The sequence below is a fragment of the Sphaerodactylus townsendi genome, linkage group LG14 (genome assembly GCF_021028975.2).
Source record: "Sphaerodactylus townsendi isolate TG3544 linkage group LG14, MPM_Stown_v2.3, whole genome shotgun sequence".
NCBI classification, from domain to species: domain Eukaryota; kingdom Metazoa; phylum Chordata; class Lepidosauria; order Squamata; family Sphaerodactylidae; genus Sphaerodactylus; species Sphaerodactylus townsendi.
In genome coordinates this window covers 42,655,933-42,800,111 of record NC_059438.1, presented here as the reverse complement: position 1 = coordinate 42,800,111, position 144,179 = coordinate 42,655,933, and the positions used below count along the sequence as shown (strand labels likewise).

Genomic DNA, 144,179 nt, shown 5'->3' with positions numbered 1-144,179 from the left:
TTCAGCGTTCAGCCCGGACCCTGAAACTTTAATCTCTGCATGTTGTGCGACATCAAGAGATCCACAGGAATGGATGGAGATGGTGTTTAGCCCGCGTTCCAATCCGAGAAAAGAAGTTGTGAGAATCTCTGCATAATGTAAGGAACCGCCGAAGGACCGAAATCAAGTAACTTTGAATAGTTCTTTATTTCATAAACTTCAGGAGTTTATGAAATGCAGATTCTGACCTTCCCCAAATCAGGTCGCCCCTTTTACGAGCAAAATGAAACCTCCTCAGAACTCCCCAAATGCAATTCCCGCACGATAGAAAAGGAACAAAATTCCAACATATAGCGGTAAAGCGGACGGCAAGGTTCTACTCAGCAACCTTGGCCATCCTGGGCCTTTTGGCCAGAATAGGTGGAATGTTCCAAGGCCAGGGCTATTGAACAGACCCGCACGTAAAACCACAACCTTACAGTTTTACGTACTTACCTATTTCCGGCCAAACTGGTGTTTTACCAATCCTGGAGCAAATGCTGTTAACTTATCATGAACTAATAGGATCTGCTCAAAGGCGTAGCCACCTAGTGTTTATTCATTGAAGAGTAGAGACAAGTTTGACCGATGAGGAAAGCATTCCACACATTTGGGGTTTTACATGTAGCCTTACTATTTCAGCGAAATTGGTGTTTTTTGCAATACTGAGAAAATTCTGTTAACTTATAATAGAGTCGGTGGTATCTGCTCAAAGAAGCCACCTGAGTGTTTTCCCATGAGAAGAGTAGGACAAGTTTGACCGATGAAACTTGCATTCCAACACATTTGGGGGTTTACACATACTTACTATTCCAGCCCAGAGTGGGGTTTTTTGCAATCCTTAACAAAATGCGCACTTAACTTATAGGTTAATGGGATCATAGCTCAAGACTCCAAGACCAAGCATACTTAATAAGGATGTGCTTAAAGACTTAGAAACATACTTACCTATTCCGGCAAGAGATTCATGTTTTACTAATCCTGAGAACAGAAGCAGGTAACTTATGCGTTAATGGGATCTACTCAAGAGCATGCCCACCTGATCATTGTCCATGATACGTAGGAGCAGTTTGACCTGTGAGGAACTTGCATTCAACACATTTGGGATTTTACAGTGACTTAATATTTCAGCCAAACTTGTGTTTTGCAATCCTGAGCAAATGCAGTTAACTTATCATAAATAATGGGATCTGCTCAATACTCCACGTAGTGTTTGTCGGGCATGATGAGTAAAGGAAGGCGTTTGACCGATGAGAAACTTGCATTCAACATTTGTGGTCTTGCGTGCCACTATTTCGGTCAAATTGGTGTTTTGCAATCCTGAGCAAATGCTGTTAACTTATCATAGGTTAGTGGGATCTGCTCAAGACGCCACCTAGTGTTTGCAATCCTGACCAAATGCAGTTAACTTATTATAAATAATGGGATCTGCTCAAGACTTCACGTAGTGTTTGTCCATGATGAGTAGAACACGATTGACGCGTGAGGAAACTTGCATTCAACACATCTGGGGTGTTACTGGCACCTACTATTTCAGCCAAATAGGTGGTGTTTTGCAATCCTGAGCAAATGCTGTTAACTTATCATGGATTAATAGGATCTGCTCAAAGACTCTACCTAGCGTTTGTCTATGATGAGTAGAACAAATTTGACCAGTGAAACTTTGCATTCCAACACACAGGGTTTACCGGGTGTTAACTTTTCCGGCCCAGAGTTGTGTTTTGCAATCCTGAGCAAATGCAGTTAACTTATCATAGGTTAATGGGATCTGCTCAAGACTCCACCTAGTTTTTCCTGATACGTAGGAGCAGTATCAGCCGTTAGGAAACTTGCATTCAACACATTTGTGGTCTTACACGTACTTAATATTTCAACCAAATTCATGTTTTGCAATCCTGAGCAAATGCTGTTAACTCATCATAGGTTGGTCGGATCTGCTCAAGACGCCACCTAGTGTTTGCAATCCTGAGCAAATGCAGTTAACTTATCATAAATAATGGGATCTGCTCAAGACTCCACGTAGTGTTTGTCCATGATGAGTAGGAGAAGTTTGACCCGTGAGGAAACTTGCATTCAACACATTTGTGGTCTTACACGTACTTACTATTTCAGTCAAATTGGTGTTTTGCAATCCTGAGCAAATGCTGTTAACTTATCATAGGTTAGTCGGATCTGCTCAAGACGCCACCTAGTGTTTGCAATCCTGAGCAAATGCAGTTAACTTATTATAAATAATGGGATCTGCTCAAGACTTCACGTAGTGTTTGTCCATGATGGAGGTAAGAACCACGATTGTGGCGTGATGAGGCTTTAAATTCAACACATTTTGCAGAATGTTGCTGGCACCCTACTATTTCAGCCAAAGTGGTGGGTTGCAATCGTGAGAAAAAGCAGATAACATATCATAGGTTAATAGGATCTGATCAAGACTCTACCTAAGCGTTTGTCCATGATGAGTAAGAATAAATTTGACCAGTGAGGAAATTTGCATTCAACACATTTTGAAGGGTTTTACGCGATTGCTTTTTCAGCCCAAATTTGTTGTTTGCAATCCTACAGGCAAATGCAGTTAACTTAATCATAGAGTTAATGGGATCATACTCAAGACTCCACCTGGTTTTTCCTGATAACGTAGGAGCAGTATCAGCCGTTAGGGAAACTTGCATTCAACACATTTGTTGGTCTTACTGCATTTTAATGTTTCCAGCCAAATTCATGTTTGCAATCCTGAGCAAATGCTGTTAACTCATGTAGGTTGAGGTGGGATCTGCTCAAGGCGCCACCTAGTGTTACCCCAATCCTGAGCAAATGCAGTTAACTTATCATAAATAATGGGATCTGCTCAAGACTCCCGCGTAGTGTTTTGTCCATGATGAGTAGGAGAAGTTTGACCCGTGAGGAAACTTGCATTCAACACATTTGTAGTCTTACTGCATTGCTATATTTCAGTCAAATTGAACGGTGTTTTGCAATCCCTGAGCAGAGATGCTGTTAACGTGTATCATGGGTTAGTGGGATCTGCTCAAAGGCATGCCTGAGTGATGTTGCAATCACAGAGCAAATGCAGTTAACTGATTATAAATAATGGGATCTGCTGAAGACTCCACGTAGTGTTTGTCCATGATGAGTAGGAGAAGTTTGACCCGTGAGGAAACTTGTATTTGGCTTGTATTTGGATGGAATACCTTCAAAGAATACCAGGAGCATGATGCGGAGGCAGACAATTTCAGACTACCTCTACATATCTCTTACTTTGAAAACATAAGTCAGCTGTGACTTGACTGCACAAAAAGTTTATAGAAATGAACTCTCTACAAGATCCCACCATAAGGGTGGGTTTATGCTTGCTGCAGAACTGAGATAAGCTTTGCGAAACATGATCCTAAGGCAGCAGTCATATTCAGAAAGAAGTCCCACTATATTGTATGTTGTGACACTTTCGGAGGTAAGGGCACAAGGGTTCACCAGGCCGGATGGGGATGCCTCACCTGGTTCATGGGCCTGAGAAGCCCTCTCAAGGGGCCGGATGCAGCCCCTGGTTGCATGTTTGACACACCTGCCCTAGAGTGTTGTGATAGGTTGTGACATTATGGAAGTGACATTACGGAATCAGTGATACCATCACCGCTCCTTTTTCTCCTGGCATTGAATTGATCATTGGATTCTTGGAGCTGCAGAAAGATGGCATCCAGATAGCTGTGGAGGGTGAGCTGCTGCGTAAATATTGACTTTTAACTTTCAATTTTAAAAAACTGTACTAATACAACAACCTCTCAAAATTATTTTCCGTGGACAGTCTGGTCCTCACATGCCAAGTCCCCTTTGACCACTGCTCCTCAAAAAATTCCATAACTAACAGACTATCTACTTTCAGCATTTCTAGTTATGAACAATTAGAAGAAGAGGAGGAGGAGGAGGAGGAGGAGTTTGGATTTATATCCCCCTTTCTCTCCTGCAGGAGACTCAAAGGGACTTACAATCTCCTTGCCCTTCCCCCTGCACAACAAACACCCTGTGAGGTGGGTGGGGCTGAGAGAGCTCCGAGAAGCTGTGACTAGCCCAAGGTCACCCAGCTGGCGTGTGTGGGAGTGTACAGGCTAATCTGAATTCCCCAGATAAGCCTCCACAGCTCGAAGGGCGTCAGGAGCTAGAGAATCAAACCCGGTTCCTCCAATTAAACACCACGATCTCCAGCCTCCTCATGCTGCTGCTCCTCCTTTTATAAATGCCTCCATTTACCAACATTCTGCCACTCCTAATCAAGATACAAGCAATCTGTGGGGGAAAGGGGATTGGTTTGACAAGACTGTATTACTTACAACAACAATATTGAGGAAAACCCCGCCATAGGTATTATGCGCCATCTGGGCTCAAGGAGCATTCTGTTTCCAAATTCCCACTCTTAAATATAGAATGTAAAACCTTAACCAAACAGAAGCGCCAAGATTTTAATTTTAATATTTTGATGGAATAAAGCTGGCCACAAACACTCCATTTCACCAAAGGGATTAAAGTGCTTCTGGGTATTGGTGTTAAATAACACCACAATCCTACATAAGCCTGCTACACCTCTTCTATCTCCCCAGACAAGGGTGGACAATTATTTCTCAAGCCTCTTTTCGTGATCAGACTTCTAATGAAATTGACTGTCTAGGTACTGACCAACTTCCTATTGACGCCAGTTACTCCTGCAGAATTACCGTCTTGATTGATAATATGTATGAAGAGGGGAAAGTTCCAGACGATGCACTTGGTACAGAAATCTTCAAACTAAATTTGGCTGGTGGGCTGAATTGCTGGCAGGTCAGCAGCTCAGACCAAATCGTCTTGGCTTTTCTGCCATGCGCTTGTGCCGATGCTTAAAGGAAGTCGAGTATCCCCACAAATTGCGGTCAGGTGATGTTCTCTTATCAGTGGCGGAAAGATTTACTCCTAGAATTCTTGTTGAACAAAATAGAAAGTCGCAGGCTGAGTACACAATAAAATTCTTAGAGGCTGAGCAAATTGGCTTCCGTGGGGAAAGCCTTTAGATATCATGGCCCATTTTTGTTTCATCCTTGAGCAAGTATGGGAGGAAAAGAGCAAACTATACACGGCGTTCATTGACCTCAGGGGCCTTTGACTCCATCTCCTAGAGAGCTTCTATAGCCAGAAACTCCAGGTTTTAAATTATTTTACCCAAGATTGCTCCACCTGGTCAAAGCAACTCCCACATGAATACATCCTGCCAGGTCAAATGCTTGCAAAAGAAGGGCCTGCTAACAAAAATATACCAATCCGCGAAAGAAGAAGGAGTCAAGAAATAGGGCTGATATTACTAGCACCCACACACTGTTCAATATTTTCTTGAATCTTAGCCCCTGCCTTGTTAGAAACCAATGATCATATCCTCCTATTCTAAATGCATTGCATGATACCATTCATGTTATATATCGCCCGGATGATCACAGTTCTACTATCAAGATCTAGAAGTGGAGCCTTCTCCGTTTGATAAGGCAATTTGCATCCAGTATTAGCTAAAACTAATAAAACTGGAGATTAGTTATAACAAATCCAAAATTTTGATTTTTCCTGACGTTTGAAGATGCATCAATGGGAAGTCAATAATATTACCCTGGAGCAAGGATCCAAACAGATTTAAATACCCAGGAATCACGCCTGTATATTAATCTCTCTTGGCCCACGCTCATAATCTTTCCTCAACTATGGCCTCCAATAGTGCTAGAGCAGTCTCCCGTTTCTTCTACAACATGGCAACAAATATATAACTGCAGCAGTTAAGGTATTTAATTGCCAAAGGATTTGGAACACAGATATTATCTGAGGTCCCCAATTTGAACCCTGCAGTTAATAAGCCATTGCTGTGACACAATCAAAATTTCTACACAAAATAATGGGTCTGCCTGGCTGTGTTTTCTTTGCACTTGCTATTTGCATAGAAGCGGGACAGATTACTTTTGAGACGCCAGCTAGTTAAGAGCATTCCATCAATGAAGCAAAATTCATTATCAACAGTCTCATTCACTCTTTTCTACAAAGGGCCGCGAATCAGCGTGATGGTCAAATATTGTCGGCTGGAATTCCGGAAACAAACTGACTTTCATCAGAATCACTCCAGTATGCTTACGCTTACTGAGGCACAACACCCTGAAAGTGAAACTGCTTGATGTGGAATTTCAAACACTGATCAAGGCATGTGGAACGACATGCGCGCCTTAATCTGGCAATGCCCACGATCAAGGCCAAATGGCCAGCTATCTAATTACTCTGGTTAACCCAGCACAACAGCCTTGGCCGGCTTTGCCAAATTTAATGATATGACTATATGCCCATGCAACTCAGGCCAAGGATTGAGACACTGGAATACTCTGTTTCGTTGTTGCAAAATTTTGCCAAGATCCAGAAATGTTAACCCATCATTATGCACTCCTATACGTCCATTTAACTGATGCTCTTAAGGATTCCTTTAATCTTGGATAACGCTTCCGGTCCTTAAGAAAGGGGTAGCAAAATAATCTTTCTAAAGATTACGGAAGATGCAACTCTCTAGATGGATGGCGTTAGATTGCTACTGCATCACTGCCAATAACCACAACAATGTTGGTTACATCTTCTATTTCCTACTGGTACATACAGTGCCTACTTCTGCCAGTAACCTGCGGGTTCGCATGGTCATCAAAGTCAAATAACAGGGGTGATTCATAGAAGAGATATTAAGTAGTCTTGTTATCGATTGCCAGATATGTTGTGACAATTGTTCGAGCTGTGGCGACCTATTGGAGTCAGATCAATTGTTAAGCCCATTTCCTTATCCCCTATCCCTTGTTTTGTGTTTGGCGCCACCCCAACTCAAACTCTGTGTTTTATGGTGGAGTGTTGATACTGTATGTTGTTGTGATGCACATAGAGTTCTGTTGGTGGAGTCAGTCAGTGGTCTGTGGAGAGGTGTATGGGAATACCACCTTTGATAAGACTCTGAATGTTTGTTATATTTATCGTGTCTTTTATGGACAATTGTTTTATTATAATTTGGTATGCCAATAGGAAGCTTGATTGGTATTAATGATATGCCTACCCTCTTTTTTCTTGCAGTGGCGGGTTCAATAATCTTGATAAAACTTCAAAGATGTTCCTGCAGCTAAACTGGGATTGAAACCATAGCTCATTCTATTTTTTTCACTGCTTGAGGAACCAAGAGTGAGAGATTAGATATGTAAATTCCATACCACCTACTCACCATGGCCTTGCTGACTGGGTTTACATTTCAATTCTTCTGAATAATGCCAACCCCAAGAGTTTGGCGTAAACTTCTTCTTCTTAAAATAACTGAATGCAAATAATCCAGTAATGGGTCTAGAGTATGTTTAGAGCATAAACGAAATTAACTTCCACCAATATTCCTTATTACACCACGCTTACTCTAATGACTTTGGTGCTTTATACTACAATATATTAAGCTTGGAATTTAGCATGTGTCTCTGCAGCTGCTTCTGAAATGTTTCTCTACCGAGGTATTAATTTTAGATTTAATATGTGGCATTATTTCTGCATGCTAGCTATTAGTAATTATAACAAACATAGCCAGTATAGAGATGCAGACAGAATTTTGCTTGTTGTTGGGTGGTTTTGCAGGGACCAGTGGAGTGTGAATTGGTTGGCCTTCTTTTTGTATGTGAAGGTATGAACATGGACTGTCTTGTAGCTTGTGGGTTGGTATTGGATGTGTTTTTTGCTGTACATTGGTTTTGTTTTGGCAACTGGGTGATTGTTCTTTTAACATGCCAATAAAAGGCTTTCCACCATACAACTTTCAATTTTAATTGCTCATGCTTTAACTCTCTCCAAATATAATCCACAGCTGTGCTCCTTCCCTTCAAGCAGTTACATGTAGCTAAGCTGTGAAGTTTGTTTCCTCAGCCAGCGTATCTCATTTTGCAGCCTCCGAGTGGGGAACGCTCCAGGAAAACTACCAAAAGCTTGCCAGGACTTTTTTTATCAACCATTGCGAAACTTTTAATAACTTCATTTATCACCTACTAGCTAATAGTTGCACCGAGTCGAAAGTACTAACTGCACGGTCCTAATTGAAATGCCTCTGGACAAAATGTTAGCTCAATTAATTTAAACCGTGGCCCAAGGAAAAAGGCGTAAAAGAGATTGTAGGTGAATCTAGCCCCTCCCAAAGGGTAAAACAGTCCAAGATCAGAGGCATTTCTTTACTACTAGCTGCAAGGGACGCTGAGAGCTCTGCTCCTAAGTATGCAATACCTGCAGTGGCAAAACCACCGGTGAGAGGGTGCACGATGCACCGTAGCACCATTTCTGAATCATGTGGGGGGGTGAAAAAATCCCGCTCGCAAAGGCTTACTCCCCTTTGACACCCCCATAACGCCCCCCGCACTGGCACCCACTGCAGCTTTGCAGGAATGGAGCAGGCCTTCTTCTTTGGCCTGCTCGCACCACAAAAGTGAAAGTGGGAGTGAAAATACTTCGCGAGGGGAACGCGAAGGCGGCGCAAAAAAGCAGAGGTGTGCACGAGCGCCACTCTGGTCTGGCTGCAGCCTCCTGAATACCTGTTTCCAATCGGTTTTCTCTCAGGAGGAAGTGACTGCACAATCACTCACTTACAGTGCAGAGAGGAGATTGAGAGGGAAGAGCAACAGAAACTCCAGGAATGGCGGCAGCCCTGGCCTGTTGACTCTTCAAATAAGTCCGCTATAACAGAAGAGCTAACGCAGACAGAAGCGAATGGATTGGAGAGCATGACCGTAAATATGACAGCCGAACAACAGGCAGAAGCTATTTACACACTCACGACTGTGAATGTAAGAAATATTTATAAAGAACTGAATAACATCCATCTCAGCTTGAGTTACATCACCAATCATCTAGAACGCATTTTGACAAAGAACCTGAACTCCAGATGGTGCCAAAGAGACCCCACCCCTCCAAATACTTCACCTTCAGTGAGAGGCCAACTTCCCTTCTTGGCCTGTAAGATAGAGTATAACAAAGACTTAAATACTCATAAATAGCAGAACCTAATACTTGAAAATAATAAAATTTGTTAAATTATCTTCCCTCATCGTGGAACTCAACCGGACTGGAAGTCGGTAGGCCCTGAATCAAAGACATCTTGCTAAAACAATGGATGGCCCCAAATCAACTTGGCATCAGTAGAACACCTTGGCAGTAGAACACCTTGGCAGTTCTAATGCGCACCTTTCCACAAGAGCCATCCCACAACGGTTGATTGTGAAAAGTAATAACCATCTCGAGCACAAAGGAATTATTTTTCCCACCTGAGTCTTCAAAAAGTTCAATCATTCAACCACTGATTATATGCAACAGGGCGAGGGAAAGAACAGGAGGGAAGTGGACCAGAGGTGCCGAGGCATTCCCAATTTTTGGAGGCCACAGTCAACAAGAGTTTTTGGGACATAAAATAGAAGTCACGTCACAAGCAAATGATCTGGAGTTCTAAACACATCCAAACTGCTCACTGTTCTGTCAAACTGCTCTGGTCGCTTCAGCTAAAGGAAACCAGTGCTACAAGGATCAAGGCGTAAGCCCAGCTGTAACTCCTATAAATGAAGGCCAGATGTTCATCCGCGATCAAACATGATAACACATGTCAAAATGCCATTATCTGGTCCTGGCGGGGATGGGCAGATTTGAGACCAAGCAAAACAAGCCCAAGACTGCCCAGAACACAGACTCTCTTGAGATGCCAATTGTCCTCCTCATCCCAGTTAAGTCTGCCCGCCCATCAGCCAAATCCCAAGTATGGTACACCTCTCAATGACTTTAGACTAGATACTGGCCATTCAGGATTTTCAACCCCAATCCTCTAAGCTCTAGGCATTAGGTAAATCCTGGGCACAAATTAGGACCTCACTAATTCAGCCAGCGATCTGATTGGTATGGAACAGCCTGGCACCTCATAGTTCTCTCAAAGTCAAAGCTCAAACAGGGTGAATCCATTCCTTATGAGAAGTTAACGTCCTCCTACTGCAAACAACTCCTCGGCCAGCCTAATAGATCTGGAGATGTCGATAGCTTCCTGCAGTCCAACACAGGTGCTGGATGCATTCAACAGCGATTGACTAAGCCTCAATAGCAGTTTCAGCTTGTTCTGTCATGGAACATATCAGGCTGGAAGTAATATGCTGCATAAATGATTCAGATTTAATTTGAATATCTATCCAAATTTAATATCATCCTCCTTCGAGATCTGGACAAGCAGAGATGTCCACCTGGCAGAGCTACATTTCCATTACAAGCCCCAGCCTTTAAGATCAAAACTAAAGGGGTGGATGAGAGCAGGTATCTGTACACTATTGGCATTAAGCTCAGAATTATTTCACAATAATTGCCTTTGGCAAACCTGCAAACACTTCTGGTCACACAAGCTGAGTTGAAATTCCTACTGGTGAATGTTTATCTACCTCAACCCGATGGAGTCAAAGTCAACTGGAAGAGAATTGGTCATGTTTCTATCAATATGTATCCTGCTTGAGCAGGCATGTCCCCTGACACCTGTTATTATAGCAGACTCATGAAAATTGCTCCCTCATCACGCTTTGCCTTTGCTGGCCTCATGAAGCGGAACAAAGTCACCCATCTCTTGAAAGGGAGGCAGGCGATCCACCTCTCTCAAAACCTGCTAAATGCTAAAACAGTCAGGATAACTGTAAACTATTCAACGACCTGGCTTCCCATTTCTTGACCCACTGTGCAGCAGATCAACCAACACCACAAGACCTTCTGATCACCCAATCCCTCTACCTGGTTCCATTATGAATGCATATTAAAGAAGCAACAGTTAAAGAAAAGTCATTCCATCATCATGAATCCTGGAAGCAGACCCCTTATCCAAAGAGTAATTTATCAGCCACGAAAACTTATCAAGATCTTCTTGATGCCAAAAGGAAAGCTTATTTGAAAATCTATCAAACCTTCAATTCAATGGACAACAGGAGTTTTGGAACACATAATCTCAAACATTGGTAAATCCCAAACAATTCCTGGTCCAAGGTATCAGCAGAAACTTGGATGAAGACCCCTTTACAACTATCTTCTGCGATCTCCTAAAGTTTCCAGAGACTTCGATAACCAAATCTAACAGCGGAAGATCTGACAGTCCAGCCTCCAGTTTCCAGCTGATGAGGTGGCCTCCCTTATAAAAGCTAAATTACAATTAGGGAAGCTTAGCGGCTAGGCAGACCCGCAGAACTATTCAAGAAACACTCTGATTTCTGGGTTCCCATCCTAGCCAAACTATTTACCATCATAAATGCTAATTGAGATGGGGAGCAGGCAACTCATAACAGAGCTTTGCCTCTGAAAAAGAATTGGCAGGAATTGAATGGACTAGAGTGGTTATTTATGTTTAGTTATAAATGTTGGAAGACTTATACTGTATCTTGAAGAACTCTATCGGCAATGTAAATACAAATAGAAGTGTTAAGTTGATTAATTATATGTAAGATCAATATATAAGATTGGATACAGCCAAGAGTGCAGCATTATTAATTTCTTAGTATTTTAGGCTGAGAGAAATATAGTTGCCATAGGGGAGAAATTTGAAGCTCTTCACAGCTTTTAGATTTGGGAGGTGTGTGCTGCTTCAGTTCGTGCCCAGGGAACACCTATGGGATAAACTGTTAGCAATGGGAATTGACGAAGACTTTTATTCCTAATTCACCAATTTATGCCACTACCTGCCAAGTTTGAATGCGATCGAGGCAGTCACCTGCAAATCATCAATTATCATCCAATAAAGGTGTAAAAACAGGGATGCATCCTTGCTTCCTCTCTATTCAACCTCTGTCTAAATGATCTAGCCCCACATCTGTCAGCGATAGAATCTGCGCGCCAATGACTTTGGGACAAAGACCCATCAAGAATGCTTCTATATGCAGATGACGTGAGGTCCTACATCCCCGGACCAGGTGGGTCATGAACACCTTCACCATCTACTGCGTGAATAACACAGTACTAAATTATAATAAATCGAAGTGTTAGTCTTCTCCCAAATCCAAAAGTTCCATATGTGGAAGAGAGATAAATGACTGCATGAATGAAACAAGTCTACTCCTTTAAATACCTAGGAATCACCTACCACCACTCCGCTTGGAACCTTCATATACAAGTGGCCACTAATGCAATAAAAAGCAAGGTCAAGCAATTGTGAGATTTTTTTTTTTACACCCAAGGTGGCCAATTTTTCCAGCAGTGTTGAAGGTATTTCATTCAAATTACTGCCTCTTACTGAGGCTTATAACACCCTGAAAGTGAAACTGCTTGATGTGGAATTTCAAACACTGATCAAGGCAGTGAAAAGGACATGCTCACCCCTTAATCTAGCAATACCCCCGATCCAAGGCCAAATGGCCAGCTATCTAATTACTCTGGTTAACCCAACACAACGGCGAGCCTTGACGCTTGCCAAATTTAATGATATGCCTATATGCCCATGCAACTCAGGCCAAGTTGAGACACTGGAGCACACTCTGTTTCATTGTGCAAAATTTGCCAAGATCAGAAATGACCCAACCCATCATTGCTCCACTCCTATACAATCATTTAACTGATGCTCTTAGGATTCCTTTAATCTTGGATAACCTTGATCCTTACTTTTGCGAAAGTGTAGCAAAATATCTTTTAAAGATTACAGATGCAACTCTAGATGGATACTAAGCATTAGATTGCTACCATCATAACCACAACAATGTTGGTTACATCAACTATTTCCTACTGGTATACAGTGCCTACTTCTGCCAGTAACCTGTGGGTTCATGGTCATCCAAAGTCAAATAACCTGGGGGTGATTCATAGAGAGATGTCGTAGTCTTGTTATCGATTGCCAGATGGTGTGACAATTGAAGGCTGTGGCAACCTATTGGAGTCAGATCAATTGTTCGCCCATTTCCTTGTCCCCTATCCCTTGTTTTGTGTTTGGCGCCACCCCAACAAACTCTGTGTTTTATAGTGGAGTGTTGATACTGTATGTTGTTGTGATGCCTGGGTTCTGTTGGTGGGTCTTCAGTCTGGTCTGTGGAGAGGTGTATGGGAATGCCACCTTTGATAAGACTCTGAATGTTTGTTATATTTATCTGTCTTTTATGGACAATTGTTTTATTGTAATTTGGTATGCCAATAAAGGCTTGATTATTATTAATGATATGCCTACCTCTTTTTTGCGTGGCAGGTTCAATAATCTTGATAAAACTCAAAGATGTTCCTGCAACCAAACTCAGATTGAAACCATAGCTCATTCTATTTTTCACTGCTTGAGAACCAAGGGAGTCAGAGATAGATATGTAAATTCCATACCACTACTCACCATGGCCCCTGCTGACTCGGTTGCATTTCCAATTCTTCTGAATAATACCAACCCCAAGACTGTGGCAAACTTTCTTCTTAAAATAACTGAATGCAAATAATCCAGTAATGGGTCTAAGTATGTTTAGAGCATAAGCAATTAACTTCTGTCTTCCTTATTACACCACCTTACTCTAATATTTAATTGCTATACTACAATATATTAAGCTTGGAATTTAGCATGTCTCTGTAGCTGCTTCTGAAATGTTTCTCTGAGGTATTAATTTTAGATTTAATATGTGTCTTAATTTCTGTCTCTTGCTAATAGTAATTATAACAAACATGGCCAGTATGATGCAGACAGAATTTGCTTGTTGTTGGGTGGTTTGGGTCCAGTGGAGTGTGAATTGGTGGCCTTCTTTTTGTGTGAAGATGTGAACATGGACTGATGTGTCTTGTGGGTTGGTATTGGATGTGTTTTGCTGTATTGGTTTGTTTTGTAGCTGCGGTGTTCTTTTAACATGCCAATAAAGGCTTTCTATACAACTTTCAATTTTAATTACTCATGCTTTTAACTCTCCAAATATAATCCACAGCTGTGCTCCTTCCCTTCCAAACAGTTATGTAACAACTGTGGAAGTTTGTTTTCAGCCAGCTTATCTCTGTTTACAGCCTCCGAGTGGGAACGCTCCAGGAAACTACCACATGGCTTGCCAGGACTTTTATCAACCCTTGCAAAAACTTTTAATAACTTCATTTATCACCTACTAGCTAATAGTTGCACCGAGTCAAGTACTAACTACACATTCTAATTGAAATACCTCTGGACAAAATGTTAACTCAATTAATTTAAACCATGGCCCAAGGAAAAAGGCAAAGAGACCCAGGTGAATCTAGCCCCTCCCCAAGGAGTAAACAGTCCAAGATAGAGCATTTCTTTACTACTAGCTGCAAGGACGCTGAGAGCTCTGCTCCTAAGTATGCAATACCTGCAGTGGCAAAGCCACCAGGGGGCGGGGGGTGCACGATGCACCGGGCGCACCATTTCTAGTCATGTGGGGGGTGAAAAAATCCCCTTCCCCTGCGGCCCCCTCCCCGCGGCACCCCCCGCAGCGCCCCCCCTGCAGCACCCCACCCCACTTGCTTTTAGGAATGGAGCAGGCCTTCTTCTTTGGCCTGCTCCTTTCCTAAAAGTAAGTGGGGTGAAATGCTGCGGGGGGGGGGGGCACGGGGGGCGGCGCAAAAGCAGAGTGTGCACCGGGCGCACTCTGGTCTAGCTACGCCTCTGAATACCTGTTTCCAATCAGTTTTCTCTCAGGAGGAAGTGACTCACACAATCACTCCCTTACAGTGCAGAGGAGATTGAGAGGGAAGAGCAGCAAACTCAGGAATGGCCGGCAGCCCTGGCCCTGTTGACTCTTCAAATAAGTCCGCTATAACAGAAGAGCTAACGCAGACAGAAGCGAATGGATTGGAGAGCATGACCGTAAATATGACAGCCGAACAACAGGCAGAAGATATCTACACACTCACGGCTGTGACTGTAGGAAATATTTATAAAGAACTGAATAACATCAATCTCATCTTGAGTCACATCACCAATAATCTAGATTGCATTTTGACAGAGTACCTGAATTCCAGACGGTGCCAAAGAGACCCCACCCCTCCAAATACTTCACCTTCAGTGAGAGGCCAACTTCCCTTCTTGGCCTGTAAGATAGAGTATAACAAAGACTTAAATACTCATAAATAGCAGAACCTAATACTTGAAAATAATAAAATTTGTTAAATTATCTTCCCTCATCGTGGAACTCAACCGGACTGGAAGTCGGTAGGCCTAGTCAAAAGACATCTTGCTAAAACAATGGATGGCCCAAATCAACTTGGCATCAGTAGAACACCTTGGCAGTAGAACACCTTGGCAGTTCTAATGCACACCTTTTCCACAAGAGCCATCCCACAACGGTTGGTGAAAAGTAATAACCATCTCGAGCACAAAGGTATTTTTCCCACCTGAGTCTTCAAAAATTCAATCATTCAACCACTGATTATATGCAACAGGACGAGGGAGAAGAACAGGAGGGAAGTGGACCAGAGGTGCCTTCGAGCATTCCCAATTTTTTGGAGGCCACAGTCAACAAGAGTTTTGGGACAAATAGAAGTCACGTCACAAGCAAATGATCTGGAGTTCTAAACACATCCAAACTGCTCACTGTTCACTGTCAAAAAACTGCTCTGGTCGCTTCAGCTAAAGAAACCAGTGCTACAAGGATCCAAGACGTAAGCCCAGCTGTAACTCCTATAAATGAAGGCCAGATGTTCATCACGATCAAACATGATAACACATGTCAAAATGCCGTATCTGGTCCTAATGAGGATGGGCAATTTGAGACAAGCAGAAACTCTGGCCAAGACTGCCAGAACACAGACTCTCTTGAGATGCCAATTGTCATATCCTCATCCCAGTTCGTCTGCCCCGCCCACATCAGCCAAATCCCAAGTATGGGTACACCTCTCAATGACTTTGAACTAGATACTCGCCCATTCAGGATTTTCAACCCCAATCCTCCTAGCTCTAGCGTAGGTAAATCCTGGGCACAAGAATTAAGGACCTCACTAATTCAGCCAGCGATCTGATTGGTATGGAACAGCCTGGCACCTCATCGTTCTCAAAGTCAAAGCTCAAACGGGGTGAATCCATTCCTTATGAGAAGGATTGCGTCCCTCCTACTGCAAACAACTCCTCGGCCAACCTAATAGATCTGGAGATGTCGATAGCTTCCCTGCAGTCAACACAGGTGCTGGATGCATTCCAACACGCCGATTGACTAAGCCTCAATAACAGTTTCAACATTCTGTCATGGAACATATCAGGCTGGTATACTCGCATAAATGATTCAGATTTAATTGAATATCTATCCAAATTTAATATCATCCTCCTTCAAGAGATCTGGACAAGCAGAGATGTCCACCTGGCAGGCTACATTTCCATTACAACCCCAACCTTTAAGATCAAAACTAAGGGGTGGATGAGAGCAGGTATCTGTACACTAGTAGCATTAAGCTCAGAAATTATTTCACAATAATTGCCTTTGGCAAACCTGCAAACACTTCTGGTCACACAAGCTGAGTTGAAATTCCTACTAGTGAATGTTTATCTACCTCCAACCGATGAGTCAAGTCAACTGGAAGAGAATTGGTCATGTTTCTATCAATATGTATCCCTGCTTGAGCAGGCATATCCCCTGACACCTGTTATTATAGCAGACTCATGAAAAATTGCTCCCTCATCACCTTTGCCTTTGCTGGCCTCATGAAACGGAACTAAAAGTCACCCATCTCTTGAAAGGAGAGCAGACGATCCACCTCTCTCAAAACCTGCTAAATGCTAAAACAGTCAAGGATATCTGCAAACTATTCAACGACCTGGCTTCCCATTTCTTGACCCACTGTGCAGCAGATCAGCCAGCACACAAGACCTTCTGATCACCCAATCCCTCTACCTGGTTCCATTATGAATGCATATTAAAGAAGCAACAGTTAAGAAAGTCATTCCATCATCATGAATCCTGGAGAAACGGAGCCTTATCCAAAGAGTATTTATCAGCCACGAAAACTTATCAAGATCTTCTTGATGCCAAAAGGAAAGCTTATTTAACGAAAATCTATCAAGCCTTCAATTCAATGGACAACAGGAGTTTTGGGCACATAATCTCAAACATTGGTAAATCCCAAACAATTCCTGGTCCCAAGGTATCAGCAGAAACTTGGATGGCCCACTTTACAACTATCTTCTGCGATCTAAAGTTTCCAGAACTCGATAACCAAATCTAACAGCGGAAGATCTGACAGTCCAGCCTCCAGTTTCCAGCGATGAGGTGGCCTCCCTTATAGCTAAATTACAATTAGGGAAAGCAGCCGGCCCAGACGGGCTTCCACCAGAACTATTCAAGAAACACTCTGATTTCTGGGTTCCCATCCTAGCCAAACTATTTACCATCATAAATACTAGTGAGATGGGAGCAGGCAACTCATAATAGAGCTTTGCCTCTGAAAAAAGAATTGGCAGGAATTGAATGGACTAAGTGGTTATTTATGTTTAGTTATAAATGTTGGAAGACTTATACTGTATCTTGAAGAACTCTGTCGGCAATGTAAATACAAATAGAAGTGTTAAGTTGATTAATTATATGTAAGATCAATATATAAGATTGGATACAGCCAGAGTGCAACGTGTGTATTTCTTAGTATTTAGGCTAGAGAAATATAGTTGCCATAAGGGAGGAAATTTGGAAAACTCTTCACAGCTTTTTAGATTTGAAGTGTGCCTTCAGTTCCGTGCCCAGGGAACACCTATGGGATAAACTGTTAGCAATGGGAATTGACCGAAGACTTTTATTCCTAATTCACCAATTGTACTCTGCCACTACCTGCCAAGTTTGGTACGATCGAGGCAGTCACCTGCCATCATCAATTATCATCAATAAAGGTGTAAAGCAGGGATGCATCCTTGCTTCCTCTCTATTCAACCTCTGTCTAAATGATCTAGCCCCACATCTGTCAACGATAGAATCTCACGCAATGACTTTGGGACAAAGACCCATCCAAGTGCTTCTATATGCAGATGACGTGGTCCTACTGTCCCGGACCAAGGTGGGTCTACGCAGACACCTTCACCATCTACTGCGTGAATAACACCCTGACACTAAATTATAATAAATCCAAAGTGTTAGTCTTCTCCAAATCCAAAAAGTTCCATATGTGGAAGATAAATGACACGCAGATAGAACAAGTCTACTCCTTTAAATACCTAGGAATCACCTACCACCACTCCGCCTTGGAACCTTCATATACAAGTGGCCACTAATACAACAAAAAGCAAAGGTCAAGCAATTGTGAGATTTTTTTACACCCAAGGTGGCCAATTTTTTCCAGCAGTGTTGAAGGTATTTCATTCCAAATTACTGCCTCATTTACTCTACGGAGCCCCTATTTAGTAGAGTATAAGTAATGTACCGTTTGGGCCCAAGAGGGTGGGTGTTCCAAGAGCCCCTAGCAATTTTGCCAGTAGAGTGGGTACTTGAACCCCTGGCATCTGAGATGCTAACCTGAAAATCTAATCCTTGCTTCATGCTGCCACAACACCCCAATGAGAAAACTTGTTTGTACAGTCTGGGAAGTTGACATTTCCCGTATGAAATAGACATTCATCCTGACCTGGCGCAAGGTACGTTCCCCATGGAGAAGCTGTGACAGGAACAAGACGAGCAAAGATTACTCCAAAAACTGATATTTAGGAACTCTCCAGTAAAGGTTTTGAAAACTCACCTGGTGATTTTTATGGGCAAAATGCAATAGAAATGCTCTGCAATCTCACCCAACAAATACTGTGCACTGTATAGCCAAACACAGAGCAGATATGAAACACAATATTCAAATATTTTGAGTGTCAGGGCGTCTAACTGCCTGTATTCATCACAAAATCATGTGAAAAATTGGCAGTGCAAGAAAAGAAGCCTCTCACCTACAGAAGGCGCAGCAGCAGCAAAGTTCACCTACCTCCTCTACCCCATCTCTCAATGCCAACTCTCAGCTGTGTAGCCAGAGGCATGAATAAAAATGATTTTGTTTAAATATAGTTTTAGATAGGTAATGTTAGTAAGGATTTAGGTTTTATTCTGGTTTTCTGTAAAGGTTTTCCTTTCTGCTGTAAAATGTATTATTCTCTGAATGTATTGTCTACATTGCAAGCTGGCTGAAACATAAGATTAGATTATGTTAAAGGTGGACCCAGAGAAACAGGATGCAGATAGTTAATGTATCAGACAAACCCTTTTGCATTTTGTCATAGCCCCAAGTGATTGTCACACACACCCAGGAAAGCCAGCAGATGATAGCTAAATTTATGTTAAAGAATTTCCCCCTAGTTTGGAGAAAATCACAAAGGAATAGTTTAAACCGCTGAACCATATTAAAGTCTCTTCCAAACCAGTAGTTTCGGAATAACCCATTAACAGTCCGATACAGGGCGGAACGTCAAGGTGAATATGCGTAAGCGCCAGAAGGCAGACATCTGAGTTATCATGAAGACGGTGATACAGAGGGGTTTCCTGACCAAAGATAAGACCCAAATGTCTCAGAGGAAGAACCTTAATGGACCTTGTATTATTATTGTATAATTCAATCTATGATGTGACCTCTAAAATAAGAGCTGTCTTTTCCTGTGTTCAGTGTGCGTTGTGCTTTGGTGCTGTGCCTTGCTGTGCCTTGCGCCTTCGGGTCATTGTGCCATTGTCCCTCTTGGTGCCTTCTCATCCTGCCGAACGGAAGAAGAAGAAGAAGAGTTTGGATTTATATCCCCCCTTTCTCTCCTGCAGGAGACTCAAAGGGGCTTACAATCTCCTCGCCCTTCCCCCCTCACAACAAACACCCTGTGAGGTAGGTGGGGCTGAGAGAGCTCCGAGAAGCTGTGACTAGCCCAAGGTCACCCAGCTGGCGTGTGTGGGAGTGTACAGGCTAATCTGAATTCCCCAGATAAGCCTCCACAGCTCAAGCGGCAAAGCTGGGAATCAAACCCGGTTCCTCCAGATTAGATACACGAGCTCTTAACCTCCTACGCCACTGCTGCTCCTGTTCAGCCACAATAAATCTTTCTTTTGTTGTGATTTTATATTGTGGCTTCAATTTTTGATTGCTGCCCAGGCTGCGGTAACAGCTGGACACAGACTTGGTTAAACTTTGATTGGACAGGAGGACGGAGACAGTGAGTTAAACAGAAATATGGGAGAATATGTTGCTTATTTTATTTGAACTTCATTCACATTGTCCCTTCTCCCCAGTGGGTGCTGAAAAAGGCACCCATCACCCTCCTCTCCTCCATTTTATCCTCTTAGCCCTGTGAGGTAGGTCAGACTCAGTGTAACTAGCCCAGGGGTCGGCAACCTTTGGCACCCAGGGAGCCATTTGGACCCGTTTTCCATGGAGGGGAGGGCACTTGGAGCTGTAGATACTTTTTGACATTTGAAATTAGGATAGCTTGCCGAATCCATAGAGCTCCTGCCTCTCCACCTCAGTCCTGCCCTGCTTCCCTCCTTCTCGCCGTAATTAGTCTGCATAGATTATTCATAGAGGTCTACATCTCTCCATCAGATCTGACAGCGGAACCAATGTATAAAATAAGGATTAGAGCAGCACACGCAGTGTTGGCGTTGGGCTGGAAAGATAATAAAAAATGGACAGTTTCAAAATGGTTGGAATATATATGGGAACAAATACAGCTAGAGATATTTGAAAGACTGACAAAATATTTTATGGAAAGAAAAAATAGAAGATATTATGAAGATATGGACAGTGTATAAAAAATGGATTGAAGAAGCTGGATTTAACGAAGAACCATGGAATAAGAGAATAAGAAGAATGAACCTCCTGCTGCTTGCATGAAAAAATCAATAGAGAGAAGGGGGGATGGGGGTGAAAATGGAAAAAATGTATAGATGAAAGAAAAATATTAAATGTAACAAATGTATAAATACTCTATACAATAAAAAAAATAGAACTGAAAGATCTGACAGCGGCAAAGCTTTCCGCCAGCAGAAATAACCAGGAGGTTGTCTTATTTGTGAAAATGATGCTGGCACTGTTGTTTAAAAAGGGAGGAGAGATTGTGTACAAAACTTGAGAGCGCGGTTCCACAGAGGCATCGGTTCAGGCGCCTATTGTAGCTGGGGCCACCGTCCTGCTGCGTGGGCGCAGCTCCCCTCCCCACCCACTGCCCCGGCCAATCCAGCCAGGTCTGCGCATGCCGCGCTGCCGCCACCTCTGTTGCTGGCCCTGTCTTCCCTCCGGTCCCAGCCAGGTGGCTGGGGCCAGGCTCGATGGCCGCCCGCCGTCCCTCCGCTGCTGTGGACCTTGGCAGAAGAATGAGGGCTGCCACCATCTGCCTCCACGGAGCTCTTGCTTTCCGGAGCACCCACAGCTGCAGTCTGGTTGGGGCTCTCTGCGAGGTCCAGGGAGGGGAGAGTCCCTGCTCTCGGACAGCTGTGTTGAGCCCTGTGGAGTTCTGCCTCCCCGGTGTGCGGTGTGGGGGCTTGCACCTTCCCTCCTTCCCTTTCCGGGGTGGTGTTATCCGAGCCTGAGGTCCTGGTGGTTGGGGGCCTGGTATTAATCAAGGCCCTCAGCCATAGGATGGAGCCCCGCCTGGCCACTTTCCAGTCCTGCGTCCTTCCTTCCTTCCTTCCCTTCCTTCCTCCTCCCTTGGTGGCAGGCTGACTTCCCCCTGCTCAAAGTCCCATGGAAGACGCTGTTCCTTTCCTGGCCTCCCTTCCTTGTTTCCTCCACTCTCCCCTCTCGTCAGTCTCCTCCCCCTTCTTCCCACGATCCCTCATCCACGTTTCTTTTTCTCCTGTCTCTGTCCCCTCCGCTCTCCCAGTTTGCACCCAACTCCTCCCTTCCACCTGGAACCTCACACGCTCCATCCCCGTCCCTTTTAAAGTCTCCCCCGCTGCCTTCTGGGGCGTTCCTTCTCCGCCCCCGCTCAGCTGTTTCCCTGCCCGGTCACGTCCTTGTTCTTCGGTCGCTGGCCCCCGCCTTGGCGCCCCTCTCCCAAACGGTTCCCGCCGCCACTGGACTCCGGCTCCAGGTGCAGCGTGGCTTGGCTAAGTCTGGAGTTGGGTGACTCGTCCGCCCCGAGACATGCCCGGGCGGAGCCACAGTGAAGGGGCGGGGGAGCCGCATGCGGCTCGGGAGCTGCAGGTTCCCGACCCCTGAACTAGCCCATGGTCACCTAGCAGCTTCCACAGCAGGCTGGGGGTTCAAAACCAGGTTTCCAAGATTTTCTTCCAATACGACTAACCACTGTACTACCCTGGTTCTGTTGCCAGACTGACCTATGGTAGACCAAGGGCTTCTATTTTAAGAGAGTGGCACCTCTACTGCCTCAGCCAACCTTGGGCTGCCCAGCAGCAGTGCCAAAAGAGGGAAGTTTGTTTTGGGCAGCCTAGAAGGAACATAAGAACATAAGAACAAGCCAGCTGGATCAGACCAGAGTCCATCTAGTCCAGCTCTCTGCTACTCGCAGTGGCTCACCAGGTGCCTTTGGGAGCTCACATGCAGGATGTGAAAGCAATGGCCTTCTGCGGCTTTTGCTCCCGAGCACCTGGACTGTTAAGGCATTTGCAATCTCAGATCAAAGAGGATCAAGATTGGTAGCCATAAATTGACTTCTCCTCCATAAATCTGTCCAAGGAAAAAGAACTTGGTCTTGGCTTGTCTCCCTCCAAAACAACTTGCATAATGTGCTCTCTCACCCTTCCTGATAGGATTAAGTCTACACGAAAGATCTTGTGTGGAGAGAGTTCCCATCTCCAGCCCTGGACCATATGCACCTGAGAAGGCAAAGGATGTATTCATGTGCTTACCAGCCCTGTATTGCACTAACCAATGTTTCTTCCTCTGACTAACACTTTTAACAATCATCTTACTTTATATTATAATTGTTTCACAACTGTAATCTCTTCAGCTAACTTCACTGGGCGCAACAGGCTGACGTCTCAACTCATTAAACTGATGAGCCACTAGTAAAGTTGATGTCTGTCTCTTGTCCTTCCCAGAAAGGGCAGAAAATCCCTTTTGTCTACGGAGATGTAGGATCACTCTATGTAACCATGAGGGTCCATTTTTCCCTACAAGAAGTCCACTGTTCCAATAGACAGTGTTCAGTATCTCTGGACAACCAAAGGACGTGGTGGGGACACTGGGCGCCATTTTGCCCCGGGTACCATTTTCCCACCCTACAACATATTCTTCCTGTATGCTCATTATAATACAGTTTGTCGTTAGAGCAGGAGGAGAAGTTAATATGTATTAACCTATCAAGCATGCTCAATACATATATGCTCAATACGTAAGACCGAGTTGTTCCGCCGGGCCTTTGGAGCAACCAGCCGCTGAGTATGGCGCCCCTGTTCGATTACATCAAGATTACATCCAACTATGGAGGAGTCCGGTCGCTCCCTAGGGGAGGGTTTTAAAGATAGGATTTACCGGGTGCCTTTTATTATGATATTACCGCTGTTTTAATGTAATTTAGTATAATTTAATGTTGGAGCTTTATGGGTCGCTGTTGTTTTAATTGCATGGTTTGCCTTCTTATTTGTATTAATTTGTTGTGCACTGCCCGGAGCCCCTTGGGGATGGGGCAGTATAGAAATCGAAATAATAAATAAATAAATAAATCTGATACACGCCTTGCCCTTCAGCCTGGTCATCCCGCAGCCTTATCTTGTCCTGTTATAAGCATCCTCCCTTATGACTCATCTCCTCATTCTTAGTAGAAAACACATTTCTCCTTTCTGTATTCCTTACCTATTCCAGATCTATCCCCTCACAACTGTCTATATCCTGATAGGCACAGGGCAAGGCCCTGTCCTCAGAGCTAAGGCTCTGTCCGGTTACTAAAATAACCATCCCAAAAGCTTCTTCAGTGTTCAGAGATTTATTGTTTCAATTCTGCACAGAAGAGGGAACTCTCCTCTGTTAGCAACAGGGAGGAGGTTCAAAGGGGCTGTTGCTTGTGTAACATAATTTATACCCTCTTACAAACATCCCTCCTTGTCTTCTAACCATTGGCTTGAGTCAAGAAGACGTACAAACCTGGTCATCTCATCCCACCTTTTGCCACACCTTGCCATCCCATATTTGGTGCAACTTAAATTAAAAACATCTTACGCAAAGGTTTCCATAACAACTAAGTTTCTATTTTACTGTTATCTGTATTTGTGAGCTCCTGCTAATTCCTTATCTCCTTAGTGGGGTCCGTTTTTCCCAAACCACCTGAAAAACTCAGTGTCAGGCTGCTCTATGAATTTCGTTTCTTCCAACGAAAGTAAGTTTTTGAAGTGATTGGTACCCAGCGAATTACACTCATATAACTTATATCAGGGGTAGGGAACCTGCGGCTCTCCAGATGTTCAGGAACTACAATTCCCATCAGCCTCTGTCAGCATGGCCAATTGGCCATGCTGGTAGGGGCTGATTAAGAATGCTGTATTTATCTAATTATCTGGAGATTCTATTTCCCTGACTTATCTCTCAATTAAATACAATGGCTTAAAACATCATAAACTATATGTTCATATCAATCCTAGGACTCCGTATGTGTTCTGCTGTTTCATTGTGTGCTTATAGACCCCCCTTTTTATCCCTTAATAAAAATGGTTAAACTTTGATCCACTCTCCTGCGTGTTTCTAAGTAAAAGCTGACTCTTGTATAAATAGTCCATGTTGACCGGCCTTTTGCTAAGCCAAGAGTTGGCTCCAGCTAATTTCCCCACACCAAAAGGGAGAGACTTCCCACCACTTCGGGTAACAGCTCGGTCTGTCTCTGTTGTCCAGTGCCTGTGCTTGATTGTATTCTCTGAGGACTTGATTGGGGCGGAGGATTTCTCTCCTCATGACAGGTCTGGTCTCAGGATGAGGAGGCCGAGTGGGCTGGCTCACTCTGGAAGGCAGGAGGAGGGTCTTTATTTCCAATGCTCCGTCCTCTAGAAAGACCAGCAAATAAAACAAGCCCAAAGGTTCCCAGCCAGCCCTCTTCATGCTGCGCTAGTTTCCCACTTATGATTAATAAGAAGGGCATGATGGAAAATACACTCCCTTCTCCCACAGTAGGGCGTTGTGCGGCTCTAACCCCTTGGCAACCTGCCATGCTATAACTCGGCTGCATGTGTAGACAGGTTAAACAGGGGTTTATTTGGGCATAATGTTTTGACCATTTTGTCGCTCACACCAGAATATTTGGCCTTGAGTGTGTGTGTGTGTGTGTGTGGGGGGGGGGGGGGGGGGGGGATTGCTACTGTATACACTATAGTAGGTTTTTGAGAATGTGGAAAAGTTTTTTTAGCTTTAGGTCGTCCTGGATTATAGAATTTATGGGAAGTTGCCATCTAAATGTTATGTTGTTATCAGGTTAACTTATTTATGAGGCTTGGTTTAGTTGTAATGGTTTATGACAGGGGTCTTCAAACTATGGCCCTCCAGATGTTCATGGACTACAATTCCCATCAGCCCCTGCCAGCATGGCTAAGTGGCAGGGCTGATGGGAATTGTAGTTCATGAGCATCTGGGGACCATAGTTTGAAGACCCCTGGTTTATGATGTCATGTATTAGGGATTAATGCTGTCAGGATGTTGTGACGCTGGGTGTTATGCTATTATGTTATGCAATGTATTGTGTATTATGTTGTTATGCTATTACAAATTCTTATTATGTGCTATGATGGTTATGTTATGAATTGTTAACCTGAGATAGGAATGTCTAGTATTATTGAACTGATGTTGGATTATTGTGTTAGGATTATTGTAAATGGTGTTGTTGTTATGCTTTGTCCTAATGTACTGATATTGTTGTTATTTATTATGGTTTATGCCTAGTCCTATTGTACTGATGTATTGTTGTTTTTTTATTGTGTTGTACACTGCCCAGAGTCCTCCAGGGGAGGGCAGTATATAAATTAAAATCAAATAAAATCTTATTAGTCTTTAATGGAGCTGCAAGACTTCTTTGTATTTTGGCTGAAGCAGACCTAACATGGCTATTTCTGTGGAGCCGATGTGCTCCGTGTTACCTCAGGGACTGGCAGGTTGAGGCATGAATCAGTGCCCACCTTGCCAGAGGCATGACCTCGCCTGCCCTTTAACACTGTGTAGAAATGTCCCAGGGGAAGTGCCCCTTCCTTGAATTTGCAGGCCTATTCCCATTGACATTTCTTTCTCCACGCCCGCTGCCAAATGTTTGCCAACTGGGAACATTTCAGGCCTCTGAGGCTCAGTTACATGAAGCGAGGAAATATGTTCTGGCATGGAAAAGCACAAATGGCTCCGTCTGGGCCCTGTTTGCCCATGAGCTGGCAAAATGCTGAGGTGGTAGAAAGGGCCTGTACCGCTTCAGATACAGATGGTGGTGAGTGCACGGGCCAAAAACAGCAGTGTGAAAACAATGTGAAAACGGTTTAAAACGGTGTAAGAGGGTTTTTTAAAAATATTTTTATTGTATAGAATATTATTATATTTGTTACATTCAGTATGATTGTTCCAACTATACATTTTTCCTTTTTCACCCCCTCCCCCCTCTTTTCCATTGATTATTTCAAGCAAGCAGCAGAAGGTTCATTCTTCTTATTCTCTTATTCCATGGTTGTTCATTAAATCCGGCTTCTTCCATCCATTTTTCATACAATGTCCATAGCTTCATAATATCGTCTAGTTTCTCTTGCCATAGTGTATTTTTTGCCAGTCTCTCAAAAATCTCTAACTGAATTTGTTCCCCAAATATATTCCAACCATTTTGAGACTGTCCATTAGAACTTGCATTTATCTTTCCAGCCGCGCCAACACTTTTTTCGTGTTGCTGCTCATGATCATTATTTTTTTATACATTGGTTCCAAATTTTACTATTCCACATCTTATGTGTCATCTAGTATCCCCACAATTAATAAATCATTGTTTATATCAATTTTTACTTTTACTAACTGCTCTACATATTTCAAAATATTCTCCCAAAACTTTTTTACCACTTTACATTTTATCCACATATGAGTATAATATGCTCTCTTTTCTCCACAGTGCCAACATTTTGGGCTTAGTCCTTTAATCATGTAGGCTAGTTGTATTGGGGTTCTATACCATTTAAGTAACCCCTTTCTTTCCAATTCCACATATTTTTCAATCTTTATCTTCGTCATACTATCCATAATTCTTTCTATTTTTGCTTCTTCTAAATTTTTTTCTTTCTTAAATGGTGTAAAAGGGTTTACACTGTTTTCACACCATTGTTTTTGGCCCGTGTGGAATCTGCCTTAGTGTTGGAACAGGCCCACCCAGGTTCAAATCCCCACTTATCAGACCCCCCCCCCCCCCAACCTTGTGCTAGTCACCCGCTTAACCAGCCCTCCCTCACAGGGTTGCTGCCAGGATAGAACGGAGGTGGGAGGAACCAGGTGTGCAGCCTTGAGGTCTTTGGAGAAAGAGCTGGGTAAATATGCGCTAAAATTTAAAACCTCAGGTGAGGGGTCCTCCTCCTCCTTCATCTAGTGGCGAAACAAAGGGGGAAGGAGCCCCCCCCTCCCGTGAACTGACCAGCACTTTCAGCAGCGAGGAGGCTGCCAAGGACAGGATGCTCGAGGCCAGGCGTTCCCAAGGCTGCTGCACGTCGGGAGGGTCTTGGCGGCAAACGACGCTCCCAAATATCCCGCCGCGGTTTTCTCCATTAAACGTTCAGTGAGGTTGTAACGTCAGGCAGCCACATGAGCCTCGCGGCGAGCGCGCGCGCGGAGGGGAGCCAGCCGGTTCTGTGTGGGAGGCCGCTGCCCGGGGCCCGCCTCTGGGCCTGCCCGCCTGGCGCCGCGGTTGTCCAGGTGCCTGGAAGGGCGCGGGACTCACGGGCGCGGCCCCTCCCCTCCCCTCCCCTCCCCTCCCGGGCGGCCCAGTCTGCCGGCGCCCCCGCAGCGCGCCCTCAGTCCGCGCTGGGCCGTTAGGCGAGGCGGCGGCGGCGGCGGCGGCGGCGGCGGGATGGAGGCCCCTGAGGCGGGCTGGGCGGTGTGGTCGGCGGCGTTCTGGCGGCGGCTGTCGGGGCCGGCGGAGGAGCGGGCGCTGCGCGGGCTGAGCGTGGGGCTGGGCTGCTGCATGGCGGCGGCGGCGCTGGCGGGGCGCTCGGTGCGCGTGCCCTACGGGCGCTACTCGGGGGCGCTGCTGCTGGGCGGGCGGGTGCCGGCGCGGCCGGCCTGGGTGCTGCAGGAGGCGCCCTCCTTCCTGCTGCCGCTGCTGCTCGCCCTCCGCAGCGACGGCGCGCAGCTCCACCGCTGGCCCAACCGCCTCCTGCTCGGCCTCTTCCTCGCCCACTACGCCTACAGGTGCGCGCCCCCGTTTTACCTGGGCTTCGCTTCGCGCCTGTCTTTCATGCAGGACAGGTCGGGGTATAAATGGTCTAAACCATAGGTGTCAAACTCGCGGCCCTCCAGATGTTATGGACTACAGTTCCCATATCAGTCCATAACATCTGGAGGGCCGCGAGTTTGACACCTGTGGCCTAAACCAAGCAAGGCCTTTCTGCTTGGAGGAGGCATCTTTGCCCCTTTCGCTTGGGAACGGGCCCCCACAGTGGTGGCAAACCTTTGGCACTCCAGATGTTATGGACTACAATTCCCATCAGCCCCTGCCAGCATGGCCAATTGGCCATGCTGGAAGGGGCTGATGGGAATTGTAGTCCATAATGTCTGGAGTGCCAAAGGTTCGCCACCACTGCCCTACTAGTATCTCCCTGTCCTGTGCTCTTAAAGTTCAGCCTGCAGACACAGATGCCCTTGGATATGCATAACTGGAAGAAGAGGAGTTTGGATCTATACTCCACCTTTCCCTTCTGTCAGGAGACTCAAGGTGGCTGACAAGCTCCTTTCCCTTCCTCTCCCCACAGCAGACACCTTGGGAGGCAAGTGGGGCTGAGAGAGGTCTGAGAGAACTGGGACTACTAGCCCAAGGTCCCCCAGCACGAATATAGGAGTGCAGAAACACGTCTGGTTCATCAGATAAGCCTCTGCCACTTGGGTGGAGGAGTGGGGAATCAAACCCTGCTCTCAAGATTAGAATCCACCTGCTCTTAACTGCTACACCACACTGGTGTAAGCTCAGCCATTGTGCTTCATAGCTGGTTAGGACTCTCGAAAGGGGGGGGGGGTGCGTTTCTGGTTGAGAAACTTTATAAATGGCTCCTGTATTCCATTCTGGAAACTTCATGGAAGTTGTCAAGACTGGAAAGAAGAAGAGAGGTTTGCTTTTTTCCATTTGATCTTTCATCATATCCTCTTTCAACTCAACGGGAAACTCTGGAGAGGCAGTCACAACTTCTTCCAACCCGGTGAGTACTTGGCTGGGAGAACTTCAAGGAAGGCTAAGGTTGCCGCTCACTCCATTGCTCTTCCAGTGGGATGTCCTTGAAGTCATCCAGCATCTCCTTTTCCATAAGAGTGACTGGAGGAGGAGAGGGTGTGGAATCAGTTGGTCTAAGACAGGGTAACACCTGCAGTTCAGAATAGATTTCTGCTGTAACATTTGGAGTATTGTACGATTCCTCCAGCTCTTTCACCCAGGACTTGCCAGATCCTATTAAGCAAAGTTCAGTTCACAGTACTCTGAAGGATCATAGAGCAATATCAATGTTCACTGGTTCTAATGGCTTCTGTCTGTCTCCCTCACATGTTGCAGCAACCAAGTTAGTTTCTCAAAGAGAGTTAAGATGAGGGATCGATATATTTTCCCTTTCCTGAGTGTAGTTGCGTTCCTTGTCAATCTTGCTTGGTTGGTCAACCATACCAGGAGAATGGATGGGAATTACCTCTGTTTGTACCAGGTGCATCTCTCCTTGAACATGAAGGGTTCGCCTTGCAAGGCAAGTGAGAACATCCTGTGTCCTCCTCCAAACATCTTCCAGATTTGTAATGGGATGCGTGATGAGTGGAATTTATTGTTTCTTTTATGGCTGATTCCACGTTTTTCCATTCACTGGTAATTTCCTTAAGCCTATCTCTGAGTAGGTCCTGGGATGAATATACATCTCCAGAGGTCAATGCAGCTCTCTTTTTGCTAAAACCAAGGGGTTTCATATTGTTTCTTTAAAAACTATTAGCATTAAAATCAGTTGAGTTAACTGGATTAATATTTTTTAAAACTCTCGACACCACAATATCATAGTTCGAGAAAGTGCTCATGGGGAAGAGGACACCGTGGGGATTTGGACAATAAAACTAGTCTTTTATAGTCCTTAACAGGTGGCAATTGGTCATAACTCTCCAACTGGGTTTCCAGTGGGTTACAGTTCAGCAGCCGGCTAATAGAGTTCTGGATATTCTGAAAATTAAACCATCTGTTATAATGTAGCCTGATTTCCCCAATATAAACAGCTACCTGACATCTCTGCAAAATTAAAGGTAAAGGGTACAGGAAAGAGGAGTATGCAAACTCCCCTCTGGCAGAGTTATTACAGTTGGATTTGTTTATTCTCTCCCCCCTTTGGTAGATATATCTCGAATTTGCATCCAGTTGCTGAGGGCATCCATTTTAGGGTCTGTTAGAGATGTTTGTTAACAGTAAATCGAAGGTTTTGGAAATTAGGATAGCTTCATTAGACAGGAATTCAAACAGTTCTGATACATTCATACACTCTCCCAATTTGTTTCTATTGTTTATACTTATAGAGCATTGTTCAATAGCAGGCCTGTCCACTGACAGAGTCTAAGGCTCATTCCGCACATGCAGAATAATGCACTTTCAAACTGCTTTCAGTGCTCTTTAAAGCTGTGCGGAACAGCTAAATCCACTTGCAAACAGTTGTGAAAGTGGTTTGAAAACGCATTATTTTGCGTGTGCGGAAGGGGCCTAAGAGACTTTTCAGTTGCCAGGGATTGGGAGACAGGTGTTGCCCTTAGAGGTGAATGTGCCCTGTCTGTTGAATCTGTTGTAACATCCCGGCCCAGCATATCTGTTTGAGAGCCGTACACTGTCTAATAGGCCCTCTACAGAGAAGTTATCCAAACAGAGCTGGCCCATCTTGGTTTGTTTGCAGGATTTTTGTGATGCTAAGTTCAGAGAGTTTGATAAACCATGTCTCTTTCTTTGACCCATTTCGCTTTAAGTTGCACATTTAGAATTTAAGTTCAAATGTAAGAGTTGCTTCAGTGCTACCTATTTGCTCTCTTCAAAGGGCTTCAGATAGTGAGGGAATGAGCTAATAAACGAGCAAATAGATTATTCCAAGGCCTTGCAGGCTTTGAGAGCATTAATTACACAGCAGTCAGCCTCCCCCGCCATCTTCTAATTGGGGCAAATTGGCCAAGCTGGCAGGGGCTGATGGGAGTTGTAGTCCATGAGCATCTGGAGCGCCATAGGTTGGCCACCCCTGCTACAGGAAAGCTCTGTTCTTTTTAATTTTGTTGTGTCACTCAGTTTTTAAGAGATTCTCTATTATTATTTTACTTGGGGATTGTTTTAAATTTGGGGTGGGTTTTTTTGTATTTTACCTGTATCATCCTAGGACCTATATGCCCATAAGGGCTTGGTTGAGTTGAGTTGCTGCTCAGAGGCAGAGGCAGTAGCACCCAGTCTCTGAATAGCTCTTTCCTTAACCCTATGGGTTTGCCATTAAGTCAACTGAAACTTGATTTGACAGCAAAAAGAAATAACTCAGTTCTTGGGCATATTTCTTGAGTGTGGGGGCAGTGGAGTTCCAGAGATGCCTAGGGGTTACTGATTTATTTCATTCTGGTTTCCAATTTGGTTTTGGAATAGCGAGGGCCTCAGTTACACTGGAAGATGGACAAGAGGTATACATCCATGCTGGTGTGTGAGACTAATGGGGGATATATCTATGGCTGTCTTAGCAGCGTGTGATACTAATGACCATGATATCCTTCTTCTCAGGTTGGGTGTGGGTGGCTCTGTTTTGCAGTGAGGACCTTCCTTTCAGGAAGGTTGATCTCACAAAGTAGTATTAGGGGCTACTGCTCTATGAACATTGATATGTGGAGTTTTACAAGATTCCATCTTGTCCTCAAAGACGTTTAATACCTGCATAACAATATGAATAACAGTGCTTTGACGAATTTGACGAATTTTAATATTTTTATTTTCTACAACAAACTACGAAAATGGTGGCCCCACCACCCTACATTTAGAAAAAAAGAACATAAAATACAGAATGTAAACCTCTGTCCCCTGAAAGATAACCAGAAGCCCCTTTAATGACAATTTGTAGATTAAAAGATCAAAATAAAAGGATGAAGAGATCTAATTGGCTCCCATTTTGCCTCTACCTTGTGCATAAAATTTAATACCAACTTTTAAATTTTCCAGTCTTCTTTTAAAAATTAAACTATGCTTTAATTAGTACACAGCTATACCAGGACAACTTACAAACATATATTCTTTTACTCGGCTATCAATTTCTACCTATATTTTTTCTTCTCTCATTCTAACAGTTGAATGCCCCTGTATTAACCAGGCCATTATCAAATTATTTCTACATCTGTAATTACAGCAAGATCCTTAGTCTTTATTTATCTTTCCTATCTAATCCTTCTAATCATCCCAATCATCTCACTTATTCCCTTAGTGTTTTATTACAAAAACAGTGTGAAAAGGAAGTGGCTAACCCTTTCAGATGGTCTGAAGTTCTTTTTTGTCCTTGTTGAAACATTTTCTTGCATCTTGGATATCTGTGATCTTCTGGTAGGCCTCGATTAAAAGAAAGAACAGTAATATAAATAACAACAACAATAATAATACATTTTATATTATAGTATCAATATTCTTTATAGTATCAATATTCTTTTGGGTAGTCACAACATAAAAGCTTCATTGGAGATACTAAAGGTGTGATTGGCATGCTTAATCTTTTAATGTTTTTATCTGTATTCCAAGTAGGCCTCTTCTCAGTACATGCTTTATGATGTATTTCTTTCCATTGTGATGGCTTTTCTGGTTATAAATAATGATGTATGCCAGTTTTCAAGTCAGATATCTCCAACTTTGTTGTTCTTTGTCCTGGATTTTTAATCCAGTCAGTAATCCAAACCAAGCCAGTTGCTCCAGTGGGTCTTTTAGAGCATACAGAATTATCATTAACTTCATTAAATGGCAAAGAAAAGGGGAAGGGAATCAGAGACATCATTCCAGAATTTAACAGAATGTCTTATAACTAATGAGGCTGTAGGAGCAGCAATAGGAAACACTCCACCTAATTTATTTTGCTTGCACTGAACTGACTCCAAGAAAGAGTCAGCTATTACCCATTTTTGATTCATGACTACCAATCAAAACACAATTAATATTTAAAAGTTAACAACTAAATAGCTTTTTGAATAATACAATAAATAACACGAAGGAAAAAAATTAAAATAACCCAAGGTAGAGTTTAAAACAAAAGCTAAAATAATATACAATAATATAATAAAAAACAATCTATAAAAAGGTGTATGATTTTATCTAAACTACAATAAAATATTTAATAAGAATTTAATTGGTTGCCCCAGGCAGGCAAAAAAGGTGAGATACCTAATGACTTAGCAACTCTTTTAAAACAAAATTGAAGAGATTATCGACACTAACATGCTCAGAGTTCAAAACAGATAGCTGTAAGCTAAACTAAGCTATCTCCTTCCTCGAATGGGGTGGGGGATGGGGAGAAAGGGGTAGAGAAATCTTGGCCAAAGCATGCCTGCCACCCGTCACATAGATAAACAAGAGCAAAACTAAACCACCAAGAGATAAGACTACTAAGAAACAAAAATAAGATAAAACAGAGCAACACAGAGAAAGAAAGGGAGCAAGTCTGTTCCAATGGTTTTGGAGGTTTATTGAGCAAAAATCCTGTCTTTCTTACTATATGGAGCCCCTGTTTGGATCTACAGCCATGAAGGACATAGAAGAAATTATTTGGTGTAAAAATATGTTGCTGGCAACCAAGATCAAATTAAGTCATGTCGTAGTATTCCCAATTACTATCTATGGGTATGAGATGTAGACAATGAAGGAAGTAGACAGGAAGAAAATGTATTCCTTTGGAATTTGGTGAGAGAGGAGAGTTTTATGGATACCACCAAAAAGGCAAGTCAGTGAGTGCTACATAAAATCAAGGCCAAAATTTCCCTAGAGGCTAAAATGGTGAAACTGAGGTAATTTGGTCACACCATGAGAAGGCAAGAATCACTGGAAAAGTTGAAGGTAGCAGGAAATTGAGGGAAACACAACAGGATATGGATCACCACAATAAAGGAAGCCACAGCCCTCATTCTGCAGGACCTGAGCAAGGCTGTTGACAATAGGACGTTGTGGGGGACATTGACTCATAGTCAGAAGCAACTTGACGGCACTTATACACACATATTTGGACGGCAGCTGCTTTAGCTAAGTGGTGCAAGTTTCATTCTTGTGTACTCTTCTGCAAGCATCTAAGTGCATTTCAAATTTAATTTATTGCTGGAAACTGGTTGTAGTAAAATTTCTTTTATGGCTAGGGTAGCAACCAATGATATAAGTATAGATTTTTTATGGGGGGTTCAGGCCACACCTCCCCAAGCTCCGTCCCCCGCCAAGGACGGCAGTCTCTTCTGCCTGCCCCCCATCCCAGCCGGCAACCTGACTGCACCTCCAGGGAAGCCAGAAGAGAATGCCGTCCCAGCCTTGGAGAGCTGCTTTTATAAGCACTGAGGCGGGGGGGGGGGCTTGGGGAGGTGTGGCCATGCCCCCAGGAGTGGGTGGGGTCATGGCCCCACCTTCTGACCCCCACCCCTGCCCTCAGTGCTTATAAAAGCAGCTCTCCGAAGCCAGGGATGGCAGTCTCTTCTGGCTTCCTCGGAGGGGAGGGCAGAAGGGACTGCTGGCTGCCAGCTGGGAGCTCAGCTGGCGGGTGGGGGCAGAGGGCAGCAGGGGGCGGAGCCCCATCTTTAGGCGGGGACCAGCGTGTAGGCACCTGGAGAAAATTTGCTTCGGACATGTAATGGAGGGGTTGAACCCGTGAACCCCCCCTTGGTAGCAACAGTAAAATGTAAACTGTTTTTGTTAGATTATGAGTCCCTGCAGGAACTCTTAAGATGGACTCAGTTTGTGTCCCATACATCTTAGGATTAATTCATGGAGGATAAGTGAAATAAAATAAAGTAACTCCACAGCTGTGAAATGTAAAAAGAGGGCAGACGTGCAGAAGAACAATGTCCAACTGATTCCAGTGCTCATAAATCGACTCCCAAGAAAATCAGGAGTAAATCTACCATGCAAAAAAGCCCTTACACTGAAGGAACATCTTCTGTTGAAGCTGCTGAAGTCCAAGGAAGTCTTTAGATCGACAATACATTGAAGTCTTTAGACTTTGCTTAGGTAGAAAACAGACCGGCATCTGAAATTGGTGGGGAATACGCTGTGCCTCAGCTGTGCTGGTTTCCAGTGAGTTTTCAGTTAGATTCCAGGGTTTCATTTTTAAACCCTGAAAATACCCAAGGCCACTGCCTTTTCAGCTTTGGCAGAGTCATGCTGATAGAACAGTCTTTCTCCACAGCCTTCCCTGTTTGAGGTCCAAGCCAGTAACCACAAAAGAGAGGGGATCCTTTTGACCACACAACCACAACGTTGGGAAGCCGTGTTGTGGCAGTCATCTTTAGAAGTCCCACCTCTCCTCCAGGGCTCTGAGTAAATCTGTGTGATTTAGACTCCATGTCGATCCAAGCAATCGTCAGCCAGTCGGAGCTCAGGGAACTCCATTGTATGGGAGGGGGCGAGCCAGCTCAGTTAAAGAAGGGCGGAGAAACCTCTTTCAGCTTTTGGAATTTTGTGGCTCTGGAAAGAGGTGTCACCTTATTTTATTTTATTTGGCTTTGTACTCAGGGTTTGGCGGGTCAGATTAGGGAAGAAAGCTTATTTTGGTGGGGCAGATAAGCATCCCGTTAAGGTCCCATCATTCCTAACTAGTGTGTGTAGGTTTTGTGATACTCCATGAGAGAAAAGACCTGCCTTGAACCTACTGAGGAAGTCTGCTGGAGATTAGCTTTGTCAATTTCATATGAAACTTCCAGTGTCGATCTGTGGCTACCCATCTTGATCCTCCTTGATGTGAGATTGCAAATGCCTTAGCAGACCAGGTGCTCGGGAGCAGCAGCAACAGCAGAAGGCCATTGCTTTCACCTCCTGCCTGTGAGCTCCCAAAGGCACCTGGTGGGCCACTGCGAGTAGCAGAGTGCTGGACTAGATGGACTCTGGTCTGATCCAGCAGGCTAGTTCTTATGTTCTTTTGTTCTTAATGTAACATTATGACCAAGTGTGATTTTGAAGCTGGGGGCAATCGCATCAACAGTAGAACACTGTGGTGCCGGGGCAGTTGAAGAGGTCTAGGAGTAATCGCTGCATCTAATCAGGGACTCCTGCAGTAATGATCTTTCGTTACTGCAAATCAAATCTGACCCAAAAATGTGGTTCTTTGTGTTTGGGGAGGAGGGTAGTCTCCATGTTTCTGTTCTTTCAGGTAATGGTGCTTTCTCCTCTGGGAGTTGTTTTGGCTTCTATTGTGGGCTGGTCGTTCTCAATAGTAGAAATGGAGGCTTGGAGCTGTTTCTCAGGCTAACAACCTACCTCATAGAGTGGGTGTGAGGACAAAGTTAGGAAAGAGTTGGTGGAGAGAGAGCCATGTATGTTTTTCTGGGGGTGGGAGGTGTTTTGTGAGCTGGTGAAAAAAATCATTGTTTGGTCGTGGTGGGGGAGGGTGGCGCCAAACTCAAGTTTTGTCCCCGGGCTCCAGTTTGCCTAGATACGCCTCTGTGGCAGAACGAGGATTCATTGGAGGATTTCCCTGATCGTACTACGACGCTGTAACCACTATGCCATTCTGATCCTGTGTGTCACCTGTGATTGGCCCCAAACCTCCTTTGGCATGTCTTCTATGTCTTAATGAACCCACAGCAGTGGCGTAGGAGGTTAAGAGCTCGTGTATCTAATCTGGAGGGACCGGGTTTGATTCCCAGCTCTGCCACCTGAGCTGTGGAGGCTTATCTGGGGAATTCAGATTAGCCTGTGCACTCCCACACATGCCAGCTGAGTGACCTTGGGCTAGTCACAGCTTCTCGGAGCTCTCTCAGCCCCACCTACCTCACAGGGTGTTTGTTGTTAGGGGGGAAGGGAAAGGAGAGTGAAAACCCCTTTGAGTGTCCTTACAGGAGAGGAAGGGGGGGGGGATATAAATCCAAACTCCTCCTCCTCCAAGTTCTTCCATGGGGTAAATTGGGATTTGAACCTGCGTTTTCCCAGGGGTCTGCAACCTGCAGCTCTCCAGATGTTCATGGACTACAATTCCCATCATCCCCTGCCAGCATGGCCAATTGGCCAATGGGAATTGAGTCCATGAACATCTGGAGAGCCGCAGGTTGCAGACCCCTGTCCTAGTCCAACACCTTATCCACTACATCACGTTGGCATACAAATATTAAAATAAAAAGTTTCATATGCACAGATAATCATGGCAATTTCCATAGAATCATAGAAAAAAATTAGCCATTTAGTATTCACCTTGTTATATGGAAGATAGAATTATTCATATGTTTGTGATTTTTTTTGTTTGTTTCACATCAGACCCCAGAGCTTACAAAACCATTCTTGCTTGGCGAGGGCTTTTTAAAAAAGCTGTTTGCAACATTTGGAATTCCATAATTGTTGTTGCAGCTGTTGCACGCAAAACCAGGCCTTGAAAATTTCCAGGAATTCCATCCTAAGTAAAACTCTGTAAAGAAACAAAAACTGTTCCCCTGGGAGCTAGTTCCATGCATGATCCAAATAGAAGTTTTACCATGTTCCATAACACAATGCACAACAACCACATACTGTTAAATCACTACTGCATGTGTCTGTAATATTTAACTATAGCAAAATGAAAACCTTGCATTTTGTTTTCATTCCAGGTCATTCATCTTTCCTTTCTTAATTCGTGGAGGGAAGCCGACACCGATCATTACCTGTGTACTAGCTTTTGCCTTCTGCTCCTGTAATGGATACTTGCAAGGCCGGAGTTTGAGTAACTATGCAGAATACCCCTCAGGCTGGCTGACAGATCCCCGTTTCATTCTAGGTGTGAATTTATGTCAAGTACACAATGGGTAATGTGTTCTTAAATATATGTCACAGTTGGTTCTCTTCAGGGATACATTTGCTCTTCCGAGTTTTGCCCACAGACGTGTAGCATTGGACTACAATGGAAAGGTTCTGCTCTCACTTTGCTTCAGGTTAAGATGTCACCTTCAGCGTTGGTGGAGCTGAAGGCATCCTCATCCTCCTTCCAAACAAAAAGGGACCCTATAGAGAGAAAACTTTCCCTCCCCCATTTTTGCACACAGCCCGGAAAACCCACCAGAACCAGTTGAATTTGGCCATGAAAGCCTTCGACAATACGTTGCTGTGGTTGTTTACTGTGAGAATATACTGTGAGAATATACCTGCAACCTATGACGTTGCAAAGGGCATAGTGGAGTGGCAAATGGCATGAAAGGTGTTGCCTTCGATCTGAGGGTGGTTGCATCAAAGTGCTCTGGACTGAAGAAGTTTGGGGATTGGGCGGTATAGAAATCCCATACATACATACATACATACATACATACATACATACATACATACATACATACATACATACATACATACATACATACATACATAACCACCCACAAAACCTTCATTAGTAGAGGATATATAAAAGAGAAAATATAAAAGGAGTTTAAAATCAGATACATAACGAACATGAGATAGAGATTAATATCATTAAGGTCACGCATCTTAAGCACTCGCAATAAAAAGATTGCAATGCTTTCAAGGTCTTCATGATGGCCCCAGTCCAGCATTTGTACCAACTTTAAATTATAGAGGTTCGTTGGCTTGGAATCAGACTCAAGGGCGGGAGTGGTACGTTCTTAACATTAAGTATTGGGGCAGATAAAAAGGATATGCACAAGAGTTTCAGGCATGTTCAAATGTCTGTCATGAGTTGGAATGTTCTGTGATCGGCCATCGAACAAAGCAGTGGGGAGTGCGTTACATCTGACTCTTGTTATTATCCGCCTATGTTTGCGCTCTGTCAAAAAAGCCAAGTATTTCGCCATCCGTCCTAATTTGGGCTGAATGCCAAGACTGATAGGAGAACAAGTCTTCCTGGCTTTTGAGACATGGTTGTTCTTGATCAAGAAGCCTCCTTTTGATAGCACTCAGGATTTTGTTCAGGGGAAGCATAAGGACGGCCTCTCGAGATAGGCCAAGTAAAGATAATGTAGTTATTACAAATAACCACCACTCCGAAGATTGAAGATCTGGCAACGCTATATAAGTTAGACTGTTGGATTCCGCATTAAAACACAGTCTAATCAAAAACCTAAATGTAAGGATCCAGGCCCTGGTTTCTAGAAGATGCTGTCCAGATTCCAGGCACAGGACTGCATATGGTACACAGTGGGGCACTCCAAAGATCTTATCGAGGAAGATAGACTGTAGTCTCTCGACTGATCGGTTCCAAGCACCGATCCAGACGGGGAAGCCCCATACAGGCCAATTTACTGGTGGTTCCCAGCCCCTCAGTGATACGGCTGGCCTCCACCCGGGCCAGGGCTTTTATGGCCCTGACCCCTGCCTGGTGGAACACTCTTCCTCCAACTGTCCGGGCCCTGCGGAATCTTGGAGAGTTCCGCAGAGCCTGTAAGACCGAGTTGTTCCACCGGGCTTTTGGGGAGGCCAGCCACTGATGGTGAGCGCCCTCTTTGCCTCTCCCTTTTAACATTCTGGGAGCTGTGACACCTGGATCTACCGTCCCCCTCTCTGGGAGGGTTTTATTGATAGTTTTAATACTGGACGCCGAGTGGTTTTTGTAGAACGCTGTAATTTTATGCTTTTAATGATGTTATTTATATTAATTATTGTTTATGTAATATTAATTTGTTGTCCACCGCCCAGAGCCCTCAGGGGATGGGGCGGTATATAAAATAAATAAATAAATAAAATACAAATGTTGCTGTGACACTTTAGCGCTGAAGACCTTAAGGGCCGCTGGGATGTATTTGTGGCCTTTGGGGGAAAAACCTGAATAACAGCAGAGAGAGTAACAGAGCAATTTGCTACGATTACATCTCTATGTTTGGCCCACTTGGTGTTGGAATGAAAATTAACCCCCAGCTATTTAAATTGGTTGACTTGTTCGACTATGACACCATTGAGGAACCATCTGGTGAGTTTGAACAGATTAGTGACCACCATGATCGTAGACTTCGCCAGGTTTAAAGTTAGATGATTATTAAGGCAATAGTCATTGCATTTATTAAGGAGACGTTTGAGGCCCACTTTGTAAGACTGCACCACCGACGTACAAAAGAACTTGTCCGTGAGTATTCCTGACTGCGGGAGAATGAGAATTGACTTCTTTAAGAGTAGGTGCCAGATCATTTAAGAATAGATTGAACAAGACAAGAGCCAGAACGCTGCCCTGTTTCACTCCCTTGGTGGCAGCAGTTTCTGGAGTGAGCCAACCTGTTAGGGGCACATTTAATCTGACAGGTGGTATCTTTATGGAGTAGCTTGGAAAGTATAAGCAGTCTATTGTCAATTCCCATTTTCTCTAACTTACTCCATAGAAGCTCCCTATTGACAGAGTCGAAAGCCCCTTTCAGATCAAGAAAGGCGGTATAAAGCTTGACTCGCCTTCTCATTCTATATTTGTGAAAGCATCAATTTGAGGAGCATACAGTGGTCTAATGTGGAGTGGCCTTTTTAAAATCCTATTTGTTCAGGGCCTAAAATATTATTTGGGCGTCTTAGTTGATAGTTCCATGGGAATGTCAACTCAATGCATGGCAGCTGTGAAAAAGGCAAACTCTATGCTGGGGATCATTAGGAAAGGAATTGATAATAAAACTACAAAGATTGTCATGCCCTTATATAAAGCAGTGGTGCGACTGCACTTGGAGTACTGTGTCCAGTTCTGGTCGCCGCATCTCAAAAAGGATATTGGGGAGATAGAAAAAGTGCAGAGAAGGGCAACGAGGATGATTGAGGGACTGGAGCACCTTCCCTATGAAGAGAGGCTGCAGCGTTTGGGACTCTAGTTTGGAGAGGAGACGTCTGAGGGGGGATATGATTGAAGTCTATAAAATTATGCATGGGGTAGAAAATGTTGACAGAGAGAAATTTTTCTCTCTCACAATACTAGAACTAGGGGGCATCCATTGAAAATGCTGGGGGGAGGAATTAGGACTAATAAAAGGAAACACTTCTTCACGCAACGTGTGATTGGTGTTTGGAATATGCTGCCACAGGAGGTGGTGATGGCCACTCACCTGGATAGCTTTAAAAAGGGCTTGGACAGATTTATGGAGGAGAAGTCGATCTAGGGCAGGGGTAGGGAACCTGCGGCTCTCCAGATGTTCAGGAACTACAATTCCCATCAGCCCCTACCAGCATGGCCAATTGGCCATGCTGACAGAGGCTGATGGGAATTGTAGTTCCTGAACATCTGGAGAGCCGCAGGTTCCCTACCCCTGATCTAGGGCTACCAATCTTGATCCTCTTTGATCTGAGATTGCAAATGCCTTAGCAGACCAGGTGCTCGGGAGCAACAGTCGCAGAAGGCCATTGCTTTCACATCCTGCATGTGAGCTCCCAAAGGCACCTGGTGGGCCACTGCGAGTAGCAGAGAGCTGGACTAGATGGACTCTGATCTGATCCAGCAGGCTTGTTCTTATGTTCTTATGTTCTTATCTATGCTATGAGCTGATTTAATAAGTGCGTGGCGTAGAGCTCTGCCAAGATTGGTAGGAGACTGACAGGTGTATAATTAGACGGGTGTGGGTGATCTCCCCTTCTTGTAGATTGGCATTATGATGGCATTAGTCCATTCCCATGGCATGCGACCCGATTTATAGTAAGGCCTATTCTCCCTTTGGAAATGTAGGAACCAGCTGTTGTTTGGATTTGTTTGTAAAACTGATCAGATGTGTGAATGCATTTTTCAAATGGTAATTTGCCTTGACTCTCAGTGAGAAAGGCAGACTACAGTCATCCCTCCCAGGTCTCAAGGTTAAGGGTGCAGCGCCCCATCGCAATGTGCAAAACCGCATACATTTGTTACCACTTCCAGCCCAAGCCCCGCTCCTGGGCCAGCCAGGCTCCTCCGTCTTCTCTCTGGCTCTTTAAGGCTGTTGCTCTGCATCGCCGGGCTTTCTGACTGGTGGGTACTGCAACCAAACGGCCTCTAGGGCTTGCCCCGGCTGCCACAACCAGCACCCACGCTGAACCCCCTCACTACCGAATCCCCCCTGCCACCACCAAACTCCACGGCTCCCAAATCTCTGCCGTTGCCACGCCACCCCTTCTTTGAACCCCCCCACAACAAACCTTTTCCTCCTCCGAGTGGCGCCAGCAACACACTGGGATGGGCTTAAGGCCAGGGAACTCATCCCCGGGTGCTGCTCAGAGGAGGGAAAAGTTTGTGGCGGGAGCTTGAAGGGCAGTGGTGCGGCGGTGCGGGGAGTTTGGGGGGAGTTCGGCCGAGTACTGGGTACAGGGAGGAGAGCGTGGGAGCCAAAATGCACCTCCCCCGTGATCCATGCAAATGGTGCCTGGGTCACCTGGCCCCCTCGTTCCGCCAGGATATCCACTGTCTCTCATTGGCAGCTCTGCCTCCTCCTCGGCCCCTCCCCTCCCCTCCCCTGCCCCAGGCCCCCCAGGCAAGCGCAGCTCGGGGGTTGTGTTGGGCGGCAGTTTTCCACCTGCGATCTGGAAAACTGCAGCGTGGAAAGTTGTGATGTGGGAGGGACAACTGCAGAAATAAGAGTCAATTAAAATAAACGAAACGTGAGCACATTGGTGTCCTGACCCGAGTGGCTCAGACTAACTGAATCTCGTCCAGTCTCAAAAGCTAGGCAGGGTCAGCCCCAGTTGGCACTTGGATGGGAGACCAGCAAGGAACGCCGGATTTGCTATGCAGAGGCTGGCAATGGCAGACTGTCTCGGTTGATGTCTTGCCTTGAATATCCCGTGAGGTTGCCACACGTCAGCTGTGACTTGATGGCAGAGGCGTAGCTATAAGGGGCAGGGGAGGCTGCACTGTGCACCAGGCGCACACCAGTGGGTCACGTGGGGGTGGAAAATCGCTCCTCCCCCACCTCACCATGTGTCCCCCCCACTTACTTTAGTTTAAAGTAGCCTGGTGGGAACTACGCTTCCCAGGAGTCTGGGGCTCGCAAGGTAGTGTAGTTCCCACCAGGCTGCTTTAAACTAAGGTCGGGGGAGGGGGGGCCTATGCCTCTGCTTGACGGCACTTTACATACATGCATAGATTAGGAACCACAAAAGCAATCTTGCAGAGAAAAATGAACAGATGGTGCTGTTGAGGCACCAATGCATATTGCCTGTTGCGTACTTGCAGATTTCTATTAATGCAAAATGTATCTTTTTCCAACCAGCATTTTATTGTTGTCACCACAGGTGTTGCAGGATGGGTCAGCGGCCTGCTGATTAATATATGCTCAGATCATATTCTAATAAATCTCAGGAAGCCGGGAGAGACAGGCTATAAAATACCGAGAGGTGAGTGGTAATAGGCCGTGGAAGCCTGCCATTTTTCATCCCATTTCTTTCCACAGGACTGAAGGAGTTGGTTTTTATACCCTGATTTTCTTTACCATAGAGCAGTGGTGGCGAACCTACGGCACAGGTGCCAGAGGTGGCACTCAGAGCCCTCTCTGGGCCACTGGGCTCGATTATTGGCATTAAACCTAAGACCTAGTTTTGGGGAAGCACTGTAGGTAACCCTGTTAAGCGCTGTTAAACCCCACTGATTTTCATGCGAAGAACAAAAGCACAATCTTTTACCTAGGAGTAAGCTCGGTTGCTGACAATGGGGCTTCCTTCTGAGTAAACCTCCTAGGGTCGTGATTCACCTGTTGGAAGAGTTGCACGGTTGCTTCAAAGCAAAGCCACCGACTACCACCAAGCTTACTCCCGAGTAACGCACGCCTCGGAGCCAACTGTTTTTTCTAAACTAAAACCTCAGTATTCAGGTTAAATTGCCGTGTTGGCACTTTGTGATGAATAAGTGGGTTTTGGGTTGCAATTTGGGCACTTGGTCTCGAAAAGGTTCGCCATCACTGCCATAGAGTCTCAAAGTGGCTTACAATTGGCTTCCCTTTTTCTCCCCACATACCTTGTGAGGTAGGTGTGGCTGAGCAAGTTCTGAGAGAGCTGTGATTGGCCACAGGTCACCTAGCAGGCTTCATGTGGAGTTGAACCCTGTTCTCCACATTAGAGTCCACCTCTCTTGTGAACGAACGGGGAATCAAACCCTGTTCTCCAGATTAGTAGTCTTCAACCTCAACACCATGCTGGTATATCTCTGGCAACCAAGCCCTGTGATCTTGACTAGGTTGCTGCTACTGCTGCTTCTGCTTCTTTCACCAATGCATTCAGGCAGCAGTAACCTATATCATTCAAAGAAAAACAGTCGCAGAAACAGTAACTGTAGGGAAGGGTTGTGGCTTAACAACAGGACATCTGCTTGGCATGCAGGAGGTCCCAGGTTTCAATCCTGCCATTGCCAGCTAAAATGGTCTGGTGGTAGCTACGTGAAAACACCGAGCCACTGGAGAGCTGCTCCAAGTCTGAGTGGACAGTGATCTGATCCAGTGTTGGGCAACTGCGTGTGTTCAATTGCTGTGATCTGGTCTGTGCATGGAAAACTCCACAGTCAATAGGCAGTAGTTCTGTTCCCCAAGTAAAACAAGTCTAAGGTGCCCTGTACTTGGCCAAAACAGAATGGGAGACTCACAAGCAGTTTAAAAAAAAAAGAGGTTTTATTGCATAGAGGAATTAAGATCTTAACTCCGTGGTGGTGGCCAATTGGGAATTGTAGTCCATAACATCTGGAGTGCCAAAGGTTCGCCACCACTGTACCTAACTCCTCCCAGGGTCTGAGTAAAACACAGTACTTGCTTGACTGGAACAACTTGAAGCTTGAGACTTTGATCCTTTCTTGACTTCTTCCAAGAAAATCCACTCCGTCTGTGCTTCCTCTTGGTTCCCTCAGTGTCCTCTATCCGGACCTCGCTTTCTGTAACACCTTAACTTATTACTCTTTACCTTATACACCTTATACATAAGAGATATTACAGCCTTCCAGCTTCACTGGCACTTTAGACTATGGGCGTTTCCCCACTCTCATTGATCCCCCCTATGCTGCGCACCCTTTGCAAGAGCGCCAGTGATGCCGCGCGCTGAGGGGGCCCGACAGCGGCAGCGTCGGGGCAGCTGTGCTGTCGCCGCCCCTCTCGTGGGGAGTGCCAGGGGACCCTGCGCTACTCTCCTCAAGTAGCGCGGGGCTTAAGATAAGTGGGGAAAGGCCCATGATCTAACTGAACAGGAGCACTACTGGGTAATAAAAGGAAGACTATGAGGCTGTTGCCTCTGGGGGCTTCTTAAAGGGATAGGGTCTAAGTAAAGTTCCCTCCCATAGAACACTATGCAAGAGGAACTAAATCCATAATAACTAAAAGGACAACTGAGACTTAATAAAGAAAATAGTAAGAGCTTCTCTGGGGGCATGACAGTAACTGTAGTACTGGTGATATTGAAACCCAGAAGCGTATCTAGAATGGAACAAGGCTGGGCACATGCCCTGATGCCAATCTGTGCCTGCAGCCTCTGAGCAGCCACCGTTGAATTGCATTGCACCCTGAACTCTACATGGGGTGCAGCTGAACACTGAACCCAGAACCCAGACAGACCAAGCTCAGCATTCAACTAGGCTTCATGGGGAGTTCATCCTGGGCATGCCTGTTCAATGGTGAGCTCAGGCTTGAACTGAGCAGTTGCTCTGCCCAGTTTCAGCTTCATTCCACCAGCTCTGCCCCCAAGTTCCACTTGATTTTTGGAGGTGGAGCTTGGGGGGCGGAGCCAGCATCGTAAAGCAGTTAACTTGCTTTATGCTTGAGATAGACGCTCAAAAGTAAACAAAAACCAGACAATTCTCCATCTGAGTTGCCATTTCTTGATTAAACATCAGCTCACAACATTATTTGTTTCTGCTTTAAACTCCCCTGAAGGCTCTTAATACTTTTTTCCTCCCCAAGAGACATGGGCAGGCATAGTTAGAAACACTACAGGGTAATCTGATGGTAACATTTAGATGATTAGATGCAAGTTGAAAGCCACCACTTCAAAAACAGTGTTTCAAATCTGAAGGCTTTCTGATCTGAAGGCCTAACTATACAGAATGGATTGTGAAGATGTCACCAAACCCTTGTTTGTTGTTTAGGAGGACTGTTTGAATATGTGAGTGGAGCAAATTTTTTCGGGGAGATAGTCGAATGGTCTGGGTTTGCTCTTGCTTGTTGCACGGTGGAAAGCGCCGTTTTTGCCTTGAGCTCATTCCTGATCTTAAGTACCCGAGCACAGCACCATCATCAGTAAGTGTTCATTTTCTAATATTTTTGTCATGCGTTTCAAGTTGAATTGATAAGACGATGTGTTAAATTCTGTAGATACAGTGGAACCACTGCGAGTAGCAGAGAGCTGGACTAGATGGACTCTGGTCTGATCCAGCTGGCTTGTTCTTATGTTCTTATCGAAATCGAAACAATTATGAACCTCGGTTATCGTCGTCTTCAATTTTCGCCGGTTTCAGTTTTCGCTGGTCACCCCCAGCCGTTTGTTGCCTTCGGTTTTCGCCAAAGGCAAAATGCCGGGGCTGTGCCATTTGGGCAAATTTACACTTTTAGTGCAGGCGCAAACGGCATAGCCTCGGTTTTCGCTGGTTTCTGTTTTTGCTGAGTGTCGCCGGACGGATTACTGGCGAAATTCGAGGTTCCACTGTATCCGTGATCAAGCCCATTTTGACACCCCCTTGTCTTGCTTTGTTAGTTGCTCATGTTTATGATCCAGATTTCTAAAGAAAGGAAGCCCTGATAAAGAGAAGCTAAATAGTAAACATGATGCTCCATTTTAAAACTCCTGTTTATTCCTTTTCTGCTCAAATTATCGTTCATGCATGGTAAAGCAGTGGTTTCTAAATTAATCCTGGGATGACACTCTAAAATATTATAATCTGAGAAGGGAAACATGAATAAATTTACACATCTGAAAATTCCCCAAACAGGTAGAAGTTCGTCAACACCCACGTGAATATTCATAATTGCTGCAGGTGTTATATAGAAGGTATTAAATACAAGGCAGTGTTATCCAGTTTCTGAGCTATTTGGGCATTAAATCAGCATTAAATCAGTTTTTAGGGTTTCTCTGTTATAAGACATAGTGGATAGGTTTTTTTATAATGGTTATGTCCAAGGGCACATTTTGGATAGCTCAATAATGGGGGGGGGGGGATTCTCCCCTGGAGCTGGCGCAGCTCTGTGCTGGTATGGGTGCCCATTCTGCCACTTCAAAGGGCAAATGTGATGGCAGAGAGGCTACTTACATGTATGTGTCACAAACACAGACTTGATCAATGGAGGAACCAGTACTTTCAAAGCAGAATTCTCATTTATTGATGGCAAACGTGAAAAGCTGTTGATTTATATTGTCAGAACTGAGTACATTAGAACAAGTAAAGATTATATCCCACAGTGTAGGATCAGACTCACCACAACCCCCACCTCTTTCCTTCCCTATGGCAGGAAAGGTAGTGCCCCCCCTCCCCCCGCACACGCACACACATACCCCTCAGACAGAGGTGGGATCCAGCAGGTTCTCACAGGTTCCCGAGAGTAGGTTACTAATTATTTGTGTGTGCCGAGAGGGGGTTACTAATTGGGGATTTTGCCCCGTGATTTTTGCCTTAGTTACGCCCTCCTCTCAGCAGTAGTGCGCAAACTTGAAGCAGTCTAGCAGGAGGTGCACCGGCGTGCGTGGCAGCCTGCGCCTGCGCGCATTCGTTTCCCGCCCAAGGACTGGCGCAGCAGCTGCGTCCTTGCCACAGCCCTGCCCAGAAATGCCACGCCCCCGGAATGCCTGGCCACACCCCCGTCGTGCTCCGCCCAGCCCCATTGGCGCTATGCCACAGTTTGAATCCCACCACCATGGGAACCTGTTACTAAAATTTTTGGATCCCACCACTGCCCTCAGATGGTGAGAACTGGGATTGAAACTCTCAGCTCCAACTGCCCCTTCTCTCTCAGGCGCAGATAAGGGCAGAGTGGTACGCAGGGAGATGAGAGGTAAACATTCCCAGGGCTGGGGTGCTGTGTGGTTTCCGGGCTGTATGGCCGTGTTCTAGCAGCATTCTCTCCTGACTGAATGTTTCTAGCTATATTAAAAGTGGATCCAGATCACATAGCTTACATGGATTTGTTTTCTTCTTCAGGTGGTACCATGAAAAGTTTGAAAACTACCCGCAATCCAGGAAGATTCTGATTCCATTTGTGTACTAAGTTTGTCCTGACCTTGCTAATCCTGAATCTCTTTTGGGATGGCACCTATTCTGAAAAATAAATGCTGGTTAACTGGATTCTCCTACGTTCCGATTCTTCAGGGAAACTCTTATTAATGCAGACATTTTGCTGAATGACGTTGCAATAACATGTTCAGTTAGCCATGGCTTACTTGAGGCTGATGAAGTCTTGGTTGGGGAACCGAATAACGTTTCAGGAACCAAAATCCTGTACATGCAATTGGGGGCGGTGGGGATGGCATCGTTTATTTGCTTGTGACCACTGTTGGTTGCCAAGTCGGGAAACAAATTCAAACTTACAGTATAATGCTCAGAGCAAAGTGTAAAATCACCTGCACATTTTACAATGCAAAAACAGCCAGTTATAAAATCATTAGATCTGCTGGCCTCAACATCAATAAATAATATGGTTTCCGCTAACCATAATACATTTATTTCTCATTTTATGCTGCTAAAGGAGTTACATTATGAATGATATTTGTCTTACTCAGCCAACCCCCCCAAACAACAACAACAACAACAACAACAACAACAACAACAACAACAACAACAACAACAACAACAACAACAACAACAACAACAACACTCCAGACAGAGAGATGTTCCCCTGGAGAATATGGCAGCTGAAGAGAGCATTCCTGCTGATATCCTTTTCCTGTCCAAACCCCTCGATCTCCAGATATCCCTCAGATGGCAACTTTACCTGCGACCACGACAAAAACGTAAGCCACAATGTTTTCATTTATAAACAAAGGTCAGCAGAAGGCCAAAATACAGCAGTACCTTCCCTCTGGACAAGAAAAGATTACTTGAAAGCAGAGAACTAATAGATGCTCTTTTCAAACTATACTTCAAACCAATAACATCTTCAGCAATGAGATTGTGATATATTTTTCACAAGAATTGCATATTTTTGAAACTGACTTCAATCCAGGAAAATTCTCTTAGCGGAATAAGGCTTCCCTACCTCAGCAGCTAGTCTTTTCCCATCACTTACTTTGTAAGCAACATGTTGGACAGAGTACGCTTCTCTACAGCAGATTTGTCTTCACTGAAACTGGATTTATATTCTGCGGTAATTCTCTGGTCTTCTGCCCAAACCTAATATTTTTAAAAATAAGATTTAATTTTTTAATGAATAGAAACAGAATAGGAAAAAGGAAAAAAAAAATAGAAACAGTACCATGACTGTCACATCATAAAAACATTAAAAGGCTGTAAATGATAGCAGCCAAACTGAATGGGCTAGTGAGTCAGCAATCTCTCAGGATCCTTCTAGAAGAAGAAGAGGAAGAGTTTGGATTTATATCCCCCCTTTCTCTCCTGTAGGAGACTCAAAGGGGCTTACAATCTCCTTGCCCTTCCCCCCTCACAACAAACACCCTGTGAGGTAGGTGGGGCTGAGAGAACTCCGAGAAGCTGTGACTAGCCCAAGGTCACCCAGCTGGCGTGTGTGGGAGTGCACAGGCTAATGTGAATTCCCCAGATAAGCCTCCACAGCTCAGGCGGCAGAGCTGGGAATCAAACCCGGTTCCTCCAGATTAGATACACGAGCTCTTAACCTCCTACGCCACTGCTGCTTCTAACCCCCACACCCCCCCCCCCCCCGCATTTTAAGGAACTATCATGCTGGAATTCTAGCAATTGAAGACTACTGCCCATATCAGCAATATTGACAAAGGAACAAGCCAAAGTTAGATTCTATTAGGGAGCATTTAGTTTAAAAATTTCTGCTTGGCTAATATCTTCCCAGATGCATTATTTGCCTGCTTCAGAATCTGCCTTTTTGACAGTAGGATACTGAAGAGGTATATAATCTAATTTGGCAAAGCCGCCCCTTCAAGGCGTTATTCTAATCTTATGCAAGTAGAATTGAATATTTTGTGAAAGTATCCTTACCATTCCTGCACTCACCTTCATGGATCCTTTTGGCCCAAATTTGGAAACATTTTTAGCCAAAGTCACTGTACCAAGGTCTGCCCAATTTTGATGGCAGCATTTTTTTCCTTTAGTACGTTATAATGTCATCTCAAATTACATTTAAAAACTTTTGAGATCTCAAAAGTTAGGTGGGGTTTTTTAAAATCTAAATTAATTTCTGATATCCACAACCCTTTACCCTTAAATCTTTGAATTCATTTTGTTGAGTTAAATTCAACCAATAGCGGTTTTTATTCTTGGTGAAAATCAACCTAGCTTGGCAGTTCATTTCATTAAGATGTTAACAAAGCATTTCTATATAGCAATAATTTGAGCTGCAAAAGAGTTTCTCCCACCTCTGGCCTGAGCGTTTTCATTCCATCTTCTGATTTCACAATTCTGATATTTAACAGGAAAGAGAGATCCCTTTTTCCTTGTTGCAGAGTCCTCTCATGTAGTTTCTTCCTCCACTCACTTAAAAACCCTTCTTGGTTATTGTAATGACTCTTCTAGATTTGGAGGGTACCTATACTGTTTTTGGAAAGACTTAAACGGGTGCCTTCTTTTAGAGGGCTTTCTGTTGAGGCTGGTGTTTTGTGATGAATGTTGGAGACGGCATTAAGCATTTCTGTAGCTCAGTTACACACACCTAAGTCCATTTACTTCAGTAGACTTAGAAGGGTGTGTTTTGGATTTCAGAGCATATGATTAATTCTTGTAATGCTCATGTCTGAATGAATGGGGTTGACTTATATTCTTGTGGTTTCACCACAGGGGCATTGGTACTAAGAATGGCGATTGAATATATTGTCGAAGGTTTTCACGGCCAGAATCACTGGGGTGCTGTGTGGTTTCCGGGCTGTATGGCCGTGGTCTGGAAACCACAGCCCGGAAACCACACAGCACTCCGGCGATTGAATAGTTTGGGTTTTTTTCAACCAGATGTAGAGTAGAGGGCTTGCAAATAATTTTGTCACTGATAGTACCTGATAAATTCCAACTCAAGGGAAGATTAAATTTCATTTCATAAACTAAAAAAGTATCTTTTCCATGCTTAGAATCTATTATTCAGGTTTTATTCTGCACATGAGCAGAAAATATTGGTACTTATTAAAAAGAGATATGTCTACTTACAGTACCTTATTATTATTCTACTACTTGGTAAATAAAATACTTCCCTCCCTGTCATTATGATTGGTTTGTATTCTTTGGTGGTTCTCTTTCTCTTCACCTCTAATGTAAATTTATCTCTTTATCTAGTGAACATAGAAGGTCATGGAAAAGGCAAGAGGAAACGGTGCCCCGTGAATGAGCTTTCTGTTGGTCTCCTATCAGTGAGAAGATATTTGCCAGGGGTAGCTATTTGGCCAGCTGCAGAACAGTTAGAGTCTAAAATGCCACTAGACTCTAACCCAGGGGTGGCCAATCTATGGTTCTCCAGATGTTCATGGACTACAGTTCCCATCAGCCCCTGCCAGCATGGCCAATTCTACATGGAGGGCTGTCCCATTTGCATTATGGCATGACTGTCTTGAGCTCATGCAAAACAAGAGAATTATGAGTTGAAACCCACAAAGACTTGTGAGAGGCATCTCAATTCCCTCTTCCCCATTATTTTCTCTTTTCCATTTCCTGAAAGCCCCCATAGCCTCTCCTCTTTTTATGCTTCCTTCTTCCCTTCCCACTCAACTGCCAACCTTTATCTGACCTCTTTCCTTCAAATTGCCCCTGCCCCCAAACAAGCTCAACCGGGGAAAATGACTGGGCCAGCACTACCTGCATGGTAGCGAGTCCTCAATTACTTGTGGGGTGGAACCTCACATTTTTGACAGAGCCCAAACATAGGTGGATAATAACAAGGGTCAGATGTAATGCACTCCCCACTGCTTTGTTCGATGGCCGATCACAGAACATTCCAACTCATGACAGACATTTGAACATGCCTGAAACTTCTGTCGTATCCCTTTTATCTGCCCCCAATACTCCCGCCCTTGAGTCTGATTCCAAGCCAACGAACCTCTATAATTTAAAGTTGGTACAAATGCTGGACTGTGGCCATCATGAGGACATTGACAGCATTGCAATCTTTATATTGCAAGTGCTTAAGATGCGTGACTCGTCACCTTAATGATACCAATCTCTATCTCATGTTCGTTATGTATCTGATTTTAATTTCTCTTTTATATTTACTCTACTTAATGCCTAATGAAGGTTTTGTTGTGATTGTTGAATAGCCCTGACTTCTTCAGTCTAGAGCACTTTGATGCAACCACCCTCAGGTCGAAGGCAACACCTTTCATGCCATTTGCCACTCCACTATGCCCTTTGCAACATCATCGATTGCAGGTATATTCTCACAGCAAACAACCACAGCAGTTGAGAAACTTCTGCAAAAATGGGGGAGGGAGAGCTTTCCCTCTCTAGGGGTCGCTTTTTGTTTGGAAGGAGGATGAGGATGCGTTCAGCTCCACCAACGCAGAAGGAGGCATCTTAACCGGAAACAAAGGCTCATTCCGCACATGCAGAATAATGCACTTTCAAACTGCTTTCAGTGCTCTTTGAAGCTGTGCGGAATGGCAAAATCCACTTGCAAACAGTTGTGAAAATGGTTTGAAAATGCATTATTTTGCGTGTGCGGAAGGGGCCAAAGTGAGAGCAGAACCTTTCCATTGTAGCCCAACGCTACACGTCTGTGGACAAAATTCGGAAGAGCAAATGTACCCCTGAAGAGAACCAAGAACCCGTACCATCCTACAGAGCACCGTAAAAGCATTCTTCAGAGTCCACTGAGCCAGGCAATATTTCTGTGGACTATTACTTTGGAAAACCTGTTTGCAAGGCTGGTAAAGAGCTGTAACTTGACTAGTGGGAATGGCAGGAAAAAAAGGATTGTAGAACTGGCAAAATGCAAACAGTAAATTGGAGTGACGGTGGGAGGAGAAAGTGCGACACTTACAAAGCAAGGTGTAGCAGGGATTGGAATCTCAGACTCCCTTTCTGAAGTCTGCCTCACTCCAACTCTCCCCAGAGGAAAAAAGTAAAGCCCCTGACACTTTGAGGGAAACTGTGGAATTCTGCCAGCACTGTGGCACTCTGTGGCACTGCGGAATTCTGCCAGTGGAGGGGTGGAATTCTGCCGGTGGAGTCCGCCCTGCTGGACTCCTAAGACCCGCCCACGCTGCCCTCCGACCTCCAGGGGTCGGAGGACAGCGAGGGAGGGTCTCAGCAGTCCAATAGAGCGACGAAGGCAACGAGGTGAGTGGGAGAGGGACGGGGAAAACAGCGTGTTCCCGGCGGTGCCGTTCGCCCTGCGCCGGTGGGAATGCGCTGTTTTCCAAAAACCTCCCTCCAGGAGGGAGGTTTTTGGAGGCGGCCTGATGCCGCCCTGGGGGTGGTGGAGGGGAGCCAGGTTGGCGCTGCTGCATTTTAGCAGCGCCGCCTGTGCGAACGGCTACCTGGGGACGGCGTTTTTGCTTTTTGGCTTTTACGCAGTTTTGGCTTTTACGCAGCTAGACACCACCCTTTGTAGACACACAGGAAAATAGACTGGAACTCTTTGGTAACGTGAAACAGAATTTTTAAAGTTTATTTGGCTAGAACTGATGGCTTCTCAGTTGACTTGAGAGGTTTTAAATGCTTGTTGGTTACAGACAGCAAAACTTATTTCTTGAGAGGTTATTCAGTCAGTTACGCTAAAGTTTTCTGTTTGGTCTCACGCAGGTGGCCACTATACTCCTTCTCTCAAAGAGGTTCTGGTTCTTAATACACACAGGTTCTGATTTACTTCAGCTTTCTATCACAGAGGTTTCAGCTTTTTGTTGTTACACACACGGACACTAGATTTTCTCTGTTCCACACCCTTTCCAGTTCACATAACCACCCAAGTCTTAAGACTGGAAGGACTCTGGCTCAACACTCGCCACCTTCCCTTTCAGTCCCCTGTTAAGGCCTAACTGCCTCCTTTATGGACTGGTCTTCTCCTGACTGGGCTTGGACAGACACTACTGGGGTTGGACAGACACTAGTCTGGACAGCCAAGCTGCCAAGCACCTGAGTGGCAGATTCACCTTCCACCAAGCCCAGGGCTTTCCCTCACACTCTATCAAGCCTCCTCAGCCTGACTAGAGCAGTCTGACTACTGTCAGAACGCACAAGCAGCGACAGATCTCTCTCCCTGATCTGCACTCAGCTTTCTGGATCTTAGGCTCATTCCGCACATGCAGAATAATGCACTTTCAAACTGCTTTCAGTGCTCTTTGAAGCTGTGCGGAATAGCAAAATCCACTTGCAAACAGTTGTGAAAGTGGTTTGAAAACCCATTATTTTGCGTGCGCGGAAGGGGCCAAGACAAAAGAACCCTCAGCACTCAAGCTGCCTCCTTTTCTTCTCCCTGGCAGTTTCCTCCAGCCAATCAGGACTGAGCAGGACTTAACTATTTCAGGGCAGTCTCTCCCCGGAAACCACTTCCCAAATATGGGCATTTGTCACACAAGGCTGAATAATTGCAAAGAAAGACAATATAGCCCTACCTTATAAACATGGCTCAGTGGCAGAAGACATTGTTTTTCTATCCTGCTTTTCTCAACTTTCTCAAAGCTGCTTGCCTTACCTTCCCCTTCCCAAAACAGACACCTTGCCAGGCAGCTGAGAGAGAACTCTGCAAGAACTGTAATTTGCCCCACATTACTCAGCAGGCTATATCGGATTTTGATGGGATTTGGCAAGTGCCAGTCACACAATCCAGTAATGAAGGAGTTAATTGTTGCATGCTAATTAGTTAGTGAGGTCAGAAGTCAGTGACCAGGTAATTGATACCTATTGGTTGGGTGGGCTACATGCAGGTCTGCACGTAGGCTTTAGATATATCTTCTTTGTGTTGCACTCTGCACGCGCTCACTCGCTCACTCAGCTCAGTCAGTCAGTCTGCTCAGCTCAGTTGAGTTCAGTCTGTAGCTTAGTAGCCATGTGATAGTCTAAGCAGCAAGCTGGCTGTTGGTGCTAGCTAGTAAGAAAGATGTTTATTGTTTTTCTTCCAAGTTTCCCTTCCCTGTAGTAAGTAAACTTTATTTCAGTAAAGCAACTGGTCTCTGCCTCATTATTGCATTAGCTCTGCTAAATAAGTATTTGTCCACACAACAAAGGTTATGGGCACCAGAACGTTGTGCTGCTTTGAGGAGAGACTGTAAGAAACAGTTGCTGAGTTAAGAAGAGGGAAGATTTTTCTTTTTTGTTCAAAAGCTCCTTTTCTGGATTACCTTTTGAGTTTTTTTTCCTCCTACCTGAATTGGGGAACCCCTGCTGTGACGTTTGCTGACTGCAAAGAAACTCCGACCCTGCTGGAGAAACGAAGAGAGATGGCCTCGTCAACTGACAGGGAAGTAACCTTACCTAAGTTAATCCCACAAGATTTCTTAATATGGAAAAAGACTGTGGAATGCACTCTAGAATCTCTGCAGCTAAATGATATTTTGGAGGATGACCCTCCTGACAATGAAGCAGAGAAGCAGACCTTCCTTAGAAGGGATAAATGGGTCTTGGCTATGCTTTTAAGATCTCTTTCCAGAGAAGAATTCTCTCTTATTAACGAGAGTGCTACGGCAAAAGAATTATGGAATGGTCTGACTGCAAAGTACTGCTCAAAATCTTCCAAACAGAGAATCATATTGAAAAAGCAGTTATTCTCATTTCGATTGCACGAGAATGGAGATCTGTGTGAACATTTAAACAAAGTGATGAATCATGTGTCCTTGATTAAGTCTTCTGGGAGCACCGTTGATGACTCTGACATAATTGCTTTAATCTTAAGTGGTCTCCCCAAATCCTATAAAAGTGAAATATCAGTTTTGGAAGCAAAGGAGGATTTAGAGTTAAATTATATGCTGAATTTCTTACGTGATGAATGCATTAAGCGTAAAACAGAAGCCAGCAATCCTGAGCTTGGTGTTGTGATGTTTGGAAAAACTTTCAAACAAAGAGAGTTTAAATGTTACTCGTGTGGAGAGTTTGGCCACATTGCCAAAAACTGTAAGAAGGGCGGAGCTTCATCCCAAAGCCCGCGAAAGGACAGTCATAAACAACCCAGGCATCCCAGTGGTAACAAAGGAAATGGGAGGGGGAGGATTCCTCATCCGGCCAACAAAGAAAGGCATGAACAGAGACCAACTTACATGGTTGCCAGCTCCAGTCTGAAGACTGCAAATGATTTATATTTACTTGATTCAGGGTCAGATTGCCACATTGTGAACAGCAAAACCTATTTTGTTGAAATGACACCATGTAATGATGAATTGATTCAGGCCAGTGGCCTGCCTTTTAAAGCTGAAGGAAAAGGAATTGTTAAAATCCATGTTTCAGATGTGTATGGAAATCTTATTGAACACACTCTTTTGAATGTGATGTATGTCAGTAATTCTCCTGAAAACATAGTATCTGTTCCTCGCCTAATTAGTGCTGGTTTTGATATTGCAATAAGAGACGGCAATTTTGTGATAAAGGATGTTAAAAATGACACTGAGTATTGTGCCCAAAAGCATGGAGTTTTTTACTATCTGAAGGATGCTAAAACAGAAATACAGAATGTTTCTGAGAAAGGAGAAAAGATTTTCTCTGTGACTGCTGTGATCATAAGAATTGTCTTGATATGTGGCATCCCAGATTAGCTCACAGAAATTTTGTTGGTGTTAAGAAGCATGTTATGGACTGTGGATTGGAAGTAAAGGAGTGTGATCTAAACAGGCAGAGATGTGAGATTTGCATAAAGGCAAAGTCTACTGTTCCTAAGTTGAGTGCTGATTATGAGCCAAAAGAGACTGATATTCTGGAGAGAGTGCACACTGATTTGATTGGTCCCCTAAAACCCTCTGTGGGGGGAGCAAGATATGTTTTGAGTTTTGTGGACAGTGCAAGTCGTTTTGCCTATGTTTACTTGATAAAGACGAAAGACCAGGTCCCCGAGAAGTTTAGGAATTATGTTGCTGCTGTGAAAAACAAATTTGGCAGAGCCCCACAAGTTTTGTACAGTGACAATGGGACTGAGTATTGCAGCAATGAGTTCCAAAGATACCTGGAGTCAGAAGGGGTGCAGAATGCCAGAGCAGTAAAATATTCTCCTCGCCACAATGGATTGGCAGAGAAATTCAATCGTTCTTTGATGGATGCTGCACGCTGTCTCCTAACACAGGCAAATCTACCAGAGCCATGCTGGGGAGAAGCAGTGAATACTGCAGCTTATCTTTATAACCGCAGTTTGTGTAGATCAACTAACAAGAGTCCTTTTGAGATGTGGCATGGAAAGAAACCAGGCCTAAAGCACCTGAAGCCTTTTGGGGCAAAAGTCTATACATACATCCCCAAAGCAGAGAGGAAAACTAGGCCAGAGAGCTAAGCTTGGTGTTCTGGTCGGCTTCAATCCAAATTCTAAAGGTTTCAGAGTAATGCATCCAGAGACTTTTAAAGTGGAAGTTTTGAATGTTGTTTATGTGGACGAAAGAACTGTTTTGAATGCAGCTAAGCCTGTTGACCCCACAGCAAGGGAGCCAGTCCCTGATGAGGAGGAAGAAGTAAGCTTTAATGAATGGTCTCGTGAGATACCTGAAGATCCCACAGCCCAGTTGGCAGCCACTCAGGCTACATGCGCTGAGGAGGCTAACCAACCAGAAGGGGGAGCAGGAGAGGAGAGACCAGAGGAGGAAGAGAGCTTACCTGCTGTGAGGAGGTCAAACAGAGCAAACAAAGGTGTAAAGCCAACGAAATACACTGACTATGTTCTCCATACCAGAATGCGGTATGAAGCAATTGAGCCCACGAGCTGGGAAGAGTTGCTGCAGTTACCAGCTTCTGAAAGAGATAAATGGATGGAAGCAGTACAAGATGAACTCAATTCCCTGAAGCAGAATCAAACCTGGATTCTGACCAAGTTGCCCCCTGACAGAAAAGCAGTGGGGTGTAAGTGGATTTTTAAAATTAAACGTAGCGCAGATGGAAGCATGGAGAAATATAAAGCTCACCTCGTGGCAAAAGGCTACAGCCAGAAACCTGGACAAGATTATTTTGAAACTTTTGCGCCAGTTGTGAGCTATTCAACTGTGAGAACACTCTTAAGCATTGCTGCCTCAAGAAAGATGCAAATGCAGCATTTGGACATAAGAACTGCCTTTTTGAATGGAAAATTATCAGAGGAGATTTTTATGGAATTACCACAGGGATTACAGCAATCCAAGAACAATCAGCTTGTATGTAGACTCCAGAAAAGTCTTTATGGTTTGCGTCAAGCAGCAAAATCTTGGTATGATACTCTAAAACAACTACTCAAAGATCAAGGATTTAAACAAGGAAAAGCAGATCCATGTTTGTTCACCAGAATGAAAGATGGACAGTACCAGTATGTGCTACCTTTTGTGGATGATCTTCTGGTATGTTGCCAGACTTGTGAAGATGCGGCAGAAATAGCCAATACCTTGAACCAGTCTGTAGAAGTCAAACAGCTGGGAGAAGCAAAGCAATATCTGGGAATACAAATAGAGAGAGCCCAAGATGGGAGTATTCTTATTCACCAGAAATCCAAAATTCTGGACTTTCTTGATTCAATGAACATGAAAACTGCCAAAGCAGCAAGCACTCCAATGGATCCTGGATACCTGAGTGTAGATGGCGGTGAACCACTGGAAGATGGCCATTGCTACAGAGAAGCAATTGGAAAACTCCTATACCTAAGTAATATCGCACGGCCTGATATAGCATCAGCTGTTGGAATTCTAAGCAGAAAGGCAAATTCACCCAATCACCACGATTGGGAAGCTGTCAGGAGAATGGCAAGATATCTCCATGACACTGTGGACTTTAAACTAAAGTTTTCGCCCTGTGATAACCCACGACTGGTGGGATACATGGATGCTGATTGGGCAGAACAGAAGTATGACTGCAGATCTACAAGTGGAAATGCTTTCTTCTATGGTAACAACTTAATAAGCTGGACAAGTCAAAAGCAAACTATAGTTACAAAATCAACCGCTGAAGCTGAATGCGTCTCTGCTTGTGATGCCTGCAAGGAATTGGAATGGATCGTTAATTTGCTATTGGACTTTGGTGTGGATGAGACTTTACCAATCACTATGTATGAGGACAATCAAGCATGCATTGCCCTAGTGGACAATGGGAACATTAAGAAAGGAAACAAACACATTGTAGTTAGAATCACCTCCTTGAGAGAAATGTCACAAGATGGACTGATCAACATCAAGTACTGTCGTACAGAAGAGATGGTGGCTGACATCTTTACCAAGCCACTGAACACGATGAAGTTCAAGAATCTTCGTGAAAGTTTATGTTTGATTAATGATTGTGAAACTGTCACTTGAGAAGGGGTTTGATGGGATTTGGCAAGTGCCAGTCACACAATCCAGTAATGAAGGAGTTAATTGTTGCATGCTAATTAGTTAGTGAGGTCAGAAGTCAGTGACCAGGTAATTGATACCTATTGGTTGGGTGGGCTACATGCAGGTCTGCACGTAGGCTTTAGATATATCTTCTTTGTGTTGCACTCTGTGTAAGGAATTCCATAGAAGCAGAAATAAAAGGCTCTTTGGTGTAAAAGACCGTTTATTCAGACATCTTAGAAAGCTCATGTACACGCAGTGGCAGGAATAAGATCTCCCGCCAGAAACACAGGTTATAACTCTGTCCATCCCATCCCCCCTCCCGGATTCCCATGGGAACGGAGGTCTCATCTCCCTCGCAGAGATAAGGTCTCCGCCGAAGAAGCTGGCCCATCGCCCGGGCTGTGGAATGTAGTCAAGGCCAGGCGGCTGACCCGTTCATCAACACCATTGAATCCTTTACACTCTGCCTCCCTTAAAAAAAGACCCCTCCCCCCCAGGTTTGTGTGGAAAGGCGCGGTGGAAAGCAGAAATAAGGGCGGGGGCGTCAATATTTTCGGAATAAACCCATTGATTATACCCAGAGGGAATACCCCACCCAAGAGACTAAATATTGTAAGCGTTTGCGATTAAAGCGAGAGTCCAGGATGGCGTCAATTCAGTAATGCATGTGGCCATCAATAATAGTCGGTTTAGGGGGCCTCTCTCCAATGCTGGTCGTTGCCAGGCATCGGAAGCGGGAGCCTCCTTGAGTAACTGGAATGGAAGACAGGATGAATGTTACTAAGAGAGTTAGGCAAATCCAATCAGGCAGTGACATCATTAATCACTTTAGTAATCTGAAAAGGTCCCACGAATCTTTTGCCTAGTTTTGAAAATTTATGCGCGTCTCTGAGATTTTTGGTGAACAAATACACCAGGCGCCCACACGCAGAGGGAAATCGGCGGTGCTTATCCGCTTGCAGCTTTTGGGAGTCTTTAGCCTGTTGTAAGGCAGTCTGGACCGTTTTCCACCCCTCGGCCAGAGATGAAATCCATTGTTGAAACTCTGGAGGATCAATGCTTCCGCAGGTAGTTGCGGCAACGGCGGGAAGGCGACGGACACAATTTCGAAGGGGGTCTTTTTTGTACTGCTATGAACCGCATTGTTATAGGCGTACTCTGCAAACGGAATTAGCTCGCACCAATTGTCTTGGTGGTAGTTGGTGTAACAACGTAAATACTGCTCTAGGGTTCTGTTCGTTCTCTCCGACTCACCGTCACTTTGAACGTGGTAGGAGGCGGCAACCGGGAAGCGGCCCCTAACAACCCTAGAAAAGCTTTCAGAACTTTGAAATGAATTGGGGCCAGCGGTCGGAGACCACCTTAACGGAGGCGGAGTGTAGACGGTAAACATGCTGAATGAACAGACGCGCTAACTTAGGAGCGGAGGGGATGGAAGCACATGGAATAAAATGGGCTTGTTTAGAAAATAAGTCCACCACCACCCACAAGACCGTGTTACCATGACTTTCTGGCAAATCTGTAATAAAATCCATGGAGATGACTTCCCAGGGGCGGGAGGCCACCGGGAGAGGTTTCAACAGACCATGGGGCTTTCCCGGAACGTTCTTGGCTTCTGCACAAACAGAGCAGCCTTTAATATACGTCTCAATGTCTTTGCGCATCGCGCGCCACCAGAACTGACGGCGGGCCAAATGCAGAGTTTTTAGAAAGCCAAAATGTCCAGCCGGGCGGGCATCATGGTAGGCCTCGAGAACCTGCTTGCGGAGGGGAGGCACATACCAACAATCCCCGCCGCCAAACGCCCTTCTCCAACCGCAATTGGGAGTCGCCTTCCTCCGCCGGAGGCTCGCGCAGCCAGCCTCCCTCAAGTTCCCGTAGGAAAGGAGAGACCAGGCTGGGAATGGGCGGAGAAGGAGGAGTGGATGTCTGAGATCGGGTGACAGCCAGCCCTAATTGGGAGGGAGAGAACAGTGGTCGCGGAATGTCCGTAAGCTGGCTCCACCCCCTCCCCGAGTAAGCGAGAGCGCATCAGCCAGTTTATTAGTTTCGGGGAAAAAATGGACCGTGAAAGAGAAACGAGAAAAGAAATCGGCCCAACGAAGTTGCTTCGCGGACATCTTGAGGGGGGTGGAGAGGGCGGCCAAGTTCTTGTGATCCGACCAAACTTGAAAGGGGTGTTTAGCCCCCTCCAGCCATTAAAGCGCCAAGTGGAGAGTGCTACTTTGATGGCGCAGTCTCTTTATCCCCTACAGTCCAGTTGAGTTCAGCACCGGAGAATTTCTTTGATAAATAAGCACACGGAACCAACCTATCATCTTTATTTCTCTGCAACAGGGCTGCCCCAAGCGCTTTGTCCGAGGCATCCACGTGAACCACAAACGGGAGATCTGGGTCAGGGTGCTTTAGGATAGGTTCGGTGGTAAAAGCAGATTTTAAAAGCTGAAAGGCGGTCTGACATTCTTCGGACCAGGAAAGGGGGGTCCCGGGCTTGGTGGACAGTGGATCTTTACCCTTAGTGCGTAAGAGGTCTGTGAGAGGGAGAGTCAGTTCAGCAAATTGGGGTATAAAGTCACGATAGAAATTAGCAAAACCTAGAAAAGATTGGAGTTCTTTTCGGTTGGTAGGGGCAGGCCATTGGAGGACCGCATCAATCTTAGCAGGATCCATTTGTAGGCCCTCGGGCGAGATCCGGTAACCCAAATAGTCAATAGAGGTTTGGTGGAAACAGCACTTGGAAAGTTTGGCAAAGAGGGAGTTGTCGAGCAAACGTTTCAATACTTCCCGAACCAATGCTTCATGCTCCTCCATGGTTTGTGAATAAATTAAAACGTCATCTAAGTACACCACTACTCCCTTATACAATAAATCATGGAGAACTTCGTTGATAAGGGCCATAAAAGCTCCGGGGCCCCCACTTAACCCGAATGGCATTATTAAGTATTCAAACTGTCCAAACTTTGTGTTAAATGCAGTCAAGTGTTCATAGCCTTCAGCAATTCTGACCCTGTAGTAAGCTTCCCTCAAGTCCAACTTAGTAAAGATGCGTCCTTTGCCCAATGCGTCTAAAAGGTCCTTGATCAAAGGCAGAGGGTATTTATTGGACAGGGGGACTGCATTGAGACCTCGGTAATCTGTGCCGAGCCGTAAGGGCACATCTTTTTTTTTGACAAACAAAACAGGAGCAACATGTGTGTGTTTGGTAGCTCGCCGTATGAACCAGCGGCGAGGTTCTTGTCTAAGAAGGCACGAAGTTCCCTTCTCCTCATTGGGACTCATGCGGTAGATTCTACCTTTGGGCAGTTGCGCCCCTGGCTGTATTACGATTTTGCAGTCAGTGTCTCTATGGGGTGGCAACTGATCGCATTCTTGCTCCTGAAATACTCTGGCTAGCTCTTGATGCGCCCGATTGGAATGCGGTAGAATCGGGAGCAATCGCTGATGAAGCCAGGGGGGGGTGTGTGTCAGGAGAAGTCGAGTTTTCCCCCCAATTCATGTGTTCACCGCAGGGAGGGTCAGTGAATTCTAAGATCCTTTCTTTCCAAAGGAATTTTGGTTCATGCAACAACAACCACGGCATGCCCAGAACTATGGAGTGTTTGGCCACTGGCGCCAGAATAAAACTAATTTTCTCCCAATGGTCAACGCAACGGAGGAGAACCGGTTGCGTTTTGAACTGGGCCGGTCCTTCGCTCCCGAGAGGACTGCCGTCCATTTGGGTGAATGGTATGGGCTTAGCCAGGGGGACTTGGTCTAGACCTAGCTCCTCCGCCACCTGGGGCCGCATTAAGCAATGGGAGCAGCCAGAATCCACAAGGGCCGAGGCTATAATACGAGTATGTTTAGCGGGGTTGGCCAGAAACGCTTGGATTGTAATGGGGGCGCTGCCTTCACTCACCGCGTCTGGAGTCGAACCCATGTCCATGGGGGCTGAAGAAAGGCAAACAGCAATACTTCCCTCCTCTGGGTCGCGTTCGATGACTGCCTTAGACGAGGCCGTTAGAGGCGGCCCTGATTTGCGTGGTGGCTTGGCAGATGGGGTGCGTAGCGGCCGGAGGCGGTTGGCTTCTGTTTTTTCGGGCAGTTGGCGGCTAGATGACCTGGTCCTCCGCGGTAAAGACACAATCCCAGTCGGTGACGGCCAGTAACTCGGAGGTGGTCTCGGTAGGGGCGGCTGGGCTTGGCTTGGTGGACGCAGTGGCAGGCTTCGGGCGTTGGCGGCCTCTGGCACGAGCGTACTCTAAGCGAGACGCCACCTGGGATCCCAATTCAATCCAATCAGCAATAGTGCGGGGGACCCGAATCAAAAACACCGTTTCACGCAGCTTGCCGTCGACAGCATCGGAGAAGTATTAGCATTTCATGCGCTCAGGCCACTCAGGAGAGTCGAGCAGCGCGCCGCGACGAAATTCACGGGCAAATTCTGCAAGCGGCGGTTGCCTTGCTGAATAGTTTTGATGAATGCGGATAGCTTCATTTTCAGCACCCGGATCTTGGAAGCGAGCCCTTAAGGCTTGGAGGAACGCGGGCACCATGCGAGTATCTTCATCTTGCAGGTTCAAAAGAGTCACAAACCAGTCGGCTGCCGCCCCATCCAGGACTGAGCCGATGTCCCGTATTTTTTCACGCTCCGACCCGGTATAAAACGTCATAGTGCTCCATTTGGGCATCGAGTTGCTATATGAAGTATGGAAGTTTAGGCGGTCCCATCGAAACGGGCAGGTATTGGAGGTCTGTAGTAACCCCTCTCCACGGCCCTTGGCGCCCGCAGGGGGCGGCGATTGCGCAGGTTGAGCAGGTTGAGGCAGCGGTTCTGCGCGGGGGGGGGCGGAATCGGTGGAGGTATCAACGCCCGGTGCAGCTGGCGTTTCGGTGGGAGCCGGTCCTTGGAAGGTGGCTCGACCCAGCAGCGTCGCCCCTCTGGCGCCGGCTGTACCCGTGACAGCGTAGACTCCAACTTGGGTTGTCCTGGTCTGCTGCTTCTTCAGTTCCCTGTCCAAGGCAGCCAGCTCTCTCTCCTTGCGAGTCAATGCATCCTGGTGCGCATGCAAAGCTGCTTTCTCTCGTTCCAATTTAGCCAGTTCGTCCCGTTGAACAGCTGCAGTAAGTTCACTTTATTATGCGCCAAGGCCTGAACACTTTCGCGTTGACGCTGTAAGTTCAGTTTGGAGTGTTCCAGGACTTTATCATGGACTGATAGATTCTGCACATATTGCCGTTGGAGCGCATCTTTGGCACGGTCCAATTCGAGTTGGACTACTTTGCGCTGCTGTTCCCGATCTCTCTGCAGGTTTTCACGCTCTTGCTGCAGCTGTTCCCGTTCCTCTTCCCATAGCTGGCGTTCACGGGCCCATGCTTCCTGGGCATCTCGCAGTCGGCCCACTTCCTCAGCCCAGCTCTCTTTCGATGGGAGAGGGAACAGATCCGGCTGGGAGTGCAGGCTTCCTCCGGACTCCTCGTCGTCTGGGCCAGCTGAGACATCGTGCCCACCGGTGGCTCCACGGGGCATCTCAGGTGCCGCCGCTGGTCCGGGATCAGGGGTCGATCGGAAGATGAATGCGGATACCCTCCCAATCCCTGAGTATAGTCCCAGTGTCACTGGTGGTCTTCGGACGGGCCCCAGTGCTATGCCACGGTGGGTCTTTGGGAGCATCACCAAAATACGAGTCCAGGAATGGATTCAATGGACTCCTGTGTTGCTGCATGAAAGGTGGTCAGGCCCGTCTCCTCCGTGACAGGTTGCATCTGAGGTTTGTAATCCATGCACAGCGGGTAGATATCCGATCCACAGGCGCTCGATCCATAGACGAAGCGCCCGACGACTCATGTAAGTCCCCATGGTCGTCTTCACGTCCCTCGTTCCAGCGGAGTAAAGGAAGACTCGTGCTGATACGAGGACGGGAAAGAGTCACCAGCGAGACCCGTTCTCCCGCCGGTTCCTCCAGATCCAGAAGGGAAAGGTCGGAGCCCTCTTTGGGGGCTACCGCACCTTCCACAGAAACATCCAACCTCTCCATGCCGAGACACCAGAGGTCCACTGTACTAGGAATATAGATGAATTAGGATTCCTGCCACAATGTAAGGAATTCCATAGAAGCAGAAATAAAAGGCTCTTTGGTGTAAAAGACCGTTTATTCAGACATCTTAGAAAGCTCATGTACACGCAGTGGCAGGAATAAGATCTCCCGCCAGAAACACAGGTTATAACTCTGTCCATCCCATCCCCCCTCCGTTCCCATGGGAACGGAGGTCTCATCTCCCTCGCAGAGATAAGGTCTCCGCCGAAGAAGCTGGCCCATCGCCCGGGCTGTGGAATGTAGTCAAGGCCAGGCGGCTGACCCGTTCATCAACACCATTGAATCCTTTACACTCTGCACGTGTTCACTTAGCTCAGTCAGTCTGCTCAGCTCAGTTGAGTTCAGTCTATAGCTTAGTAGCCATGTAATAGTCTAAGCAGCAAGCTGGCTGTTGGTGCTAGCTAGTAAGAAAGATGTTTATTGTTTTTTCTTCCAAGTTTCCCTTCCCTGTAGTAAGTAAACTTTATTTCAGTAAAGCAACTGGTCTCTGCCTCATTATTGCATTAGCTCTGCTAAATAAGTATTTGTCCACACAACAGATTTGTTTCCCCACTCCTACATTTTGGGTGACTTTCGGCTAGTCACAGTTCTCCCAAAACTCTCTCAGCCCCACCTACTTCACAAGGTTTCTGTTGTGGGGAGAGGAAGGGAAAGAGGTTTGTGAACCCCTTTGCGTCGCCTTAGAGGAGAGAAAGGGGAGCATGAATCCAAACTCCTTCCTTCCCACTCGCTATCTTTCTCTGCCACTTTATCAGTCTTTAGATTTTTCTCCTTCTGTACCTCTGGCAAAATTTCCCTGCGAAAATATGGATGCTATGCATGGTGGACACTTGGATAAATGGTTGGGACTTGCTGTCTATATGGTATTGTAAGTAGCCCAGGGGGACATACGGGATCAAATGTCCCTGGGCTGCAGCCATTTAATCCATACACTGATTTCAAGACTAATGTTGTTTGGTCCTGGTGCGGATGGACAGCAGCCTATTCGGGGCGGTGGGGTGGTGGTGGGGTGGAAAACTCAGATTTTGCACCGGGCTACGTTTTCCCTACATACACCTCTGATCTCCAGTTAAGCAGTAGCAAGACTTTATTGGCATAGACAACAGTACAACAATAATAAAAAAACGGATTTAAAAAGCATATACAATACAGGAAATAAATGTTAGGTTGAAGGAAATCTACTGGCATTTAGTAATTTCCAGGAGAAAGTCTGCCACTATCATACAGAGAGAAGGATCAGGATTGTCCAACAAGTAGTGTAATCTAATTAAATCGGATCTCCAGTTAATAGGATCAGGGGATAGGAAAGACCTCGTCTTGAGCTCTGCAAGCATTACAAAGTCTTTGGAGACCTTGCATCTGCCATTTAAGGGGAGTCTTGTATCTCCCAGACTCGCACATACCCTTTTCTCTTGGCTTCAGTCTCTCCCCTTCCCCCATTTTCGCTTTCCCAGGTTGTCTGTTGTACTGTTGGCTCCACTGTGTAACTTACCCACAGCTATATAAGTAACAAGATTTTGCAAAGAAAGCTAATAGGGGATCCGTAGGGCATTTTGACTACATGCCGACAGCGCATGGGGAAGGGCGAAGTCCCGCTGGGGCCTCAAAGCAGCTCACATTTTTCTTGTCACCTTAATTTTATTCCTACAACAACCCATTGCGGTAATTTAAGGTGACTGAGTTCCCCAAGTTTTATTTTGTTGACACCCTCCCTTTCTCCCCAGTGGAGACCCAAAGTGGTTGCCGTCATCCTCCATTTTATGCTCACAACAATCCCGTGAGGTGGGTTAGGCTTAGACTGTGTGGCTGGCCCAGGTCAACCAGTGAGCTTCCATGGAAGAGAGGGGATTCGAACCTGGGTCTCTCCGCTAAGCTGACTCTCAAGAAGAGTCTGTATTTCACACTATATTTCCTACGCGGCCTTGCTCCTTGTCCCTGCTGTTTTGTTTGTTCTCCAAACCTCCCCCATGAAATGTCCGTAAAACATCCCTACTCACTGCATTCGATGAAGCGGGCTTAAATTGACACCTTTCATTAATGGTTATTTGGCTACATCCACTCATTGCATTCCAGAACACTGATATTGGACTAAATCGTCTTGAGCCTTCTGCTGCCAACTTTCGGCATTTTAACATATATTACACCTTGGCATACAAAGCTCAATACTTGAGTCATAAACAAATGATTTACAATTGTGACAACTGATTTATAACTGTGACAGTCCCAATCTTCACTTCTTCTAATGATACATCCAGGGATATTTAAATCCAACAGGTAAAGTAACAAGAAGTTTATATAGAGGCTTTTTAAAGGCTTAGAGGCTATAAGACCTCCGGATTTCGTTTTATTTCGTATTCTTTGTCAAGCCAATCTGCAAAAAGAAGTATAATACCACAAAATAAATAAATAGCATTGTAACATGTTTTAACTATAATTTTTAAAAAATAATGTCCCATGAAAACTTACTAGATTGTGTCAATAGCCTGAAATAAAATGATGTTTCAAATGCAGGCTCTTCTTCTGTAAAAATAAAAATATTCATCAATAAACCTAGACCCCATTCTCCATATACAAAAAACATAAGTTATATACAAATACAAGGAAGAGTAAACTAAAGCTGTTCTCTTATGTCAGCAGGTTCTATTCAGAGAGCAAAGTGAAATTAACACAGCAGCAGTTAAGTACTTTCAAGTTAATTGAACTCACGCTTTTCATTAATGTTTATTTGGCTACATCCACTCCTTGCTATCCAGAACGCCTCTATTGGATTAAATCGTCTTGAGCCTCCTGCTGCCAACCTCCAGGCATTGCCTGGAGTTCTCCAGGAATGACAACCGCATTTCCAGGCTGCAGAGTTTAAGAACATACGAAAGAGCCTGTGGGTGAGACCAGAGTCCATCTAGTCCAGTTCTCTGCTACTAGCAGTGGCTCACCAGGTGCCTTTGGGAGCTCACATGCAGGAGGTGAAAGCAATGGCCTTCTGCGGCTGCTGCTCCCGACCACCTGGTCTGCTAAGGCATTTTGGCAGGATTGGGAGCCATAGATCGACTTCTCCTCCATCAATCTGTCCAAGCCCCTTTTAAAGCTATCCAGGTTAGTGGCCATCACCACCTCCTGTGGCAGCATATTCCAAACACCAATCCCACGTTGCGTGAAGAAGTGTTTCCTTTTATTAGTCCCAATTCTTCCCCCCAGCATTTTCAATGGATGCCCCCTGGTTCTAGTATTGTGAGAAAGAGAGAAAAATCTACCCCATGCATAATTTTATAGACTTCAATCAAACCCCCCCCTCAGCCGCCTCCTCTCCAAACTAAAGAGTCCCAAATGCTGCAGCCTCTTCTCATAGGGAAGGTGCTCCAGTCCCTCAACCATCCTCGTTGCCCTTCTCGGCACTTTTTCTATCTCCCCAATATCCTTTTTGAGTGTAGTTCTTCCGCAGGAAAAAAAAAGTCAGCTTCGGTGAGGGGACTCCATGGCGTCCTAGCCTCACTGAGCGCCATCCCACCCGGAAGCTCCCGGACTCTCCCACCCGGGAGGTGGGAACGGCACTTCTTCGAACGAAGCTTCCCTCCGTCCGACTCTACGGAGATCTCCGGCGCCAGTTCGCACTGCGCAGGCGCAACCGTTGCCCCTTTCCCGGCGGCCCAATGCGCCGGCCGCGGCCTCCGGGCCCCGCCCCTCGCAGGCCCCGCCGGCGCCTCTCTGACGGGCGGATGGCTGGATGGACGCGCGCGTGGCCTGGATCCAGCCCGAGCAGAAGGGCCCGGCCAACGCGCTCTGGATGCGCGTCTGGCGGGCCGCCCAAGGCCGCGCCGGAGCAGGAGGCGCCCCCCGCAGCCCCGCCAGCCCCAGCCCGCCCCCGGCGCCGCAGCCCCCCAGCCCGCCCGCCCCGGCCCAGGAGGAGGAGGAGGGCGGCGGGCGGCGCCTCCACAGGCCCCACCGGTACCACCCGGGCCGCAGGAAGCGGGAGAACAAGGCCAGCACCTACGGCTTCAATTACCTGCTGGGCGGCGGCACCGCGACCCCACCCGGGCTGAGCCTGCCCTCCTCCCCGCCGCCGCCCCTGCGCGGCCCGGGCACGCCTTGGAAGGACCGGCCCTATGGCCCCGGCATACAGGGGTGAGTAAGTGGGGGCCCCGGATGGTTCTCCCGCAAGCCTTTGCTCCAGCAGACGCCCCCCCCCCCCGACAAGCAAGAGTGTAACGTGTGAAAGGCTGACACGGGTCTATGCCGGCCGTGAGGGTCCCGCTTGAACATGTGAAGCGCTGACGCGGGATTATGTCAGCCGCGAGGGCTCAGTATTAACGTGTGAAGCACTGACACGGATCTGTGTCAGACATGAGGGTCCGGCTTGAACATGTGAAGCGTTGACACAGGACTGTGCCAGACATGAGGGTTCAACTTGAACATGTGAAGGGCACCTGTGTCAGACGCGAGGGTCGGGCTTGAACATGTGAATCGCTGACACAGGTCTGTGTCAACGTGAGGGTTCTCAGTGACCAGGGCAGCCCTGCTGGCTCAAATGGACGGCATCCCCTTGCAGCTGGAGGGTGAAGGGTGCAGGCTCACCTGTGTGTGTGTGTGTGTGTGTGGACACATAGACCACTCAGACCAGTGAGATTTACTCCCTAGTAGACAGACCTGGGACTGTGTCACATCACAGGAGTAGGAAGCCTTGGCGGTCGCACCCTTGTCATCCTTATAACCATCTGTTTAAAGATTGTCTGCGTTAGGCAAGATGAAGGGTGTGTGTGTGGGGGGGGTATGATCCCAGTGTGTGCTGTCTCAAACTCCCTCTCACAATACTAGAACCAGGGGGCATCCATTGAAAATGCTGGGGGGAAGAATTAGGACTAATAAAAGGAAACACTTCTTCACGCAACATGTGATTGGTGTTTGGAATATGCTGCCACAGGAGGTGGTGACGGCCACTCACCTGGATAGCTTTAAAAGGGGCTTGGACAGATTTATGGAGGAGAAGTCGATTTATGGGTACCAATCTTGATCCTCCTTGATCTCAGATTGCAAATGCCTTAACAGACCAGGTGCTCAGGAGCAGCAGCAGCAGAAGGCCATTGCTTTCACATCCTGCACGTGAGCTCCCAAAGGCACCTGGTGGGCCACTGCGAGTAGTAGAGTGCTGGACTAGATGGACTCTGATCTGATCCAGCTGGCTTGTTCTTATGTTCTTATGTAAGGCCGAGATAAGAGAAAGATGTGGTTCTCTTCTTCCTCTGTTTGCTTTTGGGGTCTTCGTAGGCTGCCTGCCTTCTTAATAGAGGACCTTCTATGCATGTCACCCTTTTTGATGCACAAGACCCTTTGCTTTGATTGTAAGTCTAGTTGAAATGAATGCGGTTGGCTTCAGGGCTGTGAGATTTCAGGGGAATGTGAGAAAGGCTATTCATTTATCTAGTCTGGAGTCCTTCCTGCTGTGGCTAATTGGATGCCCTGGAAGGCCAGCAAGCAGAGCAAGAAGACCAAAAGCTCTCCCTAGCTCTGGTATTTGAAGAGCTGCTGTGTCTGGACACAGAGGTTACATCTGGCCGTTCTGGCTAATTTGATGGATCTGTAGTCAATTTGCAGCCAAGTTACTGTCCATCACTACATACCATGCAGTGAGTTTCCCAAGTTTAAGGAATTCATTCTTTAGTCTGTTCTGAATCTACTGCCCCTACGTTGTAGTATTATAAGAGAGGGGGAAAACCTCTAAGCATGTAGCTTTTCCACACTACACCTTCTATCACACTTCTCCCCCTTCCTCTCTGACGCCTTCCAAAACTGATATGCACTCCTGTAACATTCTTATTGAGACTGCTTATATGTAACACCTAGAAAGGCACCTCTCTAGTGTACTCAGGTGATGTGTTTTGTTGCCTTCCTTAGCGTTTCCTATTTCTTTTCACTGCCACTGAAGGCTCTCACCTAAGACGTCTCAGTTGGACCTAAAGAACGGGATGGCTTGGTTATATTTGATAGACTGATAGAATAGTAGTTCTTTGGGGTGGGTCTGAGTTAAAAGGGGATCCTCTACTCTAGAAAAAACTGGTATTGTCACTTAAACCTAGAGTTTGTTTAGAAATAACAACATAATGGTTTCAATGTAGTTCCTAAGCATAATGGTTTAGTATTTTATCAGTTCTTCTGTATCATCTGAGTTCCTTAATTAGATCTAGCCACAAAGGCTTATTTTCCTCATTTGCACTAGTAACTTCTATGAGAAAACAGATTTCTCTCACACTCCACAGAACCTCACTCAGGCCCCTTCCACACACACAAAATAATGCTTTTCAAACCACTTTCACAACTGTTTGCAAGTGGACTTTGCCATTCCGCACAGCATCAAAGTGTAGGGATGAGCTGCTGACCCAGCAGCACCGTAAGTAGAGCGCTGGAACACCGGCGCTCCTACGGTCTTCTGGTCCCACCGCTCCCCCACCCCTCACCTCGGAGCGAGTCACTGGTCGAAGTGAACTGCCTGGGTTTCACAAACCACCGGGTGTCCTGTGACAAAGGGACACGGTCTTGCCCCCAGGTGAGGATTAGGCCCAGACGCTGATGCTCCTCTCCGCATGTAGCAGCCAGGTGAGATCATGCATCACATGATGATCTCTCAGTCTCCCGCTCTCCCGCTCTCCCGGATTCCCCTCGGATCCGCCCTTCTACACGCCCCCGCTATAATCATAATAAAAGGTGCCAGGAACCAGCACGCGGGAGAGTCGCGAGGAACACGGACACCCGCGCTCCCGCTGCTGGCGCTCTCCACCAGATGAAACCTCCGCGTCTCGCCTCTTCCTTAGCGACGACCCTGCGGGGATGACTACACAAAGACCATTGAAAGCAGTTTGAAAATGCATTATTCTGCATGTGCGGAATGAGCCTCAGACTCTTCACCCACTCAGTTCTCTTCTCCCCGCTCACACATGCTGTCATTCCTGTTCCCCCGGGGTACAGCTACTATCCAATCATAATACACTTCAGAAGCTGCCAACCAGCCCCTCTCTTTCTTACTCTAGAGGTCTGCATTTTTAAACTATGGCAATGTATGTATAAAACTCCGCATTAATGCACAGAAATGAAGCATTAATGGGAACAGTGTAATTGTTGATTTTACTGTATTTGGGTGCTAGCATTGGCAGATGGTAAATTGTTTTGGATTGCCATTTAGGAATTGAAAAGGTGGAATAGAAATATTTTAGTAAATAAACAGAAATGTCCACTGAGGAAGGATCAGCACGGCTTTTGTGGAGAAAAGTCCTTCCTTATTAAATGGAGAAAGGATATTGGTTACCTGGTCAGATGTTTGGTTAACTGTTCTCTGAAGTCTGTGGTCTGGAGAGGCTGCTGCATATGTGAATTGGACATAATACTTCAGTTGCGTTGCAACATAATGGCTGGATTTTGCCCTCATGAAGTGCCCTTTGGCAAGTCTTAGTTGATAGTTCCATGGGAATGTCAACTCAATGCATGGCAGCTGTGAAAAAGGCAAACTCTATGCTGGGGATAATTAGGAAAGGAGTTGAGAATAAAACTGCAAAGATTGTCATGCCCTTATATAAAGCAGTGGTGCGACCGCACTTGGAGTACTGTGTCCAGTTCTGGTCGCCGCATCTCAAAAAGGATATTGGGGAGATAGAAAAAGTGCAGAGAAGGGCAACGAGGATGATTGAGGGACTGGGGCACCTTCCCATGAGGGGAGAGGCTGTGTGCTGCTTGGGACACTCTTTAGTTTGGAGAGGGAGACGCCTGAGGGGGGATATGATTGAAGTCTATAAAATTATGCATGGGGTAGAAAATATTGACAGAGAGACATTTTTCTCTCTTTCTCACAATACTAGAACCAGGGGGCATCCATTGAAAATGCTGTGGGGAAGAATTAGGACCACAGCAGGAAACACTTCTCTCATGCAACGCAGGGATTATGTTTGGAATATGTTTAGGAGGTGGTGGATACACTCAAATCTGGATAGTTTCTAAAAAGGGCTTGGACAGATTTATGGAGGAGAAGCTCCATTTATGGCTACTCAAGGAGCAGCAGTGGCGTATGTGGAGGTTAAGATTTCGTGCATTCAATCTGGAGGAACTGGGTTTGATTCCCAGCTCTGTCCTGAGCTGTGGGAGGCTTTCTCTGGGGAATTCAGATTAGCCTGTACACTCCCACACACGCCAGCTGGGTGACCTTGGGCTAGTCACAGCTTCTCGGAGCTCTCTCAGCCCCACCTACCTCACAGGGTGTTTGTTGTGAGGGGGGAAGGGCAAGGAGATTGTCAGCCCCTTTGAGTCTCCTGCAGGAGAGAAAGGGGGGATATAAATCCAAACTCTTCTTCTTCTTCAATCTTGATCCTCTTTGATCTGAGATTGCAAATGCCTTAACAGTCCAGGTGCTCGGGAGCAAAAGCCGCAGAAGGCCATTGCTCTCACCTCCTGCATGTGAGCTCCCAAAGGCACCTGGTGGGCCACTGCGAGTAGCAGAGAGCTGGACTAGATGGACTCTGGTCTGATCCAGCTGGCTTGTTCTTATGTTCTTAAGCTTGTCTCTTATGTCTTCCATTTTTTGGTGTGGAATATGAGAGAATAATACTGATGTTCGCAGGCTATGACATTATATCTGTTAAGCATGGTGAATACTAAAATGCCATAGAAATGTGAAGTAGACACTTCAAATGTGAAACTTGAATATGGCAAATGTGTGTCATACAGGTATGCCTGTCAAAGAAATGTGACAGTCAGCAGCTCCCAGCGTGGTGTAGTGGTTAGGAGCAGGTGCACTCTAATCTGGAGAACCAGGTTTGATTCCCCACTCTGCCACATGAGCTGTGGAGGTTTATCTGGTGAACCTGTGCAGTCCGACACATGCCAGCTGGGTGACCTTGGACTAGTCACAGTTCTTCAGATCTCTCTCAGCCCCACCCACTTCACAGGATCTTTGTTGTGGGGGGGAGGGGGAGGGAAAGGAGATTGTAAGACCCTTTGGGTCACCTTACAGAAGAGAAAGGGGGAATATAAGTCCAAACTCTTCTTCTTCCCTATAGAGTATAACTTGTTGACAAACTTGGGTTTACTGTGCAATGTAACCTGTAATCTGAAGAAAAAGCTTGGGAGTCTGGAATTCTGCATTTGACTCTTAAATGATTCACCAGAGCAGATGGCTGCCTTTTTACCTTCAAAGGTGGCTGCTTCAAAAAATCTCTGTGTTAAGATGTTACAGGATCCCTTGCCTTCATGCTCAAATATTATTTTTCCTTTTAAAAAAAACTTAATGATTTTTGGAGTTAGGTAAAAGTTGTTGTATTAGATCAGTGATGGCGAACCTTTTTGAGACCGAGTGCCCAAACTGTAACCCAAACACCACTTATTTGTCACAAAGTGCCAACACGGCAATTTAACCTGAATACTGAGGTTTTAGTTTAGGAAAAAACGGTTGGCTCCTTCTTCCTCCGCCCCACCCCCTTGAGCAGGGATCAGTCTGCTCTAGCCTCCAGCAAGTCCCGCGTGCACCGCTCTGTGCCTCTGTATCACCTCTGCTTCCTCTGCACACACACCCTTGGGCAGCTACCACCCAGAGCACAGGCACCAGGCCCGCTAGCCGAGTCCTCCCTGCTTACCGTGGTGCGCGCACATCGTGCTCAATGGCCCAGGCCAGCCTAGATGTGTGTGTGTGTGTGGAGTGATTTTCCCACAGAGAGGGCTCCGAGTGCCACCTCTGGCACCCGTGCCATAAGTTCGCCATCACTGTATTAGATCCAGAAAACCACAAACATGGCTTTGCTGATAGAGTGAATCTTTCTATTATCTTCTACAACCTCTCAGACCACCCAGTCTACCGGCTTGAGTGTTTCATGGGAGAAACATTTGTATCCAAGGTATATCAGTATATCATCCATGAAATGTCGGTTGAATTACTTGGGCATGTTTTCAAGTGATGCTGACCTTTGTGTTTTCCTACAACAGGTTGCATGAAGAAATAATGGACTTTTATGACTTTATGTCCCCTTGTCCTGAAGAAGAAGTTATGAGAAGAGAGGTCGTGAAGAGAATAGAAACTGTTATCAAAGATCTCTGGCCTACAGCGGATGTGAGTACATCTCTCACTAGCTTTTTGATTAGATCAGGTTCATCCTTTGCTCTGCTCTCTATTGGTGCACACACCCCTCCCCAGTAACGTGATTGTATACTTTCCTCCATGCGTGCTGGCCTAGACCTCAATGCAGACTGATGTAAAGAATCTTCCGCAAACAGTTTTAGAAAACAGCTGCCATAAAAACACATTGCTAGTGATTTATAAGTCAGATTAAAGTTCCTTGTTTTAAAACTATAGCTCCAGCAGCAGAACAGCGTGACACGGAGTAGCGCATATGGCTGCCTTTGGGTCTCCTTCCCTTAAAGCTCAGAATGGGGGTATGCGCAGCATCCAGGGACTGTGGCCATAGCAGGCTATTCTCTTCACCTAGGGCAGGGGTAGGGAACCTTTAACACTCAAAGAGCCATTTGGACCCGTTTTCCACGGGAAAAGTAAACACTTGGAGCCGCAAATAATTTTTGACATTTAAAATAAAGATAACACTGTATATATTGGGCTTTTTTACCTTTTACTCCACTCATTCTGAGAAGCGCATGGATGCGCCCGCCCTGCTGCCTGCAGGGTGGGCAAGGATGGGGCCAGCGGCTTGGCCTTGCCGGCCGCCGGGAAAGGGCTCGCCCCACTCAAATGGGGTGGGCAAGAGGGGAAGCCCATGGCACTGCCCAGCCGGCCACGGGCAATTGGTGCGCCCGCCCTGCTGCTTGCAGGGCGGGCAAGGATGAAGCCGGCGGCTGGGCCTCGCCGGCCGCCGGGAAAACGCTCGCCCCGTCCCAACAGGGCAGGCGAGAGGGGAAGCCCGCGGCGTGGCCCAGCCGTTTGCGGGCAGTTGGTGCGCCCGCCCTGCTGCCTGCAGGGCAGGCAAGGATGAAGCTGGCAGCTTGACTCGTGGAGCCGCAGTGCAAGGGCAGAAGAGCCACATGCAGCTCTTGAGCCGCAGGTTCCCTACCCCTGACCTAGGGAAATACAGCATTGTGCTGTCTTCTTCTATTCTGGACCCCAAAGGAAGACGTTCAGGAGAAGACAACAGACTTAAATTCCAGCTGTGTCTTCTGGTGGGTAAAGGCCCTTTGTGTGATTTGTGGTTTTACAGCAGTCTGCCAGAGGAGAGAAGAGGCTGGAAAGTTTTACTCAGAGTGCTACTCAACTCATCTTAAATAAGATATAATTGTGTTATATTTTTATTTGATTTGTTGATGTCCTGCCTTTCTCCCCAGTGGAGACCAGAGGCATAGCTAGGAAAAATGGAGCCCGGTGCAAAATCTGAGTTTTGCTGCCCTCCCATGTTCGTTTGTGTTTTTTGTATTTTTAGTGTTTTTTCAGTTTTCGCCCTGCAGGGGGCGCAGCACAGTTTTTAGACTATCAGCATCACAATTTCAGGGTATCTTTAGGAGACTATCCTGATGATACCAGCCAGGTTTGGTGAAGTTTGGTTCAGGGGGGCCAAAGCTCTGGACTCTCAAAGGTGTAGCCCCAATCTCCTATTAGCTCCCATTGGAAACAATGGTGGATGATGGGGCCACCCCCTTTGGGAGTCCATAATGTTAGATCCCCTGAACCAAACCTCACCTAATTTGGATGGTATCATCAGGAGAGTCCCCCGAAAACTCCCTGAAATTTTGGTGCTGCTAGCCTAAAAAACTGCACCCCCTGCAGGCCAAAAACTGAAAAACACTAAAGTATACAAAAAAACCCTGAAATTTTTGCTGCCCCAAGGCGCATGCCCGGTACAATACGCACCCCCCCGTCCCCCTTGTAGCTCCGTCACTGGTGGAGACCCAAAGAAGTTTATGTCATCCTCCATTTTAATCTCACAACGACCCTATGAGGTGGGTTAGGCTAAGACTGCGTGGCAGGTCCAGGTCAACCAGTGAGCTTCCGTGGCACAGTGGGGATTCAGACCTGGGTCTCCCAGATCCTAAATGAACGAGTTCATCCATGAGAGGTGGGCAGCAGTTGTGTTCTTCAGCTGTGAGAATGATTAGAAGTGCTGTTTGGATTCTTGGAAGCAAGGCCACTTTGGCTTGCCATAGAAGACCAACCAAAATGCCAAATAACATGCTTGCATTAAAGTTTGCCATCATTCGGACAATTCTGTTTTAATCTGAAAATATCTAGGAAATCAGTGTTGATCGTATAATGTCGCTTAATAATAAACTTTAAGTGAAGGACCAGTATTGTTGAAACCAAGAGACGTATGTTAAGTTTTTAACACTTGAAAGGCTGTGGACATGTAACCAAGGTCTTCATTTTTCAGGGTTTGTCTGTTCAGCTGTTTAGGAATACTAAAATAGTCCATGTGATTAACTGCAAAATTTTAACCTATAGAGTGGGTTCATATAATCTGGCCAATATTCTATAGAGGCCACTATTTGGCTAATCATTATAAAATTCTGGTTAAATATTCACTACTGAAGCTCCAGAAACTCATTGACCCAACTTACCTTGAGTGAACTCCACCAATCAAAATGGTGCACAATAGTTACAGCAAAGATCGGGGAACTGGGTTATGACAGTGACTCCTTCAATATGCTAACCTTTACTGAAACTTTTGCCCTCATTAAAGAGAGGCTGTTAGCAATGGACTATCAACAACTGCAGAGCTTGGCAAATAAATCTTGTTCACCAACAAATATGTCAATTCCTTTCATGCAGGGATACCCAGCCCATTATATTACAGCGCTCACAAACTCTACACACAGGAGGAGCCTATATGCCCGGCTGGGATTTTAACATCATGCCATCTCCGCTACGTAGAGGAAGACTTAAAGGTCTTCCAAGTGATAAGAGATTCTGTACCTGTAACACAGGACAGCTGGATTCCATCCCACACATTCTCCTGAACTGCTTATTATACCAAGAACTCCAATCCAGTCTGTTATCCCAATCTCTATGATTGATTATACTGAATCAGACAAAGTAGTTACGCTTTTAAATTGTCAGGATTTTCATTGTTGCCTTATATTGGCAAAGTTTTTGTCAGAAGTTTGTAAACTGAATGTATGACAAACGCTGTGTTTTTTACTATTCACTTTTTAACTGGAACTGTATTTTTATACTATCGTGTATATATGCCAATAAAGGCTTATTGAATTGAATTGAGTGGGTTCATATAGGCTTTTCCTAAGGCCGTGGTTCTCAACCTGGGGGTCGAATGACCCTTTCACAGGGGTCGCCTCTCTGCATCAGTGTTCCCCATCTGTAAAATGGAGGAATGTTAGGGTTGGGGGTCACCACAACATGAGGAACTGTATTAAAGGGTCGCGGCCTTAGGAAGGTTGAGAACCACTGTCCTAAGGGTTATCCAACTTGGAACTTGCAAGACATTAATGTTTTATGTCTTTAAGGAAGTGCTTGTTTTTGACCTTGGCTAGAAGTTGTTAAAAGTTTGCCAGAATTGTTTGGGAGGTTTCCCCCCGGAATGAAGTGTTCTAAAGCTTATATGCTTATTCTTCCATAGCAATTCAGTTCTTATTAATTGGTTTGGAAGAGCTGGCACCCACTGGAGGCTCTTCTCACAGACTGATTCTCTTTTCTTGCCTGGCTTGCTTTAAACTTCGCATGTTGTGAGAGTCAGTCCAAACCGTGGCTTATTAAACTGTCGTTTGGACAATATGGGTGTATTGTCAGTTACAGTAAATCAGGAAAGCTGGTGGGAACAGTTATGTCAGCTGTGTGGGGGTTCACCTGTAAAGGCCAGACTGTGGCTGGGTGACAGGGCAGTGTGAGATCTTATCTGGGCCAAAGAATTCTTGAGTGACAGACAAGGGCTAGTAAAAGAAGACCAAAGTTAGGCCGTTTCTGCACGGCCACGGTAGGGGTTGGGTCGGCGTACGTGACGCCGACCCAACCCCTCACGGTCCCAGAATCTACCGGGACGATGGCGCTGTGCTGTGCCATCGTCCGGTCGACCTACCTGCTCTGCGGCCCTCCGGCACGTCGCTGAGGCCAGGGGACACGCCCCCCCTGTCCTGCGCGACCGCTCCGGAGTCGCAGGGCAGAGGGGGCATGTCCCCAGGCCTCGGCAACGCACCAGAGGGCCGCAGAGCAGGTAGGTTGACCGGACATGGGGGGAGGGAAGGCGCCTTCGAGCTGCTGCCGTTCGCACGGCAGCGGCTCGAAGCCGCTGTTTTCCATAAACCTCGCTCGGGAAGCGAGGTAGGAAAATGGCAGCTTCGAAGCAGCTGCGCCCCCTGTATGAATGGCTCCCTGGGGATGGTGTTTTTGCCATCCCCAGGGCACCATATTAGGCCCGTGCGGAAAGGGCCTTCGTTTGGATCAAACTGTTACAAATTGGCAAATGCCTGGGGTTAATTTTCTGTGGCTGCAAATGGTGTGGATGTCTTTGAAATATTTTTTCAGTTCGGAGTGCTCAACAGTATACTAACTTTGCACCTCTCTTCCAGGTTCAGATATTTGGGAGTTTTAGTACAGGGCTTTATCTGCCAACTAGGTAAGTACTGAGATTGACCCTTTCCACACAACACAAATAAAATGTTTTGAGGCTGGAATATAAAATGTTTCCTGCAGGAATTCCACACAGCTTTTTGCTCGAAATGTTTGGAAAACATTTAATTTTTCCTTAAAACGTTTTATTTCAAAAACATTGATCTAGCGACTTTCCCTTCTGAAACATTTTCAAAATGTTCCCTGCTCACTTTGTGGAGTGAAGGAAAAGTTTCATTTTCCCCCACCCAATTTAGAAGCTCCCGCTTTCGTTTTTGTTGTGTCCGCCATTTGCTGCTGCTTGAGATCCTTCGCACTGCCTGCCATTTCCTGTGTTTTCCATGGAGGTTTCCTCTGTTTGCTGTGCCACCGTTTCAATGTGTAAAGTAGATGATACAACAGTGATTGGTCTCATTCGCACAACGCGAAAACCAAGCATACAGACGGGAGGCTTGAACAATCCAGCCGAAGCCCCGTGGTGCCACTGGAACAATCTTAGAACTGGAACACACTTAACACCGCAGAAATGGTGGTAGATTTCAGGAGAAACCCTCCCATCCTACCTCCTCTCACAATACTAGACAACACAGTATCAACCGTAGAGACCTTTACACTTCTAGGCTCCATCATATCTCATGACCTAAAATGGTCACCTAACATCAAAAAAATGTTATCAAAAAAAGCACAACAAAGAATGTTCTTTCTGCGCCAACTCAGGAAGCCTCAAACTGCCCAAGGAGCCGCTGATACAGTCTTCCATAGAGGAATCATTGAGTCTGTCATCTGCAACTCCCTATAACTGTGTGGTTTGGCTCCTGCAACCCAACAAGATCGACACAGACTTCTAGAGAATAATTAGAACTGGTAGAAAAAACAATTGCTGCTAACCTGCTCTCCACTTGAGGACCTGTATACCGGGAAAATTGGTCAAAAAAAGGGCTGTGAAAATATTTACTGACCCCTCGGTGATCCTGGACATAAACTGTTTCAACTCTACCCCTCTAAACGCTGCCACAGAGCACTGCACACCAAGACAACTAGACATAAGAATGCTCTTTTTCCCGAATGCCATCACTCTGCTAAACAAATAATTCCCTCGATAATGTCAAACTATTTATTATATATTTATTATATAATTACTGCACTACTTTTTTATCATTCCTATTACCCCTCTCCTCCCATTTATGACTGTATGATTATAGCCTGTGCTGACATTTCATTTTATTTTATGATTTTACATTTTATGTTTTCATTACTATTGATTGTTTCCTGATTGCTTACTAGACCTATGACAATCATTAAGTGTTGTACCTTATGATTCTTGACAAATGTATTTTTCTTTTATGTACACTGAGAGCATATGCACCGGAGACAAATTCCTTGTGTGTCCAATCACACTTGGCCAATAAAGATTCTATTCTATTCTATTCTATTCTATTCTATTCTATTCTATTCTATTCTATTCTATTCTATTCTATCCTAAGTACATATATAAAGTTAGTTTTGCCTTCCGATTCTGAACACGGGTCATATCGTGTGTTCGTAGCGTCAAAGACACCTCATTGGAAAAAAAGGAAAAATGACACATGCTCATTTATTCATGTACTTTATGCATTGAAATGGTGACCGACTGCCCTTCAAGCAGAGGAGCAGCAGTGGCGTAGAAGGTTAAGAGCTCATGTATCTAATCTGGAGGAACCGGGTTTGATTCCCAGCTCTGCCGCCTGAGCTGTGGAGGCTTATCTGGAAAATTCAGATTAGCCTGTACACTCCCACACGCGCCAGCTGGGTGACCTTGGGCTAGTCACAGCTTCTCGGAGCTCTCTCAGCCCCACCTACCTCACAGGGTGTTTGTTGTGAGGGGGGAAGGGCAAGGAGATTGTTAGCCCCTTTGAGTCTCCTGCAGGAGAGAAAGGGGGGATATAAATCCAAACTCTTCTTCTTCTTGGGAAACACAACAAATGGCGGACAGCAAGGAGGATCTCAAGTGGCAGAAGGTGGTGGGTCGGTGGATGTCAGACAGATCTTGCCTGCTGAGCTGAGCAGGCTCAGCCCGGCATGTGAGACCCCTCCCCCCCTGCTGGGCTTGGGGAGGGAGACTAGACAGATCTCGCATATCGGGCTGAGCAAACTCAGCCCGGCATGTCAGATCTTTTCCCATCCTAACAGACTTGAAAAGCATGTATGGCCGGCAGCGGGAGCAGAGATCAGACAGATCTTGTGTGCCAGGCTGAGCAAACTCAGCCTGGCACGCAAGATATACCCCCTCCCACACTCTCTGCAAACATTTTAAAGGGCACCCGGTTCTTTTCCCTGTTGCTCTGTTCTGCGCTATGCGGGACCCCCCCCCCCCAAAACAAACAAACAAACACCCCAGTTCTTTGAAAACAGTTGCAGAACATTATAAATAGTCTGTGCAGAAAAAGCCACTATTTTTCTCAACAGGGCATACTTATAGTGCTTTATTATATAAGAGATATGTCAGCATTTCTTAATCACTGTGAGTTTGATGCTGAAAAATTAATACGAGTTACATGGGATACTGAATTTTGAGCCTTAATATGTAAACACAAAATAGTCAGATTTTCCATGTAGAACAAATGACTGTTTTTAATGTACTAAAATGGGAACACTTAGTTGTCAACTGCTTTTCTTTATAAAGTATTAAGCACATAGTAATACTGTGCTGTTAGAAATACTGATTAACTCTGCAGATTTGCAGATTACACAGAGTGAGCACATTACAGCGGGAGTCTTGTTAGTTCTTACGACCCAAAGCTTATGTATGTTTATAATTGCAGAAAGAAGGTTCTTAACCACTGTAATTAACCACTGGGATCGATAAATTTGGCTTGCAAGCCTCTCCAGATGTAGGATTATGAGTTCTAGTCATCCCCTGCCAGCATTATTGCTGGCAGGGGATACTGTGAACTGTCCGGTCCATAACATTCTGAGGGTCATGGAGTTTGACACCTGTGCACTAGACTATTGTAAACATAATAGCTTGACCTACATCAGTGATGGCGAACCTTTTTGAGACCGAGTGCCCAAACTGCAACACAAAACCCACTTATTTAACGCAAAGTGCCGACTTGACAATTTAACCTGAATACTGAGGTTTTAGTTCAGAAAAAATGGTTGGCTCCAAGGCGTGCGTTACTCGGGAGTAAGCTTGGTGGTAGTTGTTGGCTTTGCTTTGAAGCAACCGTGCAACTCTTCGAACGGGTGAATCACGACCCTAGGAGGGTTTACTCAGAAGCAAGCCCCATTGCCAGCAACCCATGCCATAGGTTCGCCATCACTGACCTACATTCTGCTTCTGAGAATGGAAGGGCACTTTGATTGGTGGAGGGAAGCAATCTCTGCTGATTCCTCCCTCTCAGTGAATGTTTCACCCTCTGTGGATCCAGCCCCCTCTTGGAGCCCAAGAGACCTTTTGTGAGAGTGAGAGGTGAGAGTCTTTCTCTCTGAGTTCTCCTCCACTCTTGTAGGACCCAAGCCAGTGGTTTGAATCCAGTGATTCCCTTCTGCCAACTGAGAAATTGTGCGCCTTTTGAATCTTGTGTCGAACTTTCCTCCGGTGAAAGGGAACTGCTGGATCCCACCCTGTGTGCCAGAGTGCTTACATTTGCATTTCCCAATAGCTGAGCAAAGTACTGTGAGTTAAGACCCTGACGTGTCTGGGCAGTTTGTTGTCCCATTCATGTTAAACTGTGTGTAAGTACTGGCATATCTAGAAAGGGCCGGGGGGAATCCGAGCCCTAGGTGCTACTTTTTGGCTGCGTATTTATGCCCCCCCCCTCCCCCAGGTAACTGTGCCCCTGTCTGGAATTCCCTGTGGAGTTCGGAACTGGGACACAGATGCAGTTGAAGGCCAGTGAGCCTGGCTCACCCTCCCACAATCTCCATGTGGAGATGGGAGCAGCAAGGGCCCATTTGAGCCTGACTGGGGCTATGCTTGGATTCAGCTAGATCCAAGCCTTGCCGCAGCCAGGTTCAGACTGAAACTGGTTGCTCTCATTCCTCTAGCTTTGTGCTCTACAGGCCTTCAGCTGCGCCCTCTCCTGGCGGGGGCGAGATGTACCCTTGTGGGGAGGCACAGTGCCTGAGCTAGCCCTGAGCACCGATTTAAGCAGAGATGCCCCTTTATGTAGCAGCCTTTCAGTTGTGACACATCAGGTGAATAATTGGCAAAATCTGTAGGTGAGGGTTTAGGATTTAATTCTTGAGGTTTGGATTTAATTCTTTCAGCTAGTAATTCAATGTGTAAAAATTTGTCTTGTATTTAAGGTCTAAGTTTTTAAAATTAACTCGTGTGTATGTTTTTAATTGTCCATAGTGATATTGATTTAGTGGTTTTTATAATTTAATAATTAAGTGGTTTTTATAATTTAATAATTAAGATGAGGTTTGGATTTAATTCTTCCAGCTAGTAATTCAATGTGTGAAAATTTGTCTTGTATTTAAGGTCTTAAGTTTTTAAAATTAACTCTTGTGTGTATGTTTTTAATTGTCCGCAGTGATATTGATTTAGTGGTTTTTGGAAAATGGGAGAGCCCCCCTCTGCAGCTGCTGGAACAAGCACTAAGGAAACACAACGTGGCTGAGCCATATTCAATTAAAGTACTTGACAAAGCTACAGTAAGTAGAGAAAGGAACTGTGCTTGCCTTAAAGTGAAAATCTCTGGAAAGAAGACAAAGAAGAGTTTGGGTTTATATCCCCCCTTTCTCTCCTGCAGGAGACTCAAAGGGGCTGACAATCTCCTTGCCCTTCCCCCCTCACAACAAACACCCTGTGAGGTAGGTGGGGCTGAGAGAGCTCCGAGAAGCTGTGACTAGCCCAAGGTCACCCAGCTGGCATATGTGGGAGTGTACAGGCTAATCTGAATTCCCCAGATAAGCCTCCACAGCTCAGGCGGCAGAACTGGGAATCAAACCCGGTTCCTCCAGATTAGATACACGAGCTCTTAACCTCCTACGCCCACTATGGTATCTAGCATAAACAGTTCTCACAGTGCAGGTTTTTTTTTTAACTTTTAAGCTCATACTAGAGGCTTTGAATACACTGATCCATCATAGTCCTAGATACATTTCCCTTGTGGATTTATAGCATCTCTAAATAGCCCTTTTTTCTTGCAGCTGTCTTTATCCTTAAAACCTCCGTAGCTTGCAGTGGTATCTTTGTTTATACCTCCTTAAATTACAGCCTTCCTCTTCGGAAAATTCATTTAGATTTTTTTCCCTTCGTGATATCTTCTTACCAGTTCTCTCCTTGAACCTGCTGTCTCTGGTCACCTGTCGCTTTCTTGTTCTAAATACTTTTGTGGCTGAAAAACTGCCCACACAACAGCAGTTCCTTCCCACACGGAGAGAACAAGGAAGTGAAGGGCGGGCGAAAGGGTGGATCTGCTCATCTGGGTTCACTTTGCAGCAGGAGAAACCCGTTGAAACAGAAAAGCATGGGGAAAATCCACTGTGAGGCACACATTGCTCCCTGTATATAAGCACTGCATGCATAAAGGGCCATTGCTCAGAATGCTGGTTTAAATCAATGGGCTATTAATCATAATGTGAGCGTTATGAACAACCCTAGTGAGTTGTTCTTGGATCTTGCTCTAGCTTCTCGAACAAATAGCCATGTTCACAACTTCACGACCATTTCTTGCTAACCCAGGCAACCGACTGCTGAAAAATGTCTGGTTGGGAGTGGTTGACTGACTGGTTTATGTATTGTTGCAGGTACCAATAATAAAGCTTACTGACCAGAAAACAGAAGTAAAAGTTGACATTAGTTTTAACGTGGAAACTGGCGTGAAGGCAGCTCGGCTCATCAAAGACTACATGAAGGTACTGTGGACAGAAGGCGTGGGGGCCCTGGGGCAGGCAGGAGGTGGTATTAGAGGCAGCCATACTTGGGTGAAGACGAGATGTCAAAAGGAGCTCTCAGCTTTCCAAGGTTGAGTCTCGTGAGGGAAGAACCTCCGGCCAATGATGCCGATACGTGCTGAGGGATCTTTGTTGGGAAGAATGTTTGCTTATCGTCTGTTCGCTTATAGCCTGCCTTCATCACTGAGACTCAAGGCGGATTACAAAACACTAGAAAGGAAAAATAATCAAAAGGTGTGTTGTGTCAAAAGGCAACTTGATTAATAGGTCCTGATTAATGGAAGTCCCTGGGCGAACTCTACGGGAGGCAACTCTTGGCAGCGGACAACTTATTGCAGTTGCAGATTGGCTAGAAGTGAACCTGACCTCACTGCTGCTGCTGCTGCCGCTTTAAGAACATAAGAACAAGCCAGCTGGATCAGACCAGAGTCCATCTAGTCCAGCTCTCTGCTACTCGCAGTGGCCCACCAGGTGCCTTTGGGAGCTCACATGCAGGAGGTGAGAGCAATGGCCTTCTGCGGCTTTTGCTCCCAAGCACCTGGACTGTTAAGGCATTTGCAATCTCAGATCAAAGAGGATCAAGATTGGTACCCATAAATCGACTTCTCCTCCATAAATCTATCCAAGCCCCTTTTAAAGCTATCCAGGTGAGTGGCCATCACCACCTCCTGTGGCAGCATATTCCAAACACCAATCACACGTTGCATGAAGAAGCGTTTCCTTTTATTAGTCCTAATTCTTCCCCCCAGAATTTTCAACAAATGCCCCCTGGTTCTAGTATTGTGAGAAAGAGAGAAAAATGTCTCTCTGTCAACATTTTCTACCCCATGCATAATTTTATAGACTTCAATCATATCCCCCTCCTAGGGTCATGATTCACCCATTGGAAGAGTTGCATGGTTGCTTCAAAGCAAAGCCACCGACTACCACCAAGCTTACTCCTTAGTAACGCATGCCTTGGAGCCAACCATTTTTTTCTAAACTAAAACCTCAGTATTCAGGTTAAATTGCCATATTGGCATTTTTCGATAAATAAGTGGGTTTTGGGTTGCAGTTTGGGCACTCGGTCTCGAAAAGGTTCGCCATCACTGTGCTAGACTGTTCATCTTCATATAACCTTTTTTTGGGGGTGGGGGTGTCTGGTGATGGTTGCCTACAGAAAGACAGTACATATGCCTGTTTATGGATTTTTGCTTAACAGTTGCGTCAAATGCCTTAACTTGTGTAGCGTTGTCAGTAACTGTGAATGTTTGTATTTTTGCATGTGCAGAAATTCATATTTTTATATACAAAAGTCATCACATACATTTTTTTCACCCCTCAGTGAAGGATATATGGATTCATTCACAAGCTAAACAGCTTCCTGTTAAGTACCTTGTATCTAGCAATGTGTAGGGATTTTTTTAATTACTTTAACCTTCTGTTTTGATATGAAATCCTCAATGCTCCGTGGTCCATCTTTAACAGAGCCAATCAATAATAAAATGCCACAGGGTTATTTGTTGGTAATAGAAGAGCTACTGTCTGCTTAACTTCACTTACAGATTTTTTTTTAATTTTTAATTTTATTTGCAGAAGTACTCATTGCTGCCATACTTGATTTTAGTATTAAAACAGTTTCTCCTTCAGAGGGATTTGAACGAAGTTTTTACTGGTGGAATTAGCTCTTACAGCCTAATTTTAATGGCTATTAGCTTCTTACAGGTAAGTTCTTTTCTACTAACGTTGATTCTCTTACCCTTCTAATCTGGATTCTAATCTGGAGAACCGGGTTTGATTCTCCACTCCTCCACCTCAGTGGCAGAGGCTTATGTGGTGAACCAGATGTGTTTCTGCACTCCTACATTCCTGCTGGGTGACCTTGGGCTAGTCACAGTTCTTCGGAACTCTCTCAGCCCCACCTGCCTCACAAGGTGTCTGTTGTGGGGAGAGGAAGGGAAAGGAGCTCGTAAGCCACCTTGAGTCTCCTTACAGGAGAGAAAGGTGGGGTATAAACCCAAACTCTTCTTCTGGAGAATCTCCTCCAAAGGGTGATCACTACTGCACAGAGGATTATCGGCTGCCCTCTCCCCTCCTTGGAAGAACTCTATAATTCCCGAAGCCTAAAAAAAGCCCCAAATATTCTGAGAGACCCGTCTCATCCAGCACACTCTCTTTTTGAACTGTTACCATCCGGCAGACGATACAGGTCTATCAAAACTAGGACAAAGAGGCTTAGAGACAGCTTCTACTCTAGAGCTGTGGCTATGCTAAACTCTGCGGCTTTGTGTTGATGTGTTTGGGGCTGTGTAGGGATGGGTGGAGGAAGGGAAAAGTGAGGATGGGGTATGAGTCTGGAATTGTGTGCATCGAGGAATGCTGCTGTAAATTTCGTTGTGTGTGCACAATGACAATAAAATGCTTATGCTTATGTGTAGACATTAACTGGGCTGCTTCTGATTTAGCAGTATATGTTTTTAAGTGAGGTCCTCATGGGTGCAATGGTACTCAGCAGGGTTTTTTTAGAAAGTAGGTGGGGCTCCTGCCCAGCAGAGCTTCTGATTGGCCATTAGAAATCTGATAGGCTGTTCAAATTAGAATAATCTTGTTTTGGCAGCATCTGTGGGTTTATTCCATCCATGCAACAGCCTTTATTGGCATTAAAAAACATTACATTATATATACTGAAAATTTAAGATTTAAATTAAAAAGAAACAAATGAAGAAAGTAAGAATGGCCCATTTTTACAGAAACAGGTTTAAAAATACCACCATTTATGTCCGATTCTTCTCATTATGCAACTTTATAACTTCTTGCAGAAATTTGGCTACCCTCTTGCTTAATTGAAAATTTGAATTATTCAAAAGGAACATCTACAACAGAATTGGGAAGTCTGTACTAGAATAGAGCTTATATGTACTAGGCTTATATGTACTAGAATGGGACTTCTATACATTGCTCAAATCTCAAAATAAAAAGGACAACAGAGTAAAGCATGCTGCATAGTTTCAATGCAGCCTGCCATACAAAATATGCTACATTTTGGTACCATCCATAAAGTATTGCAGATGGCATCATGTTGAACCTAGTGAAAGAGAAGGCTCTATATCGATTCAGATTCTGCAGGTGGTAGAAATAAGCGGCAATTGGACCTATTTTAAATAGGATCCCCAATCCCAAAGGAGAACAGGCCTTCGTGGCTGCGCTATTAAGGTTTTGTGCTTCTATCTAACAAAAAGTCTACATTTTATTTTTTAATAAGCCTCTGATGTCAAAAGGTTTTATTCTCTCCTCTTTCCAAGCGTATTTTTTGTAAAATTAGTGTTCTTGTTCTCTGCTTCCTTTGCGTGTGGCTCCACCTCTGCCAAATATAACTAACAATAAAGCCCATTGTGCAACAAAATGAGTTGTCACTGATATGCTTTTCATGCTCTTGCATCAGTGCAGCCTACCCCACCCCCACTCTCATGCCTACACTTCTCTTTAAAAAGTGAATTGTCACCAATATGCCTTTTGCCTATTATATATATAGAATACGTGTAATTTTCTAGGATAGTGACATGACAGCCTTCTGAGATATAGTATGTTGGGGAGAGCCTTTGCTTTTGTAATGTGAAGAGAGACTCTTAAGGGACAGATTATTGGTAGTTATGACACATGGCTGTCTGTAACTATTATTTTGCTTGTGATTATTTGTTATATTATAATCCCACTTTTATTAACATGGAGTTAGGACAAGATATATCAGTGGTGGCAAACCTTTGGCACTCCAGATGTTATGGACTACAATTCCCATCAGCCCCTGCCAGCATGGCCAATTGGCCATGCTGGCAGGGGCTGATGGGAATTGTAGTCCATAACATCTGGAGTGCCAAAGGTTCGCCACCACGGAGATATATGGTCCTCCTTTCCTCAATTGTATTTTCACTGCAACTCCATGACTGACAGAGAGTAGCTGGTCTAATTGACCTTGTGACAGTTGTGGTTAAGGTGGGATTTGAACCCAGGTCTCTTCATAGTCCAGCCCTCTTATCCCACACTATCAGCAAACTGATGGAAGTATAAAAAATGCAATAAGGCCTTTGTGCTTGTTTTTCAGCTGCACCCACGAATTGATGCTCGGAGATCGGATGAGAATCTTGGAATGCTTCTGATAGAATTTTTTGAACTCTATGGAAGAAATTTTAATTACTTGAAAACCGGTATTAGGATAAAAAATGGAGGTGCCTATGTTGCCAAAGAAGAAATCCTGAAAGCCATGACCTATGGTTATCGCCCATCTATGCTGTGTATCGAAGATCCTCTCTTGCCTGGTGAGAGGGAATGGAGGGTACTAACATGTTTTTCATTAAGAAAGTTGATTTTGCACTGAGATATCTGAAGAAACATTTCAAAGTACGCTCCTAGCACAGTGGTGGTGAACCTTTGGCACTTCAGATGTTATGGACTACAATTCCCATCAGCCCCTGCCAATTGGCCATTCTGGAAGGGGCTGATGGGAATTGTAGTCCATAACATCTGGAGTGCCAAAGGTTCGCCACCAAGATCCTAGCACTTTTCTTTCTGAAATAGTTATCTTAAAACAGCCCCTTTAATTTTCCTCAGTCTTTGTATTCTTTTCAGAATGAGAATCTTTGGTGTTCTCTTTGCCATGTCTCCATGGTGGACACTCAGGAACACCCATCACCACCTCCTGTGGCAGCATATTCCAAACACCAATCATGCATTGCATGAAGAAACGTATCCTTTTATTAGTCCTAATTCTTCCCCTCAGCATTTTCAATGGGTGACCCCAGTTTTAGTATTGTGAGGAAGAGAGAAAAATTTCTCTCTGTCAACATTTTCTACCCCATGCATAATTTTATAGATTTCAATCATATCCCCCCTCAGACATCTCCTCTCCAAACTAAAGAGTCCCAAACGCTGCAGCCTCTCCTCATAAGGAAGGTGCTCCAATCCCTCAATCATCCTTGTTGCCCTTCTCTGGACTTTTTCTGTCTCTTCAATATCCTTTTTGAGATGTGGCGACCAGAACTGCACACAGGACTCCAAGTGTGGTCGCACCACTGCTTTATATAAGGGCATGACAATCCTTGCAGTTTTATTATCAATTCCTTTCCTAATTATCTCCAGCATGGAGTTTGCCTTTTTCACAGCTGCCACAGTTGACATTCCCATGGAACTATCAACTAACCAAATCCCCTTCCTGGTCTGTGACTGATAGCGTGTATGTGAAGTTTGGATTTTTTGCCCCTATGCTCATCACTTTACATTTTGCTACATTGAACTGCATTTGACATTTCTTAGCCCACTCACCTAATTTATAAAGGTCTGCTTGGAGCTCTTCGCAATCCTTTGTGGTTCTCACTACCCTACATAATTTGGTATCATCTGCAAACTTGGCCATCACGCTACCCACCCCTACTTCCAGGTCATTTATGAATAAATTAAAGAGCACTGGTCCCAAAACGGAGCCTTAGGGGACACCACTCCCTACATCTCTCCATTGTGAGAACTTCTCATTTACACCCACCCATTGCTTCCTGTTTCTCAACCAGTTTTGAATCCATAGGAGGACTTCCCCTCTTATTCCTTCATTGCTGAGTTTTCTCAATAGTCTCAATAGTGAGGAACTTTGTCAAAAGCCTTTTGGAAATCCAAGTAGACAATGTCCACTGGTTCCCCCTTATCCACATGCCTGTTTACACCCTCAAAGAACTCTAGTAAGTTTGTAAGGCAGGACTTGCGTCTGCAAAAACCATGCTGACTCTTCCTCAGCAGGTCTTGCTTTTCTACATGTTTTATAATTTTATCTTTAACAATAGATTCTACTAATTTACCAGGAACTGATGTCAAACTGACTGGCCTGTAATTTCCTGGGTCCCCCCTAGATCCTTTCTTAAAGATTGGTGTGACATTGGCCATCTTCCAGTCTTCAGGGATGGAGGCAGATTTCAGGGATAAGTTGCATATTAAAGTGAGAAGTTCAGCAATTTCATGCTTGAGCTCTTTAAGAACACTTTGGTGAATGTAATCTGGGCCAGGGGATTTGGTAGCATTTAGTTTAGTTTATAACTGGTGGTCATTGGGCAGGGAGATATAGTGGTGGGAAAAGGCCATATGACAGTGGTGGCGAACCTATGGCATGGGTGCCAGAGGTGGCAATCAGAGCCCTCTCTGTGGGCACGAGCAGAGTCGACCCCCCACACACATCTAGGCTGGCCTGGGCCACTGGGCTCAATTATTAGTATTAAGCCTAAGCCCTAATTTTGGGCAAGCAGTGTAGGTAACCCTGTTAAGCACTGTTAAACCCCACTGATTTTCATGCAAAGAACTAAAGCGCGATCCTTTACCTGGGAGTAAGCTTGGTTGCTGGCAATGGGGCTTGGTTCTGAGTAAACCCTCCTAGGGTCATGATTCACCCATTGGAAGAGTTGCACCCATTGGAAGAGTTGCACCTGGCATGCATGTCCAAGACCTGGACTAGGGAGGGCCAAACTGTCACCCCGCCAGGTTTCTCAGTCCTTTACAAATCCAGGACAAAGGACTAGGGGACTGGTGGCAATGCTCATCCAGGAGGCTTTCTCGGTCAGGGCAGTCCACGTCCCAACAGTCTCTGGTACTGATTGTGAATACCTGGTGTGGGAGACTGTGGAGAGTGTGGGCATTCTGCTGGTGTACCAGCCACAAAGCGTGTGGCAGAGGACCTGCCAAAACTGCTAGAGCAGTGGTGGCGAACCTATAGCACGGGTGCCAGAGGTGGCACTGAGAACCCTCTCTATGGGCACGCACAAACAGAGTCGCCCCTACCCACCCCCACACACATCTAGGCTGGCCTGGGCCACTAGGCTCGATTATTAGCATTACACCTAAGACCTAATTTTGGGGAAGCAGTGTAGGTAGCCCTGTTAAGCGCTGTTAAACCCCACTGATTTTCATGCAAAGAACTAAAGTGCGATCCTTTACCTGGGAGTAAGCTCAGTTGCTGGCAATGGGGCTTGCTTCTGAGTAAACCCTCCTAGGGTCGTGACTCACTCGTTGGAAGAGTTGCACAGTTGCTTCAAAGCAAAGCCACCGACTACCACCAACCTTACTCCCGAGTAACGCAGGCCTCGGAGTCAACTGTTTTTTCTCAACTAAAACCTCACCATTCAGGTTAAATTGCCGTGTTGGCACTTTGTGATAAATAAGTGGGTTTTGGGTTGCAATTTGGGCACTCGGTCTCGAAAAGGTTCGCCATCACTGTGCTAGAGGCTGTCTTGGAGTGGGCCTGGAGGTTCCCGAAGCTTATTGTTCTGGGGGATTTCAGCATTCATGTAGATTCGGACGCATCTGCTCAAGCGGAGGACCCAGTGTCTTGCGTGGCAGCACTGGGACTCACCCTAATTAATACAGACCCCCAGACCCCAAACAGGGGACACACTGGATTTGATCTTTGACATGAGGATAACTGTGGACTTGCTTCCCTCTGAAGAGGTGCTGTGGTCTGACCACTTTGTCCTGATGGCCTGGGTGGACACCACTGCCCCATCCTGCTTGGGCGACGGGCTAATTTATTCCTGCCCACGGAGACTTATGGATCCAGTTGGTGTCCGGAATGCTTTGTGGGATGCCAGACCCACTGGTGGTTCTCTTGATGAGCTGGTTGAGGATGGAACCCCCGACTCTCCGAAGCCATCGAGGAGATGGCTCCCTGATGCCCTCTCTGTTCCCATCATCGCCAGGCTCCCTGGTATATTAGGGAACTGCAGATGATGGAGTGAGAGTGGAGGTAGCTAGAGCAAGGCTGGTGGTAGACGTGTGACGAAGCCACAAGAATATCTTATTGGATGGTTATGAATGTCAGGATGGCCCCTTGGCTCATCCCCCCTCCCCCTGCTAGCCTTCCAGGAAACAAAAGCTAAAATGCAGCCACAGCTCTCCAAAGTGTGGCCAAGCCCTTTCTTTTGTAATGTTAACTTTGTATCTGAATGTTGGTATTCTTTCCTTTGTTATTTCACTGTAACTGCGGTTCTTGGGCCCGGCTTGGGGGCAGGCCAAGGGCAGGTGGGATTTAAGGTGTTGTTCTTGCTGTAGTCCTCAGAATTTGTCTATTGGAGCAGCAGTGGCGTAGGAGGTTAAGAGCTCGTGTATCTAATCTGGAGGAACTGGGTTTGATTCCCAGCTCTGCCACCTGAGCTGTGGAGGCTTATCTGGGGAATTCAGATTAGCCTGTGCACTCCCACACACACCAGCTGGGTGACCTTGGGCTAGTCACAGCTTCTCGGAGCTCTCTCAGCCCCACCTACCTCACAGGGTGTTTGTTGTAAGGGGGGAAGGGCAAGGAGATTGTCAGCCCCTTTGAGTCTCCTGCAGGAGAGAAAGGGGGGATATAAATCCAAACTCTTCTTCTCTTCTTCTATCTCTCGCATGCTTCAGTTCTCAATAAAGTCTTACATTTTTTAAAGAGCCCCTGCAACCCATAAGACAGAGCCGGTGTTGTTGAAATGCGGGTAGCATTGGGAGAAACGCCCCTTCGTGATCGTGCCCATGGCAAAATACACGGTTGTACTGGGCGTCCCGTGGCTACGGAATCACGAACCGCAAAGTGACTAGGGAGCGGGGGCCATAACGTTCGGCGGTCCCCCGTGTAAAGCCCAAATGGCTGGGGCACCGCCGCAAGACCCAGGCCCCTCCCAGGAAATGGCCGGGTTGGCGGAGACAGCAAAACTGATCCCCCCAGAGTACCGGGACTTGGCTAGGGGTTTCGAGGAGGGGGGAGTGCGATCGGCTTCCCCTACACCGGAGCACAGACTGCAAAATCAAACTGAAACCGGGAGCCCAGCTGCCTAAAAGTCGCCTCTACCCAATGAATCCGGCCGAAGCGAAGGCGCTCCAGGAGTTCCTGGACAAAAACCTCCCCAGGGGGTTCATCTGGTGCTGCACCAGTGAGTTTGCAGCAGCGGTACTGTTCATGAAAAAGAAGGACGGAACCTTGAGACCGTGCATGGATTACCGAGGCTTGAACGCGGTCTCCGCTTGCAACAAGTACCCCTTGCCCCTAATCAAGGACTTGCTGGCTTGTTTGGGAGGGGGGTGGATTTTCACCAAACTGGACCTGCAGGAAGCCTACTACTGGGTGTGGATCGCCGAGGGGATGGAGCACCGTATGGCTTTCAACGGATTATTTTCAAGGTTTTAGTACTAATCTTTAAGCAGTGGCGTATAGCCAAGGGGGCCGGTGCGCGATGCATTGGGCACGCATCAGTGTGGGGGCGTGGGGGGAACATTCCGGGGCGTGGCAGGAGCGCAGGGTGCATGCGTGCCCTGGGTGCAGTTCCCCCTTGCTCCGGCCCTGCTTTTAAGACCTTGAGTGGTTTGGGACCATTGTATCTTCGGGACTGCATCTCCCCATATGGCCCACAGAGGACCCTCCGGTCCTCTGATAGTAATTTATTGTTGGTCCCCAGCCCCAAGGACATTCAGATGTCTTCCGCCAGAGCCAGGGCCTTCTCAGCCCTTCTTGCCTCAGTCTGTGTCAGGACCAAACCTGTCAATGCCCAGATGTCTTGCTGTGTAAGAATTGCAAATGTTTCCTGTAAATGCTTTCCTGTTTCCCTCTCCCCTCCCTGGCAATTCCCTGGCGCCAGCCCTCCTGCGGGAAGGTGCGAACATTCCCAGGTTTCTTGAAGCTCTGTAGTGCAAATGTTATACACTTTGTGAAACACATTTGGTGGGAATCAAATGGGGGGGGGGATTGAAGGATATAATCTCTGGATCTAAGCAGGGGAGCTTAGATTCAGCTTTCTTTGTTACTCTACGCATTGTAGAAATAAACTGCTTTAGGACTTGCCTACGGTCTCGGTTATTTCCACGTTCGAGAGCCTGACAGTCTGGTGGAACATGCTCCCCAGCAGACATAAGGGCCCTGCAGGATATCAATCAATTCTGCAGGGCTGTAAGACCAAACTATTCAGCTGGACTTGTAACTGACACCACCCGGTCTGTAGAGTCATCTTGGCCCCTGAGCTGGTGCCGCCCACCCCAACAACTCACAGGATTTTTTGAAACTAGCGCGTGGGTTTGGGTTGAGACATGGGTAAGAAGTTGTCATTTTGCCATCTTTGTTATTATCAGGATTGTTTTAACTGTTAATTTATTGATTTTAAGACTATGTTTTAAACATGTTAGCCCTGCTGAGCCTTGTTTAGATGGGGGAGGGTGGGGTACGGAATTGAATGAATAATAATAATTCTAATAAGAAAATAGAAGTAAATGGACTGTACTCACAAGTAGGCTGCTGGTTTAACATCAGGTATTGGTTATGTCAGCATAGTGGAACCTCCATGGTCAGAGGCAGTGCACGCATTGATGCCAATTGTCAGGGAGCAGCTGCAAGCGAGCGCTGTTGTTTTAGGGACGCTTCTGAATCGTATCCATTTTTCAATGTAATTGTTACAGGAAATGATGTTGGCAGAAGTTCTTATGGTGCCATGCAAGTAAAGCAAGTTTTTGATTATGCCTACATTGTACTTAGCCATGCCGTGTCTCCACTTGCAAGATCCTATCCTAACAGAGATTCTGAAAGGTAAACAATTCCTCTGGGCATGTTATTAGGAAATGTGCGCAGTGGCCTGACTTTGCACTTCTGCATTAATAGTCCTTTCAGTTGGTTCTGTAACTGGCCACAGACTGCTCTGCACTCCGAGAACTGCATGATCAGGTTTGGCAGCCTCTCTGCTCCACATTACGCACTTCCTTTTAAATCTTTTTGGGCTTTGTAATACATACCAATAGACATGGGAGGCAGCTAATGACAGCACCATGAAGCACACAGGAGGGTTTTTGCATGTCCAGTGGCAGAAAAATTGAAATGCACCGATATAGGATAGGCGACACCTGGCTTGACAACGCTATGTGCAAAAGGGATCTGGGAGTCTTAGTGGACCACAAACTGAAGTGTGACGCGGCAGCCAAGAAAGCCAATGCGATTCTGGGCTGTATCAATAGGAATATAGTGTCTAGATCATAGGTGTCAAACTTGCTGCCCTCCAGATGTTACGGACTACAGTTCCCATCATCCCCTGACAGCATCATGATGCTGGCAGGGGGTGATGGGAGCTGTAGTCCACAACATCTGGAGGGCCGAGAGTTCGGCACCTGTGGTCTAGATCAAGGGATGTTATTGTGCCTCTCTATTCTGCATTGGTTAGACCTCAACTGGAATATCATGTACAGTTCTGGGCACCGCAATTCAAAGAAGGATATTGACAAGCTGGAACGGGTCCAGAGGAGGGCAACCAAAATGCTAAAAGATCTGAAATCCATGCCCTACGAGGAGAGTCTTAGGGAGCTTGATATGTTTAGTTTGGTGAAGAGAAGGTTAAGAGGTGATAGGATAGCCATGTTTAGATATTTGAAGGGAAGTCATGTTGGTGAGGGAGCAAGCTTATTTTCTGCTGCTCCGGAGACTAGGACCAGGCGGTTCAAGGTGAAGGAAAAGAGATTCTACCTAAATATCAGGAAAAACTTCCTGACCTCAGGGCTGTTCGGTAGTGGAATGCACTACCTTGAAGTGTGGTGGAATCTCCTTCTTTGGAGGTTTTTAAAGAGAGGCTGGATGGCCATCTGTCAGGAGTGCTTTGATTGTACATTGCAGGGAGTTGGACTTGATGGCCCTTGGGGTCTCTTCCAACTCTATGATCTAAGGAGGCTTCTTGGTTGCATCCTTTCCTCCATGAATCAGTGTAGTTCAAACAGAAGAATTTTGCTGCAGTGTTTGTGGCCTTGTGATCTTAATGGGTCAACATTTTTTTCCAGTACTTTGGGAAGAATCGTCAAAGTGACACAGGAAGTTATTGATTACAGAGCATGGATTAAAAAGAGATGGAAAAGCAAAGTTAACTTGCCAGCTGATCTTGGTGAGTAATGGATTCCTTTAAAAATGTTGGTTTGCATTTTGTGTGTGTGTGTGTGTGAATAGCTCATGAAGAATTCTCTCATTTTTCTTACACAATGGCTCAGGTCAGATGTCTCTGTCATCAGACCGGGTTCAGCACTGCTTGCTTGCTTTCTCCATCTGCTTAGGAGTTCAGTCTTTGAGGAATGTTGTGGCCTCTAGAAATGGAATCATATTTATTTTTTTATTTATTTTATTTAATATACCACCCCATCCCCGAAGGGCTCTGGGCGGTGTACAACATAAAATCATATATAAAATCATCAAAATACAAAATACAAATAAAAGCAGCAGTTATTTCCCAAGATCGGCATCTCATTTAAACTCAGTGCTCCTAGAAGGAAGGGGGTCTTGATGATATTAAAGACCCATGGATCCCAAGGATAAGCCCCGATGGTATTGGGAACCCATGGAATGCGGGGGGGGGGCGGGGCACACACACTCAGCGGCTGGTCTCTCCAAAGGCCCGGTGGAACAACTCAGTCTTACAGGCCCTGCGGAACTCTCCAATGTCCCGCATGGCCCGGACAGCTGGAGGGAGAGTGTTCCACCAGGTAGGGGCCAGAGCCATAAAGGCCCTGGCCCGAGTGGAGGCCAGCCGCATCATTGAGGGGCCATCATAACTGTTGATGTAAAGTCAAAACATTGACAAATGGTGGCTAGCAAATTTAATTCAAACGATGGTTCCATTTCCCATTTGCTGGTTTACTGCAAACGGCAGTTTGTCATTGCAGACGTTAAACCAAGCTGTGGTTAAGCCATGTGTCATGTCTGACATGGGTCATGCAGTGCAGTTGCCACTTTGGGCTAACTGCCCAGTATTGTCTACCTCAGATGTAGTGATTTCTTTCTGCAATGTAAAAGTTGATGCTTTAAATGCAAAGCTAACTGCTGAATGTCTGTGCTAATAGATCTCCAAATGAAAAAGGCAGAACCGCTATCGCCACCCGCTGGAATCCAGAACCAAGATGCCGAATTGCTGTATAGCCAGCGGCTGCCATTGTCATTAATTGGTATCCACCAGTTATCGTCAGGTTCATCCGCCTCCTCCGTATCATCTCTTTCTGGCAGTGATATTGTAAGTCCCCCTTTTAAGCTACTTTCCATTTGTGTCTAGCTTGTGTGCGAAGCTTTAGGACAAAAATTACCAGACCACAGCCCGGAAAACCCACAACACCCAGCTCTCTAGAATAACTGTGTTACCCTCAAAACACTTGGTGTTGCTTAGCCAATCACTTCTTTTATCAGTTCCCGCAAAATCTGCATACTGGAAAGGAAAGTTTTTGTTTCCAGGAACACGGGGGAGCATTTTCATGAGTGATCCCTGTTTCTAAGGGAACACCTTCTGTGCTGTGCTCCATGTATACAGATGTACTCTCGTAATATCAGACTGAATTAAAACATCAACTATTTTTTCCAGAACCTGATTTTGCTCTGATCCTATTCCAGAGATTTATTTATTATGGCAGGGATTCAGTGCAGTGTAACCTGCTTAAAGCAGAAAATGACAGTTCCCCCTTGGCCTAAATTTGTGCCATTGAAATAATAATTGAGAAATATTTTGAAATTGTTTCTGTACATCCCAGAATACCAAAAAAACAAGGTGACCCTGAATGTAAGACGACCCTCCCCCCAAAAAAGGTTACGCCGCTTTTTTTTTAACTGGGGCAGAAAATGTTGACAGATAGAAATTTTTCTCTCTTTCTCACAATACTAGAACCAGGGGGCATACATTGAAAATGCTGGGGGGAAGAATTAGGACTAATAAAAGGAAACACTTCTTCATGCAACGTGTGATTGGTGTTTGGAATATGCTGCCACAGGAGGTGGTGATGGCCACTCACCCGGATAGCTTTAAAAGGGGCTTGGGCAGATTTATGGAGGAGAAGTCGATCTATGGCTACCAATCTTGATCCTCTTTGATCTGAGATTGCAAATGCCTTAACAGTCCAAGTGCTCGGGAGCAACAGCCGCAGAATTGCTTTCACCTCCTGTATGTGAGCTCCCAAAGGCACCTGGTGGGCAGCCCATCATGCTTGAGTAGCAGAGAGCTGGACTAGATGGACTCTGGTCTGATCCAGCAGGCTAGTTCTTAAGTTCTTATGACATAACTGTAACTTGTATGCAAATATGATTCTCCCCTTTTTTTCTTTTTTAAAATAACCCATCTGGCAGAGAACAGAGTCTTGAGTTAATATTGGAGTAGTGCTGGAATCAGGAGCCCCGGCATAGAGAGCCTAGGCAGCAGGGTCTTGTCAGCTCTGAGAAATGAAGCAGAGTTGGCCCCGGCTAGCATTTGGACGGGCGACCTCCAAGGAACACCTGGGTCATGATGCACAAGCAGGCAGTGGCAAACCACCTCTGAATGCACCTGGAAACTGTACAGGATCTGAGGCCAGCCAAGCCTAAGAAGCATGGACTGTATATATAGTGACACAAGGCAATGAACTAATTGGTATATGCAATTAATTCAAGTATAAAGTCAATAGATAAGTCATACACCATTCATAAAGATATATTGTGATTTTAAGGTGTTGGTGTTGACCTTTAAGGTGGTGGTGTTGACCTTTAAGGCCCTTCATGGCTTGGGACCCTCATACCTTCGTGACCGTCTCACCCCATATGTCCTGGGTAGGCCTCTGCGGTTGGCAGAGGCAAATTTACTGGTGGCCCCCGACCCCTCCATGATGCGGCTGGCCTCTACCCGGGCCAGGGCTTTTACGGCCCTGGCCCCTGCCTGGTGGAACGCTCTTCCATCAGAGGTGCGGGCCCTGAGGGATCTTGGTGAATTCCACAGGGCCTGTAAAACAGTTCTGTTCCACCGGGCCTTGGTGAGGCCAGCCACGGATTCCCCCTCTAGGATGCCCTTGTGTTGCGTGCCATCATTGGCACGCCTGAATCAGTACTGTCCCCTCCCAGCCTTGGGATCGGGCGCCATATGTTATTGCTTCTTCTGGGTTTATGGTTATAGATTTGTAAATTGTTTTAAATTACCCTAGTTTTTATGTGTAAAATGTTGTTTTTAGCCTGCTATGTTTAATGTTATTATGTATTGTTGTTGCAGGCCTGCTGTACGCCGCCTAATGGGACAGTACTTAGTAACAAATTCTCATAAACATTGTATAAGATCTCATAAACATTTTACATAAGGCAAGAAACCTGTAACATTCATATTGCGTTCCAATAAATTGAAAGAGTCAGTATCACCAATGTTCAATGAGTCAAAAGTATTAAATCGAATCGGGTGGTAGTAGATCCACTTGCTGGAGCTGCTGCTGTCTACTACAACCCGATTTGCTTTACTGCACCTCATTGTAAGTTTTGTGTATGACTTATCTATTGACTTTATACTTGAATTAATTGCATATACCAATTAGTTCATTGCCTTGTGTCTCTATATATACAGTCCACGCTTCTTAGGCTTGGCTGGCCTCAGATTTTCTAGTATTGGTTTGACTGTATATATTTGCTGATCTGTTTAACTGTACAGGATCACCAGAAGTCAGCTGTGATTTGTCATCAAAAACAAAAAAAGAGTAAATACCGTATGCAGGAGAGAGATGGTCATTAACGATGATCCGTCTTTCCTCCAGTTGCAGATGCATCTCTGCAGATCCATCTCTGCGTCATCTGCATGCCTTCCCTTTAGTAACATAGAGGGGTTGGTTTGCATGTAAGGTTCCCAAGACATACGTTACTTCCTTCCTTAGAAGAGGTACCTTCCTTGATTTTTTGCAGCTTGACGCTAATTGGTGCACTGCTGTTTTTAAATGAGTTGTCAATATTACATTTTCTTTCTTTAAAACCAAACACTTCCATTTCTTCCCCTGCCCCTTCTGTGTCACAAGGATTCAGATACTCCACCTTGCACAACTCCTAGTGTGTATCACTTCAATCTGCAAACTCCGTCTCAGCTGACAGTCGGTTTACCACCCACGTTGCCTGTACCAAGTGGTAAAACTCAGTCTGTGCCTGCAAGAACCTTAATTATGGCAACTAATAATCAGGTATGTGCTGTCTAGTGGATGTCCCCAATAATTAGATATTGGTTGCCGCGGAACACTGGAGACACATCGATCAGCTCCGTGCTGCTCTCGTTAAGGAAGGGTTCTAGACCAAGACTGTCAAAATTTGTTGCGACTGGATACGACATAAATATGACTTGGGTGGGGTGGGCCCCATGGACGTAGGTAAGGGGGGGTCGTTCTCGGGTTTGAACCCCCCCATTCATGTCCGAAGCTCCGCCCCTCCGTTTGTGGGTTTTTAAAACATTTTAGTGCTTTTTCGGTTTTTGGCCTTCAGGGGGCACATTGTTTGGGCTAGCAAGACCAAACTTTCAGGGATTGTTTGGGGGACTCTCCTGATGATACTACCCGTATCCATAATCCTCAAAGGGACAAAGCTTACTGTTCTCAGAGACTTCGCATAGGCTGCAGTGTGCTGCATCAAGATTTGTCCCTTTGAGGATTATGTATATGGAGTTTCATGACAATTAAAGATATAAGAGGACATTATAGAGACGTACTAAAGGTGTGATAAGTGAATGCTGCAATTGTAAGCTGTATTGCTGTAAGAATTGCACTGTTTGTTGTGTTTTGCACTGAACTTCACTATTTACGCACTTTATTGTTGTTTGTGATGCACATATATAAAAGCGGTTGATGCAACGCGTTTGTGTATTATAGTGAGTTTTAACGTTGCATCTAGAGAGTTGATTGAATGGGGGATAATCCGCCCCAAAACAGCATCACTTTCAATGTTGTTTAACTAGGGACCCCAGATTCTCCCTTTAAGGTAGATTTAAAAGGAGAATTTCGGCTCTCTAGTTTAAACACCATTGAAAGTGATGCTGTTTGGGGGTGGATTCCAGCTTCACAGCGGCTGCCCAGGGGCGCCCCCCCCCCCCCCGCAAAACTCAGATTTTGCACCAGGCTCCATTTTCCCTCTATTCCTCTGTCCAGAGGGGAGGGCAGAAGGAACTGCCGGCTGCTGGCTGGGACCCCAGCTGGTGGGGGGCAGAGGAGTCTGCCATCCCCAGCCTCGGAGAGCTGCTTTTATAAGCGCTAAGACAGGGGTGGGGCTTGGGGAGGCGTGGCCCCACCCCGAACCCCCCCATAAAAATCTATACCTACGTCCCTGGTGGGCCCTCTGGGGAGGGGTGGCTGCCTTGGTTGGTCCCAGAATGGCACAGGAGGGAGGGTGTGTGTGCCTGGGCTGGCAAGCCTGCAGGAGGATGGTGTGGCTGCTGTGAGAAGGCTTATCATGCCTGTGAGCCACCTGAGGTAGACCCCCCCCCTCCGCCGTTCTGGCCAGGCAAGCTTAATGAAAGGGACCAGATTGAGCCCCCCCCCCCCCCCGGCTGCATGTTTGCCACCCCCATTCTAGACTGTACTTTCTTGAAGAATATTGCAACTTTGTACAGGTGAAGTCTGTGCCTCATGCTTGAGAGTATGTGTATGGAGAAGCTGCGAAAGGACTCTGCACTGGGTGAAGGCTGTCAGGCAGAGTTAGTGAAATGTTTGGGTTTCAGCCTGGCTGTAATCTTGAATTCTTCTTATGCTCCCACCAGCACAGCGGAATGAAGTTTGCCTTGAAAGGAGCTCACGGTCACAACCAATGCAGCGAATACAATTCTGCCAGCAACGGAATCATGAGGCAGCCGGTTGCCAACAGAGGCCACCACCAATATAACCGTAATATCTGGAGAAGGAAGAAGCATAGAGACAGTTTGCCTATTAGCCTTAGCAGATAATGGCCAACTTCAGGGGGGGCGCTTTTGACTAAGCCATGGAGCGTGATGCCAAGCTGGGGGGGTGGGGGGAGACGGAAGGCCTTCACTGAGTGCATCAGTTTGAGGATGTTGCCAAATATCTGCATCCAACATTTGCATGTTTCTTTGTGTGGTGGTGGAGTCCATCTAAAAAACAGTTTATTGTGCTTATCTGTGAAGCCTTATACAATGTGGAAGTTTGTCTTCTGCCGATCCATGATGCACTGCAGTGCCGAAGCAGCTCTGGTGCGAATAGTGTGTGAGGACCGTCAACGCCACGGCGCCTCTGCTGTCATTGCGTTTGTTTGTTGTGGGGGTTTCCTTGTTTCATCAGACAAACAACAGATGGTTTGAACTTTGCTTTTCTCTCGCAGGAGAGACTTGTCACTTTGCACGCTGCTTTCCCTTTTTTTCTTTTTTCTTTTCTTCTTGGTCCACCTTCTTTGTTTGCTTCACTGATATCAAAACATAACTTCTGTGAAATAACTGCAAATATTTTAACTTGCCTAATGGTAGGATGAAGTTATGTTTAAGAGGTGGAGAATTTCGGGAGGATTCTTTTAGTTTTGTTTTTGTTTTGTCAGATCCATTCCCGGATTGAATTTTTAAAGTTGAATTCACAGTTCCGATGCAGTTGTCCAAGCAACTCAATCGTGTTGCTGATACTGTAGGTTTCTTAACTTAGAGTGGAACTGCTGATTTAGCTTACATTTTGTATTTCAAAAAGTATTAAGCTCCCAAAATGTTTTGACCGTTCTTTTTAATCCAATCATTATTTGGTACCTGTTTGGCTCTGTCTAAGGAATTAGGGCTCAATCCAGTGATATTATGCAATGGGAATCACGGAACAGAACATCTTAGAAGGCTGTGACTTCAATTTATTAAAAAGGCCTTTTTTCATTTTTTGGGTCAGAGCAAGTTCCAAATGTTTTATAGATGCTTATGATTTGCCCTCTGATTGGGTTCAAGAAATGTTGCTGGCTGAAATAGCCAACCTAAAGAACGGGAAGAAAGGGATCACATTGGTTCTGCCGAAGGATCTGCATCGTAGGTGTGCATCAGTTCTGTCAGGGATAAATGCCTGAAAGGTACACTTCAGATTCTCTGTGCTTTTAAAATAACATTGTATTGTCTCGCAGAAAGGGCACCACCCGGGGCTCTGTGTGCATGTGCACAGCCACTCTCTCTGATGCATACAGGTATACTATGCAAGTGTGTATCGCCACAACAACTCTTAACTTTTTTTAAAGCAAAAAAACGTACATCCATCCAAGCCCTGAGTTTTTAAAAAGCACCTCATTGCCATTGGCCACATCTTTTCATCATTTATTTTTTTTCCTAATGAAAGTTCTTAAATCTCCAGAGCACTGTACTCACAGTTCTGCTTGAACTGATAGCTTAGAAAGAATATTTAAACTGGGAATCATCTTGCTCTTATTCTGTTTTTCTGATATGCAGAAGCAAATGTTCTTAAAAACTGACCTTTGAAGGTTTCAGGTGGAATTATTCCTGTGGAAGAAAGCTTTGATATCTCCTCTGATGCTGCTGCGGCATGCAAGCTGAAGAAACCTGTCAAAATGGAACACGGAAGCTTTTGGGTCCATAAGAGGGGAGAGTACAACATTCCAGACTATAGAGTAGCACAGTGGTGGCGAACCTTTGGCACTCCAGATGTTATGGACTGCAATTCCCATCAGCCCCTGTCAGCATGGCCAATTGGCCATGCTGGAAGGGGCTGATGGGAATTGCAGTCCATAACATCTGGAGTGCCAAAGGTTCACCACCACGGGAGTAGCACATGCCACCTGCCCATCATCTCAATCCAGAGTTTATCACAGTTACAATTTTAAAATTCTATACCTGTTCATTAGCAAACATTCACATTGGAAATGGATGCATGCTGTTTTGATATAACTGCCAGCATTTCTTTGGGAAAGGTAAGTCTTCAAATGCAAAATTATTTTGAAAGGCGAAAGCTGATATAGGCAGAAGCTTTGCAAATGCACAAGTGTGTCAATTGAGCAATTAGCAGAGGGAAGTACTTGAGTGCACATTCTTTCCTGATGGATGTGCTATGAATATTGTAGATGAATAATAGCCGATAAGCGTATGGACAGCGATTGAATTTTGAATTGCCAAGATCTCAGGTCTTCTTATTTTCTTTAACTTTGCAAAAGGTTTGAAACAGTTGCTGGCACAAGAAAAGGTTGAAACTTGACTAAACCAGTATTCAAGGGCTGATACACAGATCTGTACCATTTTTACATGCTAGCAATATTGAGTATGAACCTCCATTAAAAACCTCAGTGTCTGAAACAGTGTCCATCTTTAAAAACAGGATAGGCTTAAGAGAAGCAAGTATCATGTTCCATTAGTCCTGGTGAACCAATAAATTGCACTGGCTGCCACGTGGGTTATGTTCTGTAGCACTGTGGACAGCTGTTTAAGATATGTTATTCTTTTTGTGTGTATAATGATGTGGGAAGCGAAAATACATATTTTTATGTGAAGTTTTGTATTCTTTGATTTTTAATAAACTTTCAAGGCCAGTTGTGTCTGGTGATTTTTAAAAAAACCTGTAACTAATCTTTAATCTTTATTTTTGCAGTTTTAAACGAGAGCCCAATAAGCAATTAACTGCCTTCCTGGTGGGCAAGATTTAAGCATAAGCATAAGCCTTTTATTGTCATTGTGCACGCACAACGAAATTTACAGCAGCATTCATCGATGCGCACAATTCCAGACTCATACCCCATCCTCACTTTCCCCTTCCTCCACCCATCCCTACACAGCCCCAAACACATCAACACGAAGCCGCGGAGTTGAGCATAGCCACAGCTCTAGAGTAGAAGCTGTCTCTAAGCCTCTTTGTCCTAGATTTGATAGTCCTGTATCTCCTACCAGATCGTAATAGTTCAAAAAGAGAGTGTGCTGGATGAGACGGGTCCCTCAGAATATTCTGGGCTTTTTTTAGGCTTCGGGAATTATAGAGTTCTTCCAAGGAGGGGAGAGGGCAGCCGATAATCCTCTGTGCAGTAGTGATCACCCTTTGGAGCGCCTTCCTATCTGCCACTGTGCAACTGGAGAACCATACACAGATGCAGTAGGTTAAGACACTCGCGCTTGGACTGGCAAACCCACAGCAAGGTGGGGGGTACTGTTTTGAGAGAACTTGGCATGCCCATGAGCCAGCTGAGGCAAACCACCACCAACCAGCTCCCAATCTGGGCTGTTTGGGCGGCTCTTTGAACTGCTTGCTTTGTGGAATTTGGCCGTGGCAGTGGTGGAAGAACTGAGGGAAAGTTAACCCTGCCCCCTCTCGTCATGTGACCTTAGGCAGGAAGAGGTCGCACCTTTGGCGCTGCGGGAGGGGGACAGAGTGCATTTCTAGTCAGCTAGCAATTCAACTCTTTTCCCAGGATAGTATGAACTTCTATGATGTATGCTGAAAGTAAGCAGGTTTGATTTTCAGTCCCAAATATGCTGCAGTCACATCACCATATTTATGACCATGTGCTGTTCAAACTCATTATATAGGTCAGTGATGGAGAACCTTTTCGAGACCAAGTGCCCAAATTGCAACCCAAAACCCACTTATCTATCGCAAAGTGCCAACACAGCAATTTAACCTGAATATTGAGGTTTTAGTTTAGAAAAACCGGTTGGCTCTGAGGCACGTGTTACTCTGGAGTAAGCTTAGTGAAGCAACCGTGCAATGCTTCAAATGGGTGAATCACGATCCTAGGAGGGTCTACTCAGAAGCAAGCCCATTGCCAGCAACTGAGCTTGCTCCCAGGTAAAGGATCATGCCCAGTCCAGCCTAGATGTGTGTGTGGGGTGATTTTCCACCACCCCCCCACATGATGAACTCTGTGCACGAGTGCCTACAGAGAGGGCTCTGAGTGCCACCTCCGGCACCCGTGCCATAGGTTCGCCACCACTGATATAGGTGAATGAGTGAGGATTTCCTTTTGCTTCATAGAACATGGCACTTAAAAAAAAGGAAACACCCGCCTAACTATATGATAATGAGATAAGAGTTGAAATATTGTATTTCTTTTGTGTAAACATTTATATTCATCTACTAAAACCATTTTTTTAAAAAGGAAACACATTGACTGCAAAATTCAGAATTACAATGGAACTGTGTGTGCCCCCCCTCCCCAAATATGGTATAGTTTGCAGTGGGGTTTGCTCCGTCACTTAACAGCAGACAGAGGGCAATCTTGCTTTAGATTTCCTTCCATATCTGACACAAAATGAAAAACCCAGCTTGCCAGAACTAGCAGTTTCAGATCTACTGCGCTGAATTAATCATTGCTGTTTTGACACCAGATAATAACATTTTCCTCAAAAAAGTGCAGATGTGCTACAAGCAGCCCAAAGCAGGGGTGGGGTGGAAGAGACTTCCAGATGCCCCTACCCTTGTGTGAAATACTGGGGATGCTGAACCAATCCTTTTATTTATTCTTTGCCATCAAGTCGCAGCCGACTTATGAACCCCTCATTGGGTTTTCAAGTCAAGAGACATTCAGAGGTCTCTGCATCTCTGCATCAAAACCTTGGGTTTCCTTGGTGGTCTCACATACAATTAGCTTAGGCTGACCAGACATCCCGCTTTTGGCGGGACAGTCCTGCCTTCAAGCAATTTGTCCCGCCTCCTGCGGGTTATCTCAATGGTCCTGATTTTTGGGAGGCTGCTGCACTGACTTCTGGGGCGCAAGGCAGTGCGGCAGCCTCCTGCGCACGCGGCCGCAGGAGCACGGCCTTCTGGGGCTTGCCGTTTCCTGCCCTGTCACAGGGCGGGAAATGGCAAGCCCCAGAAGGTCGTGCGCTCCTGCGGCCGCGCACGCATCTCAATGGTCCCGATTTTTGGGAGGCTGCTGCACTGCCTTCTGGGGTGCAAGGCAGTGCAGCAGCCTCCCGCGTGCGTGGCCTCAGGAGTACGGCCTTCTGTTGCTTGCCGTTTCCCGCCCTGTCACAGGGCGGGAAACGGCAAGCCCCAGAAAACAGTGTGCACTTGCGGCTGCGCGCACAAGTGTGTGCGGCCACCTACCCCCCTTCCCGGTTTACACTGAGGGCACCATGCAGCCTTGAGCAGGATGATTAACTGCTGTGGGTGAGGAAAGGGAACTCCCTGAGGGAAGGCCTCCCCCCCCTCCTCAGCAATCATGGAGGGGATTGTTCCATGACCCCAAATTTTTCCCCTCAGGGTTGAACAGAAGTTGGGTTGGTTCCCCCTCTCCCCCTCTGTTACCTCAGAGGGGAAGTGAGAGCTTAGCCTTCCTTTGCTCCAGGCAAGGTTACCCACCAATTCTCACACAATTACCTGTGACAAAAATCCTAGCAGCTGACTAAAGCAAGAATGACACCTAGCGTGTCTGAGATCTTGGACCCTGGGGGTTTACACTGTGTGTGTGTGTGTGGGGGGGGGGGGTCCAATTCTATTGATCATAACTATCTTCAATTAGCCTGTGCACCCCCACACATACCAGCTGGGTGACATTGGGCTAGTCACAGCTTCTCGGAGCTCTCTCAGCCCCACCTACCTCACAGGGTGTTTGTTGTGAGGAGGGAAGGGCAAGGAGATTGTCAGCCCCTTTGAGTCTCCTGCAGGAGAGAAAGGGGGGATATAAATCCAAACTCTTCTTCTTCTTGTACTCTGTCATTTTTCTAGCACTTGAAGGTACCTTCTCAGCAAGTCAGTCTAGATTTTCTCTGGAGGACCTAAGTGATAATGGCAGGTTACCAAGGTACTTTCCAGGGAATACTTAGTGTAAGACATGTGCAATCCCCCATAGGGGCTATTTTTGAGTTGCACACCTGCGGTCAGAGCACAGCAGATCTCAAAAGCTCTGCTTTTCCAAAGAGTGAAGGAAGCTCAAATTTCCCACCTTGCTCTGGAAGGAAAGTGGAAGTTATGGCGCTGTGTTACATTCTTGTCAGTTTCTCTCTCTCCTCCTGGTCTCACTGGTTGAAGTTCCACCTGCTTGAAAGTGATCCAGTGGACTTGTTTGTTTAAATGCCAGCATTTGTTTGTTTGTTTGTTTAAATGCCAGCATTCTATCAGTTCATCAAAATATCGTGCAGATGAAACACTGAAAGAACAAGGCACTGATATTTAACACACTTGCATGCTTGCACACATTTCAAATCCTGGGGCTGGCACCCGTGCCTCTTACTGTAGCAGAAGCAGCAGCAGCTCCTGGCACCCAGAATCCTTCCTCCGTGCTGGCCTCTACTTCCCCCAGCCGAAGGAAGTGGCGTGGCTGCTCTGAAGCATTGGCTGAAGCCAAAAGAAGTTGACTTGGGCCCTTTCAATGGGGTCCTCAAGGCCGGTGATGGGGGAAGATTGGAAGGCAATCGCACAAACAGTTATGGGCAGAGGTGGGATCCAGCAGGTTCTCACCAGTTCCCAAGAGTGGGTTACTAATTACTTGTGTGTGCCGAGAGGGGGTTACTCATTGGGTCTGCTTTTCCATTAGAAATTCCATTAGGTCCCAAAATCATAAAGTCCTACTGTTTCCTATGTGGCTGGTTAGCGAAGGTAGAAAATGGGATAATTCTCCCTGTTGGGCTTTTAAAAACATGTTTTAGTAATATGGTAAAGTTCCTTGTTTAAGGAAAGTATCCTTCTTTTAATTTCTAGAAACAAAATTAAGTATTTGGAAGTATTAAGTATTTGACAGGCAGCCAATTAGAGGAGAAGTAGTTGTTTCGGTTGGCAGTAGACGATAGGACTTGCTATGATGAGTTTAAATTATGGACAGAAAGATACCAGCTGGAAATTAGGAACTTTTTTTTTTGCAGTAAGAGTTTTTTACAGTAACAGAGAAATTATTAATGCCCCGCCCCTGGAATGCCCGGCCACGCCCCCGTCATACCCCGCCCAGCCCTACTGGCGCTACGCCACTGTTTGAATCCCACCACCATGGGAACCTGTTACTAAAATTTTTGGATCCCTCCACTGGTTATGGTGTAAAGTGGTAATGCCTAATGGGCTTGTTTCCCAGCAAGGAAAGAAACCATTCCCTCCCTCCTTCCTTCTGTGATACTCTACCATCTCCCATTTTACTTCACATAGTAGCCACCTTGGTGCTTAGCTGTTATTGAAGTTAAGGTTTTTCCAAAGATTGCATGAAGTGAGATGCTGTGCGAAGAAACTGCAGCTGATGATAACATTTCAGATTTCCAGGCTAGAAATGATGGGTCCTGCTGGCAGGTCTCTGAGTCCCTTAACTACGCAAATGCAGTTTCGGAGTTAAGGATCCTCATTATGTAAGTGTGCAGAGAGGATTATTCATTTTGCGTGATACCTTCATGAACAAAACAGTGTGCTACTGACAGGAAGTTTCTTTAACTAGAATGTGTTTTCCCCCCATCAGTGAGATAAATAAAAACACGAGCTACAATTGTAGACTTGGCTGCTTATTTAAAATATAGAATCCTCTGCTTCCCAAAATGCTGGTGTAACCTCAACTTGTGGGTTCTGTGGGGCAGAATTTGGAATGAGTTTGCAACAACCAATTTTAAAAACAAAATGGTTTACTTAACATATAACATCAAACATCAACATTTAACATCACATTTCAAGGTGCTGTTGAGGTTGCATTTTCAAGTCCTTATATTTACAGTCTACTGATACTGCCAAGTCCAATTCTTCTTTGCAAGTGGGTTGGCTCCTGAAGATTCCAAGGGCTTGATGAACAGGATTCAACATGATGAAGGTTTCCAGGAGAACTCTCACCCATTGCAAACACAAAAAAACCCTGAAACAATAAACTCCAACATTTACAACATAGCAAAGATAAACTACCTTCCCAGTAGTTCCCAACAACATTGCAGTTACCTTAACAAGGTGTTAAGGGCTTAGACAAATCAAGGTCCGAGTCTGTTAGCCTTGTCTCCTCCAACTACATGAGCTCTGCAGCCTTCTCCTGCTTTGGGTCTCCACCCCTTTCTGGGTCAACCCATTCTGAGCATGGGGGTTACACTGGCACAAGGTTCTTGGAATCATGGCAATGCTATTTCCCTCCCACATCTCTAGGTTGCCAACTGGCCAGGCAAAGACAATCCTGTTTTTTTTATTTCTATAGCCCAAAAAAAGAAAAGAAAAGCCTTGCTGGATGACTGAGGAACCTCTTAAGATTGCTAAAGACAGGGGAGAAGCAAAAGGTGGCAGAAACAGAATCAAAAGTCTGAATGAAGCGTTTCAGCAACTTGCAGGTAGAGACAAAGAGAATTATTAAAATAACCAGTGCAAAAAAAAAAATAGGAGAACAACAAAATAGGAGCAACAAGTGATCTGCTCCACAAGATTCAAAAAATCAAAGGGAAATGTAAAGCACAGGGGTGCTGTGTGGTTTCCGGGCTGTATGGCCGTGTTCTAGCAGCATTCTCTCCTGATGTTTCGCCTGCATCTGTGGCTGGCATCTTCAGAGGATCTGATGGTAGTAAAAGCAAGTGGACATTCCAAAGGTATATATATACACACAACTTGCTTTACTACCATCAGATCCTCTGGAGATGCCAGACACAGATGCAGGCGAAACGTCAGGAGAGAATGCTGCTAGAACATGGCCATACAGCCCGGAAACCACACAGCACCCCAGTGATTCCGGCCGTGAAAGCCTTCGACAATGTAAAGCACAGTTTGGCATGGAAATACATTAACTGAAGAGGGCAAAACAAAGACAAGGCAGGAACAGTAGATTGAAGAACCTTACAAAAGAGATGGAAGGATTTTTTTTGAAGAAGAACCTACAGTTTTAGAAAATGAAGTGAAAACCCAGTTGAGAGCAGTTTGGAGAAACAAAGTACCAGGAGCAGATATAGGATATCAACAGAGCTACAGAAACCGTCAATCAAAATCCTAACAAGAATATGGTGAACAGATTTGGAAAACAAAATGACTCACGGAAATGGTCAATTTATATTCCTTTAAAAAAAAAGGAGATGTCAAAGGCTGTTTTCACTCTTCAAGCCTCATTCTCCTTTAGCTTAGAACTTTGATCTGCTCCATAACTCGGGGTTCAGGGTCCTTAATTGAGCTCAGATCCTCAGGTCTTTCCATAAAACTTTGTTAAAATGAGTACTGTTTTGTGATTTTATGAGAAATTGTACAGGCTCATTCTTATATCTTACTTTTTAATGTGCTGTAGATTTTATGAGATATATGTATTTCATTAATTTGGGCCCCCCCCCCCCCCGCCCATCATGCTATATTGGTTTGTCCATTTTATCTGGTGCGATGTATTGGTTTTATGCTCAAGACCGTTTGGTCATGCAAGCTTAATAATAAAAACAAAGGATCCCCTGGCCTCCCTAGTGTAGGTCATCCTGGTTCAGATCAGGTCTTTGGAGTGCAGGCAGAGGTGGGATCCAGCAGGTTCTCACCAGTTCCCGAGAGTGGATTACTAATTATTTGTGTGTGCCGAGAGGAGGTTACTAATTGGGTCAGCTTTCCCATCTCCACGCCCTCGCCTCCCCAAGAGGCTTCCTGCCTTTGAACATGAAGGTTCCATATAGCAATAGCGACTAATAATGTAACTCCCTGAACTGGGTTAATCCCTTTCAGGTACTGCAATTCATGGATTCTCAGCCTTTCGTACCTTTTATCTCACCAGTCTCTATCAAAGACCCTGTGTGTTTCACCATTGCTGTGTTCAGATTTGTGAGTTGGGGCATTTTCTATAATGTGATGATGATTTAGAAATGACCTGGTGCAAAAAATTTTTTGGGGGGTCATGGTGGGGTGGCTGCCCATGGGGGGGCATCCAACTCAGGTTTTGCCCAGGCCTCAGGTTTGCCTAGGTACGCCTCTGCCCCCTTTGCTGAGGGGGGGCTGGCGAGGGAACCTGTTACTAAAGCTTTTGGATCCCACCACTGAGTGCAGGGATGGGGATACCATCTCGGTGTAAGCCAATGCTACAGTTAAGGCACTTGGGGCAGTTGGTCATATTTGGAGATGTCCTCACTCACAGCCATTAGCTCACACCAGAGGTAGTTGTGGCTGGAGAAGTCAATTTAGTCAGTTCTCCAAGGCCAGTTAGAGAGTTGTGGCTTCTGGTTTCCTATGTTGCCCATGTTCCCATGTGGCCAATAGATATTGTCTGATATCTGAGGGGAAAGCAAGGGCCTGGAGGAGGATTCTGAACCTATAGGGATTCAACAGGACCATTATTGGAGAATGTAATTGTCCAGACAGATTTCAAATTGTTTTCCATGAGGCAGAGGATTTCTTAAGAGCATTGGTTTCCCTAAGGAAATTGCCACTTCACCCAAAACTTTTTGTAAAGTCCACCCACGCGATGGCTTCCAACTTAATTTTGTGATGGCATTTAGCCCTGAACAGACTTCTATGGATTTCCTAGGATTTACATTTAGGAACAGTTCTCCATTGGGAGTCAGTGGTCGTTTCCCTACTTACCTCGACCACCCTTGCTGCGTGCTACTCCAAGCGCGCATCATTTCGGGTGCGCTCCCGGGCCTCCCCACGACCCCGTGCTCTGCGTGGGGTCATCAAAAGGCGCCGTTTTGAGGAGCGCCAGGAATGACACGCGCTGAGGGGGCGCGACAGTGGCAGCGTCAGGACGGCTGTGTTGTCGCCGTCCCTGTAGTGGGGAGTGCCGGGGGCCACCGTGCTACTTGGGGAGAGTAGTGCGCAGCAGCAGGTAAGTGGGGAAACAGCCAGTATCTTGTCAAGCCTGCTAAATTCTGCCGAACACTTTTTCTGTGCCACATAAACCTCTGGGGCACCTGTGTAGGGAGCAGTGTTCCACATTATTATGCATTTTATTAATGCTATCTCCTGGGAGAGCAAGCTGCAATTCTGCCTTTTTCCAGTGGAGGGCATTGCCACATAGTTCACCAGCCAGACTCTTGGCTACGTCAAACAAATCAGTATTTGATGTTGCCACACACCTTTTGCCAATCCGGTTTAGTTCAGGCCCAGTAACCCGGGGGTAGTTTGACACCAGAAATGGCTGTTTGTTTAGTCAGGGCCATTGATCATTGATGACCACTGATGACCAACATCAGAAAAAAATTAGTAACCACTTCTAGAGAAGTGGTGAGAACTGGTTGGATCCCACCTCTGCCTATATCTCTCCATTGCGAGAATTTCTCATTTACATCCACCCTTTGCTTCCTGTTCCTCAACCAGTTTTAATCCAAAGGAGGACTTCCCCTCTTATTACTTCATTGCTGAGTTTTCTCAGTAGTCTCAGGTGAGACTATTCTATCAATCTTTAAGACAGGATAACCAAACAACAGCTTTTTGGATATGATTTCTGAACTTTCTCAAGTGTAAGCATGTAACAATAACATCAGAGACATTCTGTTGGAAACTATACACATTGTCTATTTATTATAAATTCTGTAGATAGAAACTTTTTGTTAATTAAGGTGTTTATTGAAACTTTATGTCTTTGGTCAATTAAGCACAAGGCATCTGCTGTATGATGGGGGCGAATGTGCCTCATCTCAAGATGTCTTGTACGAATGTATTTCCTCAAGCCCTGCTTCCACTTTCTATTCTACCTCCAGTAGCAAGTGAGACCATTTCTAGCATGAATTTAATTTTGGCCTTGTTGTGAAAATGGACAGATTTGCCCCAAACCTCTTCCCTCCGTCCATGGCTAGTCCACCTAGTCTCACCCCCCCACACACACTCCCTTGTGCTGATTTGCACTCTTCGTCCTTGCCCTCCTCCCTGTTGCCGAGTCCTTCATGCTTCTCTAAATGCTTGTAGTGACAGATCGACATAGTGATAACAGAGAGTTGGCTTTTGCAAAGGAACAGCACAAATGTCTCTTTCTGGCTCCACCCTACCCCCCTCTGCTTCTCCCCCGCCCCAAATTATTGGGAGGGCTTTTTTAAAACCTTCAGACAAGCTTCTATATTAAAAACAGACCTCTCTCTTGTAGCAGCAGCAGCAGCAGCAGCAAGAGAGAGAGAGAGAGTGATTGGAGTGTGTGTGTGTGTGTGTGTGTGTGTGTGTGTGTGTGTGTGTGTATAGGGGAAGAGAATAGCAGCGAGATCTGTGACTTTAAGGCTATTGACGGGCAGAGTTAAGACAAGCAGTAAGAGGAGAGGCTGGTTGAGACTCCTCCAGAACAAGCACCAGGCTGCCTTCTCGTATGTAAACAGAGAAATGTGAGGACAGCCTTCTGCAAGCCCACTGTACAGAGATGAATATCAAGGTTAGCATTCCCTGCGTAATCAGCCACCATGTCTATGGAGTCTTTGTGATTTGGAAGCCATCGGTACAGCTCTTTCCTTTTCTTGTATGGGTTGGGAGTGGATGGGCTTGAGCCAAGCAGAGCGTGAAAGAGTTCTTTGCAGGCTGCCCCCAGGAATGAAGGGAGTGACTCATGATCTGATCTTGCTTTTCCTTATCCTCTTTTCTACAAGGCATCCCCCAAGGCCAGCATGGCATGGAAGTCAAGGGAAGCAGCCAGGGGATGGCCACAGCTGCGCATGACCTGGTTTGCCCTGATGTTGCTGCAGCTGCTCTTAGTCACAGTCCAAGCTCCATTATATCTCGCTTAAAAGTTGGAACTGCACAGCAGCAGCTACAATAGAGGATCCCCGAGGGCAAAGGGAAAGGGCCTTATTAAGCCTAGGGGCGGCGGGGGGGGGGGGAGAGAGAAGCAAGCACCGGTGTCAGGGCCCTCCTTGTGCCGCTCGCCCCTCGGCTTCTGTTCAGGCTGATGATCACATGGAGGGCGCCAAACAACAGCTGGTTGCACAAACCATTCAGGAAGAGTGGAAGGAGGGTCTCCTTCAGTGGTGGGATCCAAAAATTTTAGTAACAGGTTCCCATGGTGGTGGGATTCAAACTGTGGTGTAGCGCCAACAGGGCTGGGCGGGGCACGGCGGGGGCGTGGTCGGCTATTCCAGGGGCGGGGCATTCCTGGGCGAGGCTTTGGCAAGGGTGCAGCCGCTGCGCCGGTCCTTGGGCGGAAAACGAATGCATGCAGGCACAGGCTGCCACGCACGCCGGTGCACCTCCTGCTAGACTGCTTCCAGTTCTGCGCGCTACTGCTGAGAGGAGGGGCGTAACGAAGGCAAAAATCACGTGGCAAAATCACCTATTAGTCACCCCCTTTCGGCACACACAAATAATTAGTAAACTACTCTCAGGAACCTGTGAGAACCTGCTGGATCCCACCTCTGGTCTCCTTCTGTTTCCTGCCCCATGGATCTGTCTGCTTGAAGAGGAACCACTAGGCACGCAATGCAAGGCAGGAAGGCATTGTATTTTGGCAGTTGAATGCGTGTCCAGTAAGGCTCGATTATGAATGGCTGGTTCAGAACCAGGGCTTAGTGTAGAAATCAGACCTGTGAATAAAGGTGCATCTGAGGGCCCAAGTTCATTGCTTGCCCTGAGTGCTGTTTTCTGTAGATATGCTCCTGACACTGGCATCTTAAAGGCTAAACACATTTATTCCAGAAGTAGACTTCATGAGACAACACTCACCTCCTTGGTGTGGCGCAGTGGTTATGAGCAGCACTCTAATCTGGGGAACCAGGTTTGATTCCCCACTCCTCTTCTACAATAGACTAACACAGCTACCTCACTACCGGAAAGTGCAATTCTAAAACAGAGTTATACCTCTCTAAGAGCCCCATTCAGAGGGCAAATTCGCTTTTAAGAGTGGTATGCCACCACACTGGTAGATTCGCCCTTTCCAGGACACTCATCCCAGCAGAGGGGCGATTTTGCTGGCATGCGGCTGCTGCCCCTCCCCCCCAGTGCTGGAACGCAGTGTTGAATGCTGCAATGGCATCCCAGGGCCCCTGCTGCCTCTGGCATAGCGGGGATGGGGCGGGGGCTTGTCCAGGAGAGGAACTGCCATTAGTTGGCTTCCTCCTGGTCCTTGCTGGGATTATGCAGGTGGGCCACACTGAAGACTTGAGCTATTAAAACAGTGGCATAGGTCTATCGCAGCCCATAGAGGCTTCTCAGTGGCAGAGAGGCGTTTGCACTTCTTTGAGCCTCCCCACCCCACTGGGAAGCCTCTTTGGGGGTGGGGCCTAGCTCTTGGATGGGGCTGTCTCAGTGGTGGGATCCAAAAATTTTAGTAACAGGTTCCCATGGTGGTGGGATTCAAACTCTGGCGTAGCGCCAGTGGGGCTGGGCGGGGCACGATGGAGGTGTGGCTGGGCATTCCGGGGGTGGGGCATTCCTGGGCGGGGCTGTGGCAAGGACGCTGGTGCACCTCCTGCTAGACTGCTTCAAGTTATGCGTGCTACCTCTGGGCTGTCTGTTAAATCGATGGTCTCAGAAGTGTGCAACTTTGCTTAGGATTTGCAACGTTACATTGACTACTCAAAAGGGTGTAACGCAATTCAGTAGGGGAGGTGGCTGAGAGCTGGAGCATCTGTTCGACATGCATGATGCCCCAGCATCAGTTAAAAGGAGCAGGTAACAGGTGATGTGAAAGATTTCTGCCCAGAACCCTGTAGAGATGCTGGTCTGCATAGACATTACTGGCCGGGATGTCCAAGGGTTTGATCCAGTATAAGGTAGCTTGATGTGTTCACGTGTGCAAGTACAAGGAGCAGCAGTGGCGTAGGAGGTTAAGAGCTCGTGTATCTAATCTGGAGGAACCGGGTTTGATTCCCAACTCTGCTGCCTGAGCTGTGGAGGCTGATCTGGGGGATTCAGATTAGCCTGTGCACTCCCACACACGCCAGCTGGGTGACCTTGGGCTAGTCACAGCTTCTCGGGGCTCTCTCAGCCCCACCTACCTCACAGGGTGTTTGTTGTGAGGGGGGAAGGGCAAGGAGATTGTCAGCCCCTTTGAGTCTCCTGCAGGAGAGAAAGGGAGGATATAAATCCAAACTCAACTCAAACTCAAAAAATGTTCTATTTGCTTAAAAACTTTGCTCTCTGTTAGTCCGCACATATTTTGTCTTAGCAGTTCTGGTGTGGGAGAATCCAGTTCCTCTGGGTCCTTTTCACTTGGCTTTCACTCTTCTGGCATCACATCGTTCAATTAAATCTCACTAAAGGAGCTTCACCCAGGAGAGTCTTTGAGGAAGATATGAGGCTGCTGGCTGCTGTTAGCTATTGGTCTGAATTTCAACCTGTCCATTATAGCTAATGTTTCCTCACCCAGGAAACACTTTCAGGATGAAATGAGATGAAGATCTATGAAGAAAAACCAAACCCAAAAATGCACTGAAAAGTTTAGGAAACAGAGATAATTAAATTTCGTGACATTGCTGTGTTTATGCATATCTCTTATTTAACCTTTTTTAAAAAACTTTCAGTATACATCAAACAGGCTAATCATCCTAAGGTCTGAACAAGAACATCTATAAGCAGAGCTATTACCCTTCTAAATTCACTGAAGTCAATGGGTAAAGGTGTAATTCTGCTTAGGATTACAGAAGAAATATGAATCAAAGCATTGGTGCGATCAAAAAAATTTAGTAACAGGTTCCCATGGTGGTGGGATTCAAACTGTGACGTAGCGCCAATGGGGCTGGGCGGGGCACGACGGGGCGTGGCCGGGCATTCCGGGGGTGGGGCATTCCTGGGCGGGGCTGTGGCAAGGACACAGTCGCTGCGCCTGTCCTTGGGCGGGAAACGAATGCATGCAGGCGCAGGCTGCCACACACGCTGGTGCACCTCCTGCTAGACTGCTTCCAGTTCTGCACGCTACTGCTGAGAGGAGGGGCGTAACTAAGGCAAAAATCATGTGGCAAAATCACCCATTAGTAGCCCCCTCTCGGCACACACAAATAATTAGTAACCTACTCTCGGGAACCTGTGAGAACCTGCTGGATCCCACCTCTGAGTCAAAGGCCATTTATACACTTTTGGACTCCTTCACATTAAACTTACACTTCCTTTATGTTTGATTCTCAGTGATGCACATATTTCCCCCTCTTCAGAACTCCCCATACTCTCAGATTACAGAAACCGCGTGGCTTCCTAAACCTTTGAAAGTGTGACATTTCCCTCTCTATTTGCAGGGAAAACGAAGGAGATGAGAGAGCATTCATCTTTCTTGGGGTTTGCTTGCTCCTCCCCACCTTCACCTGCTCACACTGCAGCAATTGTGCCCTCTCTTCGGGCCACCATTTCAGGAGGATCAGAATGGCAGAAACAATAACAAAGTGGGGTTGGGCAAAATGGAGGGGAGTGGGAAGGGAGAGCCTTGAGACAACCCTCTGCTGACCCAGACCTGACATGGAAAATAAGATGCAGCCCCCCACCCACTTGGAGCCTCTACCCATGTCAGAATGCTTTGGAATTTCAGCCTGGCTTACACGCACCAGCAGCACCAGCACCAAGGAATGCTGGGATACCTCTGCGAACATTCTAAAGATGACAGTTAAAAAACTGTTGGTAGTTTTTTTCTTTTCTGCTCCCTGACTGACTGCGAGAAAGATATTCTCTGTGTACTGCTAACCAATGCTATGTAAAATTGCCTTTGACTGAGATACTGTATAAGCTTACTATCACAACCAAAATTGTAACAAACGATGAGCCATGAAGGAAACGATGTATGTGTGATACTTTGTGGATCTTTCTTTCTTTCTTTCTTTCTTTCTTTCTTTCTTTCTTTCTTTCTTTCTTTCTTTCTTTCTTTCTTTCTTTCTTTCTTTCTTTCTTTCTTTCTTTCTTTCTTTCTTTCTTTCTTTCTTTCTTTCTTTCTTTCTTTCTTTCTCTCTCTCTCTCTCTCTCTCTCTCTCTCTCTCTCTCTCTCTCTTTCTTTTCTTTCTTTCTTTCTTGGTTAAAAGTAAAGTTCTCTTATGTTTATGAACTTCTGAGGAAAATGGCTGGTCTTTTGAAAGATAACTATTCTTATTTAATGTGCCTCACAATCCACATTTCTGCTTGTTACTCTCAGTGGTGGGATCCAAAAATGTTAGTAACAGGTTCCCTCGCCAGCCCCCCCTCAGCAAAGGGGGCAGAGGCGGAGCTAGGCAAACCTGAGCCCTGGGCAAAACCTGAGTTGGATGCCCCCCCCATGGGCAGCCACCCCACCACGACCCCAAAATTTTTTTTTTGTACCAGGTCATTTCTAAATCATCATCACATTATAGAAAATGCCCCAACTCACAAATCTGAACACAGCAATGGTGAAACACACAGGTTCTTTGATAGAGACTGGTGAGATAAAAGGCACGAAAGGCTGAGAATCCATGAATTGCGGTACCTGAAAGGGTGTAAGGAATTCCATAGAAGCAGAAATAAAAGGCTCTTTGGTGAAAAAGACCGTTTATTCAGACATCTTAGAAAGCTCAAGTACACGCAGTGGCAGGAATGACACTTCCCGCCAGAAGCACAGGTTATAACTCTATCCATCCCATCCCCCTCCCGGCTTCCCATGGGAATGGAGACCTCATCTCCCGCGCAGAGATAAAGTCTCCGCCGATGAAACTGGCCCATCGCCCGGGCTGTGGAATGTACTCAAGGTTAGGCGGCTGCCCTTCTCATCAACACCACTGAAACCTTTACACTCTGCCTCCCTTAAAGAAGACCCCTCCCCCCAGGTTTATATCGCCGGAAAGGCTGCGATTGGAAAGCAGAAATAAGGGTAGAGGGCGTCAATATTTTCGGAATAAATCCCTGGATTATACCAAGAGGAATATTCCACCCAAGAGACTATAAATATTGCAAGGCGTTATGCATTAAAGCGAGAGTCCAGGATAGGCGTCAATTTCAGTAGTGCTTGTGGCCATCAATAATAGTCGGTGGGGGGGTCTCTCCGGTAGGTCGTGCCTAAGCATCGGAAGCGGGAGCCTCCTTGAGTAAACTGGAATGGGAAGACAGGATGAATGTTACTAAGAGAGTTAGGCAAATCCAGTCGAGGGCAGTGACATCATTAATCACTTTTAGTAATCTAGAAAAGGTCCCACCGAATCTTTTGCCTAGTTTGGGAAAATTTATGCACGATCTCTGAGATTTTTTGGTAGACAAATACACCCAAAAGCCCACACGCATGAGAGGAAATGAGCGGATGCTTTATCCGCTTGCAGCTTTGGGGAGTCCCTTAGCCTGTTGTAAGGCGGTCTGGACCGACTTCCACACCCTCGGCTAGGATGATAGAAATCCATTGTTGAAAACTCTGGAGGATCCAAAGCTGTCGCGGGTAGTTCGGCGTGTAATGGCGGGGAAGGATGCGACCAGACCACAATTTCAAAGTGGGGGGTTTTCTTTGTACTGCTATGAACCGCATTGTTATAGTATGCATCCGCCATAAACAGAATGAGCTTCGCACCAATTGTCTTGGTGGTAGTTGGTGTAACAAAGCGTAAATACTGCTCTAGGGTTCTTGTTCGTTTCTCTCCGTCTCACCGTCACTTTGAACGTGGTAGGGGGCGGCGACCGCCGGGGCGCCCCTAACAACCCTAAAAGCCTTCCAGAACCTTGAAATGAATTGGGGGCAGAGGTCGGAGACCACCTTAACGGGGGCGGAGTGTAGACGGTAAACATGTTGAATGAACAGCCGTGCTAACTTAGGAGCGGAGGGGATGGAAGCACACGGAATAAAATGGGCTTGTTTAGAAAATAAGTCCACCACTACCCATAGGACCGTGTTGCCATGGCTCTCCGGCAAATCTGTGATAAAATCCATAGAGGTGACTTCCCAGGCGGGAGGCCACCGGGAGAGGTTTCCAACAGCCCATGGGGCTTTCGAATGTTTTGGCTTCTGCACAGACAGCGCAACCTTTAATATACGCCTCAATGTCTTTGCGCATTGCGCGCCACCAGAATTGACGGCGGGCTAAATGCAGAGTTTCAGAAAGCCAAAATGTCCAGCCGGCGGGCATCGTGGCAGGCTTCAAGAACCTGCTTGCGGAGGGGGGGAGGCACGTACCAACACTCCCCTCTCCGCCAAACCCCATTCTCACAACGCAATTGCGACTCACCTTCCTCCGCTCGAGGTTCGTGCAGCACAGTCTCCTCGGGTCCCGAAGGAAACGAGCGACGAGACTCGGAATGGGTGGTGAAGGAGGAGTGGACGTCTGAGATCGGGTGACAGCCAGCCCCAACTGGGAGGGGGAGAGAACAGTGCGTGGAATGTCTCGCAGGCAGCTCCACCCCCCTCGGTAGGCGCCGGTGAGGCGCCCAGCCAGTTTATTGGTTTTCCCGGGGAAAAAATGGACTGTGAAAGAGAAACGAGAAAAGAAATCGACCCAACGGAGTTGTTTTGCGGACATCTTGAGGGTGGAAAGAGCGGACAGATTTTTGTGATCCGAACAAACCTGAAAGGGGTGTTTAGCCCCCTCCAGCCAGTGGCGCCAAGTGGAGAGTGCTACTTTGATGGCCGCAGTCTCTTTATCTCCCACAGTCCAGTTGAGTTCAGCACCGGAGAATTTCTTTGATAAATAAGCACACGGAACCAGCCTACCATCTTTATTTTTCTGCAACAGGGCTGCCCCAAGCGCCTTGTCCGAGGCATCCACGTGAACCACAAACGGAAGATCTGGGTCAGGGTGCTTTAGGATGGGTTCGGTGGTAAAAGCAGACTTTAAGAGCTGAAAGGCTGTTTGACACTCCTCAGACCAGGAAAGGGGGGCCCCGGGCTTGGCGGACAGTGGATCTTTACCCTTAGTGCGTAAGAGGTCTGTGAGAGGGAGAGTCAGTTCAGCGAATTGGGGTATGAAGTCACGATAGAAATTAGCAAACCCCAGAAAAGATTGGAGTTCTTTGCGGTTGGTGGGGGCAGGCCATTGGAGGACCGCGTCAATTTTAGCAGGATCCATTTTTAAGCCCTCGGGCGAGATCCGGTAACCCAAATAGTCAATAGAGGTCTGGTGGAAACAGCATTTGGAGAGTTTGGCAAAGAGAGAGTTGTCGAGCAAGCGTTTCAATACTTCCCGAACCAATGCTTCATGCTCTTCCATGGTTTGTGAATAAATTAAAACGTCATCTAAGTATACCACAACTCCCTTGTACAATAAATCATGGAGAACTTCGTTGATAAGGGGCCATAAAAGCCCGGGGCCCCACTTTAACCCGAATGGTAGCATTATTAAGTATTCAAACTGTCCAAACTTTGTGTTAAGCGAGTCAAGTGTTCATAGCCTTCCAGCAGATTCTGACCCATGTAGTAAGCTTCTCTCAAGTCTAATTTAGTAAAGATGCGCCCTTTGCCCAATGCATCTAAAAGGTCCTTGATCAAAGGCAAGAGAGGGTATTTATTGGACAGAGAGATCTGCATTGGAGACCTCGATAATCTGTGTGCAAAGCCGTAGAGACCCATCTTTCTTTTACAAACAAAGCGTGGAGCAGCAATTGTGTGTGTTTGGTATACGCCCGCCCGATATGAACCCGCTGAAGCGAGGCGTTCTTGTCCAAGAAGGCACGAAGTTCGCTTCTCCTCATTGGGACTCCATACGGTAGATTCTCTACCTTTGGGCAGTTGTGCCCTCGGGCTGTATAACGACATTTTGCAGTCAGTGTCTCTATGGGGTGGCAACGTGATGCGCATTCTTGCTCCTGAAAAACTCTTGGCTAGATCTTGGTACACGGTGGGATGCCAATAGAATCGAGGAGCCAATCGCTGATGAAGCCAGGGGAGGGGGGTGTGTCAGAAGGAGTTGGGCTTTCCAATTCATGTGTGTTCTACCGCCTTGAGGGAGGGTCCCTACGGTGAATTCTAGGATCCTTTTTTTCTTTCCAAATGAACTTTGGTTCATGTAACAATAACCATGGCATGCCCAGAACTATGGAGTGTTTGGCCACTGGCTACCAAAATAAAACTAATTTTTCTCCCAATGGTCGGCAATGGAGAGGAGAACCGGTTTGTGTTTTGAACTGGGCCGGTCCTTACGTTCCTCGAGAGGAGCTGCCGTCCATTTGGGTGAATGGTATAGGCTTAGCCAGGGGAATTTGTGGTCCAGACCTAGCTCCTCTCTACCACCTGGGGCGCATTAAGCAAATGGGAGAGCAGCCAAGAATCCACAAGGGCGAGGCTATATGTCTCTCGCGAGTATGCTTTAGGCCGGGGTTGGCCAGAAACACTTGGACAGTAATAATGGGAGCGCTGCCTTCACTCACCACAGCGCTATCAGGAGTCGGACCCACATGTCCATGGGGGGGAGATGGAAAAGAAAGGCAAACAGCTGCTTCCCCACTCCTTCTGGAGTGCGCCTTCGATGACCGCTTTTAGGATGAGCCCGATCGGAGGCGGCCCCGATTTGGCGTGGGTGGCTTGGCAGATGGGGTGCTGGCGTGGCTGGGGCGGTTGGTGCTTTGTTTCTTCGGACAGTTGGCGGCTAGATGACCTGGTCCTCCGCTTGGTAGAAGCATCACAATCCCAGTCGGGCGACGGCGCTCAGAGGTGAGATCTACCGGTAGGCGGCTGGAAGCTTGGCTTGGTGGGCGCAGTGGCAGGTTTTGGGCGTGGGCGGCCTCCGGCACGGCGTATCTCAGCGAAGGCGCCACTTGGGATCCCAACTGGATCCAATCAGCAATAGTCTTGAGGGACCCGAATTAAAACACCGTTTCACGCAGCTTCTGCCGTCAGCAGCATCCGAGAAGTATTCAGCATTTCATGCGTTCAGGCCACTCAGGAGGAGTCGAAAGGCAGCGCGCCGCACGAAATTCCGCGGGCAAATTCTGCAAATGAGCGGTTGCCCTGCTGGATGTAGCTTTGATGGTGTGGATAGCTTCATTTTGGCGCCCGGATCTTGAAGCCAGCTTCTTAAGAGCTTGGAGGAATCACGCGGGCACCCGTCGCGAAAGAGTCTTCTATCTTGCAAATCCAAAAGAGTCACAAACCAGTCGGCTGCTGCCCCATCCAGGACTGAGTTTCGATGTCCCAGATTATTTTCGCTGGGCTCAGACGCCGGGTATAAATACATCATAGTCCTCTCAAGAGTGGGCATCGAGTTGTAAGATGGAAGTAGGGGAGTTTGGAAGCCGGGTCCCATCAAGAAAAACGGGCAGGTATGTCGAGGGGCCTGTAGTAACCCCTTCCCACGGCTCTGGGCGCCTGCAGGGGCGGCGGATGCGCAGGTGGAGAAGGTGGTTTGGTCGGGCACGCGGTTGCACGGGGGGGGGCCGGGATCGGTGGCGGTATAAATGCCGGTGCAGCCATGGCGTTCCGGGGGGAGCTGGTCCTTGGAAGGTGGCAGGGCCCAACAGCGTAGCCCTCTCTGGCGCCCGGCAGTATCCGTGACAGCGTAGAACTCCAACCTGGGGGGCTTCTCTCCCTGGTCTGCTGCTTCCTCAGTTCCCCTCTCCAAGGCAAAGCCAGCTCTCTCTCCTTCTTGGTCAATGTCATCCTGAAGATGCGCATGCAAGAGCTGCTTTTTCTCGTTCCAATTTAGCCAGTTCGTCCCGTTTAATAGCTGCAGTAAGCTCACTTTGGCGTCGGCGCGAAGGCCTGGAAGCAGCTTCGTTGCCGCTTGTAAATCCAGTTTGGAGGCGTTCCAGGACCTTATCATGAACTGACAGATTCTCGCGCGCATATTGTGCGTTGGAGCGCATCTTTGGCACGGTCCAGCTTCGTGAAAGTTGGACTTCTTTGCGTTGCTGTTCCCGGTCCCTCTGCAGGTTTTCGCGGCAGCTCTTGCTGCAGCTGTGCCGTTCGCTCCTCCCATAGCTGGCGTTCACGCGGTCCATGCTTCTTGGGCATCTACGCTGAGTCGGCCCACTTCCTATCATCCCAGTTCTCTTCGATGCGGGAGAGGGAACGAATCCGGCTGGGAGTGCAGGCTTTCTTCCGGACTCTTCGCTGCGATCTGGGAAGCGAGACATCAGGAGACACCGTAGCCACCGGTGAAGTGGCTCCCGGGGACACCGATCCCGGCGGTGCAGCCAGCTGACCCGGGATCAGGGGGGTCCGATCGGAAGACGGTACGGATACCCCTCCCAATCCCAGGTTTAGTCCCGAGTGTCCTTCGATCCGGGCCCCAGTGCTGTGCCCACGCGATTAGGTTTCCTTTTGGGAGCATCACCAAAATCACGAGTCCAGGAATGCGTTCAATGGACTCCCTGGAGTTTGCATGAAAGGTGGTCAGGCCATTCGTCTCTCCTCCATGACAGGTTGCATCTGAGGTTTGTAATCACCATCACGAAAGCGGGTAGAGACTCCGGATCCACAGGCGCTTTCGATCCATAGACAGCTTCCTAAGCGACTCATCGTAAGTCTCCATGTAGTGCGATGCGTCACGATCCCTCGTTCCAACGGAGTAAAGGAAGACCTGCGTGCTGATCACGAGGATCCGGGGAAAAGAAGTCACCAGTCGCAGACCCGCTTCTCCTCCGCCGGGTTCCTCCAGATCCAGAAGAAGGGAAAGGTCGGAGACCCTCTTTGCGGGAACTTTCACCGCACCTTCCCCAAAAGCTTATCCAACCTCTCCATGCCGAGACACCAGAGGTTCCACTGCACTAGGGATATAAGATGAATTAGGATTCCTGCCACAATGTAAGGAATTCCATAGAAGCAGAAATAAAAGGCTCTTTGGTGAAAAAGACCGTTTATTCAGACATCTTAGAAAGCTCAAGTACACGCAGTGGCAGGAATGACACTTCCCGCCAGAAGCACAGGTTATAACTCTATCCATCCCATCCCCCTCCCGGCTTCCCATGGGAACGGAGACCTCATCTCCCGCGCAGAGATAAAGTCTCCGCCGATGAAACTGGCCCATCGCCCGGGCTGTGGAATGTACTCAAGGTTAGGCGGCTGCCCTTCTCATCAACACCACTGAAACCTTTACAAAGGGATTAACCCAGTTCAGGGAGTTACATTATTAGTCGCAATTGCTATATGGGACCTTCACGTTCAAAGGCAGGATGCCTCTCGGGGAGGCGAGGGCGTGGAGATGGGAAAGTGGACCCAATTAGTAACCCCCTCTCGGCACACACAAATAATGAGTAACCCACTCTCAGGAACTGGTGAGAACCTGCTGGATCCCACCTCTGGTTACTCTGCTTGACAGGATTATATATTGTAAATATACCTGTTGCCCTTCAGAATGAGCCATGCAGGAGCCCAGCCAGGTGCTGCTGCTGACAGCTCAGGGTGCTTGAAGGAGCAAGAGCTCTATGACAGGGAGTCTTGTGAGGGGCTGGGAAGTGGCCTCCGACGAATGGCTGAGCACAGAGCAACAAAGCAGGCACTTCCATGAGTCCTCACTGCGTTCCAAGAACAAAGCTGGGCCACAGCCTTCTTGGCTATACACTTTGCAATGTACCAAGAAACCCACAAGAAAACAGCAATGCAAAGCAAACAGCTGTAGGGTAAGGATTGTGTACATAAATGGCCACATGCATTTTGGAGCAATACACCTTTTATTTAGCATGTCTATGAACAAGAAAATGATTTCTCTGGCAACTTCCTTTTTATGAAAAATCATGGATGACAATGATCATTTTTATCTCTCTATATAAAAAGCTAACAGTGTTTTTGTTGATGATAGTAATCCTCAGTAACTGCTGGGCCAATTCCTCGGAAAATTCCCAGCCACTATAGTCAGCCAGGCGAGAGTGTTTTTAGATGTTCACATTCCTGAAATTTCACAGCTGGCCCAGGTAAAACGCCTTTTTCCTGGCGCTCCCTGGCAAAGGACATGCAGCGTCCTGTGTGTAACTGTCACCCTTAGAATGTTTGTGCAGTTTAGAATGTTCACTAAGATGGCCAAATATGAGCAGTGAAAACAGTACATAGGCAGTATCTCGAGTGGAAGTGAAACACATACACACACATACACATGAGGGATAGGGAAGGGAGGGAGAGGGAGGGAGGGGTGGCATGCAAGGGAAGAGAGGGAGGGAGAGGAAAGGGATGGAGGGGGAGGCATGCAAGGGAAGAGAAGTGACAGAGTGGAGAGAGTGAGGGGTGGCATGCAAGGGCAGGGAGGCAGGGGGGCCAGCATCTTGATATGACCCACCCACCCTAGCGGAGGGAAAGGGAAGGGAGGGGGAGGGGTGGCATGCAAGGGAAGAAAAGGGAGGGAGGAAAGAGAGGGAGGGGCGACATGCAAGGGACGGGAGGAGGGGCCAGGCACCCTAGATTCCCTGAATACTGCGGTTACAGTTAAGAAAACCAGGCACGCATTACTCAGAAGTAAGCTCGGTACAGCAACCGTGACATACTTTGAATGGCTGCGACGCGCCCCTCAGAGGGTTTCCTCAGAAGCGACACCCATTGCCACCAACCACACTTACTCTCAGGTAAAGGATCATGACCAGCCAGCCTAGATGTGTGGGAGGGGTGCCTTTCCATTCCACCCCCCGCAGGGAATGCGGGCACACACATCAATGACATTGCACAGTATCAGGCTGCGTGTTTGCATGAGCATGTACTGCTGGCCTCTGCAATTGATTTGCTGCTACTGTTCCTTTCCCATTTCACCACAATAAGCCACAGCAACGTGTGGCCGGTCCCTGCTAGTTTTATATATTATTTTTGCCATTGCTGCTTAGATCAACCCTCCCTCCTTTTGATCCCTATCTCTTTTCTCTTCCAAATTCTCAAAAAGGTAATTGTGATACAACTGCTGTGACCATTTCCGGGGGGGCCCCTGATGTGAGTCTGAATGAGTGGCCTGGAACGTTGCAACATTCTTGGAGTCCAGCAGAAGAAAAACATACCGACTGGATCAGGCAAACAAACCCTAAAATGACCAGTTGCAATTGGATCATCAAAAAGCAGTGATAAGTGGATCAGCTGTCCTGCATACGAAATGCAATGCATTATTAAAACAGAAATATCTTCTGTAACAACAAATTATTGTTAGTTGTGTTATGCCAACTTTCCATTAAATCCACGCTCAAGGCTGTTCATGGAATATAAAACAGGCAAGTATATAGTGCAAGCAAAATGCATGACATGGCTGCTATGGTCCCCAAGGTCGTGTGGGGTGAGAGGCGCCTGGGGGGTGGAAATGGTTGCCAGGCAACTAGAAGGTACTGCTTTGAGCTGGATCCACACATTGTTGGCCTTTGTCCTATTGCTGTGCTCACTTCCCAGATACTCCTATGTAGACAGGACTATGGGCTTTTTCGCACACACGGTTTGTTCTTGATTTAATATATGAGGTCGTCACGGTTTCTGCCTTTTTTTCACACACACTTGAGCCGTAATGTGGTCCGACCCCTAATCTGTCGCTCATTTCAGTCTTTGTCTCACATTTTTCCTGTCGCTCGATAATTGTGCAACTTTCTTTGATAAAACAGATTCCCCCCACAATCTGGTGCCTAGGTGCAAAACGCAACTGGAACAAACGGCTGTGAGGAATCACGCCCACTGTGTGATGCGATTTCCTCCAACCAATCAGGATGCGGTAGAGCTTGCCAGTTGCGCGCGCACATTTCACTGTTTCGTTTCCATCTCACTCTCCTCCCGCCCCTCCTCACGGTCGCTCATGCAGTGCATTGTTTCCAACGCTGTTAGCGCAGAAGGAAAGGAGTGAAAGTAAGAAGGAAATAGCAAGTGATAGAAAGTAAGAGAGAGAGAGATAGAAAGAGGAAAAGAAAAAGATTTTAGATTTACCAGAAGGTTATTTCTTCCTTCTCCCCATTATTTAGGAAAATAATGGAGAGAAAAAGGTTCAGGCAAGAATACAGCTTAAAGTCATTGCCCAGAATCATGAAAAAGTGTCTTTGTTAAGAGAAAAGCATTCAATGTTCCTGCATTCCAGAAAAAGATACTTTTTAATGCTTGTGTGCAAGTTAAAGGCTCATGAAAATAATATCTTCAACTAAAGCATATCTAAAAGCACAGACCCAGAAAATAGAAATAAAGCATTTAAATGATTATTTCAACTGAAGTATACATATATATATAACTTAAGCAAGTTTTTTTGAAGACATTTTAGTATTAAGAATTATTGCTCAGAAATAGCAAAAGACACTTTGCTTTCCAAAACAGCCCCTATTGTCTCTTCCCACATTCCAAAGAAAAGATACTTTCACTTAGCAATGAGCTGAGAAAGTGTGTGTAAAGGAAAATAACTGACCAAGCAGAATTAAAGCAAAGAAAGAGAGTCAAGCCATGTGAGAAACTATATTCTTAAGAATGCTATTTAACAATGTATCGCCATGATTAACAATGATGGGAATACTGAAACGTCATGAATTGACAGGGTTTGGCTTTGCAACATTTATGATGCATCAGCTGTCTTTATCCTATAAGAACTGTGACTTTTGTATACTCAGCGCGACTCCTCTGATTCTAAAGCAGACCCTCTGAGAGTTTGGAATAAAATTATTTATTTAATTATTCCTTGTCGGCTCAAGCTTATTAGCTTACTCTTACCCCGTGCTAACAACGCCGCCCTGATATCTCGAGATAGCGAGTTCTCAATGCAGTGGTACACTGAGATAGTGAAATCACGCTGACTCGTTAGCTCGTTAGCTCGTGATGATGGGGGTCAAGTGTCACACAGAACATGCCCTTGGACGGCACAACAGCCAATTGGAACTCTCGTTTGTACTGCATTCCAGGGCAATGCAAAACCAAGGGGTTTCTGAAGCAACAAGAACATCCACAACAACCTGGTGATGTGTGAATGATCTCGAGCGACGAAACAGCAACAAAAAGGTCAGGATGTCAATGCGGATTGCCTTAATTCAAGAACAAACCGTGTGTGCAAAAAAGCCCTATCAAAAGGTAAATGACTACCATGATGCATCAACAGCCCACTATTTAGCAATGTCTGGGTCTCTAACCTACCGTCCTTCTGAGAAAGTTTTTGGAACCCTGAGTTGGCTGCTGATGAAGCACCTTCAGGTGCAAGGACTTACTGAATGTGCTTCCTGATGCTGAAATGTCCATTTGCCTCCACTATGTTCTGCTAGTATATTTATAAATAAGCACCACAAAGCACCATGTTTTTCCAGCGCTCTCTCACCCAAAGAAAACTCCACCTGTAGCCCTGCCCCTGGGACTTCTCCTACTCCAAGGAATGAATAGCGTGCTAATATTTGACTAATATTTGGAAAACACTTCAAGAGATGCAATGTGGAGGCTGTCTCCGTGTTTCCAACAACAAAAAAATACAGAAATATTGTTTTTCTTTCTGCCTAGATTTTTAATAGGAAAAAATTCTCCGATGTACACAGTTTATTTCATACCCTTTGGAGTTCCTGCGTTATGTAAGAATATCGTTTTATCTTTCACTGACCATACACAGGGTTGCTTGTTACTCTCCGAGATAAATGAAAGACAGCAAAATGTCCAGGAATTCATCTTGGTCAGATTTTTTTAGAGACACACACACACACACACACACACACACACACACACACACACACACTAAGCCCAACATTTTTACTATAATCCAATGAGTATGGAATGTAATTTCATTTCCATTTATTGGCAACATGCTAATCAATGCAACAGAGAGCTAGTCAATGCAACAGTGGGCGTTTTCCCACTTACCTTTTGCTGTGCGCAAGTAGCGCGGGGTCCCCCGCGCCTCCCCATTACAGGGGCAGCGACAACGCAGCCACCCCGATGGTGCTGCTGTTGCGCCCCCTCAGCGGGGGTCTTTCCAGGCGCTCTTTGCAACGGCGCCTTTTGATAACCCTGCGCAGAGCGCGGGGTCATGGGGAAGCCGGGGCGCGCACCTGGAAGGACGCGCGCTGAGAGAAGCACGCAGCAAAGCGGAGGCGAGGTAGGTGGGAAAACGCCCAGAGAGAATGGGAACCTGCAGTACAGCAGTCAAGACTGCTCAGCACCTGACTTCGATCCTGACAGAAGTTGGTTTCAGGCAGTTGATGCAAGGTTGATCCAGCCTTCCATACTTCCAAAGGCAGTAAAATGCTGGCAGGGGCTGATGGGAATTGTTGTCCATAACATCTGGAGTACCAAAGGTTCGCCCCCACTGCCATAGGGACTTGGCTTGGACCATCTTGGAAATGGAGGCCCAGACATTTGCCACTTATGACTGGGAGTTAAGAACATAAGAACATAAGAACAAGCCAGCTGGATCAGACCAGAGTCCATCTAGTCCAGCTCTCTGCTACTCGCAGTGGCCCACCAGGGGCCTTTGGGAGCTCACGTGCAGGTTGTGAAAGCAATGGCCTTCTGCTGCTGCTGCTCCTGAGCACCTGGTCTGCTAAGGCATTTTCAATCAGAGATCAAGGAGGATCAAGATTGGTAGCCATAGATTGACTTCTCCTCCATAAATCTGTCCAAGCCCTTTTTAAAGCTATCCAGGTTAGTGGCCATCACGACCTCCTGTGGCAGCATATTCCAAACACCAATCACATGTTGCGTGAAGAAGTGTTTCCTTTTATTAGTCCTAAACTTGGCCACCGCACTACCCACCCCTACTTCCAGGTCATTTATGAATAAGTTAAAGAGCACTGGTCCCAATACGGATCCTTGGGGGACACCACTCCTTACATCTCTCCATTGTGAGAACTAAAGTTAATCAAGTTCAAATGGTGTGATGGCCGCCTTACTCAGCTGCCAAATGGAATTGCTTGTGTGTGTGGGGGCGACCATAGAGCCATCTCAGCCCATGGCATACAGGGCCTAAATGGATCTCGGGGGCACGACCACCTCCCCATGCCCCCCTGCCCGGTTCCCAGTGCAACACTTTTGGGAGCCAGCAGGGAGGCTGGGGGAAGGCAGGGGGAGGTTGGAGGTCAGAACCCAGCCTTCAGGGAGCCCAGGAGGGCGGTGCGCTGCTGCCTGGCACGGAGCCCTACCCCCACTGCAGGATGGCTCCTGATCTCCCCAGGGCCAGGGGAGGGCAGAAGCTGGCCTGCAGGAAGACCAGGAAGGGGGCACCGTGGTGTGCACCTGGGGACATGGAATATCCTATGTTCCCATAAGCTGTACGCCATTGATCTCAGCGTCGTGTGATGAAGAGCAGTGGACTTTAATTGAGTGAACCAGATTCAATTTTCCACTTTTCCATATGAAGCCTCTGTCAGACTCTCGAACGTGGAAATAACAGAGACTGTAGGAAAGTCCTAAAGCAGTTTATTTCTTGCAACGCGAAGAGTAACAATAGAAAGCAGGATCTGAGCTAGAGAGCTCAGATCCAGGACCTATATCCTTCAACCCACCCCTCGTTTCGCCCCACACCAAATGTCCACTACAGTTTCTACAACAATTGCACTACAGAGCTTCAAAGAACCTGGGAACCGTTCACACCTTCTAGCAGATGAGCTGGCACTAGGAGTTTGCCAGGAAGGGAAGAGGGAAACAGGAAAGCATTTTCAGGAAAACATTTGCAATTCCCACAAAGTAAGACATCTAGGCACTGACAGGCATGGTCCTGACAGCCTGCTGGGTTATCTTGGGCTAGTCACAGTTCTCTCAGAATTCTCTCAGTCCCACCTATCTCACACACTTCCTGTTGTGTGTGTGTGTGGGGGGGGGGAGAGAATTGTAAGCTGCTTTGAGATTCCTTAAAGGTAAAGTAGGCTGGGAATGGCATTAAAAAACCAACTCCCCTACTTTTTCAGAGTCAACATTTTCCTTTGCCGTTCTACCTTCAGCTCCCGTGGGCTCGTCCAGAGCAGGCCTGTGACCCTGGAGCTGTGGGAAATGCTTCACTCTGTGGTCTACTAATGAGCAATTGGGCTCTGTCACCCACCTCCCATGAAGAGCTGTTAATGACTAAAGCCAATTACGACAATTTGATTGTGTTGTCATTAACACAGTTGTACCTTCGGAGGGTTGCATTACAAGTTCTTTCCTTCCCTGTCTGCATGAAAGTTGCCAACTCACGCTTAGGAAATTTGGGGCCTGGGGCTGGAGGGGGCTGGGGAGGGGCCTCAGCCTGGTATAATGCCAGGCAGAGGTGGCCAACCTATGGTGCTCCAGATGTTCATGGACTACAGTTCCTATCAGCCCCTGCCACCCTTACTATAGAGTTCCCCCTCCAAAGCAGCTATTTCCTCCAGGGGACCTGATCTTGGTCGTCTGGAGGTCTATTGTAATAGCAGGAGATCTCCAGGTACCGTCTGGAGGTTGGCAACGTTAGTGCAGAGTTCTCAAAACAAAATCTAAGACTGGCTCTTTGCAATTACATTACTCAGAGAAGCAGAAGGCAGGGCTGAAATAAGACTTTTTCTCCCCTGCAATTCTCTCTTTGAGTAAGGTGACCAGATGGCCCCAGAAGGCAGTGCTCCTGAGGCCGCATGTGCATGCACGCGCGGGAGGCTGCCGCACTGCCTTGCGCCCCAGAAAGCAGTGCGGCAGCCTCCCAAAAATCGGGACAATGGAAGAAACCCACGGGACACGGGACAAATAGTGCAAAGGCGGGACTGTCCCGCCAAAAGCGGGACGGCTGGTCAGCCTATCTTTCAGGAAAAGCCACCCACAAGGTGGAAAATAATGTTACCGCGCTGCCTGGGTAACTTTTATTCTCCCAGATCCGCCAGCTCTCAGCAGCGCAGAGGAACAGAAACAGGACCCGACACAGTGAGAATAGTGAAAATAAAAATGAGTTTATTGAGATGCTGACCTACGTGCCAGCACTGCCACACCACGGCAACTGCAGCCGCCTAGCAGCTTTACAACAACTTTTATGCCCTTTCTCCCGCCCGGGAATCTGGGGGAATACAGGACAGCCTGCAACCATTCATTTACAGATACATAGGAACCAATTAGAGTCCAGTGGGCAGTCCCTTCTTGAATTTCGCGGCAGAAGCGGGGCAAGGCGATGTCGTAGGCACAGGCGGAAAAAACACAAAAGAGTCCTTTGGGTGCTTGGGGCCAGGAAACGAAACCTAACAACGACGGCACCCTTATCTGCCTGCTGGTAAGGCAGATGGATGTGCTTCTTCTGGGGTCCCTTTTGTCAAATGTCCATTCATGGTTTTAGCAAATGAAAGGGACATGCCCAGGTAGAGCAGGGGTGGATTCCTGCCTTGAGCAAAGGAGGTTCCGTGCAGATACAAATACAAAATACAACTGCAATTCCTGCTTTCTACCTAATACAACTTGTTCCTATCTAACTTATAAAGAAATAAAACATAACTTTCACCTTTATTAAACAGCAAGATCAGAAATGGAATCATTCATTTCTGGCTCCGCTATCAATAAGAGCATCTTTAATTTTCCCCAACGGCATTAGAAACAGCCATTTGATTTTCTTATCCTAGTGAAACACAGCAAGGGAGGAAAGGATTAAATGTCTTTCTCTCCCGACTGCGCCCAGTTCCCCACCAGTCTTCTGCTTCCATTGTAAATTTAAAGTTCCCCAGGCTATTCTCTTCCTTGATAAAGCAAGCAATCCTGTCAGCTAAATTTGCAAAGAAAAAGCATGTCCTTTAAAAGAAACCGAGCAGCGAGAATCTGTTGTTGAGCCCCAGGATTCCACCTTCATTTCTTCTATCCTAGAATGTGCAGCTGATAGAGCGTGAATTGCACACGGCTGGATTTTTAAATTTTGAGTCGCTGCTGATCCGGGCAAAATGAGTCCTGGTTTATCCTTAAATAAAAATGTTCTACCAAACTCTTGCGGAGGAATTTTCCAAATAAATCGCACTAAAGTGACATGCCTGAAATTGAGAGAACTGGCGTTCCCTTCAAATATCTTACATTATCAATTTCACAATGTAGCTATAGCCACACTTTTTCAATGGAAGAGCCATATAAAAATCCCAGGGTTGTGTAATTCTGGGTTGAGAAATCCCTGGTGATTTGGGTGGGAAAAGTGGGGTTTTTGGGGAAGAGAGGGACCCCAGCAACATACCGTGTTTCCCCGAAAATAAGACAGTGTCTTATATTAATTTTTGCACCCAAAGATGCGCTATGTCTTATTTTCAGGGAATGTATTATTTTTCTGTGTTCTGTTCATCGGGCATGCTTCCAAACAAAAACTTTGCTACGTCTTACTTTCGGGGGATGCCTTATATTTCGCACTTCAGCAAAACCTCTACTACATCTTATTTTCAGCGGATGTCTTATATTTGGGGAAACAGGGTATAAGGCTGTAGAGGCCTTCCTCAACAACAGTTATTTTCTCCAGGGAATCTGACATCTGTGATCTTGGGACCAGTTCTAATTCTGCAATCTGTCCGGCACCATGGAATTCACCAACACCTTTCCCCCATCACAAAATTGGGGACCCTTGATATAATATGTAGATGTTTGTTTTATCCCCCCACCCTCCTTGCATCTTGCCAGAAATGGTACAGCCCAGGAGATGCCTCACCTGAACCTGTAGATGACATGATTTGAGTCTCCTCCAGATGTTCATGGACTACAATTCCCATCAGTCCCTGCCAGCATGGCCAAGTGGTAGGGCTCATGGGAATTGTAGTCTATGAACATCTGGAGGGCCATAGTTGGAAGACCCCTGATCTACCATTTTACAATTCTATTTACTCTCTCCACAACTCTCCACACGCCTGCACCTGTTCTGTTGAAGTGACTGATTTGCAGTGTTAACAGTAATCTACGCCAAGGCTCTTCTATTGAATTGCCTTTCCACAGCATGATGTTCCCTCTGAATTAAATTAACAGAAATCTGTGATTGCATTTTCTGGAACTTTTGCCTTCTAAGCCTGCAAAATAAAAGCTCCAGCAAGTTTGTAAAGGAATCAGCTGACAGGAGGGCGGAGGGGTAATTTTTCATGCCTTGCTAAGTTTTTTTCTGTTTGGATAGAAGTCACCAGTAAACATCTCGTCTGAGATTTGTTCAGTGGACATTAGTATGATCAATATGTTGGAAGTGAAGGGCAGGAACATCCCAGAAATTTGCCCAAGAATCTTTGTTCTGCATTGAGTTTTCTGCACTGTTGTCAATGGGGGTGGAAGGCGGGGGGGGGGGACATTTCTGAAGGCACAGTCTCAAAACTTCCATGGTCTCATCAGGAGACTGCCCTAATGATACCCCCCCAGGTTTGGTGCAGTTTGGTTCAGGGGGGCAAAAGTTATGGACCCTCAAAACTGTAGCCCCCATCTCCTATTAGCTCCCATTGGAAACAATGGGGGATGGGGCACCCCCTTTTGGAATCCATAACTTTGGACTCCTTGAACCAAACCTCACCAAGCCTGGGGGGTAGCATAAGGACAGTCTCCTGATGATACGTTGACATTTTGGTGCTGATATGTCTAAAAATGCACCCCTTGCATGCACCAATGTCCTGGTGCAAAAAATTTTTTGATCGTGGTGGAGTGGCCGCCCATGGGGGGGAGGCATCCAACTCACATTTTGCCCAGGGCTACAGTTTGCCTCATTACCCCCCTGCTGCCCAGAGCATTTGTCCCCACCCCGCCCCATGGAAACTACACCTATGCTGCTGGGTGACCTTGGACCAGTCATAGCTTTCTCAGAACTCTCCCAGCCTCACCTACCTCACATGAGGGGAAAACGCCTACGTTAGTGGAATAATTCTGTGGGATCGAGCCCTGCCTGTTGTTCTGATCCCCAAAGTGCTGTGCCACCACATTCTCTCGCCCTCTACCCCCATAGGATTGCAAACAGAAACACTTTCTCAAGGAAAGAACAGCAGGGGGGGGGGTGCTAACATTTGGGGGTGAAAAATGTTGGGATCATTTCCAACCTCTTCATGCTGTGCTTCCAACTATGCCACCCCACTTGACAGAGGTCTCACAAAGACCTCAATGGGGTTGACAGTCATGCCTAGTGTGACCCCTATGTCTTGAGGTAAATCACTGAGCAGCAAGTCCCAGACAAGTTATCTCCTAAGTACTTTTAGAATCGGCTGTTTCATTTTGGAGCTGCCAAGGAGATGGATGCTCGCTCATGGCTTATTTGCACCACTTCTTCCCACTGAGATATTATGAATGGCAAGGTAATTTATCATGCCTGAATAATAGAGCCATCCTGATCTAATGTATTCGTTTCATTTGGGAAACAAACATTTTGACTGCTGATTTTTAATTAACCTATTTTTTTCTTTTTGTGCTTGCCTTTGAAAACTCATTCACACGCGCATGTGCACAGAACATAGCCAGAATATCTAGGCAATAAGCTGAATGGGACAAAGACCCATTGTAGAGTAAGCAGCGCAGGAAGAATGTTTGCGGTCGAATCCCCACTACCATCTTAGCCAGGTTTCAGAACACAAACGACCTCAAACCTGGTTAGTTTGTGTTCTGAAACCTGGCTAAGACGGTAGTGGGGATTCGACCTGCATCTCCTCATACTAGGGTTCCAAATAATGCCATGGCAAATTGGGGAGCGGGCAGGGCATGGTGTGTGTGGGTTTTGGGGAGGATGTGATGTCACTTCTGGGTGATACCGTAAGCTGCCTATCTTAGATTATTTATGCACATATGGTCTCCTTTGCTGTGAGCATACATTCCCTTTGGGTTTGATTCTCGTTTACACACACATTTCCCCCTCTTTGCACACCAATCTTTAAGAAAGGATCTAGGGGGGACCCGGGAAATTACAGGCCAGTCAGTTTGACATCTGTTCCTGGGAAATTAGTAGAATCTATCATTAAAGATAAAATTATTAAACATGTAGAAAAGCAAGACCTGCTGAGAAAGAGTCAGCATGGCTTTTGCAGAGGCAAATCCTGTCTTACAAACTTACTAGAGTTCTTTGAGGGTGTAAACAGGCATGAGGACAGGGGTGAACCGGTGGACATTGTCTACTTGAATTTCCAAAAGGCTTTGACAAAGTTCCTCACCAGAGACTGTTGAGAAAACTCAGCAATGAAGGAATAAGAGGGGAAGTCCTCCTATGGATTAAAAACTGGTTGAGAAACAGGAAACAAAGAGTGGGTGTAAATGGGAAGTTCTCACAATGGAGAGATGTCGGGAGTGGTGTCCCCCAAGGATCCGTTTTGGGACCAGTGCTCTTTAACCTATTCATAAATGACCTGGAAGTAGGGGTGGGTAGCGTGGTGGCCAAGTTTGCAGATGATACCAAATTATGTAGGGTGGTGAGAACCACAAAGGATTGCGAAGAGCTCCAAGCAGACCTTGATAAATTAGGTGAGTGGGCTCAGAAATGGCAAATGCAGTTCAATGTAGCAAAATGTAAAGTGATGCACATAGGGGCAAAAAATCCAAACTTCACATACACGCTACAGGGGTCAGTGCTATCAGTCACAGACCAGGAAAGGGATTTAGGCGTCTTAGTTGATAGTTCCATGGGAATGTCAACTCAATGCATGGCAGCTGTGAAAAAGGCAAACTCTATGCTGGGGATCATTAGAAAAGGAATTGATAATAAAACTGCAAAGATTGTCATGCCCTTATATAAAGCAGTGGTGCGACCGCACTTGGAGTACTGTGTCCAGTTCTGGTCGCCGCATCTCAAAAAGGATATTGAGGAGATAGAAAAAGTGCAGAGAAGGGCAACAAGGATGATTGAGGGACTGGAGCACCTTCCCTATGAGGAGAGGCTGCAGCGTTTGGGACTCTTTAGTTTGGAGAGGAGACGGCTGAGGGGGGATATGATTGAAGTCTACAAAATTATGCATGGGGTAGAAAATGTTGACAGAGAGAAATTTTTCTCTCTTTCTCACAATACTAGAACCAGGGGGCATTCATTGAAAATGCTGGGGGGAAGAATTAGGACTAATAAAAGGAAACACTTCTTCACGCAACGTGTGATTGGTGTTTGGAATATGCTGCCACAGGAGGTGGTGATGGCCACTAACCTGGATAGCTTTAAAAGGGGCTTGGACAGATTTATGGAGGAGAAGTCGATTTATGGCTACCAATCTTGATCCTCCTTGATCTGAGATTGCAAATGCCTTAAGAGACCAGGTGATCAGGAGCAACAGCCGCAGAAAGCCATTGCGTTCACATCCTACATGTGAGCTCCCAAAGGCACCTGGTGGGCCACTGCGAGTAGCAGAGAGCTGGACTAGATGGACTTTGGTCTGATCCAGCTGGCTTGTTCTTATGTTCTTATGTTCTTATGAGCAGTGAATACAGTGAAATTGACAAGACTGGTCCAGCGAAGTAACACTAGACCAAAGATGGAAACAACAATGACTGCTGCTGGCAACTGAAGTTAATTAGATGCACCTCTGGTGCCTTCCTGGGAAGGGGGGGAGATGCACCGACCTTGGAGGACTTTCACTTTCTTTCACTTTCCCGCTTCTGCTGTTCGGGGGAACGGGGGAACGGGGGGGGGCACTGGAGGAGATATTAGCTGGGTCAAGTATGCAAAGGGCCAAAACTAGCTTTGCAAAGCAGGCACGCATGTTCATTTTAATAAAGATTTCTGAATTGCAAAATCCAGAGTCCAGAGTTGAACGAAGCTGTAGACCCGACACAGTTCCTAGATATGAGATTGGGATATACTTCGGTGTTGGGCAGAGGATGATAGAAGGCAAGATCTGTAATATTTAGAGCAGGCCTAGGAAATTGGAATACTTCTTATGGAGCCTAACATTGCACAGTGCTCCTGGTGTCCCTGTTCTGTCCATAACATTTCTCTTCTTCCCTTCTGAGCCACAGAGCGTTCTGATGGAAGCTCTTCACACATTTGGTAGCACAGTGGATTCTAACACATTACAAAAGAAAAAGCGAGCAACCACAGAAAATGCCCATGAAGGGCCAGAAGGTTATCAAACCAGCTGACATGAGGGGATAACCAACAAACCCTGATCAGAAGAGTGGCGTTTCTGTACAGGTTCACACAGACAGAACTGATCTTTTGAGGAAGACTTTGAAGGTACATACCAACAACTTAAAACTGAACCTGAAAATATCCTCCCAAGCAATTCTATGGTCTTAAAACAGGCATAACAGTCATATAGTTGCTAGCTGCAACCAACTGCCTTTAATTGTTTGACTTTCCTACCCGAGGGAGCTACATTTGCACCTCTGTAAAAATAAATAAAATGTCTGTACACCTTGAAATGAATAGAAACAGTGCATACTAAAGCTAGGACTCCAACCAACAAGTCAGCTGGAACTAATCTGTGGAAATTTGCAGGGATGTGTGTGTATAAATATATCTCCTGAGTATATTCCCAAGGCTGGTAATGGAAACAACTCGAGTTACACTCTGCCGCTTAACTATTTAATCAGTGTAGTATGTGCAAAAAACATATAAAAGTGAACACAGCAGTGCTTCAAGTGCTGAACAACAATACTGTAAAATATCAACAAACATTTATGAACATATATGCATCCAAACTTTAATCTGGAGGAACTGGGTATGATTCCCCGCTCTGCTGCTTGAGCCGTGGAGGCTTATCTGGGGAATTCAGATTAGTCTGTGCGCTTCAACACACATCAGCTGGGTGACCTTGGGCTAGTCACAGTTCTTCGGAGCTCTCTCAGCCCCACCTACCTCACAGGGGGTTTGTTGTGAGGGAGGAAGGGAAAGGAGTTTGTAAGCCCTTTCAGTCTCCTCACAGGAGAGAAGGGGGGGATATAAATCCAACTCGTCTTCGTCTTCGTCTTCGTCTCCGTCTCCGTCTCCGTCTCCGTCTCCGTCTCCGTCTCCGTCTCCTCCTCCTCCTCCTCCTCCTCCTCCTCCTCCTCCTCCTCCTCCTCCTCCTCCTCCTCCTCCTCCTCCTCCTCCTTCTTCTTCTTCTTCTTCTTCTTCTTCTTCTTCTTCTAACATTCATTTTTGTATGTATAATCCCTCAACATGAACAACGTACTACATTGAGTCTCTATATCAACTTCAGATTCTCTGTGTGTATGTAGACCTGAAGGAACGGATTCCAATCTTCTTAGGTTATAGTCCCAAAGCTGACAGGTTCAAAAGCACCTTCTGCAAAGGATGGGAGATTTCTGTTATGGCAAATTCAGCGCACTCTCGAGTGGGAGCACATAATTAGTAGCAGTTTCCTGGACGGTGGGCATTACATCTCTGGTTCTGAATACCTAAAAGTGTCTCCTTGGTTACTTTATGCAACAGTCTCTGAATGAAAATAGGTGATCTCAAAAAGTTAATTCTGAGCACAAGGCTGAAGACAGCTATAATTTTAATAATTATGTGGTCTGTTCTTTGATTAAACACCCCCAGAATGTTTAGATTAACAAATGACACAAATTGCCATGTATTAAAAATTATTCCATTTAGATTAGAATAATAATGATTAATGGGTTTGCATACTGATGTTTCTGAAACAATGTAACTCCTGGGCACCCTGTAGTTCATCCTGATTTTCACTGCAGCAAAAGAGAACAGAAGAAGAGAGGGAAACTGGAAATGCTGGCGCGCGCGCGCACACACACACGCACACACACACACGTTCATTATGTACATTATGCATTATGTATCTGGTTCCAGAAAACTAGTTTTGATCCTTCTTCAACATCAAATGGGCCTCCAGTTGAAATGCTCAACAGTTTGGGTTCTGCAACAAACTGTACCAAACTGTACCAACTGGGAGCCAGAATGGTGTAATGGTTAAGAGCAGGTGGATTCTAATCTGGAGAACTGGGTTTGATTCCCCACTCCTCCACCTGAGTTGCAGAGGTTTATCTGGTGAACCAGATGTGTTTCTGCACTCCTACATTCCCACTGAGTGAGATTGGGCTAGTCACAGTTCCTCGGAACTCTCTCAGCCCCACCTGCCTCACAAGGTGTCCATTGTGAGGAGAGGAAGGGAAAGGAGCTTGTAAGTCACCTTGAGTCTCCTTACAGGAGAGGAAGGTGGGATATTGTAAGGGTCTGTTACTCCAGTCAATAATCCATCTTTGCTGGATTTAGTTTTTGCCTGCTCTGATGCAACCATCCTGCCATGGTCTCAAATTTGCAACTTCAGGAAGCTGAAATTTTATCATTTGTATCCAGCCTTGGAAATGTCAGTATCTGGAGATGGACATCTGGGAAGGGAGAATTAGCGGAGAAGAACTGTGCGAGGTGGTCGATTTCAAGGCACACATTTAAATACTGGCTTAAAGTGCTTTCCTGTCCCCAGGGATTAATGCCTTCATTGTTGGCAGCAACACCTTACCCTGGATGGCTAGAAAAGATTATATCAAAACTTAGACAATGTGGTCTTGATCCAATGCAACTTTTGGAGATTGGAAACAGTAGAGCAATGGTTATGGTCCACCAACGCCTTATTGACATCGAGATGCAAACAGATTTTCCCCGGCTACCTGTTTTATATAAACCACTAAAATCATGGATAGGTATTTCAGCTGCACCTTATCTATCAGGTATAACGTCAGCAAGAAGCCGATGGGCTTTTTCTAGGGCTCGCTTTGATTCCTTCCCGTCAGCTAATCTGATGGGACGATTCCAAAATAATCCAAGGCACTGGAGAACCTGTGTGTGCGGCTCAGGGGAAGTAGACTCAGTGTCACATATCTTATTGCATTGCAAGTTGCACGAAGGTGAAAGGGAGCTGTTGATCCAACCATTGTTAACTCGTCATGTATATCCATTCATAGACAATTCAGATACAAATTCTGTAATAATTCTCAGAAGGTAGCTAAATTTTGTATACTGGTACACAACAAGCGTAGTTCCTTATTAAGACAAAGAGCTGTACTGTGTGACGAGGACTGTAATAATGC

The 144,179-nt window shown here is 46.1% G+C and overlaps 2 protein-coding genes and 1 long non-coding RNA gene across 4 annotated transcripts; 2 read left to right on the top strand and 1 right to left on the bottom strand.

The window, feature by feature from the left end:
- The first annotated feature begins 27,503 nt into the window (after window positions 1-27,503).
- SRD5A1 (steroid 5 alpha-reductase 1) lies at window positions 27,504-49,495 on the top strand. Its single transcript, XM_048515959.1, has 5 exons — window positions 27,504-28,251; window positions 37,828-37,994; window positions 43,382-43,483; window positions 46,206-46,356; window positions 48,249-49,495. Exons 1-5 carry the CDS (start codon window positions 27,911-27,913, stop codon window positions 48,313-48,315), a joined length of 828 nt encoding a protein of 275 aa, XP_048371916.1. The 5' UTR covers window positions 27,504-27,910; the 3' UTR covers window positions 48,316-49,495.
- Window positions 49,496-66,288: 16,793 nt separating this feature from the next.
- Window positions 66,289-68,697, bottom strand: LOC125443642. The gene is made up of 3 exons (XR_007246155.1): window positions 68,416-68,697; window positions 68,176-68,229; window positions 66,289-68,080 (listed from the first exon to the last, which is right to left on the bottom strand). It is a non-coding gene; the product is annotated as an uncharacterized LOC125443642 (long non-coding RNA).
- A 659-nt stretch (window positions 68,698-69,356) lies between these two features.
- TENT4A (terminal nucleotidyltransferase 4A) lies at window positions 69,357-105,449 on the top strand. 2 transcript variants are annotated; one of them, XM_048515920.1, is made up of 13 exons: window positions 69,357-69,828; window positions 75,661-75,784; window positions 80,194-80,240; window positions 84,573-84,590; window positions 84,772-84,874; window positions 85,973-86,080; window positions 87,695-87,823; window positions 90,198-90,411; window positions 96,539-96,665; window positions 97,898-97,998; window positions 98,948-99,114; window positions 101,885-102,043; window positions 103,606-105,449. In XM_048515920.1, exons 1-13 carry the CDS (start codon window positions 69,431-69,433, stop codon window positions 103,786-103,788), a joined length of 1,878 nt encoding a protein of 625 aa, XP_048371877.1. In that variant the 5' UTR covers window positions 69,357-69,430; the 3' UTR covers window positions 103,789-105,449. The 2 variants fall into 2 exon arrangements, with proteins under 2 accessions (XP_048371877.1, XP_048371876.1); XM_048515919.1 differs by lacking the exon at window positions 84,573-84,590 and having other exon boundaries at window positions 84,754-84,874.
- Window positions 105,450-144,179: the final 38,730 nt, after the last annotated feature.

Excerpts from the sequence above, each read along its gene's own strand:
- SRD5A1 (XM_048515959.1), top strand. The coding sequence starts at position 27,911 with ATGGAGGCCCCTGAGGCGGGCTGGGCGGTGTGGTCGGCGGCGTTCTGG. Across the intron at positions 37,995-43,381 it reads AGATCCCCGTTTCATTCTAG|GTGTTGCAGGATGGGTCAGC; the intron begins GTGTGAATTTAT and ends TTGTCACCACAG. Across the intron at positions 46,357-48,248 it reads CGAGCACAGCACCATCATCA|GTGGTACCATGAAAAGTTTG; the intron begins GTAAGTGTTCAT and ends TTTCTTCTTCAG.
- TENT4A (XM_048515919.1), top strand. The coding sequence starts at position 69,431 with ATGGACGCGCGCGTGGCCTGGATCCAGCCCGAGCAGAAGGGCCCGGCC. Across the intron at positions 80,241-84,753 it reads GGGCTTTATCTGCCAACTAG|TGATATTGATTTAGTGGTTT; the intron begins GTAAGTACTGAG and ends AATTGTCCGCAG. Across the intron at positions 99,115-101,884 it reads CTCTTTCTGGCAGTGATATT|GATTCAGATACTCCACCTTG; the intron begins GTAAGTCCCCCT and ends CTGTGTCACAAG.